General features: G+C 45.0%; 1 protein-coding gene and 1 long non-coding RNA gene across 4 annotated transcripts; both read right to left on the reverse strand.

The window, feature by feature from the left end:
- Positions 1-8,275: 8,275 nt before the first annotated feature.
- On the reverse strand, positions 8,276-85,152 carry BTG1 (BTG anti-proliferation factor 1). 3 transcript variants are annotated; one of them, XM_069206690.1, is made up of 2 exons: positions 84,996-85,152; positions 8,276-8,935 (listed from the first exon to the last, which is right to left on the reverse strand). In XM_069206690.1, exons 1-2 carry the CDS (start codon positions 85,033-85,035, stop codon positions 8,583-8,585), a joined length of 393 nt encoding a protein of 130 aa, XP_069062791.1. In that variant the 5' UTR covers positions 85,036-85,152; the 3' UTR covers positions 8,276-8,582. The 3 variants fall into 3 exon arrangements, with proteins under 3 accessions (XP_069062791.1, XP_069062789.1, XP_069062790.1); XM_069206688.1 differs by lacking the exon at positions 84,996-85,152 and adding an exon at positions 10,037-10,701; XM_069206689.1 differs by lacking the exon at positions 84,996-85,152 and adding an exon at positions 10,070-10,695.
- LOC138259159 (uncharacterized) lies at positions 43,425-77,941 on the reverse strand. Its single transcript, XR_011198651.1, has 3 exons — positions 77,849-77,941; positions 44,753-44,795; positions 43,425-43,468 (listed from the first exon to the last, which is right to left on the reverse strand). It is a non-coding gene; the product is annotated as an uncharacterized lncRNA (long non-coding RNA).
- Positions 85,153-144,179: the final 59,027 nt, after the last annotated feature.

The raw sequence follows: 144,179 nt of genomic DNA on the forward strand, positions 1-144,179 counted from the left end.
CCAAGCATAGACGGTCCAGGGACGAGTAGCTGTGAGGGAGGCAGTCTGCCCACCACGCTAATAAGTTTTTTGTTTAAAGCTGTAGAATGAGCAGCAGTAAACCGATCTGCAACATGTTTTATCATTTATATCCAACCTGGGAGTATGCGTCGAAAGGGAAGGGACTCTTAAGTACTCTTCAAAATCCCCACTTCTAGTAATCTCACTATGGATACTTCTACACGTTAGTAAGCCCTGCCCGACCAGAACAGAATGTTTGGCATCATGTTTTGATTGCATTTTTAAAAACAATAACAGAACTTTAACTGAAATGATTAAATACGTGTAAACATACTTTGACAGCTTAATAGAATAATTGTGGAAAAACTCAGGAGGGAGGAGAACATTAGCAAGTCTGAAGACCACTGCTGTAGTAGGAAGCTGGCAAACCATAGAACAGTGAATAGAAACACAGCCGCCAACACCCAGCCATGGTAAAATAAATGCATATGCTGGATTACCAAGGCCCAGGCAAAGGAATCCATAATGCTTTCACCTTGTCCAAAGAGTTTTGCTAAAACTCATCAAATTGAGAACCACCAAATCACTATCGTGCTGCTGCCCTAACCAAAATTATGGGAGCAGCGTAAGTTTCCTTTCACCAAACGGTCTTTATATCCCAAAATGTCGTTCAATACTAATAATAAAAGCGGAAGTCGTTCTAGGAGGAAATTCTAGATCAGGATGCCTATTTATGCAAACTAGAAACAAGGTATTCTGGGATCCAAGAAAATTAATGGCTGCACAAAACAACGGCGAGGACAGTGCTGCAACAAGACAAGCAGGGCCTCTCCTACTGACAGAACAGCAACCAAATGCTTCGTCTCTCACCTTTGCAAGTGCAGAGTGCCCAGCTAGCTGGCGGTCAGAGCTACAATCTGACAAGGCCTCGTCTCCCCTAGCTGACACTTGTCTTTGGGGTGTAAGCTCAGGTTGCCAGCCTTGACTTTTCTTCTGCAACCTTCCTCATTCATGGGAAGAACTTTTTCAGTAGTAGACACTGTCCCTGCCTTAAAAAAAAAAAAAACTTTAAAAAAACAAGGTGCACAGCAACTGTGTCCATCACTCCAGTTACCACACATGGCCATTTGGTATATTTCACTCATTCAACTGTATCTTTCTATGGTGCAGGTGCATGTTTCTGTGTGCATTCCTGGGCATCTGATTATAACCCCCTCCCCCCACCTCTTGATATACAGATACACAGCATTCTGCGGCCTATGTGCCTAAGCTTGTTAGTCCTTTAGTGTATTTACAATTTGTATGTTTCTCTTGCCTACCCTCGCCCATCACACCACCAGGCACGGTCCACCATAACTCCACAACTGCACCTCAATTGTGTTCATGTACATCATGAAAACACTTCCCATATGAGCTTAAAATTCCTCTGACTGCCTGGTCAGCATCTGTTGCCCTCCGCTGTGTAGCTCCACCTGTTTGCTGCTGCCTCTGCCTCGAGCAAGATGACACCCTGCCTCCACCCACAGGCTCCCATCTGCACCTCATTCCTGGTGGCCTAGTGGCCAACTGCATGTATCTTGTAGTCTTTTTACTCCTGCTTTTACTCGTTAAACTTCTGTATTTTTGCTGTCTTATTTTTCTGCATTTCTTTCCTTCTTGTCTTTTCTCTCTCTTTCCTCTTGCTCCCCCCTCCCTGCGAAGCACTATCCTGTCCTCCTCCCTTTCAGCTGACTGGGCCTCCCTCCCCCGCTCAATGGCAGTCGCGCCCCAGGCAAGCCTGCCCATCGACCTAGTCCCTGGCGCCATTCGTCGGTTCAACTCAGACACTATGTGCCCTCAAACCTGGAAAGATCCTCAGCTGCCACCTAGCCGACCCAAGGAACACACGTGGACCTTTTTTGTGCCACGCATGCGCCCGCACCCTCCAACGACCACCCCATGATCCCGAACCAAGCATGGATTTACCACCTCAAATGAATACTGAACACATGTTCCCTCGTCAACCACACAGTAGACGTCTGGGACTTCTTTGACTTGAATGGTACATGACAGAGCTACAAGAGTACAAACACTCCTGCAGACAACATGAACAGAAGTGGAGGAACAGCAAATCAACCGAAGACTATATATCTTACAAGCACACAGTCACCACACCACCAGAACATCATAGCCGCCAAAAAAGCTGCCACTCAAAAACGCCTAAACTCCCGCGCTCACAAAAGCATCAAATAATTCACAAACCCAGGGACAAACACATTATCCATCCCTCCCATGACCTCGGCGACAATCTTGGTACCTTCTTCCACCAAAAAATCCAGAACATTTATGAAGGCTTCAAGAACTAAAACACTCCTGCACCCCTCACAAATACTACGACGAACATAGCACCACACCAGACCCTGAACTCCGGGACCCCCATCACCAAAGAGGACACCCAAAGACTCATGAACTCCATCCACTCAGGAGCACCCTCGGATCTGTGCCCTCATCACATCTTCAACCAGGCCAGCGCCACCATAGCACCGGAGCTCTGCTGAAATATCAACCAATCCTTTGAGACCGCCATCTTCCCATCAGACTGGAAGCACACCAAGATAAACCTGCTACTCAAAAAAAAAAAAAAAACACTGCCGACGCAAGGGAGCTGAAGACGTCAGACCCAACTCTCTGCTCCCTTTTAAACCCAAACTAACAGAAAAAGCCATCATCCAGCAACTAACTGAATTCCTCGAGACACACCAAATCCTAGACCCTTCCCAAACCGGTTTGCAACCACATCACCGAAACAGCAGTGCTAGCAGCCACCCATGACATACATGCCATACTGTACCACAGCTGCACTCATCCTCCTCAACCTCTCCACCGCATTCGACATGGTTTCCCTCCCCACCCTCTGCACAAGACTCCATGACATTGGCATCCGAGCTAAAGCACTGGAATGGATCAAGTCCTTCCTCACCAGAAGAGCACAGTGAGCCAGACTACCGCCGTTCACATGAGAAACCAAATATACATGCTGCTGAGTTCCCAAGGATCATCACTCAGCCCAACGCTTTAACAACTACTTGACCAAGCTAGCCAAGATAACCAGACACAGTATCCTACACCAACAATACCCAACTGATCCTCTCCCTGTCTGACAACCCTGTGAAGACCAAGAGAAGGTCCCACAATGGAATGAGCGGTTGCTGCCCGAGTGGAAGCCAGCTGCCTCAAACTCAACTCTGACAAGACGTAGATCCTCGTAATCGGCTCCACCCATTCCACCTGGAACAACTCCTGGTGGTCCACTGCAATGGGAAACGCCCCACATCAATACACAGTCTAGGAATCACCCTGGACTCCTCACTATCCATGACCCACCAAGTCTATGCAGTCTCTTTGTCATGCTTCCACACTGTCCGAATCCTTCAAAAGATCATCAAGTGGACCCCCTCAGACACAAGGAAGGCTGTCACCCACCCACGTGTCACTAGCAAGTGGTCTACGGAAATGCACTCTATTCCGACATCACCAAGAAATTGCAACCAAGGTTGCAAAGAATTCAAAATGCAGCAGCCAGACTCATCCCAACATCCCCAGACACCGCCACTTCACCTCCGACCTCAGAGATCTACACTGTCTCCCAGTCACCAAGCTCATCACATACGAACTCTTGACCTACACCTACAAGGCACTACACAACATTGGACCGGCATACCTTAACTACCGCCTCACCTTCTACGTACCCAACAGACAACCCCATTTGTCCCAGTTCGTCCTCGCAGCCGTTCCCAAGATCTAGAAAAGTACAGCAGGAGAAAGATCCTTCTACTACATCACAGCCCGGACATGGAATAGGCTACCTCTCAAACTCGGGCAGACAGCATCACTCAAGCAGTTCAGGAAGGACCTCAAGACCCAGCTCTTCAATTAAGCAGCACTCCCACAAACAGCACCTTGAGGCCCCACGGGTGATTAGACATGCTTTAGAAATGACTGATTGATAAAACAAGAACACGCTTCCTAACACGTGATGTAAATCCAAGCAGATACCTGGGCCACTTGGGTGGGTGATAATGGGTAAAATCTGCTAGGCATTCACAAATATCGGAAATTAAATGCAACTCCTAGAAGCCAACATTATGGAAATGCAATCAACTTATCAACTAATGTAGCACGACTTATGCATATGGAAACTGGCCTTAAAGTGGTTCTGCTCCCGTCTCAGTAACAAACCTAGTAGTGACCTGGCCGGCTTTCCAATCTTCCAAATTTTCTACAGTGCAGGGTGCCATAAATCTCCTCCAAGTCCAACTTTAACATCTCCATGGCCCCTCTCTAAGAGCTGGTAAAATCGCATGCTTTATGTTATCACTTTCTATGCTGATGACACCCAGATCACCATATCCGTCACCAAAGTCATTGCAACTACTGTCCAACTTCAACAGTAGTATGAGCTCAGTTGCTGACCGGATGCAGCAAAACCATCTCAAACTAAATGGCAATAATGCAGAGGCACATTGTCAGTAATATTTCCACCTTCTGATCTGCGGTCTCCTGGACTTCCGAACTAGGGGAGGCCTCCACACCTGTTAACTCAGCTGGGAACCTTGAAATAATTTTCCCATGACAAGCCTAGCTTCTCCATGTGAATCATGAAAGTCTGCAACCTGCTTCTAGCAGCTTTGCAAATTTCCTCTGCTCTCTAGTTCATTGCATAAACTGATTCAGGATCTAGTCTGCTCCCATCTCGATTTTGCCAACTCACTATATTCAGTTACTTGACTAACTGGCTTTAGCTAGAGCAAAACGCCGAAGCCAGAGTCCTGCTCAACTTACCAGCTTGTGAACCGACCATACAGCATTTGCCAGCACCACACTGGCTACCAATTCAGAACGCTACATTTTTCATGCCCCTCTTTATCTCAAAACCAAGACCTTTATGGTCGAGGTCCTACACTACATATGTCGGAAAACTGCGTTGGTACACTCCTTCATGACATCTTTGGTCTGCTACAGAGTTTTGGGCATCTGGGTCGAAAATTCACCATAGCAGACAAGGGGTGTAGGGGGTGGATCTTTCTCCCATCTTGTTGCCAGAACTTTGTATCTATCTTTGGGGCGAATGCCCGCGACCACCGGGAGCTCGAGGAGGCCAGAGCGGAAACCACACCGTGGCCACAGCAAAAAAACGCACCGGGTTTGGCAAGCAAGAGACAATGGGTCGGAAGTGCCCCCAGACATGCAACCCCCACCCCCGCATCGTAAGTACGTTAGGCGGAAAGGAAAGGGGGGGGGGGGGGGGGGGGGGGGAGGGCAACAACAGGGCAAAAGGCCCAAGGGAGGGGGAAATCGCATTTTTTTTTTAAAAACAGGGGACACCCTGGGGGCAACATCTGGGCTTAAAAAGGGGCTACCCGGACCAAAGCGGAAACAAGTGACCGGGAGCCAAGGAGCAAAAGGGCGGACATGCTGTAAACAATCCCTCAATAAACTGCGGTCAAAAGTTTATCCAACAATTGACAAAATGTTGTGTATCATTGCGGTAATGGGCCGTCTGGAGGGGTTTCAGATCCATACCAGATTTTTTTTCCCTACTCAGAAAAAGATCAGGGCCTTGTTGTTACTTAGCCGCCTTGTCTTCAGCTCAGATTTCTCCTCTAGCGGCCCAAACAAATATTGTTTTAACGCCAGGATGCCTTCGGGCATTTGCACGCACTACACTACCTCCAAAAAAATGTATCACTTTGGCCCACGTACTTTTTTTTTTTTCCTCCAAAACAAACAAACAAAAAAATACAGTTACTTACCTCATATAGCCTCTTCTGGACGTTTTTAACCTCGGGGAAATCAAGCATTTTACGTATTACAGACAAAAGCCCATGCATGTACGTGAGATAATGAAGAAAGTCTGTTCGCAACTTGGTGTTTGTTCGTAGTTGTGGGAGACTGCTCATGCAACACTTACCAGTTAGCGTCAAGTGAGAAAAAAAATTTAAAAAAAATCAGTAACATCAGTGGATATTTTCTTCTTGATTAATAATAAAAAAAAATATGGCGGGTATTCACATCACCTATTTCGGTACATTGTGAGGTCACAATCCTCCCCTCTTCCTTCTTGTATGAGAAGCCGAGCACAGAAGTGATGTACAATGCAGAACTCAAACAACTAAAAAACAAATGCCATCTCCTGCCATGGAAAGAGTAAGGGATCGGGCTCAATTCAATACAAAAAGGAATTAAGAGTGTGTGTGTGTGTGTATATGTATATATATATATATATATATATATATATATAATAAAATAAATGCTTCGCTCTTTGTTCCATCTACGTTTTTAATAACCTAAACAAAATTAAGCTTCTAACGCCAGATTTGCAGGCCCCTGTCCCGGTCTCAAATAAATGGAAGGAAAGGGAGGGAGCGAAGAATCATTATCTTTTGTCTGCAGCTAAAGATGCAAACATAGATTAAAGGACACAGAATCGGAAAGGTTACTGTAACAGGACTGTCGCAAGGACTCAGTCGGGTAACGTTCATCGATGCCTTTTCTTGTAGTACAGGCATAATTTATCACGAGATAAAAATGAAGTGTCAGCGTGAAGATTTTTCCGAACAATTGCGCCGACCTATTTTACACACCGTCTTCGGTAGTTTGTTTTTCCACCAAAAACTATAAATACTGCATGATATAGCCTACTCCCCCCCCCCCCGCCAAAAAAAAATACACGATAAATATGACACCCGAACTGCAACCTCGTTGTTTTGATCTTCTGATATCAATAAAAGTATAACCAGCCCAACGATTATTTATTTACAAAATGTCCAAAGTGCGTTTTGGGTTGGTACATTTAGACGGAAATCTGATTATGGTATGCTGGAGACTGGATGCAATTTAATATATGCACAAAATCTCTTCCTTTCGGTTTCTCGCTGTGAATACTAAATCCACACTGTAAAAGGCCTCTGGCACTCTTTTACAATTTCTGTTCGGGAAGCAGGCTTGCTTAGAATATAAGAGAATAGTAATCAATCACCTGATCACAACAGAATCTACCCGGGTCTCTGGTAAACTACTTACGTCGGTTTGTATGTGCACGTTAAGCTATCGCACTGGCTGTTGTGTACGCCAGCATGAAATGTTAGGTATTTCTGCCTCAGATGGCACATGGGGAATTACGTCAACTCTCACGTGCGAAGCGCCTTGGGAGGGGCGGAAAGTATTCCCAGGAGAAGAACCGGGGGATTGAGCCAAAGACGCACTGGGTGTAGGAGGACCGAGTATCATGGAAAATGTGTAACACTGCTGTAAAATTCATCAACAAAACGGATGTAACCGCGCAAAGATGATACCTATAAACTTTCCTATTACACACTTACTGGAAACACGTTCGGAGATCAATGGAACCGTTTTTTTTTTTTTTTTTGGGTGGGAGGGTGGTGGAGACAAGGTTTTCAAAACAAGCAGCGTGTTAACCTGTACTTACTTTTAGATCTTGTGAAGTATCTAGTGCACCAAAAGAAACCAAACAACTGGTCGGGAAACAGGGTACTAAAACAAATAATGATTGGGGGCAATGTTTCAGGGTCCCATCCTTAACTATGCGCAATTAAAAAAAAGGTTACCAAATCGAGCATTAAAGGACAATCGAGCATACAAAATGTGATACAGCAGACTATGCAGTGTCAATGGTCCTTGCCTTCAAACATGTTTGAGATCAAAAACATTGCATTTCCCCAGTTAGTACTGTAAACTCCAATTGCACGTTTTCTAACAGACAACGCTTTTTTAATTTCATTTATATATATATATATTTTTTTGTTTTAAGGAGCGTGAGGCTGAAACCTATGTTAACTTGGGGCCATATGTACAAACACTTTTTCCCATAGACACAGAATGGGTAAAAACCTTTGCTACATCTGGCCGAGTTGTAACCCCGCGACCATTTTTTTTTTTTTTTTAAACTGCGCAACAACCTGCCTACAGCTCAAAAACATCTGCGACGCCAAGTATCAGAAGCAATATCTCGCACTCCTGATGTACTACAATAGGCGCCTCCTCCTTGACACAAATTTCCACCACCTAGAAATGTAGTCACACAAGCTTAAGTGCTCACAAAAACGAAGATCCTTTTGCATTGTTGTAGCATATTCTATACCTTCGAGTTGGCACCATGATCTCTCCAAAAATGTCTATGTTCCAATAAAAATGCTCTATTCTGGTCATAATATTGATCGTCTGATTTTTGTTAAACACTTTAAACAAAGGCCTGCTGATCAATCTGACCCAAATATAGTTTTAAAAGAAGTTAGATTCATTTGTTTTATTACAAATAGTCAAGGATTCTTTCAAAATATAACTCTGTAAAACAATCACTTGACTGGACATATCATTTACAATATACAATCCAGGTAAAATTACATGCAGTCTAAGAAACTGCTTTATACAAGAGCCCTTGGCCACAACAAAGAAGAGCTTGGCAGTACTACTACAACTTTAATGGCTATGGGGTGAAGATCAACAATTCATTACATTATCTAACTTCATTTATGAAAGTGGGGCAATACATACATAATTGTACAACAAATGAATGTGATGCTTTAGCTAGACACGGTCATCATGTAATTCTTGGAGGGGCTGGATCTGCCAATTCGCAGCTCCTCTTTACAGCTGGTAGGGTTGTTTTCCAATGCTTTGGTTATTTTAACACCCGGTGGAGAACTCTCGTAGAGAACACAAATAGAGCCGTCTTCTCCTATTCGATAGGACACTTCAAAGGGATCGACCCAAAGAGTTAATTCGCTGGGTAAAAGCCCGAAGAGCTGCCGATGGCTGAGTCCAATGAGGCCGGCTGCCTTGCCTATCAAGGGATCCATTTTATGGTTAATCCGAATGCACCGGTATGCTGAGCCTTTGCAGGGCATTTGAGGGAACCAATGATGCTTGTAATGATCTACAAAAACAAACAAACAAAAAAAAGTAAGATGCAAAAATCACATAAGATACAAAGCATCACAAATGTATACAAAGGACTCCTGCGCTCATTCCTTTCCGTCGGGGTATGGTCTCGGTGCAAGTTTGCATAAAAACGAACATCTTAAATGCAATTTCAAAACATTAATCATCAAAACGTTCAAAAGTAGCCCCCGAACCACTGGCTCAATGTTTTGTTTATTTGTACCCTGGAGGGTGAGGGGCGTCATAAATTTAGCAGGTGCCCTGCCCCCGCGCCTTCGAGACAAGACTCAAGTAGACAAGACTGACAACTTTCTGCCTGTATAGCTATTACATCCTCGCCCCCGACACCACATTTCGTCGAAAAGGCCACTTCTACCACAGTCCAAAGGCCCCTTTAAGAGGAACACTCACCCTGAATCAAAAGGCTGACAACCTTCAAGCTCAGAGTCGCCGCCGCACAAGTTCTGTGCCACCGCTACCAACTTGCCATCCTGTCATGTGGGAGCTAGTTTCTCCCCATCCGATCCGTAGGGCCAAAGGATGCCATCGTAGACAAAGGATGCCATTGTAGACTAGACAAAGGATGCCATCGTAGATTACTGTCCCGCCGCCGAATGTAGCTGCTCGCGCGGTTTCGGATTCCTTCCGCCACCACGCCAATATTCCCCTCGAAGAGGAGGAAAAAAAAAAAAAAAAAAAAAACACACACACACACAGCTCCCAATTTACCCCTCGCCAGCTCTGGTCTAGCCAACCGATGACCAGTGCTTCAGAGTAACGCCCCCACCACTAAAGGAAGACAGTGTGCGCCCCCCCAACACCAGGGCGCCAACTCTGCAGCCTTCTTCCGACCCCTAGCTGATTACCTGTCCGTTCGCCCTTGTTTGGGAGACGCCACCCACCTTTTATTACTTTCACCATCTAATCGTGCAAATGTTTCAGACTTGAATGACCGAGATCTACGACGATATGCCCCTGATAAGGTTTGCCAACTGTGACCTATAACTACACTCCCCCCGAAACTCTTGCTATACGGTCGCTCCGTCTTATGATCCCACTCAATAAGGAGGCGCAAAAAAACGCAGCCGCAACCCACCAACAATTTCTGAAGGGACGTCCGTGTTTTTACCTCTCAGAGAACCCTGCAGACTGTCACTGAACTGGGATATCTGGTCCTCGGCGAGCAAGCCGGTTGTTTTTAGCAACTTTGTGATGAAGCCCACAGCTGTCGAGATTTCCGTCTTCATGGCTTTCTAGCGGGTCACAGTCGCTGCAAGTAACTTTGTTGTTGATTTTGGATTGGGTTAAAATTGGCTCAGGGGCCGTGAGGGGAAAAATTGATAAAAAAATCTCTATAATCAAAAGATATACGTTCTGCCCTCCCCTGGCGGGGCGAGTAGCACTGTTCGCGGTCTGCGGCCCACCAGCTGCACTGCAAGGCCCAGGTGAGAGCCACAAACTTCGCGGCTCTTCTTTCGGTCAGGGCCCACTGCTCCTCGGGACTTTGTGTCCTTCCGCGGCCTCCCTTTGTCTTGTCACGGGGGCCTGCGCGTCTCGCCTTGACTTTGCGGTCCACTTTACCCTCGCACAGAGGCCGGGGGCAGCAGAGAGGAGGAGGAAATGACCCGTGCGAGGCAGAGGGAACGTTATTTCCCGGTCCTGCGAGGGAGTTTTTTCTCTGCCGCCCGCGGATACCTCCGTCGGCTGCCTCGGCTTTCCCTTCTCTGATGAGGCAACGCACGCTAACCCCCCGCCTCCCTCCCAACAACCGATGCTGGTAAACACAGGCAGCGGCGTCACAGCCGAGCGGTAGCCAATAGGCGCGCGCTCCCCGCTCACTACGTCACAAAGGCCCCTTGTGCCAGCTGCACATATGCACACAAACAGAAGGCAGCGAGTAGGCGGGCTAGAGTCCGCAGCCATCTTAGAGGGAGGGGGGGCGGAGGACTCTGCCTGGCAACAAGTAGTGGCTAATAGACTTCCAGCTCCTGCTTCACCTTCTGGCTGATGCTCAACTTTCACACATTGCCACAACCCACAAAGGACTTCAATTGTACATTCTTTGTTAAAACGGCCCGGTTTTCATTTGCAGCCCTCCCAAATATGCATCTTCGGTTAGACATTTTCACTACAAATTTAGGCCTAACTAGCGTTTATGAAAACCACTCACCTTAGCGTAAGCAGGTAGACAAGTTTCCAAACTCATCTAAAAAGTTAAATACAATAACAGAGACCACCTTCATAAAACATCCTCACCGATAAAACACAAATGAGTGACGTAGCCGAGAACTCTTCAGTCAAAAGTAGTTTTTTTGTTTTTTAAATAAAAGTACATTAGTTTCTGGTTGAAAAATCTGGTCATAACAATGTTGGCTACAGTGGCAACTTAGTTCCCAAAACGTATCTCGATGTAAATCGTAGGGCAAAATAATCTGAGGTTCAGAATCGTGTAGTTTTGGTCTTGTAAAAACAGGGAATCCTAATTTCTATGTGCATCTCACAGGCTTTGCGCGATCCAATCTTATTCTGCATTTAAAGTTTATAACAGGGCAATTACGGTAACCTATTTTTTAGTTTAAAATTGATGTAGTACACTACTTATAGAAAAAAAAGAAAGATTTCATGTTGTTACTCAGTTACAGACTCCGCTTAACTGCACACCTTCCCTACCACTATTCATAAAGGAGCAATATCGCCTTTAAAATAAGATGTACAATTTAAGTGTTATCCTAGCACACACCCAATAAAAACATTCGATTTCCCATCACTTGTCCTCACAGCACTGTGTACAGTTTGATCACCTTGATAGAATTGGTAAATATAGGCCACCGATTCTTTCCTACTGGAATTTTTATCTTTAATCAGTGGCACTGGAATTAAATGAGATACAGCATCTTTCACTTACGGATATGCCACATAATTCATCCTCTGCTACATAATCTGCTGATTTTAATACACAAAATATGTTTCTACCTCAAATGGATCTAGTTACAAAAATTTGGCAACATGAGTTCATACGCAGTGGAAGGCCATTTGGAAAGGTTAACGGGTCCTCTTTTGGTTGCTTTTTTCTGTATTTGGTTGTTAAACTGGTATGAGGTGAAATCTTTGCTCAGACAGTGTAACAATGCATTAAAATTACATAATAATGAAGTAATCATATTAAAAATGTTCCTTTTCTTGCCACAATTTCGTCAGCCCTGTCGCATAATTTGTTGTTCTGCTGCTGCATACCTCCCGTCGCCCTGCCTTTAACAGACCACCCTACTACCTGCTCAAATTCCTTGTTCCAGTTATTTTGTTTTTTCCCTTTCCCTCCAATCACTTTACATACTGCAACATTTCTCCAGTAGTTGGAAGTGCCTAGTCTGTCCAACATAAAGCACTTGTTCAGTTCACAAAGATCTACGCATAAGAGTATATAGCCACCAGATTTTGTTTTACCCACCACTGCCTCCACAAAAGACAAGTTCTTTGTGGCTTCAACAGGTCGTCACACCCACAGTGCACATTTTTTCATTCTGACTCACATAGCCACGTCACCAGTACAGTCACAAGATATAAAGTTAGGGGCCTGAAGCCCCAAGATTAGAAAGACTAAGCCAGAGAGAAAAATAAAGCATGTGGTTCTGGCGCTTGCATATAGACTCACATCGCCAGATTTTGCATCAAAGATTTTCGAGAGGTAAATCCGAGGTTATATCCCAGGGACTGTACAGCCAAGAGTACGGAAATAGTTTTTCGAGATATTAACCAAATGTATCCTCCAAACCATAAGTGTCCTCAAAACTACTAAGAGGTTTATTAGAAATTGTTAGGAGGGCCACATGCCTTACATGGAAAACTGATGCACATCCTGTCCTGAGTAATCCGATCGCATGTTACGTTGGTATCCTTATTGTTTTTCTGCCACATCTTGTTTGCACCGAGGCCTAGTCCCGATGGGGTGACTTGCTCTAGGGGTCGTCGGGCTGACGAGCAGAAACTCAGCCAGAGTCCAGAGAAAGTAGTCTCAGGAGAAATTATTCACAAAATCCAGGACCTGTCTCTTGGGCCAGTAAGGGTGCCAAAAGCATACACTTTAGTAGAAGTGCAACTACCTTCTTCTGTGCCAGTTGGAAGACATTGAACAGTGGTGGCAGCGTACCATATTTTGATCCATAGTGTTGGGCAGGCTTTTTTACCCTTTAAAAGTGATAGCACAATTCCTACAGGCCAGCCTGTGTTATAAAATAATAACAAATAAAATCTTACATGTCGTTCCCAGACCCTGCACTGAAATTCCTCCATGTACGTCAGGTACAGGTTTGTATGGGAGTAGAACTCATTATTGCAGGAGAGTGCTTGAAAGCTAAAGTCAGTGGGTTCTTTTTCGGATTGCCCCCTGGTTTGACATGGCAGAAGATGGAAGCTGTGATAAACAAGATAATGCCTGCGTTGCTGAGCTGGAGAGTGTAGCTCAAGACACTGAAGTATAGGGGGGGGGGGGGGGGGGGGGGGCGGGGTGCAGGGGGAGAGACAAGACTGTCTAGAAATTCTATGATAACGTTTTTAGGCTATTGCTGTTTTGCCCTTCCCTTTCACTGCCGTTATAATGACACTAATTCATGGAGTCCCAGTCCTGTCCATCTGGTAGGCAGCTAGAAAATACAAAGCAAAAAGGAACTGCACCAAACCGTCTCAGGAACTTCACAGTTCAACTCTTATTTATCTGATCTATAAAGCACTGTCTCAGTGTGGGCTAATCCACCTGTAGTTGCCCACAGATTAGTGTTCTTCCTCGTGCTCCTATCCATTTCAGTACTGCTCCCTGGTTTTCACTGCTCTAAGCTCCTGCTGCTAACAAGTGAGTTCCTGAGCAACGAGTATGATGCACAGTACCATCTCTCTTCAAACGGTTCTGTTGCCCGATCCAATGACAAAGAGGTTTTCTCCATACCAAACTGTTCCCAGAGCCCAAGTAGCCGGTGGTAGGGTTCCAGCACAGTGTTTGTCCCCCTGAATATAGTTATAAACTGGCCAGTCGCACTTTAGGTTTTTAAGAAAAATGGCTTTCCTCCAGGAAGATCGCTGCACAAAGGTCTGGTTGTTTAGGAGTTTCGAGATTCTTTGTGCTAGGATTAGAGGGCTGTCTGTGTCAAATAACCCATTTACATCCGTTAGTAGTTCTTGCCAGTACCTTTTTTTTTTTTTTTTTTTTTTTTTTTTAAAGCTTCGGGCAGGGCCATAGTACGTACAGTAAGGTCCATGGACTACCACAATTCCTCCTCCAGGCTCCTGATTTGGAGGTGTTCCAAGCATGAGTGTGCACTGGTATGAATTACTAATGGTCATTTTCATCATTGCTTCTCTACCAGAGGTACTTGTGGCAGAAACTTGTTTTCAATAGCAAATGCTGGCCCATTCGATTGTCTCGAGTGTTTCCTTGTGCTCCCCATCCTCTGTACAGATTTCTCCAATAATCCAATGTATGTGAGAAGTTTATACGTTTCTTAAAGCATGGGTTTATAATTTTTCCTCACAAGTACCCATGAGTGGTATGCTGGCATGTGGCTTAATAGAACGACGTGTGACCCAATATATCTGACAATTCCCATTTTTCCACTAATTCCATAGTTCTTTTTAATTTGTTCAGAAGATTGAAGTCCTTCATGAACAGAGTCCTCTCCCACCCTTTTTCAACCTACTTTATGCTAGGCCAAATAGGCCTCCCCTGTCAGAGTGGGAGTGAAATTATGGTTGCCACTAATGGGAATCAAAGGTGAGGGCTTGAAGGAAAATCTTTCATGATAGCTACTTTGTTCCAAGTGCTCAGTGGGGCTCTTGCATCAGGGGAAGGTTATAAATTGCATGATCTATGTTTCTTGTTCATGGAGGCCACCTTCCAAATTTGCACATCCTTTTGCTGATCTGTAAAACACCGGTGCTTTTCAGATTCATACCTACTTCAGTCTACAATAAATCTGATTGGGCTGCTAGGTAAATAGTTCATAAACTTTTGGAAACCCAGACCTCCCTCCTGCCGTTCAGGGTTTCCTACCTTCCAACAAATCTATCTATTAGTTTCTGCAGATTGCCAATCACTTTTGTGGAGGGTGTAGTGGGTGGATCTGTATCACACATGATTCTGGGCAGGAGGGTCACTTTGACCGCTGCCATCCTATCGAACCAGACTATCTTCCCACTTGCCAGGTTGAGTCTTTCCAGGATGAGTTAAAGAGATGTAAATAATTCTGAGTAGCTGGTTTATCTGCAGTGGCTGCACGGTCTTTCGCTACCAGTGTCCCAGTTCATGGGCGATTTAGGGTCTCCCTCCAGGGTGGGTCTTCAGATTTGACGTGCAAGATTCCAGAAGGACTCCTCTGCAACGTTTACCTCATCTTCTGGCCACCGGGACTGCAACTGGACCCTCCAGGAACCGACAATCTGCAACTCCAGCAACGACTCCGCTTTGCAACATTGTTTCTCCGGCTCCTTCCAGCAGCTACAACATTTCCCTGGCTGTGCATACTTGGAGGGCGACGAGTTTTCAGTCTGCACAAGACTCAAGAAGGAATCTCCCTTGGAGTGAAGGAGTCACTCCCCTGCATCCACAGGCATCAACTGCAACAACAACAGTCTGTGTGGATCCTGTCTCCTCTGGAACTGCGTGGATCCTTCATCACAGATGGTGGTCTGGAGTGGTCCCCTTTGTCGTCTCTACCAGCTGTCCAACTTGAGAGATGGTAAGCCCTTGCCTCTCCTTGCAGGACAGTACCCCTGTGCACCGCAACTGTTGCTGCTACCAAGGCTTGCTGGGTCTTCTTCCAAGGGCTTCAGGCTCCCGGTAGCCCTGGCCTTCAGCACTCTCCCCTGCAAAGCACAGTCTCCTCCCTGCTGCTTCAGTGGCATGGGGCTCCTCTCCAGGTGTGCTGAGTGGGCCTCACTGTGACACCTGTGCCTGCGATTTGCCCATGGGGGCTGCATCCTCAAATTCTGACTTCTCACTGCTGAGGGTCGCCTGGGACTCCATTCCCTGGGTCGAGTTCTCCCTCCTACTCTTTCCTCTCCCCAACCTTTCTTTCAAGTGTGTAAGTGCTGTGTGCCTATAGTGGTATTGCTTAAGCTGTGCATGTCGCCTAGATAAGTCTTGGCTGCACATCCGCAGCTACCTCTAGAGAGCCTTGGCTTCCTAGACACTGCCTACACCTCATTAACAGGAGATACCAGGACCTGGTCCTGGTATAAGGTGATAACACCATAGGTGCTCACCACACCACCACGTCTTAGTGTTATAAATCTATTATTGGGGTATACATCTGCTAAGGTATTACATATACCCTCTCTATCACCAGTGCTCCAAGCGAGGGATAGTGGAGATAGTTAGTCCTGTCCAACACCCCCCAGAATGCCCACAGTTAATAGTTTAGATTTAGTAGTATTAACATGTAGTCCAGATATTTCCCCAAATTTTGCCAAGGTGGCCAGCAAAATAGGCACTGAGTAAGTTGATTGCTAAGATATATAGGTCAAGATGGCAGCCGCACTATCGTAGTGCTCCGGACCCCTCCGTCATCTGCTCAAACTGCACCCATCGTCGTCCCTCCCCGGTGAAGAGGGGAGACCTCGGATGGCTGTGAGCAGCTCCTGGGGCATTTGATCCGCGTCCCGGAGCCCGCAGCTCCAGGAGGAGTGAAGATCGAACGAGGTATCCCACGTTCAAAATGGCAGGCGCTTCGACTGCATAAGAGGCGGTCGGTGGAGGCTGTCGGCGGAGGCTGTTGGCGGCCCTCTCCGAAGAGGAAGGGAGACCTCAGGGCTGTGAGTGGGACCGGCGGCGTCCGGTCCACGCTCCGGGGCCCGCTGAGCCCGGAGGGGAGAAAACCACACAGAGCGTCCCCGCGCTCAAGATGGCGGGCGCTCCAGCTGAATGAAGCGGCGGTCGGTGGCCGCTTCGGTTGTGCGACGCCGCTCCCACCCCCCCTCCCCCCGATGACCTCGAAGAAGAGGAAAAGGAGCCGGACCTGTGAGGAGCGCGGGCGGAGGCGGGGCCGGGGCCGGTGGCACAAATATAACGCAGAACGCCCTGGCGGGCAGAAACAAAGCAAAGAGACTGCGTGTGAACTGAAGAGGTCCTGCAGGGCCCCAGTGGGGGAAGAGCAGCAGCAGGCCTTCATTGGACAGCAGAGGGTAATCCAGACGCAGCGGCTGAGGGGGTCCCGCCGGAGGACTCGTTCCAGGAGACGATAGGAAGGGGGTGGCTCACCCTCGGGCTCCCCCTGGGGATCAGTGGAGGGGACGCCTCCCGAGTTGGCGGTGACGGAGGTGCAGGGGGGCGCAGGGGGTGACTCGCAGGTCAGGGATTCTGGGGATCTGCGCCCTACGGCAGCGGACGATACAGATCTCTCCCAGATCCCGGTGTTGTGACTCCCCTCAGGAGGGCCAGTGGCCAGGATAGGGTCACAACGCATACATTCATAATGTAACACTTCTTAATCCGCAGGAATGGAGGGGTCCACCACAGCTCAGACAATAAGAGTTATCAGCTCACTATGTTCGGAGTGAGCTGTTTGTATTGGGCGACAGATGCTTCTTGGGGGGGGGGGGGGGGACTGAGGTTGTGTGTTTGTGTGTGTGTGTGTGTGTGTGTGTGTGGGGGGGGGGGGGGGGGGGGGGGGGAGTATGTTTGGTTTTATTCAGCCAGCAGGCTGCTGTTAATGTTATCTGAAGTTATTGTTGGTTTGTGGCCTCACATACCGGCTGGAAATAGCAGTGGTAAAATGCCAAAGCAAGGAACACACAGAGCAGGATGAATTACATCAACTCCGGGTCGCACAGGGGGAGCAGAGGGAAGGAAGAATGAGGATTGTCCATAAGCAAACAAACAAAACAAATGGGGACGACTTGGAATGTCAACGGACTTCTCGATAAGATTAAGTGGTCAGCAGTGCTTGCTCACGTCCACAGACACGCACCCAATATGCCCCTGATGCAGGAAACACATCTCATTGGAAATCACTGCCCTTTTCTAGCCTGTAGAGGATTTGACAGGGTGTTTCACGCGGGGTTCACGAGAGGCTCACGGGGGGTGGCAATAGTGCTGCATCGCTCACTACCAATGGTGGTGAGACAAGAATGGAGAGACCCGCAATGGAGATATGTGGCGATCTCAGGGAGAATAGAGGGTCGAACACTGAACGTCATGAGCGTATATGACCCCCCCCCCCCGACTATGGTGCGTAGGACCCTAGGAGACCTGACAACTATTGACGGAGTTACCCCCTGGGGTCACGGTAATAGGGGGCGACTTTAATGCAGTCCCAAATCCAGGGCTGGACACAAGTGGGGGGCCATCGGCCCATAGACAGGCCATGGCCACTAGCCTATCCGAATGGATGTCGTTGCTGGGGCTCTGACACGCCTGGAGAGCTTGGCATCTGCGGCGCAAGCAATTCACGCACATCTCCGTAGCTCACAATCCAGGATAGATCTGGTGTTTATGCCAGTATGCCGGCAACTGAATGCTGTCACCTTTCCCACATCGAGATTCTACCACATGGGATTTCCGACCACGCGTCGGACCGGCTCAGGGTGGGCCACGCAAACCCGTTGATCCGCCCCATGTGGCAGCTAAACACTTGGTATCTACAAGACGAGGAATACGTCGATACCCTAAGGGAGTCGTTACACGAGTACGTCAGTATTAACCAGGGCTCGGTGAGGTCATCCTGGACCCTGTGGGCAGCGAACAAGGTGGTGCTGAGAAGGACAGCTAAAGGCCTGATCCGTGCACAGGAACGCTCCCGGGCCTCTCGAATCACCCAGCTGGAGGCCCGTGCCATCCACCTAGAAGCAGAGCAGGAGGCACACCCGAACGAACAGATAACCAGACAACTCCTGGTAATTCAGGAGGAGATTCGTAGTCAATACCTAGAAACGGCTAAACACATGCGGCGCGCTTCCACAGCCCGGGTTTATGGATGGGGGAATAAGACAGGGAAACTACTATATTGGTTGATTTCCCAACAGCAGGCTTCCCGAATCGTCCCTGAAATTTGCAATGAGCATGGGGAACGTCTATATAAGCTCCAAGAAGTGGCCGAAACGTTCGCTGACCACTATAGGGTCTTGTATCGAGTGGCTAATCCAGAGAGATCGGACACCTCCGACCAATTCTTGGCGGACGTTCCGCTCCCGGAGCTGTCCACGGTAGAGGTCCGGACACTGGAGGAACCGTTCTCTGAAACGGAAATTGGTGAAGCCATTGCAGCGATTGGAGTGGGAAAGACTCCCGGACCGGATGGGTTCCCTCCAGAATATTATAAGATGTTTAGGGAAGACCTGGTCCCGCACCTAGTGAATCTCTATGCAAAAGTGGACCAGAAGGGCTCTTTTACAGAAGTGCTGGATGTTGCCACCGTTGTAGTATTACCTAAGACCCAACCCCTCTCCCTTTACTGTGCGGATTACAGACCCATATCTCCGATCAACAGTGAAGTAAAGATTTACGCTGCTATACTGGCCTCCCATCTCAAAAGGGTGATGCCCCTGCTGAAACATTCGGATCAGTGTGGATTCATGGCCAGACGTAGCACGCGTCACTGTATACGAAGCCTCCAAGTGGCCCTCACATGGCGACACTGATTGCCCCAGAATCTAGCGCTCCTATTCATCGACTTTGAGAAGGCGTTTGACTCGGTTGACTGGGGGTTCCTCCTCGCGGTGTTCCGGCGGGCCGGTTTTGCCGAATGGTCCGGGCCCTGTATACAAAACCTACGGCACAGGTACAGGTTAATGGAGTCTTATCGTCGGCTTTTCCAATTTATCGGGGAACATGACAAGGCTGCCCCCTCTCTCCTCTCCTTTTTGCTCTGGCCATTGAGCCCTTGGCAAGAATGAGAAGGGAGGCCCAGTATATCGAGGATGGAGGTGGAGCCCCTCGTTCGAGGACCGAGTGGCCTTATATGCGGACGATGTCCTGCTATACATGGGAAATCCAGGAGTGACCGGTCCCCGAAGTTGAACCCGGCCAAATCGGTGTTGGTCCCTCTGGCATGATCGCAAGACTGCTTTGACTGGCAAGAGGTGGTGCCTATGCGCAGGTTAAGTTTTAAATACCTTGGGATATGGGTTGCGCTGCTCCCGGAACTATCCTGGTCCCTGAACCCGACTCCACTGGCGTCTCGCGTGCGGGACGATCTTCGGCGGTGGCAATCATTGCCGCTGAATGTATTGGGCCGCGTAGCTTTGTATAAAATGATGGTCCTGCCGCGCCTCATATGTGATCCAGAATCTGCCATTCACGATCCCTTGCTCGTGGTTCAGAAAGTTTGAGGGTATCACTATCTCCTTCCTATGGGGAGGGACACAACACCGAGTAGCATCCCGGAATTGTCGCAGAGGGGTGTAAGACGGGGGGCTGGGCATGGCAGATCTGTACCTGTATTACCTGGCGACGCAGCTCCTGGTGGTTCACGACTGGTTCAATGGGGGTTGGTGGGACCCATCATATCAGGTAGAATTGGACGCTTTAGGTTACCCCCGTATCCTAGATATTCTCTATGGTGCACCGATCCCCAGGGAACTAGAGCCTATCACCAAGGCGTTTTTTTAGCATAGCGAGCGGCCCTAAGACATACTGGATGGAACAAAGTGGTCATTCTGCAAACTCCATTGTGGCACGGTAACTGGTTGAGAGAAACAGCCAAGCTGGGCAGATTCGGGAGGTGGGACACGCTGGGCATATCTCTGGTGGGAGACGTGTGGAAAGGTAGTATGGTGAAGTCCTTCCAGGAATGCCCTTGGTATACACCTGAAAGAGGCGGCCCCCTTGCCGGAATTCAATCCAATTGAGGCTAAAACACTCATGGGAAGTTTGGGGAAGAAAGTCGTCTCCCAAATCTATAGAATGTTAGTAAATAATGCACCTGGGGATCTAGGCCACCTCAAGAATGGATGGGAGAAGTGGGTGGGACCGCTTGAAGAGACAGAATGGGCGGAGGCACTGATGGCTCCCCGAGTGCTGTCGGTGTCAGCAAGATTGTGGGCGATACAATTCTACTCCCTACACAAAGCATACTTGTCTCCTGAAAGGCTGCACAAGATGGGGGTCCGATGCTCTGGCCAATGCCCACGGTGCAGCGGGAGCCCGGCCGACTTCCTCCATATGATATGGTCCTGCCCCGTGATTAAAGTGAACTGGGAGGGAGTAAACCAAGAGCTGAACAGTGCTTTGGGAACATCGCAACTACTGACCCCCAAAAAATGGTTCTATTGGGTGTTATGGAGGACATAGAGGGGTCCAGAGCGGACAAGATTTTGGTCGGAGCAGCCACACTGGTGGCCAAGAGAGACATTGCGGCTGCTTGGAATACCGCCAAAGGCCCCTCCCTTCAGAAATGGAGACGGGGGGGGGGAACTTTGGTGGACTGGTGTGCAGCCCAAGAAAAAGTGGTGTACGATTCAAGGGGATGCCCCCGTAATTATGAGAAGATTTGGGGGAAGTGGACGGGATTAATAGGTTAAATCGGCCCAAGAGACTGTGTGTGCCTGCTCCTTCCTTTTTCTCTGTATTATTTGGATATGTAACTTTGGAAATCCCAGTGTACTCCAAGTATAGAAGAGACAGATTAGAATTGACCATCCAGTTGATACTAAACAGGCCAAGACATGTGTTATTTGTGTACCTTACCTGTTTTTCTCTTTAAAACAATAAAAATTTGTTTATAAAAAAAAATAAAAAAATAGATATATCAAGGCATCACCGGCTTACAGTGAGACCACGAATGCCCCCTTCACCCCTCCCCAACCCCCACCATCCAGTTAGTCCCCAGCCATGCAGCACTGTCCTCAATCGAGCCGCTAGCGGCGTGATAGCTAGAGCTAATAATGGGGACAATGGACACCCCTTCCTGGTTCCTCTCTGGAGCTTGAATGCGGGCGACAAAGTTACTGCCAACTCATACTTTTGCCACCAGTTCTTAATACAGGAGTCGTACCCATCTAATATATTCCTCCCCGATGCCGAATTTACAAAGGATCTGTCCTAAATAATCCCCTGAGAGGGAAATCAAACACCTGTTCCACATCTAAGAGGGCCAGACCTCATGGCTGTTCTTGTAACTCTGGGGCGTGCAGAATTAAGGACAACCGTCTTGAGATTGGCCACAAGATTACTATCCTACATGATTAAGTATCTTAACAGCCACATTAACCGTGGGTGGGTGGGTGGGGGGGTCGATATGAGGCAACCTCTCACATGTGTCTGTCTGGTTTAGGGATCATAACTATGATCGCCTCCCTCAGATTCCAGAAGCCTCCACCTATTGTGCTCTTGCTCTTTACCTCTGAAATCTTGCTGTTAGAACACCCTTTCAGAGGGTCATAGGGTTCAACCATAGGGGTTGAGACTTTACTTCTGCTGTCCCAGGGCTCAATCTACTATGGGTCTTGAGCAACTGGGCCAAATACCCCTCCAGTACTTGACTCCATGGTAGCACAGGTGATCAGTCCAAGTCTTCTCAGGGGAGTGAAGTAGACACAGATTCAAATTAAATATGCACATCACCAGCAATAAAAGATTGTCCAGTCAAATTCTTGCCGTTATGAAAAAAAGGAGTATTGATATATAACACTCACAAAGTATATACAATTCAGTCCAGTACGATTCAGGGAGGACCCTACTTCGCAGTTTGAGCTGGACTGTTCCAACTTGAGCAAGGTCATGAATGATTTGCATATAGCTGGGTCCTACCCGAGGTGACATGGTGTGCAAAATACCAATGGACTGGGATGCAGTCTGAGTAATTACCAGTGTTGGAGATGAATTCAAGCAGTCCATTCATCACTTTTTTGTATAACTCCTGGCAAAGACAATAGCCTTTCCGCACAATGAGGGTAGTGCTTTAGGCAACCCTCCCAAGCCAAAAAGACTGCCATCTGTGAGACAAGCCTCTGTTCACGCAGGATCTGCCCTTTTCCAGGACAACAGAAATCAGCTTTAGGCATCCAGGATTACAGTAGGGGCACTCAGGGAGCGGGTGCACATTCATCACCATACAAACAACTTTTCCATCCAAACATGCCTTCTCCTCACTTCAAATGCCTCAGAAGACACTCCATTAATTAAGGCCCAGGTTTTAAAACCTGGGGCCCATACCCAACCCCTTAAGGATTATGCTAAGAAAAACCTCTATTGAACACCTTTTCTTTGTTAATAGACAGCAGGAAAGCAGACCGTCTGGGTGATATTGCTTAGGAAATGCAAAATCCGTTTAGGTTTATACCTGCATCCCCCATCCATTATGAACTTTACCCACATATGCAGGGTTTTAAAAGAAGTCTTCAGAAAGTCAGTGTAAAGTTTGGTATCAACATTCAACAATCTTATGGGTCTGTACAATGCACAACCAGAGGGATCCTTTCCTTTGGGGATCATTGGGATTACAGCCTGACTTGTCAACTCCGTAAGAGTTCCGGCGAGAGCAAAAGAGTTAGACACCAGTTATGCATGAATGCCTTTAAAAATAATGGAATGTTGCTGTTGGGGCTGGGAACCATAGCTACTTGCAGCCTTGCAACATCCGAAATCACCTACTCTAGGGAAATACCCATGTTTGGAGCATCCACTAACTGCTGTATGAGTTGAAGTTGCAGAAGCATTCAAATAGATCTCGATCACTCCGATTACTGATCTCCAGGACTCTTTGCTCTACATTTACATGCCAACAGTTTCTGATTTGCTGCCCACTTTGTGGTATTTCTCTTGTCTGTGGAGCAGCGCTTATCTGTCTTTCCCATATCTAGCACTTTAAGTTGCAATCTAAAAACTGAAAGTGAATGCCAACTCTGGTGCACCTTTATTTGATGATTTGCATCAGATTCCTTTAGTTAGTTCTCTATTTCTGCCTTTGCTTTCTCCTGGTAAGATTTTGTTAAACAGTTACCACGTCCCTCATCACAACCTTGAGCGTGTCCAATAGTGTGTCAATGCTTACGTCATGGTAATTTTCTTGGGTAAAGTGTTGTCTCAATGTCAAAGGGGACAAAAAGTAATTCTCCCTTTACAACATGGTGCTTTAGCACCTTAGCGGACATGAGGACTGTCTTGCAGACCCTGAAAGGAATTGGAAAAGGGAAGAAGTAACCACTTCTCGGACACGAAGAGACACCACACCCAGAATAATTCTTAACCAAACAGTTTCAACACATCTTAGTTATAAACGGTGTGATAGTCAAGGTGATGAAGCGCTACGATGTAATGGGAAAATGAATTCAGTCTGATTTTACTAAAGCACACCCAAAAGACATCACAAAATTTTATAAATGTATATCAGATCAAGTTAAGAACCTCAAATTGCAGATGTAATTTTACCTTATTGAAAAACACTGAAGGTATCCTTCATGGAATCTTGAAGCCATGAGAAAAGCCTTCATCCATTTTTCAGGCCCTCAAGAACGTCAAAACGCATTGGCATACTACATTGGGACGCACCAACAAATACATTGACAGAAAAAGTAATCTAAAAGAAAGATGTTGGACTGACAAAACGGATGCAATTGCAGGTCTCGACCTTCTAGGACCACAAGATTATTCATTTTAAGAAAATATCAAATTACCTAATGTGTGATATGTTGGATAGATGTTTATGCCATACAGTGTATTTAGAGTGCACACTCTTGTGTAGGTCGTTGATACATAAGATTTGTTCAAATCCTTTTTTACGGTCGAGCGTGCATTCGCTCTGGCCTGTTGCAATCGCTCTATGGGCTTTTAACCACAGCCACTCTTGTTATTTATTCTTTGTTGTGCTGGTCTTAAATGCTTCATTTTCATCGGTGCATTTTGTGAAATGCCCCTGCTTTGTGTGCCAAATTCCCTCCCAGGCAATTTCACTAAGTGAAACTTTTTGTTGGCCATCGCACTACGTTAGGTTTCTCCTGTTACAGCGTGTGACAGCCCCTCCTCTGGTTTCAGTTTGCCACTCATCCCAGCCGCAATACTTTCTAGACATTCATGGAGGGAGCCAATATCTCTTGCGCTCATGGCGGCCGTGGCGCTTTGAATTGACTTGCTTCCTTCAACTGTTTTACTTTTGATTTTCAATTTATGTGGCAAGAAAAGTCCAGTTAGGAATTTACAACGCTAATCGCTCTAACTCGAGCAAACGCAAGTCACACTGCAAGCACCTTTTTTGTTTTACTTTTATGTGTGTATGCATGACTAGGAGGGGAGAGGGAGGATGGAGGAATGAAAATGTCACTTACCCAGTGTACATCTGTTCGTGGCATTAGTCGCTGCAGATTCACATGTTTGGCACAGTCCGCTGCCTGGTGTTGGGCTCGGAGTATTACAAGTTGTTTTTCTTCGAAGAAGTCTTTTTGGTCACGGGACCGAAGGACTCCTCCCTCCTCGGCTCCATTGCGCATGGGCGTCGACTCCATCTTAGATTGTTTTCCCCGCAGAGGGTGAGGATGGAGTTGTTTGGTATAAATAGTGCCCATGCAATGGAGTGAATATGTATGTACGTTAAGAGTTTCTAATAATTATTTACAAATGTTCAGATGTTTAAGATTTATGATCTACTTCTAAACGGCTACAGGCTTCCCGGGGAGGTGGGAGGGTACATGTGAATCTGCAGCGACTAATGCCACGAACAGATGTACACTGGGTAAGTGACATTTTCAGTTCGATGGCATATGTTGCTGCAGATACACATGTTTGGCATAGACTATAAAGCAGTTACCTCCCCTAAAAGCGGTGGTTTAGCCTGTAGGAGTTGAAGTAGTTTGGAATAATGTTCTTAGTACAGCTTGGCCCACTGTAGCTTGTTGTGCATTTAGTACGTCTACACAGTAGTGTTTAGTAAACGTATGAGGCGTAGACCAGGTTGCAGCCTTACATATTTCGCTCATAGGAATGTTTCCTAGAAAGGCCATTGTAGCACCTTTCTTTCTGGTTGAGTGTGCCTTTGGTGTAATAGGCAATTCTCTTTTGGCTTTAAGATAGCATGTTTGAATGCATCTGACTATCCATCTAGCAATGCCTTGTTTAGAGATTGGATTTCCTATGTGTGGTTTTTGAAAAGCTATGAACAGTTGTTTTGTTTTCCTGATTAGCTTTGTTCTGTCAATGTAATACATTAGTGCTCTTTTGATGTCTAATGTATGTAGTGCCCTTTCAGCCACAGAATTTGATTGTGGGAAGAACACTGGCAATTCTACTGTTTGATTTAAATGGAAAGGTGAGATGACTTTTGGCAGAAATTTTGGATTTGTTCTTAGAACTATTTTATTGTTGTGTATTTGAATAAATGGTTCTTGTATGGTAAATGCCTGTATTTCACTTACTCTTCTGAGGGATGTGATTGCAATGAGAAATGCGACCTTCCAGGTTAGATATTGCATTTCACAGGAATGCATGGGTTCGAAAGGTGGACCCATGAGTCTCGTTAAGACGATGTTAAGATTCCATGAAGGAACTGGTGGTGTTCTTGGTGGTATAATTCTTTTTAGCCCTTCCATGAATGCTTTAATAACTGGTATTCTAAATAGAGACGATGAATGAGTAGTTTGTAGGTAAGCAGATATTGCTGCGAGGTGTATTTTTATAGATGAAAAAGCGAGCTTTGCTTTTTGCAAATGTAGTAAGTATCCTACTATGTCTTTAGTAGAGGCATGTAATGGTTGTATTTGATTGGCATGGCAGTAGTAAACAAATCTTTTCCACTTAGATGCATAGCAGTGTCTAGTGGAAGGTTTTCTAGCTTGTTTTATGACCTCCGTGCATTCTTGTGTGAGGTCTAAGTGTCCGAATTCTAGGATTTCAGGAGCCAAATTGCCAGATTCAATGATGCTGGGTTTGGATGCCTGATCTGTTGTTTGTGTTGTGTTAACAGATCTTGCCTGTTGGGTAGTTTGACATGCGGTACTAGTGAAAGGTCTAGTAGAGTTGTATACCAAGGTTGTCTTGCCCATGTGGGTGCTATCAGTATGAGTTTGAGTTGGTTTTGACTCAACTTGTTTACTAGATATGGAAGGAGAGGGAGAGGGGGAAAAGCGTACGCAAATATCCCTGACCAACTCATCCATAGAGCATTGCCTTGTGATTCGCGGTGTGGGTACCTGGATGCGAAGTTTTGGCATTTTGAGTTTTCTTTTGTTGCGAACAAATCTATCTGGGGTGTTCCCCAAATTTGAAAGTACTTGTTCAGAACTTGGGGGTGAATTTCCCATTCGTGGACTTGTTGGTGGTCTCGCGAAAGGTTGTCTGCTAGTTGGTTTTGTATTCCTGGAATAAATTGTGCTATTAGGCGAATGTTGTTGTGAATCGCCCACTGCCAAATTTTTTGTGTTAGGAGGCACAATTGTGTTGAGTGTGTTCCTCCTTGTTTGTTTAAATAATACATTGTTGTCATGTTGTCTGTTTTGACAAGAATGTATTTGTGTGTTATTATGGGTTGGAAGGCTTTTAACACTAGAAATACTGCTAACAGTTCTAGGTAATTGATATGAAATTTTGTTTCGTGTATATCCCATTGTCCTTGAATGCTGGAAGGCTTTTAACACTAGAAATACTGCTAACAGTTCTAGGTAATTGATATGAAATTTTGTTTCGTGTATATCCCATTGTCCTTGAATGCTGTGGTGATTGAGGTGTGCTCCCCACCCTGTCATGGAAGCATCTGTTGTTATAACGTATTGAGGCACTGGGTCCTGAAATGTCCGCCCTTTGTTTAAATTTTTGCTGTTCCACCATAGAAGCGAGAGGTATGTTTGGCGGTCTACCAACACCAGATTTTGAAGTTGACCCTGTGCCTGTGACCATTGTGATGCTAGACACTGTTGTAAGGGTCGCATGTGTAGTCTTGCGTTTGGGACAATGGCTATGCATGATGACATCATGCCTAGAAGTTTTAGCACATGTTTTGCTTGTATCTTTTGGTTTGGAAACATAGCACTTATTACCTTGTGGAATGCCTGCACTCTTTGTGGACTTGGAGTGGCAATTCCTTTTGATGTGTTGATGGTTGCTCCTAGATATTGTTGTGTTTGACACGGTTCTAGGTGTGATTTTGTATAGTTGATGGAAAACCCCAGTTTGTGAAGGGTTTGTATGACAAATGTGGTGTCGTTTGCGCATTTTTTTTACTGTGTTGGTCTTGATTAGCCAATCGTCTAGGTAAGGGAACACATGTATCTGTTGTCTCCTGATGTGTGCTGCTACTACTGCTAGACATTTTGTGAACACTCTTGGTGCAGTTGTTATTCCGAATGGCAACACCTTGAATTGGTAATGTATTCCTTTGAATACGAACCGTAGGTACTTTCTGTGAGAAGGGTGTATTGGTATATGAAAGTACGCATCCTTTAGGTCTAATGTGGTCATGTAATCTTGCTGTTTGAGCAGTGGAATGATGTCTTGTAGTGTGACCATGTGAAAATGGTCCGATATGATGTAGGTATTTAGTGTCCTGAGATCTAATATTGGTCTTAATGTTTTGTCTTTTTTTGGAATTAGAAAGTACAGGGAGTAAACTCCTGTGTTTTTTTGTTGTACTGGTACTAACTCTATTGCATCCTTTTGCAGTAGTGCTTGAACTTCTAGTCCTAAAAGTTCTAAATGTTGTGGTGACATTTTGCGTGTTTTGGGGGGATGTTTGGTGGGAAGTTGTGGAATTCTATGCAATAGCCATGTTGGATTATTGCTAATACCCAATTGTCTGTTGTAATCTGTTGCCAAGTTTGGTAAAATTGGCTTAGTCTTCCCCCCACTGGTGTTGAGTGAAGGGGTTGCGTGACTTGAAAGTCACTGTTTAGGTGGAGGTGTTTTTGGAGTCTGGAATCTTCCCCTACTCCTTGGGAATTGACCCCCCCGATATCCCCTGAAACCTCCCCTTTGAAAGGAACCCTGATATGGTGTGGTTCTTGTTTGTTGGCTGGTGGTGTCTGTGGGTTGGCCACGAAACCCCCCTCTAAATGGAGTTTTTCGGAAAGAGCCTCTGCTCTGCGGGGAGTAGAGTGCGCCCATGGCCTTGGCCGTGTCTGTGTCCTTTTTAAGTTTTTCAATGGCTGTATCCACTTCAGAGCCAAAAAGTTGTTTCTCGTTGAAGGGCATATTAAGGACAGCCTGCTGGATTTCAGGTTTGAAGCCTGAAGTGCGTAGCCAAGCGTGTCTCCTTATGGTGACAGCAGTGTTGACTGTTCTTGCTGCAGTATCGGCTGCGTCTAGTGAAGAGCAGATTTGATTGTTTGAGATAGTTTGTCCCTCTTCCACTATTTGCTGCGCCCTTTTTTGGTATTCCTGGGGAAGATGGTCTACGAGAAGTTGCATCTCGTCCCAGTGTGCGCGGTCATATCTGGCCAGCAGCGCTTGTGAATTTGCGATGCGCCACTGGTTGGCTGCCTGTGATGCTACTCTTTTCCCTGCCGCATCAAATTTTCGGCTTTCTTTGTCCGGAGGTGGGGCGTCGCCAGATGTATGTGAATTTGCTCTCTTGCGAGCTGCCCCTACTACCACGGAGTCAGGTGGTAACTGCGAAGTAATAAACACTGGGTCTGTGGGTGGTGGTTTGTATTTCTTATCCACCCTTGGGGTGATGGCTCTTGATTTTACGGGCTCTTCAAAAATTTGTTTTGCGTGCCGTAACATCCCTGGTAGCATTGGGAGACATTGATATTGGCTGTGTGTAGCCGAGAGGGTGTTAAATAAAAAATCATCCTCTATAGGATCGGAATGCAGTTGGACATTGTGGAATTCTGCTGCCCTAGCCACCAGTTGCGAGTATGAGGTACTGTCCTCTGGCGGTGACGGCTTTGTGGGGTATGACTCGGGATCATTGTCCGGCACTGGGGTGTCATACAGGTCCCAAGCGTCTTGATCCTGATCGTCATGACTTATGTTAGTTTGCGCTGGTGAGTGCATTTGTGGCGGTGTTTGTGCCGGCGATGCCTGTGGTGGAGAGGGCGGAGGCGTGACTGTTTTAACCACTTTGGCTTGTGGTTATGCGTCATCCTTTGGAAGTCCGATCCTTCTTTTCCTCATGATTGGGGGAAGGGTTGATATCTTCCCTGTGTCGTGCTGGATGTACAGTCTCTTTTGTGTGTAGTCCGATTCTACACTTTGGAGCTCTTGTCCAAATCTGTGCATTTGGCCACTTATTCCTTGTTCCTCTGAGTAGGATGAAGGTGTGGTATTTTTCGGCGCCGAGAGAGAATCTTTTTTCGGTTTCGGCACCGACAGAATTTTTGTTCCTTTCGGCATGGATTCTCGGTGCCGATGTTTTTCGGTGCCGGTATCTTGTTTTTGTCTCTCGGAGCCGCTTTCTCGGCTCCGAGGTTGCTCCATGGCGGTCCCTCGACCGGAGTCGGGTGTCTTCGCTATGGGCGTGCCCTTTTTCGGCGCCTTCGACGGGTCGCCTGTTTTATGGGTCGAGCCATGGCCTGTTGGCAGTGGCGTCCCCTGGGCTTTCGGTTTGTCGATGGATTTACTTTTCGACGTCTTACACACAGTTTGTTGCTGTTGTTCGACGTCTGAGTCTCCGGATTCTGATTCCGGAACCGAGAATGTTTCCTCTTCCTCGTCGAAACGTTGTTTTGTCGACGTGGACGCCATTTGTTGACGCCTGGCTCTTCGGTCCCGGAGTGTTTTTCTGGACCGGAAGGCTCGACAGGCTTCACAGGTATCCTCCTTGTGCTCGGGGGACAAGCACAAGTTACAGACCAAGTGCTGATCTGTATAAGGATACTTACTGTGACATTTTGGGCAGAAACGAAACGGGGTCCGTTCCATCGGCTTCGATGTCGCACGCGGTCGGGCCGACCAGGCCCCGATGGGGGATCGAAACTACCCCAAAGTCTTCCGATGATCGGTGTCGATGTACCTAACTATCCCGATACCGAACGGAACAATACCGACGCTTTCTTCCGAGATTCTGACTAACTTTCCGAACCGAAACACGGAGCGAAAAGGAATACGTCCGAACCCGACAGCGGAAAAAAACAATCTAAGATGGAGTCGACGCCCATGCGCAATGGAGCCGAGGAGGGAGGAGTCCTTCGGTCCCGTGACCAAAAAGACTTCTTCGAAGAAAAACAACTTGTAATACTCCGAGCCCAACACCAGGCAGCGGACTGTGCCAAACATGTGTATCTGCAGCAACATATGCCATTGAACATATAGATACTGTTCTCGGTGTACTTTTTATACTTTCGTATAATCTTTTGTCCCTTCTTGTTTATTCACTCTTGCTTCATTAATTCAGTTTCTTACTCTCTCGTAGGCCTTCTTCACTGTGTTTCCTCCCACTCCTCCACTTGTCACTCCTCCTCTGCTTCTTTTTCCTGCATGCTACTCTTTTTCAGTTTTGTTTTTATGCCATCACGTCCAATCAATCTTGCTGTCTCCCGTATCTGTATCGCTGAAATTGTAACTTTGTTTATTATTTTCTCTGCCCACACCTCCTCTACGCTTTTTAACCCCAGTCTTGAAACTATTAGTGTGGGGGAAAGTCTATTTAAAGGCTGATTTACTGCCATGTGCTTTTTAAAGGGCCATGGTGCCTCAGAGAAAGTACAGACCCACATTTTATAACACTTGAACGCAACAAGACATGTCATTTACATATTGAGTAAAATAGTTTGATGCAGGCTGATAACACTTGTGCTCTCCCTTTACTCATTTCTTCTTGCTCAACTAAGGTAGCAATTTGTTTTTCCTTTATATATGCACTAGTTCACCAGCTCAGTTGAGATTCGGCTTTGTAGAGGTGTTTAAGTAAGAAAGTGGTTTCCAAACCAGACGAAAAGTACTTCACTTTACAGCTACAAAAGAAAGCAGGCAGAGGAAGCTACTTATGGGTACTTTAAAGAAAGTTACAGATACCTGTAGAAATTTACTCGACTATATGAATCGTTTTGGTGGCAATCAATGGAGGTATGTTGGTGACTACAAATATTACATTTATCTGGAAAAAAATGTTTTTTCTTGTCTTCCTAACACAGTCTTTTCACCTTCGCCTTCCTTTTGGAGTGTACAAGGAAAACCACGATTTAGGTAGGCATTCCCGAGAATGGAAACAGGTGAGAAAGGTCTAAGACTCAAGGAGCTGAAGTACAACGTGAAATTCACAATGCAGGGTATGCATTATTGTTCCTATTAACTGACAGTTAATATGGTACAAACTAGCATAAAAGCAAGTGCTGTATCCTACTAGACCACTGGGTGTCGCTGATAGAGAGTCTAATAGTGCCAAGTAGTGACATCATGCCATATTTGTGTGAACTACAAACGTAAAATATACCACTAAACTAGCCCAACCATTGATAAAACACATTAATGTAGGAAAGTAAATTATAGGTTTTTCTATTTTTATATCACATTAATTCCAATTTTAGGTCGAGCGTGCAAGCACTCTGACGTGTTGTAATCTGTGAGCATTCAATCACCCCCACCACTGTTCATTGGCTTGCCTTTCAAAAATCCTTTATCATCATTGGTAAATGCGTTACATTTGTCCCTCCTTGGGGCGATTTTGTTACCGCCTTGTCAATCGAACCCGTTACATGGATAATTGCACATTTTCAAGTACGTTTGACTGCAGAACGAACTTTTTTCCCTTTGTGTCCCTCCTTCACGCTCATGGTGGCCGTGGCGCTTTGAAATGGCTCACTTATGTCAACTATTTTATTGCCACATAAATTGAAAATGAAGAGTCCAGTTAGGAATTTATAGCGCTAAAAGCTATAACTCAAGCAAACGGGAGACCCCATTACATCGCAAATGCTTGTTGTTTTCATATGTTCACATGAATGTAAGTTCTTTGTTTTGTGCTATTTGGTTCTAGTGCACAATTTTCGTAAAATATTAAGAATGATTTGAGCAATTGTTTCTTGCTTTAAGATTTCAGGGAAAGTGAGTTGGTATACATGTGATCAAGAATATGAAAGTGATTATTGAAACGAACAAGATGTTTCTACGATACAGTCCGGATTAGTTATGAGCCTGTTTTAATTGCTTGATACACCTATGATCGATGAGGGTAACCATCATCACCTTCATGTGGCACCTTTAAGGAAACTCTTGGAGCTCACTGGAAACGTAGACTGCAGCTACAGTCAATGTGTATCCACGGAGGGCTTTTTTAATTGCTGGTGTAAATTAGGGTAGGAAGCTTGGGGGGGGGGGGGGGGGGGGGGGGTGAATAAAGAGTTACAGCACGGGTATATTGGGCTTTCATTGTCACTTGTGGTTAAATTACCAAATATATTGATTAATCAGAAGCAGAGTCCCCTACGCATGATAGCATGGAAAGATAATGATCTCAACAACAACTGAAGCTAAGACACATTCCTAACACTCTTGTTCAAGGAATACATCAAATGGTGATGAACGTTCAAATCCTAGGTCGACAGTGCTTCTCTGCCGCGTAATCACGCGTCACATTCATGCTTAATGCAAGGCAGATTAAAAGGTAGCAATACCAATCAGGAAACACTTACCACTCCTGGTAGCAGAAAGACCAAAGTCTTCTAGCAATCATTTGAAAGAAGGCGTAGCAAAGGTTTATCTAATGTGCAACAGTGCTCCCCAAACGTTTTAGAACCAAAACCAATGTTTAAAAAACCCACAAACTTTCATGCACCACCTATATTTAATGGGCATGAGGCTTAGCATTTTTTTTCTTCCAATGCTGCGTTACAAAGTTAGCACAAAGCAGAATGATCAAAGGATTCACCGGTTTGCAATAGTTAGCACAAATACAATCGACCGACAGATAAGCAAAATATCTGGTGGTTTAGGAGAAAAGATCCCCACGCCCATCCCTCATTAAAAATCCGTCCCCCAGCTATAAAGTTACTCAGATAAAGTGAACATTAATTTCAACAGACATCAGTGCTATGATGTTACATCGTATTTCACTTTAAAAAAAGAATAGGTGGGCCAATTAAGTAGTTAATCGTATGGACTTAGAATCCCTTGTCCTACAGGTCATCCACAAGGACTAGCCACTGGCTGTCAAACTTGTAGCCCATAGCATGGAGTACTCGTGTTAGTTTCTCCATGGCAATCAATGTCCATAGCTTGCCCACCCAGTCCTGGACTGATGGAATAGTCATCTCAACGCTAATAGCCGTTTTGCAGCTAGAAGCATGTTGACGAGATGTATCAAGCCCCCACAGGACACATGTTCATAACAGTTGGGTCGACAGTGGCAGGGTCAGACTATTATGGGTATTCAATATCCCCTCCCCCAATGTGGCTGAAGACCTCTTTCCAGAAAAGTGTTAAACTGCAGCAAGACCACCACACATACAAAACATCACTGTCTTGACCACAACTTCTCCAGCTCAGCCTGTCGTTCCATCCATTTTAATCAAAGCAGTGTGACATGCCACAACATTATGATCTTATGAAGTGATTCTCCATGTTGCACACATTTACAGAGGAAAGGAATGGCAATCCAAAGTTTTTACCACGGTGCCATAGAAATAAAATATCCCAGGGTCCCAGAACAATGTTTCATATAGGCCCACCCAACATCCGGTGCCACCTCCACTAAGAGGTGTAGATATTAGAAAAGAGGCTTTTGGGGCCGGCCTAGGTGGTAAACAATTTTTTGCAATCCTTGAAGGGTCTGTTGGCTCACCAATTTATTCTCAGGTGAGGGACACAGTGGCATACCTGGAAGTACAGCATTCACATGGCTTAAGGGAATCCAAAGTCATGTTTATATTGAATACATTCTTTACTGTTTCCCCCTGAAATAGGTAGAGCAACATCCTACAACCTCTGGCAGCCCACCACGAGAATTCCTCCTTTACATTGGCCAGAGAAAAGTTTGTTTCCCTGCATGAGAGTAAACTGGAATGGGGAAAATAGTAAGCTTATGATTTCTGTTGAGGGAGTCCCAGACTTCTAGAGTTGATTTAAGAAGATCAGAAAAATAGCAAAGTGAGGTTCCTGCATATTTTGGGAGCCACCGTGTAGCCCAGGGTGCCCAGTCAGTCAATCACTGGAGAATCCTGGTGTACCCTGTGAAGCTTAGTGTCATAGAGTGACTATTCAAAGGAATTACGTGCTGAGCGGTCGGATATTTTCGCATGGCCAGCCCTCCCCACCTCCTAGAGGCCCACAGTATGTTCCAGGAGGCTCACACTTGCTTCCACCCCAGATAAAGTAATCCATGGGCTTCTATAAGATCTTTATTTTTAGTCTCTGGAAACTTGATAGGAAGCACCTGGAAGAGAGACACCAGTGTAGGTAGCGCATTTTGTTGAATTACCCAGTGCCGAGCTGCCCAGTTATGAAATGTATAAAGGCTTACACCCGAGGAAGTAATTTGTTAGTGGGGTTATTTTTTTTTTTTTTTTTTAAAGGGTAACCAACCCATCATGTGGTGTAACATTGCTATTTACAGACAACACATTTTCCCTTGAATTGGCCGCTGAATTGGCACTGATAAAACTAAACAGTACAGAAATAATGAATGGAAAACGGATTTCTGAATATCTTTTGTGCATCGGCAGTTACAGGGTATTATTTGTTGTGATCAGATTAAACTCTCTGATTCCAGCACACTTCAGAATTACCCAAAACAGTGTTTTATTTTTGATTTCCAAAACTACTGAATGCATAGTTCATTTATAGGTATTTACATTTAGTGTTGCCCAAAAAAAAAAAATTATAATAAAAAAAATATATATATATATATATATGGACATCCTTCAGCCAATCCTTCTACAATCCGTGTACTCCAGCAAGATTACACCACCTTTTTGAAGCACAGCAAGTGTGACAAGATAAAGATAAGAAAATAAATTAAAGGCATCTCCATTTACTTACTGCTCGGACTTTCTCGACCCACAGTTTGGGAAACTCTGCCCTACAGTAGAATGCCTTCAACAGTGAGTTAAAAAAAACTGCACAAGCACTGAAAGCCAAGAGGTCTTCCCTTTTGGCTTCCACTGCAGACATATTGACCAACCAATGATGTTTGCTGATGCTTTTCAGCTACACTCAAAATGGGGGGGGGGGGGGGGAGGGTAAGAGGAGGGAGTGGATTTTTTTTTTTTTTTTTTTAAATGCTAAAAACCTAAATACATAACATACACAGATATGCAGAAAGAAGAAAACCACGGCACATCTCAGGTTCATGATGAAAGTCCTTTATTCCTTAGTTCTGTGTCAGGAAAGTTGGTGCCCTGATCCAATAGAATACACTCGGCAAATGGTCTGAAAGCCAATACAATTTTCATAGTTGAGAGAAAACAGCCAACATGTGTTTCGTCACCCTTGACTTTTTCAAGGCTGTAAACATATACAAATGAAATGTGTAAAATCACAAAAATTGCTGATAGATAACTAGCAAATTGAATTATAGTGTATACCGTGAATCATACCGAACCGTATTAGTAAGATTCGGAAGAGAGGCCGTGTGCCATAAATGAATGGTATAATTAAAAAAAACCGTCATAAAAGGAGAAAACCTCCTTCCATAACCCGTGTGTGTAGAAGAGACAACTACACAACAAATATTAAGTGTCACCAAAAGGAACGACGAATATCTATGTAATGTGCAACCAAGGAAATCCAAGAGATAAACAACCATGTGAAAACCAGACAACCAACATAAAAAATTATATTGTGTTAGTGTTAAAAGAATAATGAATAAAAGCCACAATGTGTAAAGAGAGCCCTTCGTATATGTCTGTACAACATGCAAGAAGACGAAAAAACAAGAAAGGAAGAGAAGGTTAAACATACCTTTAACAATCTAGAGGTAAAGTTTGTATTGGAAAAACTCAAATTTTCGAAGATGTGGAACAGATGTAAAAAGTGTGGCATGGATCATATGGAAGTCCAGAGACCATAGTAAGTCTGCAGAAATAGAAAAAACAACGAGCCCATAATAAAAAGCCAAAAAACACAAACATGGTATCGTGATACCAGGCAGCTCCTTAGTAAATTAAAGAAAAAAAGAGAGCGCTTTGTGCTTATTAGGATTGAAACAGAGGGTAATAATCATGTCCATTGCTACCATTATTCTATAAAAATTCTGTGGGCAACACAGTCCCCGACCATATGTAAGTTAGGGCTAACCAATGAAGAAAATAAACTCTTTGTATTTTGAGAGTCTTCAGCTGAAAAAATGAAAGCTAATAAATCATTCTGTTGGTATGCTCTCAGAGTAATACTCAATTATGTCAGTCAATTTTACACGATAAATGCCAAAAACACAGGGAGAAATGAGTGCGGATATCCCGTCTACCATAAACGAAAGAAATAGGGAAAAACAATAGCTCCATTAATAATAAGGCAAGTGCCTACGACCGCTATTGCAACAAATCCGCGTGTTACCATAAAAATTATGTTAAGCAAACAATGGGCAAGAGCACTTTTACCTATTCCCGGCCTCCCGTCTAGCATGTCCGTGAGTGGCGTCGCATCAAAGGCCTGCGCCTGACCGCGGCTTGAGTTTAAATCCCGAGGGAAGCCGGAAATGAAAAATAAAAAATGGACTAAGTAGCCTAAGGACGCAGAGTCCGCCATCTTGGAAGGAAAAGTTCAGCCCGAAACAAGAAAATACATAATACATAAATATAATCGAAGTGGATAGAACCAAGTGAGAAATACACGGCATGCAAATATGTGATCAGGAGACATAGAAAGAACACAGGATAAAGCAAAAACCACTGCGGAAAGAGATCTAAATATGCACAGACACATCTAATTACCAAAGTCTTATTGAAGAGCAAGAAAAGTAATCTTAAGGCATATAAACATTGCAATAGGGTTAACATCAGAATGAGGGAAAGTTGAGCTACACAAGGCATTCACCCTAGTATAATATCATCAAATGTATAGGTCAACAAGTTGATAAAAGGATCACAATGGTAAGGTGAAATGGCAATATACAGTAAAAAAAGTTCAAACATATGTATGTTTTAACAAGTTTGTTAATCTATAAAAATACATGAAGGTCTTTATCAGAATTGAGACCTACTTCCACTGTGCGTAATTTGACAATCCATCTGCTCTCGAGTTGCCTCAAAAACAGAGTTCTGTTGCCACCTCTAGGACACTTGCCCAGAGTAGCAATGCCATGTGTCTGTATATCTAATTTCTCATGTAAAGGGTGTGCCAGGTTATAATGAACTGCAAACGGATAGTCACTGTTATTGTTTTTGATCGCCCGGATATGTTCTTTCAGTCTTTTTTTGAACGGCCTGATTGTGCTGCCGACATAGATTTTTTTTACAAATGCAAATGATACAGTAAACAGTAAACTTTGTGTTACAATTCATGAATTGTTTGATTGTATGTATTGTTTTTGTGTTGTAACAAAAATCTTTTGTCTCATCCAGGGCATATTCACACACATTACAATGACCACATTTGTAGAAACCCGATGGTGGCGCGGGTAACCAACTATCATTGATAACCATTGGTAGATAGCTATGGCACAATTTATCCCTCAAGGTACGACCTCCGTGATGGATCATGTCTGGTCTTTTTTTAAGACATTTCTGCAGGGTTTCGTCAGATAGTAGGATGTGCCAGTTTTTATTAAGAATCTTAAAGATATCTGCACTGGCACAAGTGTAAGTGGTTATGAATGCTGGAGCCCTCTTTTTATCACCCTGTTTATGTGGTTTCTTCTGAAAAAGAGATGTTCTATTGATCTTAAGGATCCTTTCACGTGTGTTACTCAACAGTTTTTTAGAGTAACCCCTGTTAAGGAAACAGTGTTCTAATGATTCCAGCCATTTGGTGAATTCCAAGTCTTCTTGGCAATTCCGTCTAATTCTCACAGCTTCCCCATAGGGGATAGCTTGAATTTGAGAACGTGGATGTGCACTGCTAGCATGTAAGATAGAATTTGAGGCTGTCGCTTTTCTGAATAACTTGGAGCAAATATGATTTCCTTCAGTGTACAATGTCAGATCTAAGAAGTCAACGCTCACTGAGCTGACACAGCTAGTAAAGTGTATGTTGTATTGATTGACATTTAGATACTGAATTAACAACTCTAATGAGGTTTGATCACCTGACCAGAAAAGGAGTACATCATCGATGTACCTACCCCAATAAAGGATGTGTTGTGTGAGCTCTGGTGGGCCCTTGGTCCACAGGTGATGATGTTCGTAATAACCCATATAAAGGTTGGCAAAGGAGGGTGAAAATTTGGCCCCCATTGCCACCCCGTTTCTGTCTATACCAAGTGCCCTCGTGCAAGAAGACATTGTTGTCCATGACTAAATTAATCAAATCTATCAGCATGTTGGAATGTGCTAGAATTGTTGCTTCTCTTTTGTCCAGAAAATGCTGAATGGTGGCCATGCCGGTCTTTTTAGGTATGCATGTGTATAGTGAAGTGACATCCAATGTGGCTAGAATGTGACCTTCCGTCCATTCGTAATCCGCAATAAGACTAAGGAGATGTGTGGTGTCTTTAATGTATGACGGTAGATTGCATATAAATTGTTGTAGAAAACGATCAATAAATTCAGAAAGTTTTTCCGTGGGTGAATTGATGCCAGATATTATAGGTCTGCCAGGAGGAAAAGGTGCTGTTTTATGAACTTTGGGGAAGGTGTAAATGCATGGAAACATGGGCGTAGGATTAAAAAGATACTTGTGTTCAGAATCAGTTAGGAGACCTCTGTCCCTCCAAAAATTCAATTTGGTCTCTGTCTCTGGTAACTCTACCTATGGGGTTGTTGTGAAGCTTGCAATAGGCTGTCTGATCCTGTAGTTGTCTATCTATTTCTCCAACGTAATCCTTAGGGTTCATTATGACAATGTTTCCACCTTTATCTGCTTCTTTGATTACCACATCTTTGATGTCATCAAAAGAGCGTAAAGCCTTCTGTTCCTGTGGGCTCAGATTTCATGCCCACGTTTTGCGCCCAAGTGTGTATTGGTTCTCCAGATTGTGGAGATCTTTAGTGACCAATTTGTAAAAAACATCTATTGAATTGTCTGATGTAAGAATGGGTGTGCATCTGGATCGAGGTTTTAGTCCACTAGTACATGTAGCAGAGCTGGTGATGCCTAAGTCCGCTAATATGTCATCAGAAGTGATTCTGTCTATGCTATCGACATCACCTGCTATAGAAAGTAAAGTCTGTATATCCCTTATGTCACCAATAGAGAAATCACATGTGTCCGTGTTGTCACTGTCGTTAGAGTTGGATTGCTGTTTGTGATGATTTTTTTTTTTTTTAACAATTTGCATTTCCGTACAAATTTAAAGAGATCAATATGCATCTCTGTAAAGTCAGGAAATGACATAGGTACAAATCCTAAACCCTTCTTAAGAACACTCAATTGTTGATCATCTAGCACTTTGTCCGATAAATTCATGACACATAAATCACTGTGGGCCGTACGTATTTCAAATTGTTCATGTTGCGGATATGCAGCCTGGCATAATGTCATTATACACAAACACATGCATCGCCACCATGCACATAAGGTCGCTATTTTGTTTGACGGTCGCGCCTGCGTTGGCATCAGGATTGCTCCAAGATAGGAAGAGATGAAGATATGCCTCTTTAAAGAGCACTATAAAACAATGAATTAAGAGTACACCTTTGCGGTCTGAACGCAGATTCCCGCTCCACTCACTATTTTAGCTTTCGTGCCTCAAATCTGCCTTTGCGCTAGCATAACACTTTGCTGCGTTTTGGATGCATTTGTGTTCTACAAATAACACATACAGGACTTTCAATGTGTAGAAAGCAGAAAGTACAATTTAGGAAACAATACTGTTAGCCCTGGAATCTTTGCTATTGGGAATTTCGATTATATATTCTCAGTCAAAAAGGAATATGTACGTAATGCTATGCAATGTTTGCCAAAAACAGGTAACACTTTCCTTTTGTGGAAAGTACCAAATACATCATAAAAATTGATATGAACTAGGAAGTGCCCACCATCCCTATACAGCAACGTTGGCTAGAGCCATTGGGAACATATGCGGCATTCCAGGAAACATGGGGCAGGACATCAGTGACCCCGATTCAAGCATACGCACTAACTAACCTCCCCAATATCCTACTTGAAACGCTGTCAACGCTACATATAGTGGGAGGCGCTTTTAATGACGTGATGTCCCCTGACAGATATAACATATGCATTGATGCACCAGTCTAGAACCACACCCCTGGCCCAATCTGTTGACACACCGGGCCTCACAGACCTCTGGAGACGTCCCCACCCCTACCCCCACTGACTCACTTACTCGTACTACTCCGGAGCACATAATGTTTACTTGAGACTATTATATCCTAGCACCAGCGGGTGAAGTAGCCACAATACACAGGGCAGAATATTTGACAGGGGGACTCTCGGACAACTCCCCCATATGGGTTACGTAAGGGCCGAAACCAGAGGGTACTTCCCAGTCCTGAAGACTCAACGCCTGGGTACTCGCTGACGAATTCACAATGTGCAAGGTGCAAATCGGCACAGAGCTGTACTTCACTACCACTGTAGGTTCAGTGACATCTCCCACCAAACTGTGGGAAGAATATAAGGCAGTTATGTGCGATAGACTAAACATTGTTGTATTTAAGAAAAAAAGCCACTCAAGCAGTAGAAGCCATAGCTTGCAGACTCCTAACATTAGAATCTAGACATTCTACCTCACCCACTCCAATAGACTCGTCGATTGGAAGCCCTGCGCCAGGAATATATCGGGAACTGACTACAGATGCAGTCCGTATCTAAATGCTTGCCACCCAGCACCGCCTCCTTGAGGCAGAGGTCAAGGCGGGGAAACTGCTGGCTTGGTTGAACCACTGAGAGCTGGAGAGTAAATGGGTTTGACAAATCCGAGATGGGGAGGGCTCCTTACACACCACTGACGAGGCCATCATGGAAGCGTTCACATCCTATTATGTAGCCCCCGATGAGGCTCGTCCCCTATCAGACGTGATCCCGATCAAAGACTATTTTGCGGAAATAGATCTCCCAACCCTTTCTGCAGAGAATTGTGACTTATTGGAAGCAGACATTACCATAACCGAAGTCCAGAATGCTATAAGCGGTCTCCGATCCTTGGAACATACAGGACCGAATGACCACCCTGCTGAATTTTTTTTTTTTTTTTTTTTTTAAAGAAGCAGGTAGACCTACTTGCTCCCCCATCTGCTCTAGCTTTAATCTGGGCCGCGGGAGGAAGGGCCTCCACTGTGATTGTGGTCCTACTTAAGCCACGCAAACCCCCAACCTCCTATGGCTCCTACCAACCGATTTCTCTGATCAATGTAGAAACTAAAGTCCTAGCCAATATTTTTCCCGCCAGACTCCTCGGAGTGATCACCTCGTTGATACACAATCATCACACAGGCTTCATGCCAAAATGCTCCACCAGGGGAAAACTGCGCAGGCTTCATAATTGGCGGATGACAGTCATTCATAGACAGTACACCCACCTACTGGTCTCTCTCGATGCAGAGAAGGCCTTTGATGCAATCCACTGGCCCTTCATGATCCAGACACTGGAACAAATGTGCTTCGGACCACAATTCAGGGATTTGGTGCTCTTGCTTTATCGGGACCCAGTGGCGGCAGTGAGGGTGAACGGATGGCTGACTTCCGATTTCCTTGTCGGGCGTGGAACCCTAAAGGGATTACCCCTCTCCCCAATCCTTTTTGCCCAGTTGCTGGAACCCCTTGCTTGCATGATCAGTGATTATCTTGGGATAAAAGGCTTCCACGCCAGAGCCTCTCCAATTACAGAAGAAAAAATCCCCTTATATGCAGGCGACATCTTGCTTTACTTCTCTCACCCAGGGGACTCAGTCCCAGAGGTGCTTTGCTACTTTACTAGATACAGAGCTCACTCTGATTTTTTCCCCACTTAATCGTGTGACCAGTGGTGCTCCCCCTTAGGGAGACTTTCGATCCAATGGCCCTTCCCCACACACTCAAAATAACCACAGAAGGATTCAAATACTTGGGACTATACGTCACACCAGACCCAGGGCAGTGTACAGAACACAATGACAGGCCCATTTTAGCTGCCTTCCAGGCAGATGTACATCACTGGAAGGATCTCCCCCCCAGACGCTGCTGGGCAGAGCTGCCTTATTCAAAATGATCACCCTCCAGACATCCCGGTATGCTCTACAAAACACATATTTCATACTCCCTGACAACATTCTCACTAAAATTGATTGACAGTGAACTATGGACACTTATTGGGCAGACCCTCCCCCACTCCCTAAATTGCCCTAAGTAAACTCCGACAAAATGCTTACAACGGTGGCATCACCCTACCGGACATTAGGACATATTACTGGGCCTATTATTTGATAGCAATTAAAGACTAGAACTCTAGACGGGGACAACCCCATCTTTGCCCAAGAAAAAGTAAAATTCCATCTTAGGCCCTATCAACATTACCTTTATGGTGGTGTAGGTCAGAGAGACCAGCAGCCCTCCACCGAAGTGACGTTGCAGGCCTGGGATAGGGCAACCACATATACGGAGTGGAGGTGCAAGATTACCAGTGAAACCCCACTTTGGCTAGGCAGGACCCTGAAAGAAATAGCAAAGTTAAAGGGCTTCAAATCCTGGGATCAAGAACTAATCCCAATTACATGACAGTCAATATTATAAATACTTGCAATTTCCTCCATATGTCTGGCAGGTTGAATGCATGCATTCTACACCCCCCCAATCCCCCCCCCCCAAAGACATCCCAGATTCTGTCCCAGACTCCTCATGGGATAAATATCAGAGAAGGCTATATCCTACACTTACAAGACTATTAACAATAACGCGCCTGATAACCTCACAACACTACGGGTTCAGTGGCAAACAGATGTTTGTACACTCGTCAATTTAGATTGTGAGGCAGCACCAATATTTCCACGGAAGGTGGCGATTAGGACCAGAGTACATTCTCATACAATTCAAAATCCTACACCGGATCTATGTTTAAAAAAAAAAAAAAAAAGAAACTCTGGAGAAGAACAGATACATTGACTGGAATAATCGTGGCTAATATGGTATTTACATCGAAGAGAAAAACACAAAGATAGAGGAAACATTATAGAAGATTTGGGGCGTACTGGTGATGCATGTTGCCTAAAATTAAAGGAGATTCAGATGTCAAAAGCCACTAAAGTACTATGCAAGTCTGAACCAACACAAAGCAATAAAACAATTACCATCTGAAAGACATGGGTGTAACAAAGTAACGACCTTAGAAGAAAAATAAATACCCACAGAAAATAACTAGGATGAGAGCTTTGGTGGGAAGGTCGAGAGTCTAGAGAAAGACAAGTGACAGGGGAGAGGCTTCTTTATCAAATAAGGCTTAATTACAATCTTTAATGTCTATGGGATACAAGTGTATGTCACGATGTAATGGATAGTACATATGTAAGCTGAAGTCATGTTCAAATTGAAGGGGGGGGGGACCCCAAAAAACCTAGCATTTGCAATACAATGGGTCTCACGTTTGCTCGAGTTAGAGCTATTAGCGATGTAAAGTTCCTAACTGGACTTTTCTTGCCACACAAATTGAAAATAAAAAGTAAAAAACAGTTGACATAAGCAAGACCATTGAAAGCGCCGCCGTGAGTGCAAAGTAGAGACACAAAAGGAAGAAGTAGTTCCCTCACAGTCAAAGTTATCGTCAAAAGTGCAGTTATCCATGTAACAGGGTTGATGGCCGAGGCGGTAACAAATCCGCCCCAAACAGGGACAAACGTAAAGCATTTACCAGCAAAAACAAAGGATTTTTGAAAGGCAAGCCCATGACCGAGTGATAGTGATGGGCGTGCAGTAGGTGTGGTTAAAAGCCCAGTTACATACCAAGACGTCGGAAAGGCAGCACTTGCGCCCTGCTATGCTTAACCTTGAAAAAGAAAAAAAGATTTTTTTAAACCGGTCACCTCACCTGGGCGACTATACTCTCTACTTTTACATTTTATAATGCATCATTTTAACAGTTGTGAATTGTCTGCAACGGCTGGACTAGCTCCCATTTGATGTGTATAAACACTATAAGGAACTAAACTACGGTGACAACCTCCCTTTAACGTTATTCTGGACACTATCTCAGGCCCTAAACCTTTTATCAATAAATCACCGGTTGCAGGTGAGATAGTCCAATTTAGTGCAATAAAATTAAAAACAAGGCTACAATACCCCAAATTCATTAGTCTATCACAAGACAGTCCATGAATTGAATGTGTCCCTAATGATCTGAAGGGAGGAGTCACCCTCTGTAGGAGGCTGGATCTCTATAAAGGTGTACAATAATGATGTGCACTGTGCAGAGAGTCCAAGCAACCCCACTTCGGTTTACAGCGGTGGAAAAAAAAAAAAAAAAAAAAAAAAACACACACCACACACACTACTAGACCACCTAATGCTTTAATTTTTATGATAGCTTGGTTGAGCAGTTAGTCCAATCTTGAAGAGGTGAAAAGCATTTGTTTTAGTCACAGCATCAATAAATGTGAATTCACTCAAAAGAATAACCCAAGACCAATTTACAAAAAGAACTCAGATTTCTATAAAAAATTTATGACCGAGATAAGTAATTTTTAAGTTATGATTTTTAGAAAAAATGCCTTGTTTTTGTGCGCAATTACGCACCATAGGAATCAATGGGAGGAAAAAAAAACTTTACAAACGGATATTCGAAATTAAAAATAAATATCAAGCAATTCGTTTACCATTGTGCCCTGTCATTATTTTAGTTTGAGGTTGTTGAGATGTCCTGTGGACCAGCCACAGAAGTTTGGGTGGCTCCCGGTTCTGGCGAGAGCAGCTGCTGCAAAGTCCCTGAAGCAGGTGCAGGACCATGGCGGGGGACCACTTGGAAAATCGCACACAGGCGGACTTCAATGTGAAGCTGGTGGGTCTCTTTGGAGTGTAAAGGTTGCAAGGGTGGGGGACCATTTGAGCACAGCTGATTCTCCAGTGCAGGGGCCAGGGATGCCAGGTGCAGATCAGATAGGTGAGCCAAGAACTGTGCACAAACGTGCCCTTGATACCAGAAAGCAGGTCACTTTGAAGGTGGATTGAAGGTCAGCAGGGCCACTCTGGGGCTGTGGTTGTTTTGTGTTCTGAAGTCCCACGACTGGAGCTTGTTTCTGGTTCTCTGAGAGTCCGTAGTAGACTTTTTTTCTGGGTGTCCAACGTTGGAGGTCCAGTATCCCTGGCTATTGCACAGTTCAGCCACTGGAGGTCGCAGCACCACCAAGCTTGGCCCACTTGCAAGGTTTGTCCTCCGGGTCCGTCGGGTGGAATTTGGTCAGCGGCCAGTCAGTGATTTGGACTTCACTGGTTTCTGCTTCTTGGTTGCAGGGAGTGATGCCATCACTCTGGACTTTGGCAATTTTAAGAAGGATGGAGGTCCTCTAGGGTTGTCCAGTCAACCCCTCTGTGGCGATTGTGGAGTCCTGGGTGCAGTAGGTAGGGTTTGGCACCACCTTCTTTGTGTAGCAGGCCTTCTGTTCTGGAGCCTGGGGTCTTCTTTGTAGCTGGCCTTCTTGTGGCCTTGGAATCTGATCCACAGGTCTAGGGGTACCCGGTAAATACTGCATTTAGGGGGCGTTTAGGGGAGTTCCTAGTAGTGACCAATGGGTCATCTACCTTAGGGTGGCTACACCCACTATGTGGCTACTTCCTGTGGGCAGGTCACTTCCCGATAGGCTATTTTTCTACCATGCAAGATGGAGGAAAATAAAATGGAGGGGGTCACCTCACATGCAACATCTTAGAGATGGTGCAGGTTGAGGGTGGCCACTCCTGTCATTTGCACATTTTCCCGCCGTTGCTCCTGCCAAAAGTGGGCGTTTGCAATGGAGGCGGCCATCTGCTGCTAGCAGCAGGGCTGGGGGTAGAGTTTCATGGGCGGTAAGCCCTTTGAATCTTGCAGGCAGGGTTGTGCATCTTTCTGGGAGAGGAGGTGTAACATCTCTGCCCAGTAAGAGCTTTGTTTTCTGAACCCAGAGAGCAAAGGCCTTCACCCCAGGGTTCCAGAATCTTGCCTGGTGGTGGCAGGCTGGTTGTGACTGACCAGCAACCATGCCAGGGTTAATTAGCTTTTGCAGGGGGTCACCTTTAAGGTGGCCCCTGGGTGCCTTCTGCAATAAATCTAATACTGGTGCCAGTTAGGATTTATTATTCTGAGTTGTCTGATACCAAACAACCTAGGGTTCAGAATGGCCATCATGTAGCTGTGAAACTTGTACTAACCAGTGTCCAGCACATGCATTTAAAATGGCTACTCTGTTCACTTACTATGTCCCAGGTTTGGTAAGGACACTGTAGGTGCATATTGCTGATGCATCTATGCCCACCATTGCAGTATAATGCACCCTGTCTTAGGGCTGAAAGGCCTGCCAGAGGTGCAGTAGTGGACAGGTGTCACAGGTTGTGTGCCATGTCAGTTTTGCATTTTAGGATTGCATCAGGACAGTCAACCTGCAATGGGAGTGCTGGGTGCACCTGGATGCATGATCCCTTAAGATGGCATAATCTGTGCTGCTGCTTTCAGGGGCCTACCATTAGTACCCCATGCCCTGGGTACCCAAGTACCATTTATTAGGGACTTATACTGGCAGTTAAAGGTGTTGTCAATTGTGCCAATGCATCACAACAGTTTTGGAAAAAGAGATCTGGCCCAGGGAATCAGGTTAACAGGGACCATGGGTTCTAACAACATCAAATACCAGGCAAAAAGTGGGGGCTAACTGTGTCAAAAGAGGCTCTTTCTAACACCCTCAAACAGCAATGCAAATTCTTTAAAAACTGAAGAACTCCGCAATGCACTGTAAATTGTCTCACTCCCAAGTAATGCATTCCAGTCAACATGTTAACCAGACACAGCCTAAGAGCTGAATGCTACTTAATGACCCTAATTAACAAAATGGAACAACTGCCGTACACCAACAGCTTGTACAACCACTTTTCACTAAAATATTATGTAATCTATAGAATCGACATAAACAGCCACATTGCACGTATAAAAAAAACTGGTCTTTTTGGCATTTCTACAACTGTTTACTGGTTGCAAATGAAACAAGGTGCAGTGCATCCGTTAAGAATAAGAGTCCCTCGAATATAAAAATATCAGACCCATCTCCTCCCATCAGGCTTTCCAGTAAAACCACTTACGGATTGGCTATAACCGAGGCCTTGCCTTGGGTGATAAGGCAGCAACTGCTTAAACAGCAGACATGGGTGACAACAATAAATATATGTCTGAAAAGATTCTGCCACATTTGTGAGCGCATTCATGCTACATTGGTTGTATCTAACGAAGTACAAGTGTTATAACGCTGGCGCTGGTCCTCGCTGTGCAGGATCTCTTCTATCTAAACTTATGGGAGCCATACCTCCTCGCCGAATCGAGGCACAACTTAGTCACCAACTTAATACTACAGGCATTCATTTTCCCAGCTACAAGGGACGTTTATTGAAACTTTACATCCTTCAAATAGACGTATGAAAATCTTTGTAACATGGCTGGGTTTTGCTTTCTTCACCTGGAAGCCTACATTTTATTTTAGTTCACAACATGCCAGGCACCGATGACAGCATTCTAGCATTTCAAGAGATGTAGTTAACACATACGGTATGACACAAAACCCATTACTGTTGATATAATGCAGGTCACCTGCGCAAAAGCGTAGTTACCTTAACCGAAGTTTTAAAGTTCCAAAGCTAGAGTCCGTGGCAGGCACACTACCAAGCTTGCTTGAAGACACTGACACGGTTAGAAAAGGCGCATTATTTCATCTACTGACTGATGTTTGATCTTCCACTGACTGATGTTTGATCTTCAACTGTAACCTGCGGCTACTGAAGAATTTTTAGACCAGTCTGGGGCCAAGAAGAACAAGGCCCCAATGAGGTAAAGAGAACAAGGAGGGCCTGTTTCTGTCAAAGAGCAGGCAGTGTGGAAATATGCATGTCGTGCAATGCTCAGCCACACAACCACCAAAATTGCAGTTTCAAAGTTACATTCCAGTTTTGATTGATCTTTGAGTTTTTGTTGATACAACCTTTCGAACTCCTTCAGTATATTCAGATCATCAATTAAATACAGATCAAAGATTTAGTTTGTGAGGGTCAGTCAAACATGGGGGTCTGAAGATACTGGACTGATTTAGGGCTGCTGGGAGGGTGCCCTAATTGAACAGCTAGATGACCTCTGGTGCACGGGCAACACCAGAGACTGCAAGATTAGTCGGCAAAGTCACCAAGTTATGGGTCTAACATAGCAGTGTTACCCCTAGCACTTTGAGGATGTGAGGACCTTGAAATTACAATACAAGTCCTGCAACAGTGACACTTTGTGGATAAAAATTGTCTTAAGTTTATTACACAGGTTGGGTTAGCTTACAAGCGGTCCAGGTGTCAACAATGAGTTCATGAACAGCTGACAGCCATCCTGAGAAAGCTTTCAGCACCAACGCACTTAGATTCTTTACAGCTCATTCATTTACAGTGCATTGCCACCCTACTCTCTACTTTTGTGTCATGCTCCTGACCAGTAAGAGCGTGACCCCCGGCCAGTCTCCCCAGTTGTTCAGGATTGCAACTGTCCCTTGAAGGATTAAGAAGTGCTGTTGCATTATCCCAGGCCCGCCGCAAAGACTCACTATGGCCTGCGGGATTGCTTTTGGTCCCAAGCCCCCACACACCATAGGCCTTTTAGTTGTTTTAAAGTTTTAGGATCACCCTTTAACTCCACCGTGCCACGATCACTGCAACTTCTGTAAAAGCTAATATATATATAAAATTTTATTTATACTGGGTGAGCGGTTAACCCCAATTGCCAAAGAGGCCCAGCCCTGGGAGATGACCCCTTGAGAGCTCTTTGCCTTACTCCTGCCCTCCCGATACCCAGAGCAATAACCAGAGGGGTGACCAACCCTCTCCACCTATTGTAGCCCCATGTGCTCAGTTACCATCCTAGCAGGGGAGCAACACTAGGGTGCGGTCCCCTGTCGCCCTCCGTGCGACATCGCTAGCTAAAAGGCAGCAGAAATATACTGCTACTGGAACAAAAACAAGCATTATGTTTTTACTTCAAATTTTGTAAAGTCAAAGATTCTACAACATCTGTAGATAAAAATAAAAAATAAAACACACCTGATTTGTAGAATTGGCTTGCAACAGACTGCACCTCTTCAACAAAATAGGTGAACGATTATAAAGCAGAACTTAAAATGAGAAGAAGCTGGAAAAAAGTCCGACAAGAATGAGCTAGAAAGCATTTGCACATATGAAGAGACCGTAAATATTAATTTACAGTATTTCAGTGGCAAATCTGCTTTTATTTAATTATTTTTAGGGTCGAGCGGAGTGATTCAACTTAATCAGTGCCCATCTGCTGCTCCAGATGTGATTGAGGTACTATTTTGCTCTTTTGAACTTCTAGTGCCGTGCAAACACCAAGCGTGTGACTTGCAAAACCTTGCTCAGCAGGACAAACAAAATTGTAAAGTTTTATTTCCTAGAGTTAACTTCTCTTTTAGTTTGCCAAGTCTTTGTTTTCTCACTTTGCACTCATGTTCTCTTTTGTATGTGCTCATGGGCACTGTTCTCAAAAGATGACAATTATCTACTTCCTATTACAAAGCGACATTGTTTCTTGTATGTCATTTCCAAAATTATGCTTTAACACATAAGTCCAATCCGCAACACTCTGCCCCACTCCAATCCACCTCACCCCAATCAAATCCATTCCACCTCACCCCAATCAAATCCATTCCACCTCACCCCAATCAAATCCATTCCACCTCACCCCAATCAAATCCATTCCACCTCACCCCAATCAAATCCATTCCACCTCACTCCAATCAAATCTATTCCACCCCAAACTTCAATGATACAATCCACCTGACTCCAATTCACCTCACCTCTATCCATTCCACCTCACCCCAATCATGCAAATCCATTCCACCTCACCCCAATCATGCAAATCCACTCCACCCCACCCCAGTCCAGGCCTATCCGATCCACCCCACCCCAGTCCAGGCCTATCCGATCCACCCCACCCCAGTCCAGGCCTATCCGATCCACCCCACCCCAGTCCAGGCCTATCCGATCCACCCCACCCCAGGACAGGCCTATCCGATCCAATGCAATCCACCCCACCTCAGAACAGGCCTATCCGATCCAATGCAATCCACCCCACCCCACCCCAGGACAGGCCTATCCGATCCAATGCAATCCACCACACCCCAGGACAGGCCTATCCGATCCATCCCACTCCACCCCACCCCACCCCAGGACAGGCCTATCCGATCCATCCCACTCCACCCCACCCCAGGACAGGCCTATCCGATCCATCCCACTCCACCCCACCCCAGGACAGGCCTATCCGATCCATCCCACTCCACCCCACCCCAGGACAGGCCTATCCGATCCATCCCACTCCACCCCACCCCACCCCACCCCAGGCCGATCCGATCCATCCTACTCCACCCCACCCCACCCCAGGCCGATCCGATCCATCCCACTCCACCCCACCCCAGGCCGATCCGATCCATCCCACTCCACCCCACCCCAGGCCGATCCAATCCACCCATCCCAGGCCACCCCACCCCAGGCCGATCCAATCCACCCATCCCAGGCCACCCCACCCCAGGCCGATCCAATCCATCCCACCCCAGGCCACCCCACCCCAGGCCACCCCAGGCCGATCCAATCCACCCATCCCAGGCCACCCCACCCCAGGCCGATCCAATCCACCCATCTCAGGCCACCCCACCCCAGGCCGATCCAATCCACCCACCCCAGGCCGATCCAATCCACCCACCCCAGGCCGATCCAATCCACCCACCCCAGGCCGATCCAATCCACCCACCCCACCCCACCCCACCCCAGGCCGATCCAATCCACCCATCCAATCCACCCACCCCACCCCAGGCCGATCCAATCCACCCACCCACCCACCCCAGGCCGATCCAATCCACCCCACCCCAGGCCGATCCAATCCACCCCACCCCAGGCCGATCCAATCCACCCCACCCCAGGCCGATCCAATCCACCCCACCCCAGGCCGATCCAATCCACCCCACCCCAGGCCGATCCAATCCACCCCACCCCAGGCCGATCCAATCCACCCCACCCCAGGCCGATCCAATCCACCCCACCCCACCCCAGGCCGATCCAATCCACCCCACCCCACCCCAGGCCGATCCAATCCAATCCACCCCACCCCAGGCCGATCCAATCCAATCCACCCCACGCCGATTCAATCCACCCCAGGCCGATCCAATCCACCCCACCCCGATCCAATCCACCCCAGGCCGATCCACCCCACCCCACGCCGATCCAATCCAATCCACCCCACTCCAGGCCGATCCACCCCACCCCACTCCAGGCCGATCCACCCCACCCCACCCCAGGCCGATCCACTCCACCCCAATCAACTCTACACCACCCCAATCAACTCTACACCACCCCAATCAACTCTACACCACCCCAATCAACTCTACACCACCCCAATCAACTCTACACCACCCCAATCAGCCTCACCCCTATCCAGATCCACCCCATCCAATATACCTCTAGTCCAATCCACCCCATTCCAGTCCACAACACTGCACTCTACTTCCCTCTACTCAACTCTACTCCAACAAATCCACTCTCCGCCTCACTAACTTTTAACCGTGCTTAACAGCAGCCACCAGTGGTGTGGGATTTTATCAAATATCTTCTTGTCCAAAGGATAGGATGCTTCAGAAAGCTAGGTGTCCTGTAAATAAAAATAAATAAATCTACTTGTTCCATTTGGCACCATATGAAGTTTCAAATTATGGCAGCATTCTCATATAAGAGCTCGGCTTGTAGTCTCTTGTTATGCCAGGACTCACATTATTTCAGGATTTGTGTTCTTACACGGCTCTGTTCATGCCAACTTTCTTATTATAAAGGACTCTCAACACACTAGGTTTTTATGTCAAATATTTGACTATTCAAAGACTCTGCATATCTCAGTTTATGAGTGGGCTCTGCTCAGGATCACAGTAAGACTGAATATGTTAGCACTTTCATTATGTTAAAGTTCTGTGGCATACTGGTGCCCTACTGACCAGAAGATACTTTATTCTGCTCTCCCTGTCCCAATAGGAGTTAGCTCACCTTTGGGGCTACAGTTAAGACAGCTGGATTAGTACGATCTTACCCCGGGGGAAAGGACTGGCCTATGAAGAAGCATGCCACTACTAAGTGGGTGAGGCCTTTCGATCCATAAAAAGGGATATATCTTCTTTGAGGACCAGGTACTTGGTATAGAGCAAGAATTAGAAAACTGCCGCAAGTGGAATAGAATCCCCACCCCACATTTTTTGTGTTGGAGTTATGAATTAGGAGTGAGTGGGGTTTGTAAGAGTTGTTCTCTTACCTCTCTGGAGTAATATTTTGGAGAAAATATGTTCTCAGGCTGAAGTGTTTTTCCCAGACCTGGATTGCAGTGCAAATGTTTGTCTGCATGCACTGTACATGTTTGAAAGCATCACAACTCTTCTGTAACCACCTTTGCACCCTGGAAAAGGTCATAAATTTAACTATGGGGGGGAAAAGACATATGTTTGTAAAGACTATGAATAGAAATCTGGAACGGTTGTAGGTTTCCAGGCAAACCTATGTAAACTTACGAATTCCTGAAAGTCTTAATTCGGCATCCATGTAAGTTAATAGATTTAGCAGATGCAGGTTTGTGTCATTGTGTAAGAAGGACAGGGCCCAATTATTTTTTTTTTAAAGTGATTATGTTGATTAGCCTTGGTTTTCTTTTTAAAATATCAGCATGCGCCAAACGTGTTAACTGAAATCTTGGTGAAATAATATTCAATGTTGTCTAATTCTGCATAGTAGTTTTCTGCGTAACCATTTTTTGTTGCAAATATTTTGGGGTATACTGTATTTTGAAAGCAAACAAACTGCACAGTAGTATGGCAAAACCACCTGCTCTTTTCATCCTTTTTCCAAGGAGCACATCTTTTTGAGGTACATGGTCTGTTTTTAAAATAAAACTACAAATCTTGCTTCTATTCTTCTTCATACACTTGCATTTAATAAAATGAGCCTTCTGGAAGCGTTACACATAGCCACATTGTTAAACGCTTCAGAAAATAACACCTGTTTATACTGGAACCCATGTCAGTAATGCAAGCGGGGATTCCTGCTCACTGCATCATTCTTAAATACTGTACCTAACTTTAATGCACTTGACCCACGAACTTTACACAATTTTGTTTTAAACATTAGCACCCTGCCAAATCCAATAAACTACGGGTGACCAAATCGCTAGCAAACAAAGACAAATTCGTCTCTAACGTACTTACCTGAGAAACTACCCTTTTGTTTCCGAGGTGGGGGTGAGTTGCGAGGAAGCTAGCAATGTAAATGCATTCGTTAGAAAATCCCAAAGAAAGGCAATTAAAAAAAAAACAAAAAAAGTACTTTGGTTACAGCTAGCACTGACTCGTGAGTGAAGATGTTAAGAAGAAATGACATGCCTGCCCTAGCTCGTGCAATTTACTTAGTTACCTCTTCCAGTTCAAACCATGCAGGCTTAATGCAAAGTAGAGCTCAAACTCCACACAGCGTGTGTTCTGCATAGCTCATGCACAGTCCCTGGGCATGGCATACCTAGTCTCTGGAACAACGTTTATACTCTATAGCACAGCTCACATACACTTTACACCTCATATCTACCAATTACCTCATGTAAAATCCTTTCCCCTTGCATAAATATACAGTAATGCTTATGCCTATTATATAGCTCATATTCTCCACAGGTCACTGCAAAAATGATACGCAGCGTTGCTCAGCTACCATGTGCAGATATCATGTGAGGAGGTCGATACCCTGCATCACTGATTCCTTGCATATCCAGTACACTGTACAACTCAAGCCTTGCACAGCCCACACTTACACAGCGTATTCCATTTCCACAGGTATTATCGTATCTGCGCTGAGCGATGCAAAAGTGGGGTTCTTTAGAAAAGAGAAGGTCATTATGTTGTATGATTAGGTCATTGGTAAATGCTTTTGTTTGTCCCACCTTGCGACTGTTTTGTTACTGCCTTGGAGACTGACTCCGTTACATGGATTATTGCACAATCTGCGAGACACCTTAGTGTGGCGCACAATTTTTTATTTTTTTTTATTTTGCCTCGCTGCTTCGCACTCATGGTGATATGTTGCTTCTCCTCCTATTTCGAACACCTTGCTGTTTCTTTGCGGTGTCATTTTCCAATTCTTTTTTGGAGTTTTATGTAGTTCGAACTCAACACAAAAGGTATTGGAGCGCTTTATTTATTTTGCAGTTTTATATAGCGCTCAATAAAAAGATATTACAGTGCTTCACATGAGCACCGGTTACATTGTACAAGAACACATTTATTTTTGGTAGTAAAGGGAGATTAAGTGATTTGCCCAGAATCACAGGATGTTGAGCTTGCACCAAGACTCAAACTGTGTCCCCCAGCTCCAAAGTCGGCAGCTCTGGCCCTTACGCCATATCCTCTACCCTAGGGTTCTTTGTCTGGTGCATGTTGGGGCAGTCTGGGAATAACTCATTTTTTAAATATAGCGCTTGGTTATACAGGTTCTGGCATTTCATAGCACTGCAAAGCAGGTGCCATTCATAACAAAATTGCTATAATTCATTTGCAGTTAAGCTGCCTCTTCTGTTATTCTCTTTGTATACAGAGAATGTTTTTAAAAGTTAGGCTAGTACGGACGATGTATAGGAATAATTCCTTTAAAACTTCGTTGCTCCTCACTCTCTTGACCCCCCTCATTCTCAGAGTTAAATGCCATGAAGGTGACTCTGCATGGCTTGTTTGGTGCTATAAAAGTTTAGGTAAACACACTTGAAAGGGTTGCATCTCTAGGAGATCACAACCAGTCTTATAGGAATGAGGCAGAAACACTCCCAAGATGGTGGTTGTGTTGTGTCCTTTCTCCTACAGTAACAGGCCTATGAGGCTTGCTGTGGCACCAGGCATACATCCACTACACTCCAAACCAAAAGACAAAGTCATTTACAGTGCCGATAGCTGTAACTCTCACAAATACGAGACCTATTGCATTGCAAATGCTTGTTATTGGTTGGTGTCTCTCAATTGGTAGGTTTAGCTTCAGAACCCCACAAGCTTTCAATCCATGAAATTACAAAGGCTGTAATGCACTCTTAATAATGCCCCAAATGCAGCCATGCATGCAAACACCACTGAATTGTGGGGAACCGTGGTAACATCACAAAGACAACATGGTCTGCACTTTACAAAACAATGTGTCTCGATTGTGTAGAAAACAAGTCCTTTAAATAGAAATAACGAATCTTGTAGACAGTTCTCATATGCCCCTTGAAACCAGATTGTATATGGGGTGATGCAAAAGATGTGACAGCACATATGAGTTCCAGTTTAATAAACATGTAATAGCTTTACATTAAAGGCAGCATTTTCAAAACTCGACGCAGACAGCCCATGGACAGTATTTAAACCTCCTTTCTTTCTCATTCACGATTAAAGAAGGCAAAGAGTAGAGCAGGATTTATCAGAGTACCCCTCCCATTCCCAGGTGGCTGGGTGAGATGAAAGATTGACATCAACGCTGAGGGAGGGGGGTGTACTGCATTTTCATGTAGGCACAGACGCAGCACAAAGAAAGCTTATCTCGAGCAGACACTCATGCAGTCACATGCCATGGCTTGCAGACTGTTCTCTGCAGCTAAAAGCAAGCATAGACTATGTGAAGCGCAATCCACTCAACGACTGAAACAGCTCTCAGGGACTGCAGTCACAGCGCTAGACTGGGCATAATGCTGTGCTCTGATCATCAGTTTGGAATCAGGGGTCCGTCGGGGCTCTATTTGAGATACCATTACAGAAATGTACCCGTGACCTATTCTAGATTGATACAGATAAGAAAACAGAGGGGGGGCACAATTCACTTATAACACTTCATGCATACGTTTAACTAGTAGCTCGCAAGCCAGGCTATTGGTGCGAAATGCACATCACAACATGTGTCACGTATTTTAATCTTTTCATACTGGATACGTTTTTGTGTACAGTGTATTAATTTTAGTTGTTACCCATTGCGTGTGTTTACTGGTGCTCATGCAGTAACCTTTATTTTCTCTACAGAGCAACTACCACTGTAGATATGAGTGAGGCACAATCTATATTCAAAATATAAAAAGTTGTAATTAACTTTAAATAAATTAAAAGTATTTTGACAACACTTCTTTTGATGCAGCCCTGGCACACTGTTTTTCTAGACCTTCATGAGATTTACCAAATATTTAGCTATAAAATTCCCACTTAAGCATTTATGTTTTGACTATGCTTTTTGCTGCCTCTCTTACCTAGTGCATTAAGATCCGATAATAGCTTTGATGATCAGAGTAACAAGCATGGTGCAGGTGAGAGCAGCGCAGTTCTTGGCTGCTGATGGCAATGTGCTGTGCACTGGACACCAAAACGCATGGGGGCAATGACCAATGACGGTACAGGACACCGTGACAGGCTTTAGAGTGCGGGATTATATTGAAAGGCAGTACTTGCTCATTCGGTTTCCAAGCAACGGTGGGCCTCGCTGCCGATGGCATGCAGTTTTGAGTGTTAGTCTGCACTCTGTATGAAACTGAAAGCGTGCGTCAGGCTGGCTCTCCGACCTTCAAAGAGATAACAGTGCCTCACACGGAGGTCAGAGAGGTGGGTGGCACTTCTGGGCATGGTTGTCAGCGACCCAAAGCACTATTAAGTGCAGGGAAGGAAGGCCAAAAAAAAACAGCTCATCTTTGTAAGCAGATGAGAAGAATTTTGGAGCAGCAGGAGGCAGAATCTATCGGTGTGAGGGACAATAAATACATGAAAACTTTGACCCTGTCAGCAAACAATGTGTCCCAGAGAATAGGACTTAAACATCCCTGCAGCCACCCTGGTGTACAACATGGCAAAAACACACTGACAAAGCCAACAGCAGGGCTAGAAAAATCTACTCGACAACTCCCTTTGCAATTTTTTTTATTTTTATTATCAGGTCACGCTATATTTGGAACCTACTCGCCCCTTCTGGCGAGTTGACAAAGAACATATGTTCTGTTCAGTCAGACAGTGAAAAAGATGCCTTTAAATCATGTTCCTGTTACCATTGCTCTGTGTTCAGAGACAGAGGTCAAAAGTCATTTTGTCTTTTTCCATTCTGATTGCAGAGTTCCAGGATTGCATAACGTGACCTCCTGTAAAAACTATGAAATGAAAGGCAAGGTGGGTTTCCTTTACATACAACATTTAAATAACTAAGTCTACTGTACAAACATTTCAAAATGTGTTAGTACCTTTGAAAGACCATTTTTTGTTCTTCAGTGTGATGAAAAAATATTTTAATAGGATAATAACAAATAACACTTTACTTGGTGATGTGTAAATGATAAATATGTCCCTGAAACCCAGTTTTCAAAGATTTGTAATACACTACATAGTTTTATCAGTAAGGCTGCAAGTAAGTGGGAAGATACAGTGCATTCCTGTCCTTTTACCCAGCGCGGGTGAACAAATTGCCCCCACGTGCCAATGCAGGCACCCTTGCACCACAGTGCGAGGGTGCCAGTGTTGCGGAGAGGATTGTTTTTGTACAGGATGGGGCCCCTTCTAACACAAAAACAACCCCAAGAGGAGTTTTCCTCTTTTCTTTGTGTACTGCAAAAAGCAGCCCACAGAGGAAAAAATGGGGAACACTAAAGATATTTCTCCCTGTTGCATCACTTCTACGCCACCCCTGGAGTGGCGTAGGGTTTTGACATTCCCAGGTTTACAAAATTGTGTAAATCTGTGATTGTGTCAAAATCCATGGGTGTTGCTCCCAAGCAACACCTAAGGAAATGCCTCTCCGCACAAAGTAAGGCAACGCAGCTTGTAAATCTGGGCCTTAGTCTAGTTAACCAAACAAAAGACTTTTTGTACAGCAGAAACGCTGAAGTCATATTTGTAGGTGCACACATGCGAGAATGAAGGAAAAGGCGACTCTGTAAAATAAAATATTTGCCTAGGATCACACAATTGTAGACCTGTTTGCGCGCACAGTACATTATAGTTAGGTCAAATAGATTATTCAAGTTACTCGACCTGCAGGTCTAGTAAAAATGTGATGATTTTTTTTAGGCCTGAATAAGTCTTGTATAGGAAAGACCTACTAGCTTTGCCCATGCTCGTTTTCAGTATGTGGTACTGTGCATGACAGGAATTGTGTTTCTTATGGAGATAAACTACAAGAACAGCATTCTAGGCCCTTCACGGCTCATTGTTCTGAATGATCCTTGCCCTCGTGACATGGAGTCAGTTAAAAACACTGGGTTTATTTGATTTTCCTCTATCTGTGCAGATCAGCATTGTAATAGCACCGAATCAAGTAACATCAAGTTTTTGTTTAAAATGCAGTTTTGAAAAGTTGGCAATTGAAAACATGCCCTTCCTAGGTTCAGAGACAAGTTTAGGAGACCCCGAAAGAACAGCTTTTTATTGAGCATTTTTCACATATACTCCTATTTGAGGGGAGGAGGGGGAACATGAATCCATCTGAAATATTATTCTACTTTGTACGGATGGGCAGGGGGGACATGGCTCTCCAGGACTTGTCATGGCCCTTCTAATTCCCTCTGGATGGGCCCTCACCTGCCAGAGATTGGCAAGACTGGTTCACCCCACCCAATCAGCCATCAACATGTATGTTTTTCCATATGGTACGGACCATTGGGTTCTCATAATAGTCATATTGGTTTTCTTTGTTTGCAGAATTATTTGGGGTGTTTGTTTCAGTCATATCCAGAGTCACCGCTAAGCTACTTAAGCAACATAGTAGTGATTAAGCACCGGTCGGCTGGTCCTCAGCGAAGCCCGCCCCTAGCTTCTGTTAACCCTTCTTTGCTACCATGCCCTCCCTTTATGACCCACTGATTTTAAGATTCTTAGCTTCAATTTAAGGGTACTTAACAACCCCACCAAGCGCTGGCTGTCCTTTCCCTCCTAAAGCGCTCTGGAGCAGATATTTGTCCCCTACAAGAGACGCATTTGGTCCCGAAAGACATCCATAGATGACAATCCCCCTAGTTTCCTAGATAACTCTGGTCCTCTTGTCCTGCAAAGAAGGGTGGGGTGGCCATTCTTTATTCTCAGAGATTCGGTGGGTTGGGGTAGAGATGGTCAACCGTAAGGGAGATTAAGTGGTGCCTCCTGGTGGGCACACTCGCTCACGTTTAAGGAAATACTTTTTCTTTTTGGTTAAACATATTATCAGAGAGCATGGGTTTTCTAGCACTCTCCCTCTTGTGCTTTCCACACTGCACCAAAAATCAGACTCCTGCTCAGCTTGCTCTCTCATAGCTGCTTGTTCTCCTTGTATATCTCTTGTAATCCAAGTTGCCGTCTCACTTTTGTGATTTGCTTTCCCTCGTGCCCCTCCCCATTTCCTGCTGTTCTCCCATTAGCCAGCTACAACATAAAAAAATGATAATAATCATCAACTGGAAGAGGAATCTTGCCACACCCCAAGACTACTGTAGCACTATCAACAGTAACAATTTTAGTTTTTTTCGTATTGGAAGGGGAACAATATAGATTTTAACATAATCAGTGTTTCTTATTTATTGTTTTATTCAGTCAACTCTCTTCAATAATGCAAAGCTGGGTAACTCAATCTTGAATCAAACAAGTGTTAATCCAAAGGGTTTTGTTAGAAAGGTTATGGAAAGTGACACTTATGTGAAAGTGTGACAAATCTATAAATAAGAAGCGAGCTATCATGCAGTATGCTCCTGTAACAGTGTGTTCAGGAGGAAGTGTGGTACATTTGATAAAATAAGCACTTCATCCTGCATTATGCCATTTCATCCTTACACGCATTCTGTAGGTCTTCCAGACCCTGCCCTTTACCCCACCACCACATGCGCTAAAGGCAATTAATAAATTTATCTGCTACAGCAAGGAGCCACACCTGCATAAACACTTGATCTACCGTCCAAAGGAGAGTGGGGAACTGGTAGTCCCTCATCTCCTTTGGTACTTTCGAGCGGCCCAGTTCTGATTTGTGGTGGAATGGAACCAGTCACTCTCAGAGAAACATTGGACATTCATGGACCATATTTGGAAGGAGATCTGGCTGCTGTGCCGCCACAGAGCCAGGGTCCTCTACTCTTCCCCAATGAAGAGAGTGACAATGCGTGTCTGGGACGCCATTGTGACTAAGGAAGGCCTCACAACCTTTCCTTCCACCATGACCCCAATCCTGGATAACCCAGACTTTGCTCCCAGGCTGCAACAACAGCAATTAAAGTGCTAGCAGAATGGCGGCTGTAAGCATCTGGAGTCCCTCTTAGGACACCTTGGGGGATCAGCCCCTTCGACCAATAAAAAGCAGACTACTCTGTGGACAACTCAGACCACGTCTGATATCTCGATATCTCCAGCTCAGCAACTGGCTCGGATACGGGGGGGGCGGCAATTGTCTCCCTTTGAACTATGGATTCTTCTTAAGCCTGATAAGTGTCTTATTTACGCCCTGCTGGGAGGGGACACAACTCTAGCCAAGTCTAAAGAGCAGCTGAGGGGCAAGGCGGAGCTGGGCAGGACTCTATCCAATAAAGACTGGACTGATAGGGTACACCACACAGGCCATAACATAGCTAGCACTGAAACAGCTTACAAGATCACCTCCTACTGGTACTTAAACTCCCCCTCCAGCCTGAGAGTGCAGAAATGGATAGCCCGACCAGCGAGTGCGGCAATACGGGAACCCCGTTACACCTGTTATGGTATTGCCTGAAGCTCACTCGCTTCTGGGAGTGAGTACTAAATGATATTGACTGAGCTTTTGATACATCTATCACAAGATTGCCGGTTTACACTATCTTAGGACTTCTGAAACCAATGACATACCTCTTCTCATGCAGAGGCAGACAAATGGCCTTGGCAGCTGCCCACAAGTTCATGCTCTCTAATTGGGGCTCTGATAAAACCCCCGACCACTTCTTGTGGTTATGTAAGCTATGGTTTATTTTCGACATGGAGAAACTGTCCGTGGCCACAGATCAAGATCTCTCCCATTAAGCAGACATGTGGACCCCCTTCATATGCCTCCTTTCATATGGAAGGTGTAGGTCTGAAAATACCTTTACACAATCTCGAAAAGACAACAGCAATGCTCTTTCTAGCGGATGCACTAATTACTCTGCATATTACACAATATCATCTGAGTAACCAAGATTCTGTAATAAACATGCAGTGCAGGAGACTTTCACTCATGTAAACTAACATCTCTTGTGCAAGAGAAACTCTGAACACAGATTAAATATCCTACCTAGCACATAACCAACATAGGGAACAATCATGTAATAATCTGAATTAAAGCAGAAGGTTTTTTGCTTCCTATTCAAAACCTCAGTTGTTTAAATGTAAACAGACTAGCACTACACAAGTAGTTCCCTTTAGCATTGACAGCAAACTCAACTTATCAGCGAAACAATTCTAAAGCTCAAATATTTACAATATGCGCTTCAGATGAGGTCTTTAAAACTAAGCAACCATCAAGTCCCAGTCCAGCTGTGGCTCATCAGTAACAAACACCTGGTCTCCAGTGAACTGGTCGGCCTGCATCATGGCCGGCCATGGTAGGATTTATCTAATAGACTACATGTCCAGGTAAAACAGTTATGGACCTGTCATCTACAGAGAAGTTGCCCACATCAGTGGTCTTGCTGGGTTAAGAAGATCAAAATGGTTCCCCCCAGAGCTTCCCATTTCACATGGAAAAGTCAAGTCTTACTGCAAGAAATGTTACCAGAAAAGTTTCATAAAGTCAAAGAATTCTGTAAAAGAGAAACCATCAATGGCACACTGAAGAAACAAAGGTCAACCGTATGGGTTGTGCCAGCAGCAACAGGATGGTAAAGGCTGGCACCATTTCCCTCTTCCATTCAACAAGTCACTGATTCAAATAAGCTTCAATTGAGTAATCTTTGATGTGCAAAAGAGCTGTGCGATAACTATAAAAATTGAATACCATGCACTATTGCTTCAAGATTTATACATGTGGTGCTCCTGCTGGACTTACTACCTGAGCTAACCTCGGGTACCATTCCCAGGCAAAATGTACGCACTCTATTTCTCCTTTTCTGGTTATTTCAAGCAGTCTTTAGTTTGATCCAGTTGTTAGATATAGCTACACTTCTTACAACAGGTTTCATTTAAACATCTGTACATCAACTTTAGAATTGTTGCCATATAACAAACAGATCTCCAATTCCTCCCTCCAGCAGGCAACATAAGTTGCACATGTGCCAGACCCCCACCCTTAGACCAGTGACAATTCTCTGAACTCACCAGGCCTGCTCACTTTGTAATTAAAATGCAAATATTTTTCACACAAGTGCTATAGTTAATCAATTCTGTAGTCTTCACCTCCTATAGTGCACGTCGATTTATCTTATCAAATGTCTGGTGCTTGCGAGAAATTGACTGTTTGCAACTGATGAGTAATCATAGCTTAGTAGGTACGACTGTGGTGTTTAACCTACAGGAATTAGTTCTGGGGAATCCATCTCTAGGTAAGATTGGCTTTAATAAGTTAAATGGGCGCAGCTTTTGGACAACTAGGAATATGGAGACCTTAAGTTACAAAAATGAATAGCGTTTCTATCAGTCCTAGTGAGTCTTTATGAGACGACCCTGTATCCTTTTATGAATTCCACAAAGACTTATTTCATAAATTAGGTTCTGCAGATGAAGGCCTTAAGCAGCCAAAAGTATAATCCAAAATTGAAGATGTTAAATCAGAAAATAAATTACCAGATACGGAGAACAGCAAATACTGTCTCCTTATCAACACAGCATGAAATCCATTGTCTCAAACATATAAGATCTGGATTGAAATCAAACAAGCGTAGGAGGAAAAGTGGTGCTAAGCGTCTCAATTCAAGAGAGGCCGCAATTTCTAGGCACTCGAGGAAATAATATTGTGATTCTAGCGTGACTGCGTACATAATTCCTAACCCTGGAAAATGTCTGGGTGGACTACATTTGTAAACTGTATTGTAGCAATGCTGAGGAAGCTGATCGAATTTTGCTTTGCATAGATAAAGAGATGTTTGAAGTGTATGGTGCTCTAACCACAGAACAGATTGTTGGTTTTATAAAAGAAACAAGAATATCTAATGCTACGGGCCCCGTGAGGTTTCTATTGTGGTAATTGAAAAGGAGGCTGTAGCTTGGGAATCATTTCTTAGACTGCTTTTTGAATATGGTTATTGATCCAGAAAAATCCTTTTCTTAGAAGGGTAGTGTCATCGTACTAGTGTATAACAGAAAAAAAAAAGTTCCAAATACCTCCCAGCAAGTTTTATACAGGCAGCATATGCTGAACGCAACTGGCAAATTTTTGCTAGCAGTTTACTTTCCCATTTACAACAAAGGACTCAAGAAAATAACATCATTCCTCCCCAAAAAGCTGGTTTTAGGAGTAAGCACAGTACTATTGATAATATTGCTGCTCACCAAGCGATTGACAAATATCCTTTTTCCTGGGGTATGCCAGAGTATACAGCTTTCATTGAATTCTTCACAGCGTTTGACAGTAGATCGTCAAACGCCGTGGAGAAAGCGCCTCCGAGTGTTCCACTTCACCTTTTAATGCTTATTAATGGATCTCTCTTGGATACTGGTGTTGAATCCTTATGGGGAGGGTCACAGGTTCTTTCCAAAAGGTTAAAACTCAATACTGCTTAAAACAGGGCTGCTTCTTGGCTCCCCTGAACTATATCTATATATATATCTATCAATCAATATTATATATATATATATATATATTTTCCAGGTACCTTAAATCAGATGAAGTGTGTCCCTCTAAAAATCGTCAAAATGTCTATTTGTACCCTGTTGTATGCATATGTTGCGGCTATAATGGATCAAATCCCCATTGGCTTACAACGTTGCCTCACTGCCTTGATGAAGTATGCAGAAGCCCACTTGAAAATAAACATTTCGAAAAGTAAAATTCTGACTTTCCGTAAGAAAGGTACAAGAATGAGGGGAAGTTTAATTGGTATGTGGAGAAGATAAATTAGAAAAAGTGGTCTCTATCTTCAGCTGGCTAAGATTTTTTGAAGTAGTGGGCGGGATGAAGATCATGTAAATCTGTGCACAAGTAGGGCTCTTTCTCCAGTAAATGCTCTTCATACATTATATAAAATGACTGCGAGATGACATTTTGGGCACACCTACAGGGTTAAAATTCCACCATCATTGTATTATGCCAGTCAAGTATTGACATAGTCCTTGGCATTTTTTTTTAGGGAATACTCTTGCAGCCCCTCATGTTCTCCGCCTGGAGTTCAGTCAATTGCAATCTTTCACTTTGGTCGCTGTTGAGATGAGGGAAAAAAAAAAAAAAAAAAACACTTTCCCTTTGGCAGAGATAAGGGAACACTGCATCTCTGAAGTGTGAAATTTTTCTTTCTCCAAAAACTAAAAAAAAATATATATATATATATATATATATATATATATATATATATATTTTGGGCTTGACCTGAATGTGTGCTCTTTTATGTCTAAATCCCTTTTAAAGAGTTATATAAAAAATACTCTATAAGTCAGGACAGAGAATTATTTTGCACTAGTTAAATAAGCAAAATGAAGTAGTACAGGAGAGCAATTTCGGGACCAAACCTCAGCTTTATTTAACCTGAAAGCTACCTCATGGGGTTCAAAGACATTCTGTTGATGAGAATGGATTTGCTCTCTTGTGTGTTATCACTGGCATTTGGGATAAAGTCCCCAAAAAAAGGAGAGAATTTGTGAGTTATGCCAGTTGCATATTCAAGATCTGAATCATGTAATGTTTGCATGTCCTGTGGTGCATAATGCGCGCTGTCGCTTTTTAAGGCCACTATTCTTTAAATATAACATATGAGGCCAACAAGTACTTCATGTTTCCACCTAATGGAATGGTTTGAGATAAGATCTTTCAATTCTTATATTTTTTATATATATGAATGCATCAGGTTGCAATACTTGTGCGACAACAAAAAGGTACACAGTTCCTAGTTCTAGGGAGACAGATAAAGTATCAGGAGCAAGAGCCCTCACACACCCAAAAGGGTGTCATGCTTCATCATCGGGAAGCTCCTCGTCAGACCGGCGGTGCAATATCTGACGGGCTCCCCTTTCGGGGGCTCTTTACCGGAGATCTTTTTATTGTGTTGCTGCCGTTAAGTTTAAGCAGGTCAGACGTTTATTTTTGCAGGAGAGTGAATATAAAATTGATTAGGAACCCCTAAGTAATCTACTTTACTGGTTATTTCAAGGAGTTACGATCAAGATTAAAAAACAAATCAGAAAGTGGAGGATGAGAATAATGCTCAACCACTTTAGAAAAAGCCTGGAGATCTGGGAAATTGTCACCTGACCCCTAGGGTCTGGTCAACATGTTTCGCGTAGTGTGGTCATGAAAGATCCCTTAACGCTTCATCAGGACCTATAAAGAACTGAGCTTCTCCTGACTCTATAGCATTATTTCTAATATATATATATGAGAGAGAGTAACAGTCACTTACATTTGTAAAAACTGTCTCGTCAAAATTTTGAATCAAAAAAAGGTCGCCCATCCCTCACCGTGTGGGGGGCCCCTTGGGGAATAGCACGAAACAGCCAGTCACTTTTGGGACTCAGCGTACTCCTCGCAGAAACCTACCCGCGGCGTGCTGACCTCGAAGCCATGACCCATGCTGACTGGGCGCTAATTAGTTACATGCTCCAGGCAGCACAGCAACTCGTGGCCCCGCCAAGGAAAAATACAAAGTCTCTTTATTGCTTAGTGGGTCTCTCGCCTGTGGCATGTGATGGTGACGGAACAGCTTTCTCACAACTTAACTAGAACAGTAGCCATATTCTAATTTGTGTGGTGTCCACAGATTCACCATCTCACCCAGCTCTTTGGCTGGCTCCCTCACTTGAGCTTAATTTTGCTTTGTCCACTGTTACACACTTCCATGACACCAAATCAGCACTTATCCTGCACACTGCTAGTCTTGGCCTGTAGTTGGGACCCTATGTTCTGTTTGTATTCCTTGTGTTTTTTTTTCTCCTTTATATTGCAACTTGTCGTACTGTGGACGATCTTGAGCTATGTCAAAAATGTCAAATCTTTTTGTGATCCAAACTGGTCTTGTTCTAAGTGGTTGAGCCACTACTATGTAGCATCCGATCTCCAAACATCCTGCAATATTTGTAGCAGCCCAGTCACATCTTGTTTTATTATCCTGAAATTTCAATAGAGATAGATTCGGAGAAGAAGAAAAAAAAAAAAAAAAAAAAGTGAAACTGATTCAATGCTACACACACTCAATTGTAGATAAAAGTGAAAGACGCACTACATTACGGGTCTTCTATGCATTACAAACACTGACAAGCCCGAAAGAAGCCAACTAGCTGTAGCTATTGTTTTATAGAATTAAAATATTTAGATTCACCAGTTGTGAATATTTCTCCCAAGTGGTTGTTTTGTTCTTTCGAAATGTTGCACTGTTTTCCTTCGAAGACTTTTATTTTTTGTATTTCAATTCTTTATTAAATTTTTATAGATAAAAAATAAATACAAAATGTTCTTTAACAATATAAATTATACAGTAAATATACTGAATAGAATAAAAGAAAAAAGAAAAGAAAAGGAGAACAAAAAAGAAAATCCAGTGTACTTTTTAAAAACAAAGAAAGGAAAACAGATAAGTACCTTCCATGACAATTCTATATTAGATATGTTCTGTATGAAACTAATAAAAGTATCAATGGACATGAAATATATGATTACAAAATATTTAAGCAAATCGTCTTTGCATTACACAATCCTATAACACATCAAAACAATGAGATAAACAGGGATCGATAATTGATTAAACGATTGTAAATAAGTATCGGGATTGAAGAAAGTATATTTAAACAAAAAACTATTTTTCCCATTGAAATTTGTTCAAATGAAAAGGAGGCAGAAGAATTCAATTATTTAAAAAATATTCCATATGTGTTTGAACTGTTGTAGGTTATCATTTAGTTTATATATCATTCTTTCGAATTGTGCAATCTCAAACATGTCTTTTAACCAAGATTGGACATTTCGCAAAGCATTTGATTTCCGTAATATGTTAATTTTTGCTACACCGATCGCTGTAGACAACCATCTAAACATCTGTGAGGAGAGCCTACCTAGGCCGTGAGTGTCATGTAGTAAAATTAAGCGAGATGACTAAGATGTAATATTAGGGACATTTTTTCTCAGATAATGTAATGTTTATAACCAAAATTGTTGTATTTCAGTGCATTCCCATAAGATATGTACGATATCGCAGTTGGGTTGGTAGCATCTCCAGCAATCAGAGTTATTACTGAGTTTGGCAGAGCATAATTTAGAAGGTGACCAGTGCCATCGATGTAGAATTCTAAAATAGTTAAATTTCCGCCTTGTATCACCAAGGCCCCGATTGTAATTTTCCAGTGCTTTAGACCATTCTGTGTCTGAGTAAGTAATATTAAGTCTTGTAGACCATAATTTAAAATTTTTAGATTTATCATCTGAAAAAGATTGATCAATTAATAATGAATTTAAGCCAGATACCATACCTTTGAAGTTTTTCCACATGTAGATATAACGGGCAACGGATGAGCGTCTCATAGAATCTGTATTCAGGTTTGTTATAGGATTAAGAATTGACATAAACACTACATAATTATTAAATTGTGATTGCAGTAGTTTATATGTATCTTGTAGTTGTGAGAATGGTTTCAAGGAATTATTCTGTGTGTATGTGTCGGTTAGATTATTAATTTTATGACTTTTCCAGCCAAACCAATTAAGTTCTTTACCTTTGTACATAATTGCTGAGTTATTCCATATTGGAGCATTTAAATGTATATGAATATTACAGTTTATAAATTTTATGTGCTTTTTGCCAAGCCACTTGGGAGAAAAAAATGATTGGAGAATTGTGAGAATTTTTTACATTTAGTGTAATAGATAGCCATGGGGGTAGTGGTTTTCAGTAGGAATTGTTCCACTTTCACCCATATGGGTGTGCTTTCGTTCATGGATATCATATAAGTTGTGTGTGATAGTTGTTGTACTATCCAATAGTTTTCTAAGTGTGGAAGTCTAAGGCCTCCTTTTAAAGAGGATGAATGCAATTTTGAACCACTTATACAAGGGTTTTTTCCTCCCCAAATAAAGCGAGTTATCAATGATGTTGTATTTTTGAATAATTTAGAAGTAATAGGAAGTGATAACATACCGAAGACGTAATTACATTTTGAAATTGTATTCATTTTAATAAATCAGTATTCTTCCCCATAGTGATAGATTAAATTGAGACCATCTAGTGAAATCTCTTAAGTCTATGTACTATGGGGTGCAAATTATCATAATATTCTTTAACCCTGTATTAAGTAAAATCCCAAGATATTTCAAATGTGATGATTTCCATTTAAAAGAGAAATCGTTTAATACGGATGGAGTAGTAGTATTGTTCATTGGTAAAGCTTCACATTTAGACCAATTAATCTTATAACCAAAAAAAATGTTGAGAATTGATTTAATAAATTAATCAGGTTTTTGACTGAGGAGTTCGGGTTAGATAATGTAAGTAAAATATAGTCTGCATAATAAAAAGCTTTAACCTCGCCTGTTGAAGTAGCAATACCTTGTATGTTAGTATTTTGTCTAATTGCAATGGCTAAGGGTTCTAATACAATAAGAAATAACAAAGGGGATAGTGGACATCCTTGTCGGGTACCTCGTAAAATTTTAAAATAAAGAGATGTAAAACCATTACATGTGATCGTGGCTGTAGGAAGAGGATACATTCCCTTAGTTAATGTAATGAAGTCAGTACCAATACCCATTCTATTCATAGTTCGAAATAAATATCCCCATTCTACTCTGTCAAAAGCCTTTTCAGCAACTAAGGATAATACGATATTTTCTTCTATTTTATTACGTTGATGCCATAATGAATGTAGAATTGTTCGAAGATGATTTGAGGAGGATCGAGATGGAACAAAACCTACTTGGGAGGGATGAATAAGTGTTGTGATGACTGAATTTAATCTTATCGCAAGTATTTTAGCCAAAATTTTAATATCAGAGTTTATTAAAGAAATAGGTCTATAACTGGAACATTCCAGGGGGTCTTTATCCGGTTTGAGAATTACTGTAATACGTGCTCGTAGAAATTCTGGGGGGGGGGGGGGGGGGGGGGGGGGGGGGGAGTGACCCTTTTTTTAAAGCTTCATTAAAGAAGGATTGTAACAATGGGATAATTTGGGCTTTTGTGATTTTATAAATTTCGATGGGAAAGCAGTCTTCTCCAGGGGCTTTGTTTGTAGCTAAACAATCAATAGCTTTTGCTATCTCTTCTGTTGATATAGGTCCTTCTAGTCTTAATTTTTGTTCTCGAGTTAGTCTTGGAATCTTTAGGTTAGTGAACAAATCATCTTCCTCCTTTGTATCTTTGCAGTTCAATGATGTATAAAGTGTTTCACAATCAAATCAAATCAAATCATTAACATTTATAAAGCGCGCTACTCACCCGTGCGGGTCTCAAGGCGCTAGGGGGGAAAGGGGGGGTTATCGCTGCTCGAACAGCCAAGTCTTTAGGAGTCTCCGGAAAGCGGAGTGGTCCTGGGTGGTCCTGAGGCTGGTGGGGAGGGAGTTCCAGGTCTTGGCCGCCAGGAAGGAGAAAGATCTCCCACCCGCCGTGGAGCGGCGGGTGCGAGGGACGGCAGCAAGTGCGAGGCCAGCGGAGCGGAGGGGGCGGGTGGGGACGTAGAAGCTGAGGCGTCTGTTGAGGTATTCCGGTCCCTTGTTGTGGAGGGCTTTGTGTGCGTGGGTGAGAAGACGGAAGGTGATCCTTTTGCTGACTGGGAGCCAATGCAGGTGTCTCAGGTGTGCGGAGATGTGGCTGTTGCGGGGTACGTCGAGGATGAGGCGGGCCGAGGCGTTTTGGATGCGTTGCAGGCGGTTTTGGAGTTTGGCGGTGGTCCCGGCGTAGAGGGTATTGCCGTAGTCCAGGCGACTCGTGACAAGGGCGTGGGTCACGGTTTTTCTGGTGTCGGCGGGGATCCAGCGGAAGATCTTGCGGAGCATGCGGAGAGTGAGGAAGCAGGCGGAGGACACGGCGTTGACTTGCTTGGTCATGGTGAGAAGAGGGTCCAAGATGAAGCCGAGGTTGCGGGCGTGGTCTGCGGGGGTCGGTGCGGTGCCGAGGGCCGTGGGCCACCAGGAGTCGTCCCAGGCGGACGGGGTGTTGCCGAGGATGAGGACTTCCGTTTTTTCAGAGTTCAGCTTTAGGCGGCTGAGCCTCATCCAATCTGCGACGTCCTTCATACCCTCTTGTAGGTTGGTCTTGGCGCTGGCGGGGTCCTTGGTGAGGGAGAGTACAAGTTGGGTGTCGTCGGCGTAGGAGGTGATGATGATGTCGTGCTTGCGTACGATGTTGGCGAGGGGGCTCATGTAGACATTGAAGAGTGTCGGGCTGAGCGATGAGCCTTGAGGTACGCCGCAGATGATCTTGGTGGGTTCTGAGCGAAACGGAGGGAGGTAAACTCTTTGGGAGCGGTTAGCGAGGAAGGAGGCGATCCAGTCCAGGGCCTGGCCTTGGATCCCGGTGGAGCGTAGGCGGGTGATTAGGGTGCGGTGACAGACGGTGTCAAAGGCAGCCGAGAGGTCGAGGAGAATGAGGGCGACTGTTTCACCGTTGTCCATCAGGGTTCTGATGTCGTCTGTGACTGAGATGAGGGCGGTTTCCGTGCTGTGGTTGGTTCGGAATCCGGTTTGTGAAGGGTCGAGCAGGTTGTTGTCTTCCAGGAAGGTGGTCAGCTGTTTGTTGACGGTCTTTTCTATTACCTTGGCTGGGAAAGGTAGAAGAGAGATGGGGCGGAAGTTTTTCAGGTCGCTTGGGTCAGCCGTAGGTTTCTTTAGTAGGGCGTTGACTTCAGCGTGCTTCCAGCATTCGGGGAAGGTAGCAGAAGAAAAAGAAGAGTTGATGACGGTCTGGAGGTGCGGGGCGATGATGTCGTCGGCTTTGTTAAAGATGAAGTGCGGGCAGGGGTCCGAAGGGGCGCCGGAGTGGATAGAGTTCATGATGGATTTGGTTTCTTCCGTGTTGATGTGGGTCCAGTTGTTGAGGGTGATGTCCGGGGAAGCGGGTTCAGTGGTGTATGGTTGGGTCTGGTGTCCGAAGCTGTCGTGGAGGTCGCTGATCTTGCGATGGAAGAAAGTGGCGAGGGATTCGCACAAATCCTGTGAGGGCGTGACGGCGTTGGCGCTGGCGCTGGGGTTGGAGAACTCTGACGATGCTGAAGAGTTCTCTGCTGTTGTGGCTGTTTTTGTCTAGTCTGTCGGTGAAAAAGTTCCTTTTGGCAGTGCAGATCAGGTGGTGGTGTTCGCGTGTAGCGTTCTTGAGGGCGGTCATGTTGTCAGCGGTGTGGTCCTTGCGCCAGGCCTTCTCAAGGGCACGACAAGTTTTCTTTGATTCTTTGAGGGTGTCAGAGAACCAGAGAGGTTTTTTGGTGTTGGTCTGTCGATGCGTGCGTTTGAGGGGAGCAAGGTTGTCAGCGCAGTTGGAGATCCAGTTTGTGAGGTTGAGAGCTGCGTCGTTGGGGTCGGTGGTGAGGGTAGGTTGGTTGGCGGCGAGAGCGGAGAAGAGTTGCTCTTCAGGGATCTTGTTCCACTGTCGACGAGGGATGGGTTGACAATAAGTTTGGAATTGTATAATATCTGTTGGTAAGGTAAATAAGTTGTTTGAAGAATTTTTAATATTAGGTATCGCTCTGGATGATTGAGCTAAAAGACGTCCCGCTTTCTCCCCTCTTTCATAGTGACGTTGTCGAATTAGGAATAAACATTTTTCAGCTTGAGAGGTATATAGATTATTAAGTCTGAATTGAACTGATAACAGATTTTTTAGAATCTCAGATGATTCAGATTTGTTATAATCTTTTGATAGTGATATAACCTTTTTTCTAGTAAATTCCCCTCATTATTCTATTTTTTTTTTTTTTAGAAGATATGAATCTCTCAATCATTCCTCTAATGACTGCTTTGCCTGTTCCCCATAATATACAAGCATCTGTAACTGAATCTCTATTCTCTACTAGGAATTGGTCAACATGTTGGCAGAGATTCAATTTAGCTTGAGGTGTCTTATACATAGAAGTATTAAATCTCCAATTAGCTTTGGGGGATTGTATTAATCCAATATTAATATGTAAATTTATTAAGTCATGATCTGAGTGGCTACAAGGAACAATTCCTACAGATGTTACTGATTGTATAATTGCGGGTGAGGTTAAAAAATAATCTATTCTGGAACGAGTGTGCACAAGATGTAAAGGTATGATCTCTGTCATTTGGGTGTAAAAGACGCCATGCTTCTTGTAATGCAAAATCATCTATATGATCTTTTAAGATATATCTATCATTTGAATGATGAGTATCTAGTTTGCCAGAGTTATCAATAAATGGGTCCATAGTAACATTCCAATCTCCCCCAATCAGTACTTTTGTGGACCCAAAGGAAGATAATAATCTACTAATCTTTGAAATGAATATCGTTTTGGAATCATTGGGTGCATACATCATGCCTATAATCAGAAAATAATTTCTAATACAAATTTTAACAAATGCATATCTGCCTTCATCATCTAACCAGGTTTGAATAATTTTATATGGTAAGTTTTTATGAAAAAGAATAGCTACTCCACGTTTCCAAATAGGTGTGTCATCGTTATTAGAATTACTTTTGCGTTATGCTAGCATGTATAACTTGACCAACCCAGTCTCTTTTCAATTTTTCCCTTTGACTCATTAAGATTTGTTTCTTGTATTAAAGCTATATCTGGTTTTTGCTGTCCAAGAAAATTAACTATCTTCTTTCTCTTGATAAAATGTGTCAAACCATTAACATTCAACGAAATAACATTTAAAGGTTTTAACTTGTTAATGGACATGTGAAAACTAACAAAATAATATCAATCCAATTTCTAATAATAAAAAGGGAGAAAGAGAAGAAATATAAATAGATGAAAATGAATAAAGAGGATTGGAGAAAGAAGAGATATCAATTATAAAGTTTCAAATGTGTCAATAAGTAATTATATTATAGATTAGTTTTTAAATCAGTGTGACTTTTATATTAATTTAGTGAACGAAAAGTATTACTTGTTAAAATAGTCAAATATCAAATAAATTGTCCAACACAAGTGATAAGACAATGTTGTACACTTAACGCCTAAACCTTTATCTGGGGGATATAAGCCAAAGAGTCATGAAGAGGAGAATAGAGAAGGGAGAAAATAAAGCCATTTCAAATATACAATATGAAATATCCTACATAAATATGATCTTGTAATGAGAAGTAAATTGAATAGAGAGTAGATATAGCAAGAATATTTCCACTCTATTCAAGTTTTTAAGGGAGATCTAGATTTATCTTGCGGTTTATATTTTTTCCATGCTTTAAATTTACCACCATGTGTCCATTGTCATTGAACAGTTTCCCATTCTCCTTGATCTATGCCCTCTGGAGTGGTAGGAGATGAGAATTATTTAGTTGTTGAGGGTGAATAAGTCTTATGCTCCATCTCAGAATCTCTGTCGTCTAAGTCATTCAAAAAAGGATTCCAAGTTGTGTGGTTCGGAATATTCTTTGGTTTTCCCTTGAAAAGTCACAATCATAATAGCTGGATCCAAAAGACCATATTTTATATCTCTTTTCTTTAATCTGTTGCGTAGATTTAAGAATTGTTTCCTTTTGAGATTTGTAGGTGCTGAATAATCTGCTGTGATTATTACTGGAGATGTTTCATATTCATATGGACCATGTTTTTTGGCAGCCATGATAATCCAACGGTCTTGTTGATGGCGTAAACAGCAAGCTAAAATATGTCTAGGTCTTGTGGATTGATTATTCCACGTGTGCGAATGCGATGAGCTCTCTGAAATTCTAATGGTACTGTAAAAGTTGTATTTCGTCAGAATTGGGAGAAAATTAGTCAAAAAGTCTAGGATATTGTCTTTCTCTATTTGCTCTGGAAGACCTATAATTCTAAGATTATTCCTTCTACTCCGGTCCTCTAAAATCGGTCATTTTTGCTGAAGATACAAAATATCTTGACTATTATCAGGTGTCTTAACTATGCTGATTTCAATATCTGTCAATCGATTGTCTATTGATTGCATATGAGATTAAAACTTGACCACTTCGTTTCTCAAGCCTTGAACTTACGTAGTATTAGTAGACACTGTATTTTCCAAAGAAGTAATGGAAGATTTTATGGCTAATAGTTCTTTTAAGATAGTATCCATAGCAGTTGGAGGTGGTTCAGTAGGGTCAACCATTATGTGTTTGGTTTCAGTGGTAACTGGTATAGATTGCAAGGCTGCACTATGACAGATGTCTTATAAAACTTTAGGATCTGACATAGGAGACTTTTGGTTTGTTTCCCTATCTTCGTTCCACTCAATTTTAAGGGAAAGTAGTCAAATTCCACTGCATTTGGCTCTGCTCTCATCTACATCATTTTTTAAGTAGTTACAAAGCAAATGAATCGTTGATTATTTATCCATTATTATCCGGTAGATTTTTTTTGTCAGAAAATTTGCTTGCGATTCAATTACCCAGTTTCATTCTATTCGTCTAAAAAAAGAGAATCGTAAAACTCCACAGCTTTTAGCTCCGCTGTTACTTTATGTCATTTCTCAGGGAAATGTAGAGCAACTGGAACATGGATTATAGGTCCAATAACATCCGTTAGGTTTCCGATGAAGTTTCTTCTACTTTTATGAAGGCTATGTTGTCGGAGAAGTAACTTTTGGCTTGATTCTTCATCTCCGTTTCATTTGGCTTTTTAGGGAGAGTCGTCAAATTCCACAACGTTGGTTCACTTACACCACTTCTAAAGGAGATGAAGAGCAAGTGTATTGCGGATTTTTAAGACCAGTAACATCCATTAGGTTTCCGATGAAGTATTTTCTAGCTTTTTGAAGGCTTTGCTGTCATGGAAGTAACTTTTGGCTCAATTCCCCCTCTCCGTTCCATTCAGTTTTAAGGGAGCGTCTTCAAATTTCCCGGCGTTTGGCTCTACTCGCTTCTAATGGAGATGCAGAGCGGATGGATTGCGGATTATAGGTCCAGTAGCATCCATTAAGTTTCCGATTTAGTATTTTCTAGTTTGTTTTAAAAAAAAAATAAAAAAAAAAAAGATAAAAAAAAAAAGATTTTGCTGTTGTTGAAGTAACTTTTGGCTCGATTCTTCATCTGTTTCATTCGGCTTTTAAGGAAGAATCGTCAAACTACGTGACGTTGGTTCATTTACAACGCTTCTAAAGAAGATGCAGAGCAAGTGTATTGCGGGTTTTAAGACCAGTAACATCCATTAGGTTTCCGATTAAGTATTTTCTAGCTTTTTGAAGACTTTGCTGTCATGGAAGTAACTTTTGGCTCGATTCCCCCTCTCAGTTCTATCCAGTTTTAAGTGAGCGTCGTCAGATTCCACTGCGTTTGGCTCTACTCGCTTCTAATGGAGCTACAGAGCGAAAGGATTGCGGATTCTAGGTCCGGTAGCATCCATTAGGTTTCCGATTAAGTATTTTCTAATTTTTTGAGGATTTTGCTGTCGTTGGAGTAACTTTTGGCTCGATTCCACGTCTTCGTTTCATTCGACTTTTAAGAGAGTCGCCAAATTCCACTACGTTAGTCCACTTACATCGCTTCTAAAGGAGATCCAGAGCGAATGGGTTATGGATTTTAAGACCAGTAACATCCATTAGGTTTCGGTTATGGATTTTAAGACCAGTAACATCCATTAGGTTTCCGATTAAGTATTTTCTAGTTTTTTGAAGACTTTGCTGTCATGGAAGTAACTTGTGGCTCGATTCCCAGTCTCTGTTCCATCCAGCTTTTTAAGGGAGCGTCGTCAAATTCCACGGCATTCGGCTCTACTCTCCTCTATATCGTTTCTAAAAGGAGTTGCAGGGCAAGTGGATCGCGGGTTATAGGTTCAGAAGTATCCGTTAGGTTTCCGATTAAGTATTTTCCTATTTTCTGAAGGTTTTGATGTCGGAGAAGTAACTTTTGGCTCGATTCCCCGTCTCCATTCTACTCGGCTCTAAGGAAGAGCCGCCATCTTCCAAGGCGCTTGGCTCCGCCGCCCTGAAGAGTGTTTTTGGTGAAGGTGGGTGGTTTTGCATTTGCAATTGAAATTTCACTTTGAAAAAAAGGCAAGCCAAATCTGTAGAGGTATAAAGCCCAATTGGTACTCACACAACATACATCCACAATCCAACTTTGCACCATAACAAATGCTGAGTCTCTGGAGACAAAAAGGGGTCTGGGGACATAACTCACCTGAAACGCCAATGGACTCCTAGATAGCATTAAAAAGAAGGCAGCCTTGTGTACAACCAGAGACTCCACCCAGAAATTTTTCTAAAGTAAATCCACCTGAGCAATAACTGCCCATTTCTAGCACGTATTGGCTTCCCCCCCCCCCCCCCCCCCCCCCCCCAAGTATTTCATGCCGGTTCCACTAGGAGAGTGGCCAAACAGGACATTTCACAAAGTTGGAGGTGGGTAAAACCCCTGCTGCTAGAGGTTTAGGAAAAAAAAAAATAGCGCAAGGCAGCTGTATGAGCTTGGAAAGGAAAATATCTTCTTGGCCACGGGTTGTGGACAAAAACAACAAAAATCTGAAGAGATTGTACTTAATATCGAAATATTCTGTTGGAAACATGCCCTCTGGCCTCTTAGTCACTGGATGCTTGTAAAGCAGAACAAAGGAACAAAAGACTTAAAAACCAGGAAAATAAGTTTGGTACAACCTTCACCAAAAACATGCAGGTCGGTGCCTCTTCCCAGTGCACACCATCATTCCCAAGATTTCAGGCTCCATTAAAACTCCTGAATAGTATCACTGAAAGCAGACAGAGCGACATTTAAGTTGGACATTCTGACAACAAACGCCCAGCAACAACCACCAAAGTACTCTGGGGTGACAACAAAAGTGACACTGAGATGTGTCAGAAGCATTAACACCCTTTTGGCCATTAATTTTAAGGTTTAGGCATTAAACATCCAGAAAAGGTCTACTGGCGCACCTGGGGTGGAGTGGCGTGGAGCAGAGAGTGTCATGTATTGGAGTGGCACAGTGTGGAGTCAAGTAGAGTGGCACAATGGAGTGGAACAGAGCAGAGTGATGCAGAGGGAAGAGTACAAGCAGCATAGACTGCAGAACAGAGTCAAGTGACAGAATGCACAGTAGTCTTGAGTGGTATGTAGTTCAGTGGCAGAGTAGAGCGTCAGTGCAGTAGTGTAGAGTGTTTCAGAGTGGAGTGGTGGAGGGTACAGTGACAGTGTAATGGTATAGTAAAGGGCTGTAGAATGCACTGGCAGAGTATATTATATAAGGGCACAGAGTGCACAGCAGAGTCAAGCAGCATGGAGTACAGTGGCATAGAATGCATAATAGAGTTGAGTGGCAGAGCGCAGGCAAGTGACAGAGTGCAGCGGCATAGAGTGCAGAGTTCAGTGTCACAGAGCGCAGTGGGATAGAATTAAGAGTAGAGTAAAGTGGCAGAGTTTAGTGGCAAGGAGTGAAGTGGTGTGGAGTAGAGTGCCACAGAGCCGAGTAGAGTGCAGTTGCGTAGAGTCTCTACTCACACTGGTGCAGGGTAGAGTGGCATAGAGTAAAGTGGTGTACAGTGCAGTGTCAGAATGCAGAGTAGATTAGAGTGCCATACAGTGTATTGGCATAGAGTGCAGGGGCATAAACATGAGTGTTAGTAAAGTGTACTGGCATAGAGTTGTGCAGAGCAGTTTGGTGTGGCCAAGACTGTGTGGTGTGGAGTCGGTGACGAAAAGTGCAAAGGTGTAGAGCAGAGTGGCGAAGAGTGCATTAGCACAGAGTAGTGGTACAGGGTAAAGTAGAGAGGCATGGAGTGGTGTAAAGTGAAATGGTGTTATTAGGCCTATCTGCCCCCAGGGGGGGGCAGAAACCTCTAGGCGCCAGGGCACATATTTTTGGGTGGTTTTTTGTTTGTTTGTTTTAGAAATGGGGAGCGACCCATTAGGCAAGGGTCTCTCTCCTGGGGGGGAAATTGTATTTAGACCATTTCTGCCCCCCTTGGGGGCAAATCGGACGATTTTAGGTCAATCTGCCCCCAAGGGGGCAGAAACAACTAGGCACCGGGGAGTTTTTTTTCCACCAATGTCACGCAGGGAGAGCGACCCCGTAGGCAAGGGTCGCTCCACAGGGGGGTTGGGGGCAAATTTATTTTAGGCAATTTCTACCCCCTTTGGGGCCGGCTGAGCTAGAGGCCAAAATCCACAGGTAGGCACTTTGCAAAAAAACACCTGTTTTCTGTGAAAAAATGTGATGTGTCCACGTTGTGTTTTGGGCCATTTCCTTTCGTGGGCGCTAGGCCTACCCACACAAGCGAGGTACCATTTTTATCGGGAGACTTGGGGGAACGCTGGGTGGAAGGAAATTTATGGCTCCTCTCAGATTCCAGAACTTTCTGTCTCCGAAATAAGAGGAAAAAGTGTTTTTTTGGCCCAATTTTGAGGTTTGCAAAGGATTCTGGGTAACCGAACCTGGTCAGAGCCCCACAAGGTCACCCCATCTTGGATTCCTCTAGGTGTCTAGTTTTCAAAAATGCGCTGGTTTGCTACGTTTCCCCAGGTGCCGGCTGAGCTAGAGGCCAAAATCCACAGGCAGGCACTTTGTAAAAAAAAACACCTCTGTTTTCTGTGAAAAAGTGTGATGTGTCCACGTTGTGTTTTGAGCAATTTCCTTTCGTGGGCGCTAGGCCTACCCACACAAGTGAAGTACCATTTTTTATCGGGAGACTTGGGGGAACACAGAATAGCAAAACAAGCGTTATTGCCCCTTGTCTTTCTCTACATTTTTTCCTTCCAAATGTAAGGCAGTGTGTAAAAAAAGACGTCTACTTGAGAAACGCCCTGTAATTCACATGCTAGTATCGGCACCCCGGAATTCAGAGATGTGCAAACAACCACTGCTTCTCAACACCTTATCTTGTGGCCATTTTGGAAATACAAAGGTTTTCTTGATAGCAATTTTTCACTTTTTATATTTCAGCAAATTAATTGCTTTATACCCGGTAAAAAACCCATTGCAAGGTGCAGCTAATTTATTGGCTCTGGGTACCTAGAGTTCTTGATGAACCTACAAGCCCTATATATCCCCGCAACCAGAAGAGTCCAGCTGATGTAACGGTATATTGCTTTCAAAAATCTGACATCGCAGGAAAAAGTTAGAGTAAAACGTGGAGAAAAATGGCTGTTTTTTTCACCTCAATTTCAATATTTTTTTTTATTTCAGCTGTTCTTTTCTGTAGGAAACACATATAGGATGTACACAAATGACCCCTTGCTGAATTCAGAATTTTGTCTACTTTTCAGAAATGTTTAGCTTTCTGGGATCCAGCATTAGTTTCTCACCCATTTTGGTCACTAACTGGAAGGAGGCTGAAAGCACAAAACAATAGTAAAAATGTGGTATGTCCCAGTAAAATGTCAAAATTGTATTGAAAAATTGGGTTTTCCAATTCAAGTCTGCCTGTTCCTGAAAGATGGGAAGATGGTGATCTTGCCACCGCAAACCCTTTGTTGATGCCATTTTCATGGAAAAAAAACACAAGCTGCCTTCTGCAGCCCTTTTTTCCCCATTTTTTTGGAAAAAACTAAATTTTCACTGTATTTTGGCTAATTTCTTGGTCTCCTTCAGGGGAACCCACAAAGTCTGGGTACCTCTAGAATCCCTAAGATGTTGGAAAAAAGGACGCAAATTTGGCGTGGGTAGCTTATGTGAACAAAAAGTTATGAGGGCCTAAGCGCAAACTGCCCCAAATAGCCAAAAAAAGGCTCGGCACAGGAGGGGGAAAGGCCTGGCAGCGAAGGGTTTAAAAGTATGTGCGTCAAATACTTCAGAAATAAAAAAATAAAAAAACATGCGCTTCATTTTTGTTCCTAACTTCTGAACTTTTGGGGGGGGGGGGGGGGGGGGGGGAGGAGGCACTCTTCTCTACCGCCAGTATCCCGCAAGAAAGTCACATCACATAAATCCTCTCAATTTGAAGTCAGGGAAAGAAAAGTAAACAAGCACCCTCGGAAGGCAGCGCCTGACATTTGACATCAGTCTTTGAATGCACAGCAAACGTGACAGGATAAGAACAAGATTTACAGGCCGATTTACAGAAAGGGTGCACTCATAAGGACACTGTAAGTAAAGTTTGAGCAAGGGAAGGTACGAACTCAAGCTGGACAGCTATAAAACAAATAAAGCCAGCAAAGCACGAAAAGATGAGTTACAAACCATAACGCCAATGGTAAGCAACATGCATAATATATTCATAGGTGAGCTTTCTGAATGTGCCCCCCCCCCCCCCGGCCCCCCCCCCCGGCCCCCCCCCCAAAGATGCCCTTAGCAAACCAGACCGCTGTGCTGTCTGGTAGGTCGGGACCTAAAAAAATACAAACCAGTCCCTCAATATTCACCTATGATTGCCCACAGCCTTCTTTCATTATACTTGCATCAAGAGCTGAGCTACCACATTAGAAAGAAATCAAGAGGTATGGGGGCCATAGCCGGTTAGCACTAGTATTCATACTACTTATTTTCACTCTATTTTACATGTGATTGGGACCACAACATAGACCTGAACCACACAGAGGAAGTTCCCTGTATGTGAATGTCAGAGCACTGACAATTCTAACATTAAAATCAAGCCAAATTCAGGCATAAAACCAGCAAAGAAAATACTCACTAGAACATTGGATTGGTGCAGAGCTTTAGGATGATCATGTTAACAGATGGCACACCTATGGCAATAGCAGCAAATTCCTCAGAACTATGACCTGATAGATGCACAATATCCCACATACCCATACATCAGAATTACCTCAGATCCACAGCAGGTGTAAAACCGTTCAAAATGTTAACGTCTTTAATTCAGTTTGCGCCAAGAGTGCTCCTGAAATGTCCATCAGTAATCACCACACATCTGAGGAAAGAGGGGGTATGTGTCCCTCCCTAGATAAGTGGCAAATAAAATTAAAAGATCTACAGTTCTTGCCTCAGAAATATCCAGAAGGCAACAAATAAACCTCTTACAACAGTTTAGGTTCACAACTAAAACCAAATTTGATCCTAAGCAGAAATACTTTTCAAAAATGTGTTCACAATCAGTAGGGAATTTTGAGGCAAATGGTTGCTCTTTACCAGACATCAGAGACTGACCTCCAATTAGGTTGGTATACGACTAAACTAAACAAATGACATGACAACCAATGGTCACAAAGCACTAGGACAATATAGTGGAAATAGTAAGCGAGGCACAGTAGCCATTGCTAAGGTGAAATTCGTCCAACGTTGTAATTTAAAAGCAAAACCCCAGGGGACCATGAGCAAAGCTGAATTCCCTAGAACATGAGGAGCTCAGATGGGAGAACGTACGGCTCAGGAAAAACAAACAATCAGCTCAGAAATAGATACAAATGTATAAGAACTATTTGCTTTCGACAGATAAACAAAACTTGTGCTAATCCAAAATGAGCTTTATAAAACAGGATGAGACATGATCACCTTGGCATTTCACTGGGGGGGGGGGGGAGGGTTTACATTCACTGCATACCATGTGACCAGACCAGAGAAGATTTCTACTTGCCAGATGCTATGACCATCGCATTTCTCATACTGATTAGAGAGCTAAACCCTTTAGTACTTCTTTAATAGGTGGCATCAACCAGACAATTATATTCCAACAGCAAATTATATGTAATCCTTTCCAACTACCACAGCAGTCAGGTAGGCGGAATATACTGCAGCAATTTCACACAAAGTACAAATTTACATAATTTCTTCACCAATGCAGACGCCCACCATGAAAAGATACCAAGACTGCCGCCAGATGACTCTCACACTTAACGGAGTGTTCAAAAGCAGCCATATAAGAAAAAATATATCCACCAGTCTACACCAGAGCGGGGAGCAATAACTAACGAAGCCAATCTCAATAGCCTTTGCAGCACTGCGCATAAAGTCAGATAATTTAACAGAAACTACAATCTGAGTGCATGAGTTAGCCAGGAAAATAAGGAGACTAACCACTGAAAGTACTATTCTCACAAAACTATGGTTGTCATACATTATGTAAACACTATCACCAATGTACATTACAGTACATTTTAAATTCCCTCTTTCAAAAAGGCTGCACGTGCTTCTGCTAGAGTACACTTAGATGTTAAAATGACAACAGCAGTAATGTGTGTCCAGGGTACTAGTGCTAAGGCCTTTACCGGATGCCTCATCTCCTTGGAGGCAACCAGAAGTAAACTGGAACTGTACTTTGTATACAGTAGGCTTGCTAACAGTTTAACTATGCATAAGACAGACCTTATGTGCAATTTGCATAACGGAGCCTTCATCATCACCATTACCTTTCACTAGAGAGCAAGTAATTATCGAGTGTACTATTGAGGACGCCCATTTAATTTGAAGATAAGGTCGCACTAGACCTAACCATAGTTCATTCAGATAAAAAAAAAAAAAAGAGAAGAGTAGATAGGCACAGGAAATATCCTGCAGAATAAACTAAACAACCTGCAGAATTTGAAAGCCAGACTGCTGGCTTATCAAATTACTAATTTAAAAAGAATGAATGCCATGTTTATGTTGCTATCTAGACAATTTCCTCATATTTGCACTGATTTCGCAATTAATGCTGGAGTAGAAAGTGACCACAGTTCCCAGAAATACAATTTAATTGAACTACTTAACAAGGAAACAGGAATGGCTGACCAGTTCATCATTCGTTCAAAGAAAGACAAGCACATCATTACAGTTAGCGCCTATTATCAAGTATTCTCAGATATAACTGATACGCATATTAAAGCGCCACCAAGAAAAAAACTTAATTGGGAAACGAAGCAAAACAGTATATAATATACTGGTTAAAAAAAAAAGTGGAAAGACTATTTGAACTAATCTGCTCAGAACTTCCGTACAAAACCCGCCCTGGTTTAAAACGCTGGTCTTTACACATTCGTTCCATTTACAAAAACAGAGAAGTCAGCAATCGAGTAGAGGAGAGTTACCATTAAACTGGACATTAAAACTGCAGAGCAACATGTATTCAATATCAAAATGGAAATTAAATCCTCTTACTCCGCAAGACCTGAATGCTGGCTCAGCAATTACATCAAGATGGTCACGCATTAGTGGGTGAGTCATTTGCGTATTAAAAACTATCACGCCAAATGATTGTAGTAGGAATTAACGGTGGCGAGCTATATGTGAGACCAGTAAGTGATCAAGTTATTTCACAGGTATTTTAAAGCACTCGGTGGACTGCCCCTCAAATCCGAGGCACAAAGTACTTGCCAGTTAAGCCCTGCAAAAATTGATATGTATATGTTGTCACTAACGAATAACACCCAGTAATCATACCAATCGTGGGAACGTGGAAGAAAGGATATGCAGCTATTCTAGGCAGCTGTGGTTCATAAATCTTCTGTTACGCAATATTTTTGTTAATTACCACGTCACACTCAAAGCACCATTACCAATCATCGCTCTGGCGCATAAGAATTCAAGGACCATTGTAGTGTGTTGCTAGATCATTTGGCAGCAGGCTTGCAAAAGAGTTAATATCCCCAATGATTACGCAAAAGAAGATTCAATTAGGAAAGAAAAGTAAGAGTTCTTTGTTAAAAGAAAATATAACGCGGACAATTGTGTCCAGAAAATACCACTCTGCCTCTGCTTTTTCCCCAATCAACTTCGTAAAAAGGTCCGGGGCCAAGGATCACGAAGTACACCTCTAAGAGCCTTCAACGTTTGCACAGCCCCAGACGAAATCCTTCTGCATACACAGACTCGTCACAATCAGCGTACAACGAACAAGGCTCTCAAAAAGCAATATTAAATCTCAGTTCAAGAATACTCACCCCGTATCCCACACAAACAGCTCTCCAAATCACTCTTCATATTTAATTTATCCGCTTTACACACCAGCTCTCTGAAACGAAATCCGCTGTGAAGGCACGTGGCCACAACCCGTTAGAAACCTTTCTGTAATAAGCATGGTTGCTGTCTACCAATTTTAAAAATCGCGCTGACCCTTCGAGGATACCGTAGTGCAGACATTCTATTACCAACCAATAACTTCTCTCGATACATAGTTTTTGTGTATGGACTCAGGTGAAGCAACGGTAGCGATTGGTTGCTTCTAACCCGGCGAGACCGTTACACATTACTGAGTTCCGCCCCATTGTTCAGTGTTAAACCTCTGGGAGGGACCAAGTGCTACAGGGGTGCCTGCTTGCGTGAACGGGTTGGACGTTCAAGGTTGCGTGTTCTTTGTGAACGTTCAGTGAGTGATTGGGGCTGTGCAGGTTTTAGACGGAGTCGGCTGACTCTCGTACATCCAATGGCGTAGGTGATGCCAATCTTTAGTGGTCGGAGCAGGTGGGACCCCGCTATGATTCATTTGTTTGGTCTGATTTACCGAGACGGACAGTATGTGGTATCCCTTTACGGTGTTCGTGAGAGGGGTGGAAGCTTTCTTGAGTTAAACAGTTCTATACAGCGCGTTCTAGACCCGAGGGTATTAGAAAGCTTAACAAGAACACGTTATATTACATAGTGTCACGTTAAGTTTTTGTTGTGAAGCACGAGGCTAGTCAGTGATTTGCCAGGAAAACAGGACATTGAGCTGGCCCACACTTCAATCTCGCGACATCCTTCTCCCCATCACTGCCCTAATTAGAGGTCAGCCCAAAGGCATTAACCCTTCCAGCAAAATAAATTTACTAGCCGACCTTAACTTTCCTTTCTTTTGAAGCATTACTTCTGTGTGGTTCTTAAGAGTAACCGTCAAGTTTATTTAATGCATAGTTAATAAAAACCAATACATCATACATTTTTAAAAGATACTACTCACCCCATGCAGATAAAAAAGCAAGAACCTTCCAGTCTAGTCTAAAAGTTCTTCTTAGATTTATAACATATAAGTTCAATATATCTAACAATGATTTTCTTCTAATTATACATTTCATAAAATATTACTAGCAAAATACCTCAAATAGGAGTGAGTATGTTTATAGTCATAGCCACATAAGTTTTGCTATAAAGTGCATCAATTTCCCACTCCCCTCATCTTATGCATGCAATTCCAATTATGTTATAGAGGTATCTTACAAAATTCGAATACCATTTCTTTAAAATAAGTTATACATTTATTTACAATTTAATTAATACTGAGGAGAGCTAAAATACTTTCATGGATACGGTATGGGGGCCTTATAAGCCAGCGGAAACCTATATGTTTATACTAATTGATGAACTTGTAATAGTTTTTTAGATATCAAACATAAAAAACTTTGTAAGTCTGGCATTCATTGTATAGTCAGAAGGTTTAAAGCAGGCAATCACCGCTTCTCTGCAGGACCGTATTCCCCTCTGATTGAATGCTGCTTTTAATAGAGTCTTTCCTCATTCAGTAGGCCATTACAGATGTAGATCAGATGAGTATTGTCTTCCAGTCCACAGTCACAGAGCCTACACTGGGGAATTGTTGCAGTACGTTCCCATGGGGCTAGATGGGCACCACCAGGAATAAGGCCAAATTGGTGTTAGATAAAAAGATCCTTGTCAGCTTTTGACCACCCAGCCTCCAGATATGGCTGATATTTCAGGAGTTTTTACTCAGTTATTACCATCCAAGAGTGCGACCTGGCTGCTAACAGGTTCTTATCAATAAATACTGATATCTTCTTTGCTATTCTATTTAAGATTTTTTTTAAAGCATAATAGGAGAAGTTTGAATCCCATAGTTCCCGTACTTTCAAATCTTCTAATGCCTGATCTAAGTACAGTCTGCATTTGGCTGTAGGATTCAAACTGATCTCCTTCCAAAGTGCCTGGCAGAGACGATTTCCCCTGGTTAACTGTGGGTGTTTCCAGGTTTTAATGTAGGTACATTTCCTAAATTTTGGTTTAAGAAACCAAACACCAGCCTAATTTGAGTTTGGGAAGTATACCCTGGTAGCTGGAATAGAGACCTAAATACTTTTCCAATTATTCCATTTAGGATGGTGGTCTCTTACCCACACAGGGCTTCACTACCATTCTCTATTGTCAAATTTAGTTTAGCTGCAACAACTTGTAGCTAGGGCCGCTAAGCGACTTTTTCAAAGTGCGAAATGCAAGCAGTAGAACATTTCCTTTTCTATTAAAGTCCTGCTTTTGAGAAAGAAAGGAACCCCCATTTATCAAATAGTACGCCCAGGTATCTATAGGGATTAACTTGTTCTAAAACTCCCCGTTGTGTGTGCCATTTTTTATCTCTAGAGTTTTGTTTTTTACTAATTTCCATCACTTTGTTTTTTTTTTCTGATTGATTTTCATTCCGTTCTGCTTGGCATAGTCAATTAAGTTGACAATGTGCCGTCGGAAACCTATTTTAGTTTGACTCGGAAGTACTACATCACCAGCGTATAACAGATTGGAAATAAGCATGTCACCAACCTTAGGGGAGTGCACGTTCACCATATTAAGCTTAATGGTCAAATCTGATACAAAGATTAAAAAGATTCAGCGCCAACACACAACCCTGTTTCAGACCTAGTTTTGTCTCAATTTTTCTTGAAAGGAAACATCCGTCCCCTATATTTACTCTGGCCAGTGTATCCATATATAACTACTGAATAGCCTTTAACAATTTCTCTGATATGCCGCCGGTGGCTAGTTTTTCCCATAGAAGACCTCACTGTACCAAGTCAAAAGCTAATTTGAAGTCTACAAAACACAAATACAAAGGTTGATTTTTTTGTTTGCATTTGTCAATGACAATGGAAAGAGTTAAGATGTTTATAGCCGTTTGCAAAAGCCTGTCTGATTAGACTAATATTGTTCTCGGTTGCCCAGCTGCAAAGATGCTCCAGTAATAGCCCAGCATAGTATTTAGCCTCTACATCCATTAAGGTAATCTATCAGTAATTCTCAAGATTAAATTTACTGCCTCCTTTAAATATTGGATGGATTATAGCCCCCCTCCAAGATTTTGGAATACATCCTAATTCTGTACAGTGGTTGTAAATCAAGACCAGTTTTTCACCCCAAAAGACTAGGTTCATTTTAAATAATTCATTTGGGATCCCATTTGGACCTGGGGCAACCGCGCTTCTGCTGTTCTTTATTAAATTCCCAACTTCTGACATCAAGAAGGTTAAATTTGCGGATTCCTTTTGGAGAGTTGGGGGCTCTGATATAACTCCTTCTTGGCTTAACTCATTTCTTATCCCATCAGAATTTTCAGTGTCTTTCTTATTTTCACTAAAATGGTGAGTTACGAAATCAGACCATGAGAATTCCGAAATATTGGAGCTAGTCAAGGTCATTGGGGCTTTTTTCAATTCATTAACCATTTTCCAGAATGCCTGTGCATTTGACTTTTTACTCAGATATAAATCCTTTGCCCAAAACTCATGACTATTCTGTAATTTGTCATCCCATATTTGTTTCCGATAGATATTATTTACATTTTTTAGATCAGCCGTAATATAAAAGTCAGTTGGGTTTTTCTTATATAGCCTTAAGAGTCTGTTTCGTTGTCTTCTTAGTTTGGTTGTATGATCTGAAAGTTTTATATTCTTTTTTGTTTTAGCTCGCCCCTGATTTTGATAGTTCTTTTGTGGTCCGTCTATGAGGCGATCAACTGCAAATCTGTCCAGGAATGTCGAGCAGGTGGTTATTGGGTCACAGGATATAACATTATGGCATTGGTCGAATATCACAGTTGACCGTTCTCCAATGGAATCCATTGATTTTTCATTCCATCTAAGTTTCTTATAGTTCGTTGTAGTGACATCCCTTGGTGCAGTTAGGGCAGGATTAAATATAGGAAAGCCACAGCCAATCTCCAGACATTGTTGACCATGGTCACTTTCATCTGACTTTATAATATGGTACTAGTAATTAGAGTAAGTAGGGATAAAGAGGCTGCAGTGTAATCAATTGTTGCTTGAGTTCAAGTGACATAGCAGGTAGTCACCAGCGGAGTATCTTGTGGAAACCTCCCGTTTAGGAGTCTGAGCCCGAGGGCCTCAAGATCTTTTACTAAGGAAAGCCCCTTAATGTTGGGTTTACCTTGCTCTAGTGACCCCAGGGACTGCCCACTGCTGGTCTTGCAAGATGGTTTGAGCATCCCTTTCAAAAGGATTTAATCAATTCATATTGAAGTCCCCAGCTACTAAAAACTCCGGGGATACTAAATCCGGATAGGCAGTTAATATTGTGTCTATCAATTTGGAGGATGTGTTTCCTGGAGCATGCATCTGGGTGGATACAGACATTAATTAGCAAAAGTGAGCTGGAATGCTCTTTATTCCATCCATCTAAGTTCACTAGCAGAAACTCCTAATTTTCCTCATTTACCTGTGTGCATGATATATTTAGACCTGCTGAAATAAAGATTGCTAATCCTCTCCCCCCTTGGGTGGCCAAACCTTTTTTCCCTAATTGCAGGGGAGAAACAAACCCACAAATCCATCAATTGTAGATGTGTTGGTAGCCCAAGTCTCATGTTAGAAGATAATTAGAATTTTTGTTTTATTAGACTAGTCAAATCTTTGTGTTGGATGTTTGATCTAATCCCATTTATATTCCAAGAGCAGACTTGGAGGAGTTTATCATAGGGAGTTACCAACCCAGAGTGTGCCTGGCTATTCGGAAGTCACTGATGATTTTCTTGGTGAAGTGCTTCCGACAGCCACCCTAGATCTAGCTGCCGTGAATAGTGGATACTTTGTAGCCCGTGTTGTGATCATCAGTACACTGGTTCCCAATTGCAGATCTAAGGACTGAAAACGGTTTATTTACGTCTTTTGATTTATTTAAATTGGGCATATTATTTTGGGCCTCTAGAGGGTCAGGATAACCTATTTGTTGGGGTATACTAAATTTAATTCCCCATTTTAAGAAGGCTCTTAAAAGTAAAATTATGTTAAAATATAGAAAAGACACGTGCATTTACAATAGTTAAACCTGAAATTTCTTTAAAAATATTTTGTGTGCTGTCTAATTCATTTATTTTTTAAGCGCTTAGAATGCCAAAGGCCACGTCAGAGCACAAATCTAAAGAAAACATGATAGCAAAACTCTGCAAGCCATAGATGTAAAACTACAGTGATACCGCGTCGCACACCATTGTATTTCAAACATGTGCCTTAGACATTTTACATCATCATTGATATTAGTTTGGTGAGATCCTCAAATAAATAACAAGAGCATATGAATATACAGCTTGTCAATGTACTCTAACTTATGTAGTGGCTATTTTAAAGGCCTCAGCTAACAGGCAGCGCCTGCTGTCTGGTTGTGAAAGACCTATTGTAAATGTATTTACGTAGCACTTTCGACCCCTGGCGAGACACTGAAGCACTTTCTAGGTGAGTAGTGTGGTATCTAGGATACCTGCACCTAGGCAACGGGAAAGAAGTTGTAGAGGAGGTTGGCAATTGCTCAAGGAAGAAGAGGGTGCCTTTTACCTGTTCTCCAATAAACTACGTTTACCTCATTACTGGAGTATTTCTTTACCACAATTTGGTGACGACTGAGAACTACGTGCTACGGTACCCATGTTCTAGTGGATATTATTGGGGAGAACAGGTGGATATCGTCCGTTGGAACTGGAGGATTTTGCACCCCACAACGCGTTAATAAAGTAAGCAGTGACAGTTACTAAGGAAGTACTGGGGTACTTTGTCTGTCTGGAAGACCTGCAAGATGAGGATATAAATATATATATATATATATATATATATATATATAGACTTTATTAAGTATCTCCAAAAGTCACAGGAATTTCCTGCTCGTGCATTATGAGTCCCATGTGTGTCTTACCTCATCCCGCACAAGCTTGCATGTGCAGCTGTTATGCGATCTACAGTCTCCCATAAACTTGAATGATGTGGACGCTAGCGTGCGGCCATCTTTAAAGAAGAGTGAAACTCTAACTTGCCGAAGGTGTAGGAGCGTAAGAACATGTGGTGACATTGTTAAGCCACCGTTCGGCCATCTTGGAAGGAATTGTAACAGGAACTGGTTCCTTGATTGCAAGGAAGCGTATTTGTAATGCACACATCTTGAATCTTTCTATTGAGGAGTGACTACAATATTAAGATTGAAGTGCATTGGTGATGCGCACACCTACGGGTTACAATTGTGGAGGAGTGACAACAGAAAAAAAAAATTGACGCACATCAGTGATGCGCACACCTACTGGTAATAGTTGTTTTTACATTTAAAAAAAGATAGCGTGTTTTGCAACACATCGGGTACACGCTCACCATCAGTACACACACACCATAAACATTTGCTGGGGGGTGTGACCGTAATAATATTGATGTGCATTGGTAATGCGCACACTTGCTTGTTAGGATTTATTAAAAAACACACCAATAATGTTGTTACAGTTCAGTATCAGTGACATGTACACCATGTGTTGTGCTTATCATTAAAAAACTAGAGGGAATATCAGAATAGTCCAGGTATTTAATGGTAAATGAAAATCTTTACGTGTGCAAGCAAAGTTCAACTAGCAGTAAGGTAACCAAGAACCTAAACATGAGTTTATCAAATATAGGATTAAATCTACCCATACCATTTCTTCCAAGGGGAGGAGAGCCTCAAATGAAATGGTCATATTGGAAAGACTACTTCGTTAATTATTTGTCCGCTGTTGAAGAGGAGAATGGTGAAGAGTTCTCTTCATCTAGGAAAAAGGAAATGTTATTGCATAATCTTGGTCATGAGGGCTTACCTGTGTATAGTCAAATAGAGAACAAACCAAGACCAGGTACAGATGTATTCAATGAAGCTTTGGAGGATTTAGATGCATATAACCCACACACAATGTGTGTCGCTATAGACAGATTAAATTTCTTTCAAAGGAAACAACTCTAAACTGAGTTAGTGGATGATTATGTTGCCACACTTAAAAATGTGCCTATATCCTGCAAGTTTGGGGCATTCAAGAAAAGTTGTGTGTGTTGTGAAGCACCTGTAAATTAGATTATTGCAATTGTAAAAAGGCGGAAAAGTCAAAAAGATGTGCTCCAGCTGCATTAAAAAATAATGGTGAAGTAGATCCTGTATGTAGAGTGTACACTACTAGTGAACATAGAAGGAAATATGAGAAAGGTGGAGTAAAAAATAAAAATGAGAAACATTGGGAAAGGAACAAATTAGATGTGAAAGACAAACGTTTGGTACGTTTTAGGTGTGGAAATAGAGGGCACATAGCTAAGGATAAAAATTGTCCTGCACATAAAACCAAGTGTCCATTCTGTGGAATTATTTTCCATTTTGCCAAAGTGTGCAGGAAAAGGAAAGACATAGGTGGATCTGTTAAATATGTTGTAGAGAATGATGAAGAATTGGATGGAGGTGATGAGTTCTTGAGTGATGAAGTCATACTCAGTATTGAAGATGCTGTTTCGGACGTGATGGATTTAACAAAGAAAAGGAATCCCTTGTGTAATATGGTTATTGAGGGAGTTGAACTACAAATTGTGGCTGGCTCAGGGTCTCCTTAAACTACAATACAAAGTTCGGGATGGCAAGACAAATTTGTTAGCTTGCAGAGAGATAAATTGAATCCAACTGATGTACATCCTGTTACCTTCACAGGGGAAAAAATTCCCATGGTAGGTTACAGAAAAGTCTTATTCCAATTTAAAGGAAAGGAGGCTTTAGGAAAACTATATGTAGCTGAAAAGGGTCCTTCAGTATTGGGATGGAAAGATCAAGGAGCTTTGGGAATTATGCTTAATCCCAACAGTGATGACCAGGTCATGCTCTTATGAAAGCCTACTACTACTACTACTAGTACGGAAAAATACATAGTTAGACAATTTCCCAGTGTATTCCCAGGTGATGTAGGGAATTGGGTTTATACATAAAATTGTGCTAAAGGATGGAGCAGTACCGGTTTGTCACAAAGTCAAGAACATACCTGTAGGTGTCAAGTAAAATGTTATGGAAGAATTAGATAATTTGGAAAAAAGGGATAATTGAACCTGTGGAATGTGCAGAGTGGTTATCCCTGATTGGTGTTGCGTGTAAATCTAATGGGAACATAAGATTAGGAATTGACTTGAGGTTCTTGAACAAAAGTATTATGGTTGACACTTTTCCACTTCCCAAGATTGATGAGCTCTCATCGAAATCCAAAGGGTGTAAGTGGTTTTCCACCATTGACCTAACTGCAGCTTATCACCAAATTCAGTTACACCATCCAGTGGTAGCTTAACATCCTTCATTACTCCCTTTGGTTGATACAGATTTGTGAGAATGCCATTTGGACTGGCTTCAGCTGCAGCAGTTTTCAAACGCTTAATGCACAGATTATTCATGAGTATGGAGGATGTAACATATTTTCAGGATGATATATTGACCATGGGCGGAGACAAACAAGAACATGATAGTAGGTTGAAACAAGTGTTGAGTAAATTGGCAAATAAAGGGCTTACGGCTAAATTGAAAAAATGCAAATTTGCTTTAAGATCGGTGTCATATTTGGGGCATGAAGTTGGTGTAGAGGGTATTTGACTTTAAAAAAGTATTATTGAAGCTGTTAGCAATGCAGTCTCCTTTGTCTAAGGATGATGTTAGATCATTTTTAAGTCTTGCAGAATTTTATTCCAAATTTGTAAAACATTTTGCTACAAAAACATATGGATTAAGACAATTGTCAAAGAATAGACAAGAGTTCAAGTGGAATGATGAATTGCAAGAGGATTTTGTTAAAATAAACCAGGACATATGTAAAACTAACCCTTGACAAGGATTTGAGATAGGCGCACGTATTATAGTAACTACTAACGCTAGTGGAACAGGCCTGGGGGCTATATAGACCCAAATCTTTGTGACAGGAGAAGAGATTATTATACCATATGCTTCTTACTCCCTGTCACCGCACGAGGAAACATTTTCAGTCATAGAAAAGGAAATGTTAGCAGCAGTTTGGGCCAAGGAGAAATTCAGGCAGTATTTGTGGGGAAGCAGATTCATGTTATGAACGGATCACAAGCCACTAATGAACATGCTTACTCCCAAAAGAATAGTTAAAGCAAAAATGACACTCAGGTTGTTAGATTACACATATGATGTGGAGTATTTGCCAGGGAGCAAAAATAAGGTTGCCAATTATTTAAGTCGTTCGCCTCTACCATTAAGTGAAGATGTCAACAATGTCTGGGATGAATACAGAAGAGCCGTAGTTAGTGAAGGATGCATGGCAATAATGGATAAGGATTGTGAAACAAGTTACGAGAAAGATGAGGATTTTAAGATTGTAAGATTCTATATAACGAATGGATTGCCAGAAAAGAGTAAATTCCAGGAAGGATGCAGGAACTTTTGGGAGATTAAAGAGGAATTGTCCATTAGTAAAAAGGGACATATTCTCAGAAGTGACCAGGTGTTGGTTCCCAAGAAGTTAAAGCAAAGAGTTTTAGAAATAAATCACGAAGGTCACCTGGGAATTATTAAACTTAAAAGGAAGACTAAATTATCTTATTGGTGGTCGGGGGTGGGTATGGATGCAGAAAGGTTTGTAAGGAATTGTGTGATGTGTATCAATTCAGATAAAGCTCAATCAGTGTTTCGTCCTGCGCTTGGAGACAGAAGATGCCCAGAAAATCCATGGGAAGATCTCAGTATAGATATTCTGGGACCTATTTTAGATCATTGGGGTGTGGCTAAACATGCCATTGTAGTCATGGACAATTATTCGAAATGGCCAGAATATGAAGTTGCAGGAATCGTGGATACCAAGGCCATTATTCCTTTTTGGAAATATTATTCTTGAGGGAGGGAACACCTAAATCCATATTGAATGATAATTGTCTGCAATTCACAGCGGAAAAGTTTATAGATTTGTTAACCAGGAATGTAATTAATGGGAAGCGCACTCCAGTTTACCATCCTGCTGGCAATGGACTGGTAGAACATTTTAATAGGGTATTAAAGGGTAGTGTACAGGAAGCCATTCTTGGCAAGATTAGGAGAAGGAATTAGGGAAGACTGTGTGGGCTTACAGAATTACACCTACAATAACTGGTTATAGCCCATTTAGGATTCTTAGAGGAAGGGAACCTTTCACTAAGGATAAGAAAGCTTGGATGGATGACTATGAAGCTGTGCAGCAGTTGGTCTCCTTCTGTTATGAAGAACAATTTACTGAAGATGCAAGAAACTTACAAAGATAATTATGATAGAAGACATGGAGTAAAAGAAGTGTACCTGGCGATTGGGTAAGAGTAAAACTAGGACGCAGAGTTGGCAAGGGATGTAGCAAGTTTTCAGAACCTATGCAAGTTAAGGAAGTGTATGAAGGGTCAGCACTGTTAAGTGATAAGAAAGTTTGGCATTTTTGTTGGATGGCCCTTTGTAATAAAATTTGAATTGGCAACATAATGTGAGTGGAATTGATGTTTTGCAATCAGACGTAGGACTGTGAGATGATTATGGTGTAAAAAGGGAAATCTCTAATGGTGGGAATGAGTTAAACAGTAATCAAGGTATTCCCAATTCAGTTGGCATTGGACCAAGCTCGGATCCTGGAACCAGTATGAGCAGTGCGAATTCAAGTCCTAGTGCTGAATCCAATTCTAGGAAAAAGTCCACTCGCATAGGCAGGAAGGTGGTGCTGCCAAACAAATTCAATGTTTACGTGATGGGGTGATTCTCTACATTGTAATATAGCAATGCACTGTAGCCTACATTGCATCAAATATTACTGTCATGTGTTATTATTCAATTGTTCTAATGTAACATTCTTTTACTAGTATACATTGTTTGTACGCTTTATTTATAGTATTTGATTTTATGTCTGTATTTTAATAATTTGTATTCTCTCATAGTTGTGTTGTAATTAGTTATCTCCATTTAGTCAATTGTGAAGAAAGGAAGAAGATGTGGTATCTAGGATACCTGCCTCTAGCAAGGGTAAAGAAGTTCTAGAGGAGGTTGACAGTTGCTCAAGGAAGGAGAGGACACATTTGACCTGTTCTCCAATAAACTAAGTTTTAACTCATTACTGGAGTATGTCTTTACTACAAGTAGCATGCTACTCCAATGCCCAGGATTACAAATTAGTAGATTAATAAAAAAATAAATTCTTTTGTTTTTTTATGTGCATTAGTTGTGTTCGGTTTGTGCTCTTGAGTTCTTTTGTTCTTAGTAGAGTTTGAGTAGGAATTGAATGATAGAAATGGATTTGAAAAAGAGAGTTACCTATTGTGTACCTACAGTGTTCTTACAGCCATCCATTGCTTACCATTGGTTGGCTTTATTGTAACTTACATTGGCTTGCTTTAAAAAAAGTTTTTAGTAGATGGCTTGCCGACACCACCTTCTGCTTGTCTTTCCCTGGAACATAGCTTCTTTACAATGCTTTTGATTGGCTGACTTGTATCCGTATCCTTCAACTGCTCTTACCTATGGAGCTACTTTTTTCTTTTTCATTCAGCCCTCTCTGAGAGTGCAAGTGCTTTCAAGCCTCTCCCTTAGGTGCTGCTTCCTGCCATGTACCACTGCCCTGTGCTGGTCTGTGCCCCTCCTAGTGTTTCTGTCAAAGCATTAGACTATTTATATTTTTGCTAGGGAATGACAGAAGAGCAGACTTAGGCTGCACTTGTGTTTTACCTACTGTATTCCATGCATTGCATGAACACACTCCCATTATAAAGGTGAGAGCTATTGGCTTTCCTATTGCTCTTCTAATTAATGCATGTATTTAGTAAAATAGGCTTTCACATTGCCTTGATGTTTGAACTGTCACTGCTGCTTTGCAGTGACCAGTTATTAGGCATGAATGTCTGGTTTATATATCAATAAGTATGTTATATATTATTCATATATATATATATATATATATATATATATATATATATATATATATAGATAGATATACATATCTATATATAGATATATAGAAAATACTTATACTAGTTTGTACCTTTGCTGGAAAATACCATCAAAGTAAACAGTTTGGGTATGATTAAAGTTGTGCTAGCTATTCTTGTGATGTAGCAGTTTCAGTGTATGTTGTGTAGTCCAAACTAATGACAAATGTGTGTATTTTAAGGCTTGCTCTCGGTTGTCTGGGTTCAAGGCAGGGCAACAAGAAGCCAGCAGTTCTAGTTTGCTAGTGAATGAAAGAATACCGTTTTTGATGTGGTTTGTCCAACGTTTTTCTCACTGGTTTTGCTTGCTGTAGGACTCTGCACTTTATGCCACTGCCACATTATGCCATCAGCTGCATAGCACACAGACTACCACCTTGAAATATATATGGTGTATTGACTTCACCAAATTGTCTTATTTAACTTTTCTGTAGGGCCATGATAGATGCCTCCACTGTATTTACACCACCCACCTGTAGGACAAAAATATGTGGCTCCTGGGAGCTCAGTTCTGTTCTATCTGGGTTGCAGACTAAATCACTGCAGTAACCTATGAAAAGGAAAAGTGTCTGTACCATGTAGAAACCCTGTTCTTCTATATGAGATATGTCAACCCTAAAGTGTGTCTTGTGAACCCAAAGGGCTGAGTGCTTATTATATAAAAAAAAAAATGTGGCATATTACGCACTGGGAATGGTATTCCCTGACATTGATCATTTATCAAAAAAAGCTGTTCACATTGTTCACGTAAAACTGCATTTTCCAGGAGCAAGCCTAGATATAAATAAAATAACGACTTCATATCTAGTCCTTTGAAAATACTAGTGGAATTATTAAAAGTTATTTTTCACTCAGCCTCAGAAATTAAATTCAGTAAGTGTACTTTGTGCCGCCTGGGAGTGAAGTGGTTCAGAACTGATTAGCCACTCAGCTCTCCTCCCGGGGCTCAATATATATGTTTGGCTGGCTTTCAAGCAACTATCCTCCTGGAAAAGAATGGCTTGGCCTCTGGCAGCAGGAAGGCATGTGGTCTGCAAGTGGTCACTTAGCATGGGTTAGCCATGTGGGAAAGTGTCACAACTGTTTTGTGGGTCTTGGTGCAAGCAGGAGTTAATAATCCAAGGTGGTTAAGGCCTTTACCACTGACTTTCAGTGGCTGGCCGACTCTTGTTGCTGAAAACTTAATCCTCAATTACACCCTTCCAGCAATTGATTCAGAGATAGTGCTTAATTTGAGCCAATGTTTTCCAAGGCTGAGCACTGGCACTTATGATAGTCCACCACTCTGAGGGGCTGTTTGTCTATTTTTGAAATTTGACAGCTTAGAGTGGCTTGCAATAAATCTAATCATTAGACTTGTAGAGTGTGCTTATTAATAGCGGTGTTTGGTAATGACATGTGGGAGCGCTAGCAGGGGCAGTGCAAGCTTTATTGGCATCCTGAAAAATATGTTGTGGCTGAGCACTTACATTTTTACAAATTAAGCACTATAGGTAGTGAGGCGATCAGTTTCTGGCTTCTCAGGAAGTTAGTATAGGGTTGGAGACTCAGAAAGCAACAATCACACATTGGAACTCAGTAATGACTGCCCAGCACAGTGCTTTGTCTTCATGAAAGGAAAATTACTTTATCACAAAAACTTCTTAATATAACACAAATTGAATGTGCAAGGGAACTCAGTGTTCTTATGAGGTGCTCCCCGGAAGGCCGTAGCAATCTATGCAGGTGTATTGCAGGCTCACATTGGGAAGTTCTATCAGATTACTATGAATATGAACTGGAGAGCAATCTCTTGACAATACTGGGATTGTTAGCAATATCTCAGTTTGAATCCAGTATGTTTATGTGGCAGTGTTACGCATGCTTTGCTCTTGCTGGATAAATTGCTTGTGTGCGGCCCTACCTTTTGGTATTGATTCTGGTAGAGTTGCAGATGCCACAGACTTTCAGCGGCGGTTGCTGCAATCTCTAATGTTGTGCTCAGGCCGAAACACAAACATCCCACCCAAAAGGCGACGAGAGCCCACCAGCAGGTCACTGGTGAGCCCATCAAGGGTAACCGCTGGCATCAGCATGTCGATTTCTTAGGAGTCCAGCAAAGGAATGTAGTACAATGCAGCCACGTGCCGGGTTCACAGGAATAGACTATGAGAGCCACTTCAGTGCTAAGACAGCATTCTTCCTACTCAGTGAGCAGGGGCAGCAGCCATGCCTGGCACTTTTGGTGTAGCCTGCCCAGTTGGTGATTTAGGAAGACCCACTCCAGCATTACTCTCAGCTCCTGTGATATTCCTTCCTGATTGGATTCACACTTACAGAAGTGGACCGGAAATACATCAGGTCTGGTAAAAGAGATTGAAAAACGGTATGTTAGATGTCCATGGACGTCAGTCACATATAAAAGGAGAGGTAAGCCTGGTGCCACAGAGGGCCTGCTCTAGGTCTTCAATATCTTTACACTTATAAGAACTCAGCACACAGGCATGATTGTTATGTGCTGGGCACGAAAATCATGAATACAGTAGATACTTGTAGTTTAGTAACTAAGGGTAGGAGAGTAAAGCACATATCCATGCAAGAGGTATTCCCTCCCTAATACAGGTGGGCAAGAAAGGCTGGTAGAATAAAAAGCAATTTTCACAGTTCTTCCTTAGATTTCCAAATGGGCTCTCAGAACTGCCACCATTGATTCCCGGAGCCACATAGATTTTGTAGCCCCATCCCTAGCAGGAGGGAAAACCAGTGCCAACGCTGAGTGGTGGAGGGCACCTCATCTCCATAGGGAACATACTGTCTAGTTACACCCATTTAGTTGTCAAGCCATTTCCTTATGGACATTTCCTTGTGGACATCAATTTGATTGTAAACTATCTCATCATGAGTCATTTTATTATGAGTAATACAATAAAAATATATAATTAATGACACATGGATAATATATTTTTAAGATAAGATTAGGGTAAGCGGTTAGAGTGAATGGCTTAGGAGTGAAGGCTAATGGGTTTGAGAAGGGTTTATGGGGTAAAAGTTTCATCATAAAGACTTTAAGGGTAAAGGACTAAGCTTTTAGGGATGAATGTTTTAAGGGTGAGGCATTTGGGGTGAAAGGTGAAATTTTATTGATAAATGGTTGAAGGGTGAAAAGTTAAACGAAGGGTTAGGTGAGAAATGGTGAAGGGTTTGGGGGTCAATGAGGAATGGTTTATGGGTGAATGATGAAGGGTTTAGGGGACAAAGGTTTAAGCATCATTCTGTATGATTCATACACCATGGAGGAGAAAAATACAGATAGAGGCCTCTACGCCATTGCTGCGCATAAAGAAACTTTGTATCATTTTTCCAATCCTCACACTGCCTTAATGATACAAAAGGAAGGCACATATCAAGTCTTTATGCAGACAATACCACTCCTTTCAAACTGTTGCAAATGTAATCTTGGCGTTTTTTATTTATCATGGTGAAACTGATGTGTGTATTTTATATTTCACAAACAGTTAACTGATGTGAAGTGTTGAATAGAAAGTGGATATTTATGTTAACCTTTCAAAATTAAAGTGTTTTAATTAATCGTGTGTAATCGGAATGTGTTACACTCAGGTGGGGTCTCAATACTGGGTTGCAATTGAACCATTTTCTTCAGAGAGCTGACCATATAACTTAACTACATATGCCCCTATGTCCTTTGGCAGTAGAGTGTTCACACTGGTTAGAAGTGGTTTCCTGAAAATAGAGCCAGCGGACTTTGAGGATGAAGGACGGCAAAGTACAGTGACCTGTCCTGTCAAGAGATCACTGGAGGAAGACCTAGGATAGTGCTTGCTTAAAGAACTGACCAGTGCCCTGCTAAATTCCATGAGCATGGCTCTCAATTCTTGGAACCATGTCCTGACGCAATAAAGTATCTAGTTGTTGTGAAGAAATCTACTGTAAAGAGGTCGACCTCAGTCCAGGCTTTCATGTAATTCTAATAAACACATTTCACTTGGCTTCCTGTTGCTGACTTCAAGCAGGTAGGCCATTGAATGAGGGGGGAATGAAGAGTTTATCCCAGATAAATCTAGGCACTCTGGAACCAGCACAGGGTGGAACAGATCTCTCCAAGTAATGGCAACCTTGGAAGGTTTCTTGAACGTGTGGTGAACTGCATCTCATCTCTAAAGACATCCTGGGAGAAAATCATTTTATTCCCGTTCCTAGAGAAAAGTGTGGCCGAAAGAACAACAATCGTCAGAAGCTTGTGAGGACTAAGAGATAGAGTCTCTTGATCCATGGGCAGGAATATTAGGTGACGAGGTACTAAGGCTGTGGCCGAACGAGCCAACATGACAGACACTATTTGAAGAGGCTAGTATTAGGAGCCCAGCAATCTGGCCTGGTCCCTCGCAGAGGGAAGAGGACACTTTGGGACCCCCCCGCTCCACCTTGAGTTGGGAACAACTGGAGAGAAGAACGAGAAGCAGGATGAGTGCTGCAGAAGCATTATTGCTGAGACCACGCTTTGGTTCTGCATCACTTAGAGAGCCTGGAATAGCTTTGAACGGCCCTGCCCACCTGAGTGAGGGGGGGGGGAAATGGGCAGCAGCATACCCTTGCTCCCCTTCTCTATCCCTTTTCTCTCCTGAAGTATGAGGTCCCCCAAGTGGGGTGTGAGCCACTGGAAGCAGGACCGCGCCTAACAATAATTACTTAACAAGGAAGAGCATAGGGGCTTGAAAGCCCTTCTTGCCCCTGTTAAACCGGACAGAACCTTTCCCTCTCTAGTGCCAGCAGCACATAACTCTAACCGGTGAATGCACTGATAGCATTGGCTCTGGGTGGGGCATTCCTGAGATGTAGGCCACCCTCTGATACATTGGGGTGTGTTTTTTTTTTACACAGCTCTGAGAATAGGACTGAAGTGAGGAGCCTTGGCAGAGGGAGGAGTGATCTTTCCTCATTGTGCTGCCATACACACTGAAAAATCCAAACCTGCCTGCCCCTGGGAGAATCCAGACAAGCCCCTTTTATGTGACCCTGTGCTGGTTTCCCAGCTGCTTACAGCATAGGAATCCTGCAGCAGAGACATAATCCATATCATGATCCATTTTTCCCAATCCAGGCCAAAGAAACAACTGGAGGCAGTCCTACAGATGCAACAAGTCCTGTTGCAGGGCTCACAACAAAGCAGAGACAAACAGTGATGGATAGTCATAAGTCAACCAACACCTGGGATTTGAAGATCTGGAGGAGTCCATGGTAAGTCACCCCTTGAGAAATGCATCCTAAGGCCTATAGAACCCTGGTGGAGGTGGGCCTGGCAGCTGGTGCTGTCTCTGACTCCTCTAGAGAATGTTCACATAGAGGAAGGCTGACTGCAAAACATACATGCAGTGACAAAAGTGACACATTGCCCTTGCCTGGCCAAGCTTGAGAGAGTGGGCTGCAACTGCCGGATGCAATTAGAAGAGAGAAGCAATCGGTGTGGCTCGTGGCCACCAGACTAGCTTTTAATATCCTGCTTGCCACCGTGAGCCATAGCAGGCCAAGGGCCCAAGATGGAGTCTGTACAACCCACTGCTAAGGAGCAGCAGTGCCTACCTACACTTAGAGGACCCCCTAGATAAAAGTGCCTCTCAAATATGATGCAAGCCTGGGGAGGTACTCCCTCCCTCCAATGACAGGGAGTCTGCGGGGACCAGAAGGCAACAGCACCTATAGCCACATGCTGTAAACTTTGCAAGCGACCACTCCCACTCCACAATGCAGTTTACGCTTGTTACTTGTGGAAGATATTGGCCGCAGCTTTATTTCAGATATTATGCATTCCAACTTTTCTGTGGCTCAACTGAAGGTATACTGACGAGGTCCTAAATCAAAACCAGAATTATTCTGGCAGGTCTATTAGGCCATAAATCAATTACAACATTAGCACATGATCATAAATTACATCATAAATCATTCCAACATGTCATTAAGCTGTAAATCAACTGGCTAGACACTTTTATGATGATTAATAGTCAACTTCGCGCCTGTATCAGTCCTGCGTTTTATTGCTGATGACTGGGTCCTCTAGCTGGAGCTTCACTGTTTGCGCTGGGAGGAGGGGTTTGCACCATCTAATTTCTTTAGGCCCAATTCGCTACCCTGTATTGTCTATTGCGTTTTGCCGACCAGCGGGACAGGCTGAGAGTGCTGTGTCATGCCCCCTTCCCCCCCACCACTGACTGCCTTACACTGCTATGAGGCATCCCAAGGTAGGTTCCCGGCCTGCCATCCTTCAGTGGCCTTTCACAAGTCCTTAAGCCGCTCATCTGACTCATTCACTGCATTTCACCTCTTGCTGCTGCGACAATACCGCGTCTGTGTTGGTTGTGGGTGGGTGAGTCTTGTATTCTGGCGCTGTCCTAGCCCGATCAATGGCTGCGCCCTCTGCTTGCCCCACTTTATATGGGCATCGTGCTCCGTGTGCACCTTTAAAAAAACGCACAGCCTCCTATTGGCCGGCCATTCGTGCCACTGCTTTTTTGGCACCTTTGCCTTCCTCTCCCCACCTTCGCTTCTGGAAAGGGGGAGGCTGAGCTCCTTTGACCCCCTTCATTTTGTCCCTTCGACCCTCGGGACAACGTTGCTGGGCCTTGGCGCCGTTTACCACGCTGCCCCTTAACCCCCTCTGGGTGCAGGCCTCTGCCATAAACTTTGCATGCAGTTTCTTGTGGAAGATATTGGCCACAGCTTTATTTCAGATATTACACATTCCAACTTTTTTGTGGCTCAACTGAATGTATACCGTACGGACACAATGTCATAAATCAAAACCAAAATTATTCTGACAGGTCTTTTAGGCCTTAATTCAATTATGACATGGACACATGATCGTAAATCTTTACAACATGTCATTAATTGTAAATCAACTGGCTAGACACTTTTATGATGATTAATAGTCAACTTAGCACCTATATCAGTCCGCGTTTTATTGCTGATGATTGGATCTACATGCTGGAGCTTCATTGTTTGTGCAGGGAGGAGGGGATTGCACCATCGCATTACTTTAGGCCCAACTCACTACCTTGTATTGTCTGCTGCGCTCCACAGATCGGTGGGCTGGGCCACGAGTGCCGTGTCATGACCCCGTTTTCCCCCTCTGACCGCCTATCCCTGTTGTGAGGAATCCCAAGGTAAGTCCTCGGTCTGCCACCCCACGGTGGCCTTTCACAACTTCTTAAAGCTCGCTCATCTGACTCATTCACTGCCACGCTTCCGGGGGGCTTACGTCCGCAGGCAGCTCCCTCCTGCCAGCCCAAGTTTCTTCTAATGACAACTGGCTAGAGCCATGGCTGCCCAGAGGTTGGACCAGAAGACTGTCTGTTAGGTTCAACCCGTCCTGTATAAAATACTCTGGGCATCTCAAGTTGATCAGGCTATCCCTGATGGCGTCCCTACCATTCACCCTACGCAATTTTGCTACTGCCACGTTGAGCTTCTTTCTGGATCTTTCAAGGGTGCCAGTGGACCGAGCCTCCCTAGATGTCTGCCTGGGCACAATTTCAGACCATAGTAGGTTGGCGCTACCCACTAGCCTGGCACTCCAATCAGGCCCCCCCTTGATGCTCTCCAGCCACTTTTTCCTACCCAACTGTGCCAGTTCATTTCCCCTCGAGGTGTACTATCCGCACATCTGGCTCCCCCGGGTACTGCCGGCGCAGCCTGCCCAAGACATCCTCCAGCTGGTCCCAGCTCATCCCCGGGATTCCTGCCCATCTTATGACGTTGCTGGTGGGCCTGGGCCTCCGGATACCACCCCCTCCCCCTTGGTCCACCAACCTTCAGTTCTCCACGCAAATGAATGTCCTACCATCCATACCGCTCGCCTGCCAAAACAAACAGTGATAGATTTGGTGGGTGTAAGGAAATGCCTCCTTGGCATGGTTGCCCCCTGACTTTTTGCCTTTGCTGATGCTATGTTTACAATTGAAAGTGTGCTGAGGCCTGCTAACCAGGCCCCAGCACCAGTGTTCTTTCCCTAACCTGAACTTTTGTATCCACAATTGGCAGACCCTGGCATCCAGATAAGTCCCTTGTAACTGGTACTTCTAGTACCAAGGGCCCTGATGCCAAGGAAGGTCTCTAAGGGCTGCAGCATGTCTTATGCCACCCTGGAGACCTCTCACTCGGCACAGACACACTGCTTGCCAGCTTGTGTGTGCTAGTGAGGACAAAACGAGTAAGTCGACATGGCACTCCCCTCAGGGTGCCATGCCAGCCTCTCACTGCCTATGCAGTATAGGTAAGACACCCCTCTAGCAGGCCTTACAGCCCTAAGGCAGGGTGCACTATACCATAGGTGAGGGTACCAGTGCATGAGCATGGTACCCCTACAGTGTCTAAATAAAACCTTAGACATTGTAAGTGCAGGGTAGCCATAAGAGTATATGGTCTGGGAGTCTGTCAAACACGAACTCCACAGCACCATAATGGCTACACTGAAAACTGGGAAGTTTGGTATCAAACTTCTCAGCACAATAAATGCACACTGATGCCAGTGTGCATTTTATTGTAAAATACACCACAGAGGGCACCTTAGAGGTGCCCCCTGAAACTTAACCGACTATCTGTGTAGGCTGACTAGTTTTAGCAGCCTGCCACAAACCGAGACATGTTGCTGGCCCCATGGGGAGAGTGCCTTTGTCACTCTGAGGCCAGTAACAAAGCCTGCACTGGGTGGAGATGCTAACACCTCTCCCAGGCAGGAATTGTCACACCTGGCGGTGAGCCTCAAAGGCTCACCTCCTTTGTGCCAACCCAGCAGGACACTCCAGCTAGTGGAGTTGCCCGCCCCCTCCGGCCAGGCCCCACTTTTGGCGGCAAGGCCGGAGAAAATAATGAGAATAACAAGGAGGAGTCACTGGCCAGTCAGGACAGCCCCTAAGGTGTCCTGAGCTGAGGTGACTCTAACTTTTAGAAATCCTCCATCTTGCAGATGGAGGATTCCCCCAATAGGGTTAGGATTGTGACCCCCTCCCCTTGGGAGGAGGCACAAAGAGGGTGTACCCACCCTCAGGGCTAGTAGCCATTGGCTACTAACCCCCCAGACCTAAACACGCCCTTAAATTTAGTATTTAAGGGCTACCCTGAACCCTAGAAAATTAGATTCCTGCAACTACAAGAAGAAGGACTGCCTAGCTGAAAACCCCTGCAGCGGAAGACCAGAAGAGGACAACTGCCTTGGCTCCAGAAACTCACCGGCCTGTCTCCTGCCTTCCAAAGATCCTGCTCCAGCGACGCCTTCCAAAGGGATCAGCGACCTCGACATCCTCTGAGGACTGCCCCTGCTTCGAAAAGACAAGAAACTCCCGAGGACAGCGGACCTGCTCCAAGAAAAGCTGCAACTTTGTTTCCAGCAGCTTTAAAGAACCCTGCAAGCTCCCCGCAAGAAGCGTGAGACTTGCAACACTACACCCGGCGACCCCGACTCGGCTGGTGGCGATCCAACACCTCAGGAGGGACCCCAGGACTACTCTAAGACTGTGAGTACAAAAACCTGTCCCCCCTGAGCCCCCACAGCGCCGCCTGCAGAGGGAATCCCGAGGCTTCCCCTGACCGCGACTCTTTGAATCCAAAGTCCCGACACCTGGGAGAGACCCTGCACCCGCAGCCCCCAGGACCTGAAGGACCGGACTTTCACTGGAGGAGTGACCCCCAGGAGTCCCTCTCCCTTGCCCAAGTGGAGGTTTCCCCGAGGAACCCCCCCCTTGCCTGCCTGCAGCGCTGAAGAGATCCCTAGATCTCCCATTGACTTCCATTACAAACCCGACGCTTGTTTCGACACTGCACCCGGCCGCCCCCGCGCTGCTGAGGGTGAAATTTCTGTGTGGACTTGTGTCCCCCCCGGTGCCCTACAAAACCCCCCTGGTCTGCCCTCCGAAGACGCGGGTACTTACCTGCAAGCAGACCGGAACCGGGGCACCCCCTTCTCTCCATTCTAGCCTATGTGTTTTGGGCACCACTTGGAACTCTGCACCTGACCGGCCCTGAGCTGCTGGTGTGGTGATTTTGGGGTTGCTCTGAACCCCCAACGGTGGGCTACCTTGGACCAAGAACTGAACCCTGTAAGTGTCCTACTTACCTGGTAAAACTAACAAAAACTTACCTCCCCCAGGAACTGTGAAAATTGCACTAAGTGTCCACTTTTAAAACAGCTATTTGTCAATAACTTGAAAAGTATACATGCAATTTTGATGATTTGAAGTTCCTAAAGTACTTACCTGCAATACCTTTCGAATGAGCTATTACATGTAGAATTTGAACCTGTGGTTCTTAAAATAAACTAAGAAAAGATATTTTTCTATATAAAAACCTATTGGCTGGATTTGTCTCTGAATGTGTGTACCTCATTTATTGTCTATGTGTATGTACAACAAATGCTTAACACTACTCCTTGGATAAGCCTACTGCTCGACCACACTACCACAAAATAGAGCATTGGTATTATCTATTTTTACCACTATTTTACCTCTAAGGGGAACCCTTGGACTCTGTGCATGCTATTCCTTACTTTGAAATAGCACATACAGAGCCAACTTCCTACATTGGTGGATCAGCGGTGGGGTACAAGACTTTGCATTTGCTGGACTACTCAGCCAATACCTGATCACACGACAAATTCCAAAATTGTCATTAGAAATTGATTTTTGCAATTTGAAAAGTTTTCTAAATTCTTAAAAGACCTGCTAGGGCCTTGTGTTAGATCCTGTTTAGCATTTCTTTTAGAGTTTAAAAGTTTGTTAAAAGTTTGAATTAGATTCTAGAATCAGTTTTAGTCTCTTAAAAAGTATTCCAACTTTTAGAAGCATAATGTCTAGCACAGATGTGAATGTGGTGGAACTCGACACCACACCTTACCTCCATCTACAGATGAGAGAGCTAAGGTCACTCTGTAAACTAAAGAAAATAACAATGGGCCCCAAACCTACCAAAATACAGCTCCAGGAGCTTTTGGCAGAGTTTGAAAAGGCCAACCCCTCTGAGGGTGGCAACTCAGAGGAAGAGGATAGTGACTTGGAGGACAATTCCCCCCTACCAGTCCTATCTAGGGAGAACAGGGTCCCTCAAACCCTGACTCCTAAAATAATAGTCAGAGATGCTGGTTCCCTCACAGGAGAGACCAACACCTCTGAAATCACTGAGGATAGCCCCAGTGAAGAGGACATCCAGTTAGCCAGGATGGCCAAAAGATTGGCTTTGGAAAGACAGATCCTAGCCATAGAGAGGGAAAGACAAGAGATGGGCCTAGGACCCATCAATGGTGGCAGCAACATAAATAGGGTCAGAGATTCTCCTGACATGTTGAAAATCCCTAAAGGGATTGTAACTAAATATGAAGATGGTGATGACATCACCAAATGGTTCACAGCTTTTGAGAGGGCTTGTGTAACCAGAAAAGTGAACAGATCTCACTGGGGTGCTCTCCTTTGGGAAATGTTCACAGGAAAGTGTAGGGATAGACTCCTCACACTCTCTGGACAAGATGCAGAATCTTATGACCTCATGAAGGGTTCCCTGATTGAGGGCTTTGGATTCTCCACTGAGGAGTATAGGATTAGATTCAGGGGGGCTCAAAAATCCTCGAGCCAGACCTGGGTTGACTTTGTAGACTACTCAGTGAAAACACTAGATGGTTGGATTCAAGGCAGTGGTGTAAGTAATTATGATGGGCTGTACAATTTATTTGTGAAAGAACACCTGTTAAGTAATTGTTTCAATGATAAACTGCATCAGCATCTGGTAGACCTAGGACCAATTTCTCCCCAAGAATTGGGAAAGAAGGCGGACCATTGGGTCAAGACAAGGGTGTCCAAGACTTCAACAGGGGGTGACCAAAAGAAAGGGGTCACAAAGACTCCCCAGCAGAAGGGTGATGAGACAACCAAAACTAAAAATAGTAAAGAGTCTTCTACAGGCCCCCAAAAACCTGCACAGGAGGGTGGGCCCAGAGCCTCTTCACAAAACAATGGGTACAAGGGTAAAAACTTTGATCCCAAAAAGGCCTGGTGTCATAGCTGTAAACAGCATGGACACCAAACTGGAGACAAGGCCTGTCCCAAGAAAGGTTCCACTCCAAACTCCCATCCAGGTAACACTGGTATGGCTAGTCTCCAAGTGGGATCAACAGTGTGCCCAGAGCAAATCAGGGTCCACACTGAAGCTACTCTAGTTTCTGAGGGTGGGGTGGATTTAGCCACACTAGCTGTCTGGCCGCCTAACATGCAAAAATACAGACAGCAACTCTTAATTAATGGGACTAGAATAGAGGGCCTGAGGGATACAGGTGCCAGTGTCACCATGGTGACAGAGAAACTGGTTTCCCCTGGCCAATACCTGACTGGAAAAACTTACACAGTCACCAACGCTGACAATCAGAGAAAAGTACATCCCATGGCAATGGTTACTTTAGAATGGGGAGGGGTCAATGGCCTGAAACAGGTGGTGGTCTCCTCAAATATCCCAGTGGACTGTCTGCTTGGAAATGACCTGGAGTCCTCAGCATGGGCTGAGGTAGAACTAAAAACCCATGCAGCAATGCTGGGTATCCCTGAACTGGTGTGTGTGAAAACAAGAGCACAATGCAAGGCACAGGGTGAACAAGTAGAGCTGGAGTCTGGAAGAATGGCCCAGCCTACCAAGAGGAAAGGAAAGTCAGTTGGGAAACCAACTGCAACACAGCAAAAGAAAGGGAACCTCTCTTCTCAGGAAGATGTTCTGCCCTCTGAGGGAACTGAGCCTTTGGAGCTTGAACCTTACCAGGTTGAGCTCTTAGGCCCAGGGGGACCCTCAAGGGAAGAGCTGTGTAAGGGACAAGAAACCTGTCCCTCTCTTGAAGGCCTTAGGCAGCAAGCTGCTGAAGAGTCCAAAGGCAAGAAAAATGGAACACATAGGGTCTATTGGGAAGATGGGCTCCTGTACACTGAGGCCAGAGACCCCAAACCTGGTGCCACTAGGAGAGTGGTAGTGCCTCAGCTGTTCAGAGAGTTCATCCTAACATTGGCCCATGACATTCCCCTTGCTGGACATTTGGGACAAACCAAGACGTGGGAGAGGTTAGTCAACCACTTCTACTGGCCCAATATGTCCAACATGGTTAAGGAGTTTTGCCTCTCCTGCCCCACCTGTCAAGCCAGTGGTAAGACAGGTGGGCATCCAAAGGCCCCCCTCATTCCACTTCCAGTGGTGGGGGTGCCCTTTGAAAGAGTGGGTGTGGACATAGTTGGTCCACTGGAACCTCCCACAGCCTCAGGAAATATGTATATCCTGGTAGTAGTGGATCATGCTACCAGGTATCCTGAAGCTATTCCCCTTAGGTCGACTACTGCCCCTGCAGTAGCCAAGGCCCTCATTGGTATCTTTACCAGAGTGGGTTTCCCTAAGGAGGTGGTGTCTGACAGAGGTACCAACTTCATGTCAGCATACCTAAAGCACATGTGGAATGAGTGTGGAGTGACTTATAAATTCACTACACCATACCATCCACAAACTAATGGCTTGGTTGAGAGATTCAACAAGACATTAAAAGGCATGATCATGGGGCTCCCAGAAAAACTCAAAAGGAGATGGGATGTCCTCCTGCCATGTCTGCTTTTCGCTTACAGGGAGGTACCACAGAAGGGAGTAGGGTTCTCACCCTTTGAACTTCTGTTTGGTCATCCTGTAAGGGGACCACTTGCCCTTGTTAAAGAAGGCTGGGAGAGACCTCTCCATGAGCCTAAACAGGACATAGTGGACTATGTACTTGGCCTTCGCTCTAGAATGGCAGAGTACATGGAAAAGGCAACCAAAAACCTTGAGGCCAGCCAACAACTCCAGAAGTTTTGGTATGACCAAAAGGCTGCACTGGTTGAGTTCCAACCAGGACAGAAAGTCTGGGTTCTGGAGCCTGTGGCTCCCAGGGCACTCCAGGACAAATGGAGTGGCCCTTACCCAGTACTAGAGAGGAAGAGTCAGGTCACCTACTTGGTGGACCTGGGCACAAGCAGGAGCCCCAAGAGGGTGATCCATGTAAACCGCCTTAAACTCTTCCACGACAGGGCTGATGTCAATCTGTTGATGGTAACAGATGAGGATCAGGAGGCAGAGAGTGAACCTCTCCCTGATCTTCTGTCATCAGACCCAAAAGATGGTACAGTAGATGGAGTGATCTACTCAGACACCCTCTCTGGCCAACAGCAAGCTGATTGTAGGAGAGTCCTACAACAGTTTCCTGAACTCTTCTCCTTAACCCCTGGTCAGACACACCTGTGTACCCATGATGTGGACACAGGAGACAGCATGCCTGTCAAGAACAAAATCTTTAGACAGTCTGACCATGTTAAGGAAAGCATCAAGGTGGAAGTCCACAAGATGCTGGAATTGGGAGTCATTGAGCGCTCTGACAGCCCCTGGGCTAGCCCAGTGGTCTTAGTCCCCAAACCTCACACCAAAGATGGAAAGAAAGAGATGAGGTTTTGTGTGGACTACAGAGGGCTCAATTCTGTCACCAAGACAGATGCCCATCCAATTCCAAGAGCTGATGAGCTCATTGACAAATTAGGTGCTGCCAAATTTCTAAGTACCTTTGACTTGACAGCAGGGTACTGGCAAATAAAAATGGCACCTGGAGCAAAAGAAAAGACAGCATTCTCCACACCTGATGGGCATTATCAGTTTACTGTTATGCCCTTTGGTTTAAAGAATGCCCCTGCCACCTTCCAAAGGTTGGTGAATCAAGTCCTTGCTGGCTTGGAGTCCTTTAGCACAGCTTATCTTGATGATATTGCTGTCTTTAGCTCCACCTGGCAGGATCACCTGGTCCACCTGAGGAAGGTTTTGAAGGCTCTGCAATCTGCAGGCCTCTCTATCAAGGCATCCAAATGCCAGATAGGGCAGGGAACTGTGGTTTACTTGGGACACCTTGTAGGTGGAGGCCAAGTTCAGCCACTCCAACCCAAGATCCAGACTATTCTGGACTGGGTAGCTCCAAAAACCCAGACTCAAGTCAGGGCATTCCTTGGCTTGACTGGGTACTACAGGAGGTTTGTGAAGGGATATGGATCCATTGTGACAGCCCTCACTGAACTCACCTCCAAGAAAATGCCCAAGAAAGTAAACTGGACTGTGGACTGCCAACAGGCCTTTGACACCCTGAAACAGGCAATGTGCTCAGCACCAGTTCTCAAAGCTCCAGATTATTCTAAGCAGTTCATTGTGCAGACTGATGCCTCTGAACATGGGATAGGGGCAGTTTTGTCCCAAACAAATGATGATGGCCTTGACCAGCCTGTTGCTTTCATTAGCAGGAGGTTACTCCCCAGGGAGCAGCGTTGGAGTGCCATTGAGAGGGAGGCCTTTGCTGTGGTTTGGTCCCTGAAGAAGCTGAGACCATACCTCTTTGGGACTCACTTCCTAGTTCAAACTGACCACAGACCTCTCAAATGGCTGATGCAAATGAAAGGTGAAAATCCTAAACTATTGAGGTGGTCCATCTCCCTACAGGGAATGGACTTTATAGTGGAACACAGACCTGGGACTGCCCATGCCAATGCAGATGGCCTTTCCAGGTTCTTCCACTTAGAAAATGAAGACTCTCTTGGGAAAGGTTAGTCTCATCCTCTTTCGTTTGGGGGGGGGTTGTGTAAGGAAATGCCTCCTTGGCATGGTTGCCCCCTGACTTTTTGCCTTTGCTGATGCTATGTTTACAATTGAAAGTGTGCTGAGGCCTGCTAACCAGGCCCCAGCACCAGTGTTCTTTCCCTAACCTGAACTTTTGTATCCACAATTGGCAGACCCTGGCATCCAGATAAGTCCCTTGTAACTGGTACTTCTAGTACCAAGGGCCCTGATGCCAAGGAAGGTCTCTAAGGGCTGCAGCATGTCTTATGCCACCCTGGAGACCTCTCACTCGGCACAGACACACTGCTTGCCAGCTTGTGTGTGCTAGTGAGGACAAAACGAGTAAGTCGACATGGCACTCCCCTCAGGGTGCCATGCCAGCCTCTCACTGCCTATGCAGTATAGGTAAGACACCCCTCTAGCAGGCCTTACAGCCCTAAGGCAGGGTGCACTATACCATAGGTGAGGGTACCAGTGCATGAGCATGGTACCCCTACAGTGTCTAAATAAAACCTTAGACATTGTAAGTGCAGGGTAGCCATAAGAGTATATGGTCTGGGAGTCTGTCAAACACGAACTCCACAGCACCATAATGGCTACACTGAAAACTGGGAAGTTTGGTATCAAACTTCTCAGCACAATAAATGCACACTGATGCCAGTGTGCATTTTATTGTAAAATACACCACAGAGGGCACCTTAGAGGTGCCCCCTGAAACTTAACCGACTATCTGTGTAGGCTGACTAGTTTTAGCAGCCTGCCACAAACCGAGACATGTTGCTGGCCCCATGGGGAGAGTGCCTTTGTCACTCTGAGGCCAGTAACAAAGCCTGCACTGGGTGGAGATGCTAACACCTCTCCCAGGCAGGAATTGTCACACCTGGCGGTGAGCCTCAAAGGCTCACCTCCTTTGTGCCAACCCAGCAGGACACTCCAGCTAGTGGAGTTGCCCGCCCCCTCCGGCCAGGCCCCACTTTTGGCGGCAAGGCCGGAGAAAATAATGAGAATAACAAGGAGGAGTCACTGGCCAGTCAGGACAGCCCCTAAGGTGTCCTGAGCTGAGGTGACTCTAACTTTTAGAAATCCTCCATCTTGCAGATGGAGGATTCCCCCAATAGGGTTAGGATTGTGACCCCCTCCCCTTGGGAGGAGGCACAAAGAGGGTGTACCCACCCTCAGGGCTAGTAGCCATTGGCTACTAACCCCCCAGACCTAAACACGCCCTTAAATTTAGTATTTAAGGGCTACCCTGAACCCTAGAAAATTAGATTCCTGCAACTACAAGAAGAAGGACTGCCTAGCTGAAAACCCCTGCAGCGGAAGACCAGAAGACGACAACTGCCTTGGCTCCAGAAACTCACCGGCCTGTCTCCTGCCTTCCAAAGATCCTGCTCCAGCGACGCCTTCCAAAGGGATCAGCGACCTCGACATCCTCTGAGGACTGCCCCTGCTTCGAAAAGACAAGAAACTCCCGAGGACAGCGGACCTGCTCCAAGAAAAGCTGCAACTTTGTTTCCAGCAGCTTTAAAGAACCCTGCAAGCTCCCCGCAAGAAGCGTGAGACTTGCAACACTACACCCGGCGACCCCGACTCGGCTGGTGGCGATCCAACACCTCAGGAGGGACCCCAGGACTACTCTAAGACTGTGAGTACAAAAACCTGTCCCCCCTGAGCCCCCACAGCGCCGCCTGCAGAGGGAATCCCGAGGCTTCCCCTGACCGCGACTCTTTGAATCCAAAGTCCCGACACCTGGGAGAGACCCTGCACCCGCAGCCCCCAGGACCTGAAGGACCGGACTTTCACTGGAGGAGTGACCCCCAGGAGTCCCTCTCCCTTGCCCAAGTGGAGGTTTCCCCGAGGAACCCCCCCCTTGCCTGCCTGCAGCGCTGAAGAGATCCCTAGATCTCCCATTGACTTCCATTACAAACCCGACGCTTGTTTCGACACTGCACCCGGCCGCCCCCGCGCTGCTGAGGGTGAAATTTCTGTGTGGACTTGTGTCCCCCCCGGTGCCCTACAAAACCCCCCTGGTCTGCCCTCCGAAGACGCGGGTACTTACCTGCAAGCAGACCGGAACCGGGGCACCCCCTTCTCTCCATTCTAGCCTATGTGTTTTGGGCACCACTTGGAACTCTGCACCTGACCGGCCCTGAGCTGCTGGTGTGGTGATTTTGGGGTTGCTCTGAACCCCCAACGGTGGGCTACCTTGGACCAAGAACTGAACCCTGTAAGTGTCCTACTTACCTGGTAAAACTAACAAAAACTTACCTCCCCCAGGAACTGTGAAAATTGCACTAAGTGTCCACTTTTAAAACAGCTATTTGTCAATAACTTGAAAAGTATACATGCAATTTTGATGATTTGAAGTTCCTAAAGTACTTACCTGCAATACCTTTCGAATGAGCTATTACATGTAGAATTTGAACCTGTGGTTCTTAAAATAAACTAAGAAAAGATATTTTTCTATATAAAAACCTATTGGCTGGATTTGTCTCTGAATGTGTGTACCTCATTTATTGTCTATGTGTATGTACAACAAATGCTTAACACTACTCCTTGGATAAGCCTACTGCTCGACCACACTACCACAAAATAGAGCATTGGTATTATCTATTTTTACCACTATTTTACCTCTAAGGGGAACCCTTGGACTCTGTGCATGCTATTCCTTACTTTGAAATAGCACATACAGAGCCAACTTCCTACAGTGGGCATCTCTCCCTTTGCCCTTTTTTTTGGGGGGGGAGGGGTTGCTGTGCTTGCTAAACTTCGCCTCACTGACAGCCTCATGTAACACTTGTAGGCTGGTGAGCACCACCTTCCCATTCCTTTGATGCCCTCATCTGACAGCCCCCACCTAGCCTCTGTGGTCGCTGCCCCAATGTCTAATTAGCGGGTTCCCAAATCAACTGCCGGCAGCCTCTCCTTTACGAGAGCCATCCTCAACACTACTTTGAATTTAAACTTGCTAAGTGTGATGCTATTAATTGTGTTTGACCAATGACTTTGTGTTTCACAACTGCACATATTAGTTGCTCAATGTTCACCAGTAGCACATTATGGCCCTCATTACAACATCGGCGGTAAAAGCCACTTACCGCTGTGCAGAAGACCGCCAAAATACCGCCGCAGCTATTATGACACACATCTCGGAATCTGCTGATATTCAGACACCCACACAACTCCGGCACACCAGAAGTCAGTGTTAAACTGGCGAAAACAGTTCCTCCACTGTCACGCCAACAGAAACACGCCCATGCTATCACGACACACGAATCCACGCAGCGGTCTTTCAACCGCGGTATTCCATTGGCGGTACACACCGCCGCGCTCAAAATACACACACATCTCCAAAACACCGCCACATTGGACAATTCAAAATACACACACCTGATACACATACAAACACCACTCCCACACACCCAACACAATATAAAACATACGCCCACATCAACCACAAACCCCTATGACCATAATTCAAGAACGAAGGCCAGAGAGACAGAGAGCACAGCAATTTAGAACCCCACCACACAGAGGCACACAACACCATCACCCATACAACATTCTACGCACAAAACACCACACACCACTACACATCACCACACACATCAACACTTACACCACCCCACACATCACCCACACCACCCCATGTCACGCCAAAGACACCCCCGGTTTTCCGAGGAGGAGCTCAAGGTCATGGTGGAGGAAATCCTACGGGTAGAGCCACAGCTATTTGGCTCACAGGTGCAGCACACCTCCATAGCCAGGAAGATGGAGCTATGCGCAGAATCGTCGACAGGGTCAACGCTGTGGGACAGCATCCAAGAAATCGGGAGGACATCTGGAAGAGGTGGAACGACCTACGGGGAAAGTTGCGTTCTGTGGTCTCCAGGCACAACATCGCGGTACAGCGGACTGGCGGCGGACCCCCACCTCCTCCCCCACAACTAACAACATGGGAGGAGCAAGTCTTGACCATCATGCATCCAGAGGGCCTCGGAGGAGTCGGTGGAGGAATGGACACTGGTAAGTCAAATCTTAACTATCATATCCCCCACCCTACCTGCATGCTATCACACACCCCCACCCTCACACCCTCCCCTATCACCCCAAATCCTCACTAATGTACTAATAACACAAACTACTCATCCCAACACCAAGCCATGCATGACACAACTAAGCATGGTCACCCCTCACCAAAGCATGCTCACTACACATACCCAGAACAACCCCCTAACCATCATCACACAAACCCACACACAGGAATGCTTGCACTGGGGTACACGCACACCCACCCATTGCACACCATTACACACACACATGCAATAATCATGCTGTCATATCCCTGCAGGACCACTAAGGAACGTCACCACACCGGAGGGTCCAGACATCTCCACTCCACCCACAGAAGAGACCCACAGTGACGACAGCAGCTCTGCCCTACTGGATCCTGATGACCAGCCCGGACCATCGTGGGCCTCGGGACAGTCGGTTCCCCTTGCACAGGCACAGCCCAATACTGACCTTCCACCCTCTGGTAACACCAGCACAGCACCCACCAAGCGGGCCCATACCTCCGTACCCAGGACACGTCAATCAGCGGTGTGTCCACCACTATAGGGAACCCAGGATAACCCACCACCCCATCAACAACAGGGACCTGGGGGCAGTGGTAGTGGGCACATGGTCCAGGGGACGGAGGCACAGGAACACAGGGGAACTGGGAGGGCTGCTGTGCGACAGGGGGCGGACAGGCCAAGGGCACCCACTCTCCACGAGGCCCTCTCCTCCATCATGGGAGCATACCACCACTCCCAGGAGACGATGGCGACAGTCCTGGCCAAGATTCAGGAGACCCAGCGCCTGCAGGAGGAACAGTATTTGGGGTTCAGGGAGGAACTCAGAACCATCAACTCCGCCCTGTGCACCATCGTAGGGGTGCTGAAGGACATACAAAACACCATGCGGGACACCGTGGCACTCCAAGGGGCCCCTGACACTAGCATGGACGATGAACTGCCCACCACCTCCGCCGGCGCTAGTGGACAGGATGCCCCGCCACAGGACCACCACACCAGCACCCCACCCCTTGCAGACGGACAACCACCACGCAAGCGGTCCCTGAGATCCAGAAACAGGACAGAGCAAGATAGCAAGACCCCCACCAGGAAATGAGACCACCCTGATTGTCATCCCACTGTCTCACTTTGTTACCCTGTCCATACTTTAACTGCCCCAGCTCCACTTCCTATGCCCATATGGGCAGTGCACCTGTGTGACCAATAGACTGGACTCTGCCAGGGACATTCCTCCACCGTCCCCCATCACCATTTTACAACCCCCCTCCATTTTTGAGCACTTAAATAAACACCCTTGAACCACAAAACAATCTGGAGTCATTCTGTGATTTGGTAAATTTGTATTATCAATGACAGTGTAAAAATGCGTTTTCTATTGTAAAGCCAACATACCTATGTCACACATCACAAGTCCTTGAAGGATGCAAGCAGATGACACACGTTGGTAACCCCACCTGTGAAACCGTAATGGAAAGGTACAACTCAGTGACCAAATAGTGCTGTGGAATGACAGACATGATAGAGGTAGAAGTGTGAAAGTGAATGTAATGGTAAGAAAGAAATGTTCTCACCTGTGTGTCACTGGAAATATTGCTGTATGACTGACTCCCTGTTGTCTATGTCTTCTTTCTCAGCTTCCTCCTCATCACTGTCCACAGGCTCCACAGCTGCCACAACACCGCCATCTGGACCATCCTCCTGCAGAAAAGGCACCTGGCATCGCAAAGCAAGATTGTGAAGCATCGAGCAGGCGATGATGATCTGGCACACCTTCCTTGGTGAGTAGAATAGGGAACCACCTGTCATATGGAGGCACCTGAACCTGGCCTTCAGGAGGCCGAAGGTGCGTTCGATCACCCTCCTAGTCTGCCCATGGGCCTCATTGTAGCGTTCCTCTGCCCTGGTCCTGGGATTCCTCACTGAGGTCAATAGCCAGGACAGGTTGGGGTAACCAGAGTCCCCTAATAGCCACACACAGTGCCTCTGGAGTTGACCCATCACATACGGGATACTGCTATTCCGCAGGATGTAGGCGTCATGCACAGAGCCAGGGAACATAGAATTTACCTGGGAGATGTACTGGTCTGCCAAACATACCATCTGTACATTCATCGAATGATAACTCTTCCGGTTCCTGTACACCTGTTCACTCCTGTGGGGGGGGGACCAGAGCTACATGGGTGCCATCAATAGCACCTATGACGTTGGGGATATGTCCAAGGGCCTAGAAGTCACCTTTAACTGTAGCCAAATCCTCCACCTGAGGGAAAATGGTGTAGCTCCTTACGTGTTTCAGCAGGGCAGACAACACTCTGGACAACACGTTGGAAAACATAGGCTGGGACATCCCTGATGCCATGGCCACTGTTGTCTGAAAAGACCCACTTGCAAGGAAATGGAGCACTGACAGCACCTGCACGTCAGGGGGGATTCCAGTGGGATGGCGGATTGGTGACATCAGGTCTGGCTCCAACTGGGTACATAGTTCCTGGATAGTGGCACGGTCAAACCTGTAGGTGATGATTAAATGTCGCTCCTCCATTGTCAACAGGTCCACCAGCGGTCGGTACACCGGAGGATTCCGCATCTTCTCACATGTCCAAGCTGACGGTGCCTAGGAAGGACAACAGCGACCACAGAGTCAATAAATTTCCAGGTATGTACCCACAGCTACACAGAACACGACACCAAACACAAAACTCTTCCTGTATGTGTGTTGAGTGTAGGCCTAGGTATGTGTGACGCAGTAGTAAATGAAGCCATGTGGGCCCCTGAAATGGCGGCTGCCTGACCTCTAAACTGGGACAATGGGATGTGAGGTATCTGCGCTGGAGTTGTACACCATCACGGTAGGCGGTCGTAGACCGCGGCGCAGTGCTGCATTGGTTAACATTGGACCCTATGGGTCCCAGGAGCCAATGATGAAGTGCGCCGGCGTTGATGATACGCACCGCCGCGGATGTGACCGCCATTTTCTATCTGTTCAATCACTCGATACCTGATCTTCGACAGGAGAGGACCTACACTGCAAGTGCTGCTGTGACCTCGGTCTGGAAGAGACAATGGCTGCTGCGTCTGGGGAAAGGGCCCCTGCCTTCACTGCTCAGGAGTTGGAGAAGCTCGTGGACGAGGTCTTCCCCCAGTACACGCTACTCTACGGTCCTCCAGACCAACGGGTAAGTACACAGGGAGCACGTTGTATGGGCTATGCCTGGGTGGAGAGGGCTGGTTGTAAGAAGGAAGGGGGCACAGTTCAGGGAACATGAAGGACTGTGAATGCATGTGCCACATGGCAAGGGTAGGGATGGGGGCCACTCACATCGACGGGGCAGTTGGTAATGACTTCTCTGCTTCCCCTGTGCATGTCATGTAGGTCAGCGCCCACCAAAAGAAGGACATTTGGCATGCCATCGCCAAGGACGTCCGGATCCTGGGGGTCCACCAGAGACGGGGCACCCACTGCCGGAAAAGATGGGAGGACATTCGCCGCTGGAGCAAGAAGACGGCGGAGGCTCAGCTGGGGATGGCCTCCCAATGTGGGAGGGGTGCCCGTCGGCCCATGACCCCCCTGATGTTCAGGATCCTGGCGGTGGCCTACCCGGAGTTGGATGGGCGCTTGAGGGCATCACAGCAGACACAAGGGGGTGAGTACACTCTCATTCTGGGGACTTTGCGCGCAGTGGAGGGGTCTGGGTGGGGGAGGAGGGCTGTGGGTTTCCCTAGGCCAGGGCGACTTACGTAGGCTAGGCCCCTCTGTAATGCAGGCCATGTGCCACTCCACCCCACCTCAGTAGAGGGCCAAGTACAGGTATACATGCCCCTGTGGCATCCATGTGTGCAGATGTCCACCATAGCCATGTAGGCCAGATCCCAGGAATTGCATCTGTAGTGGCCAAGAGCACAGCGTAGTGCAGTGGGCTGCTGTGTCTGTATTGTCCGCCAACGGTAGCGGTAAGCCATGCACTCAACCTGTCTTTCTTCTGTCGCCCCCCCCCTTTTTCTGCTCTCCCTGTTCTTTTGTGCATCAGCATCATCAGGAGGAGGTACAGTGGCACCGGAGCACGAGGGAGCTGCATCCCACATGGCCATGGAGGGCCACACCACAGACTCTGAATACACCAGTGGGACGGAGGGCGAGGGGAGCTTCACGTCGGGCACAAGATCACCAACCAGCGACAAAGACTCGTCCGCCGATGGGAGCTCCCTTGTGGTGGCGGCACCATCTGTGCCCCCCACTTCTACAGGTAGAGCCGCCACCTCCCTACCAGCACCGCCCTCCCAGCAGCCCCTCAGCGTTCGCCCCGTGCCCGCTCACCCAGGAGGGTGGGCATCACCTTCGCCCCAGGCACCTCAGCCCCTACCCCTGTCACCCCTGCTGCCCTCAGTGAGGAGGCCATTGACCTCCTCAGGTCACTCACTGTTGGGCAGTCTACCATTGTGAATGCCATCCATGGTGTAGAAAGGGCGTTGCAACACACTAATGCATTCCTGGAGGGCATTCATTCTGCTCAGGCTGCCCATCATCGAACCCTGCAATCTCTGGCCTCAGCACTGATGGCAGCCATTGTCCCTGTGTCTAGCCTCCCCCTTCCAACTTCCTCCACCCAGACCCAATCCCCTGTACCCCAGCCTATCCCAAGCACACCATCAAACAAGCATGCATACACCTCAACACACACAAGTAGCTCAGGTAAACATAGGCACCACACAACCCACAGGCACTCACGCAAGCATCACCCACATACAGACACAGCAACATCCACTGCCTCCACTGTGTCCCCCTCCTCGTCGTCTCCCTCCTCCCTCCCAGTGTCGTCTACATGCTCACCTGCATGCACTACATCTACAGGCACTAGGACTCGCACCAGAACACCCAGCACCACACCCCGCTCACCTGCACTCACTACCCCACTACCATTTACACGTCCCCTGTGTCCACTCTCAGTGTGTCTGTGACGCTCCCACCCAAAGCACACAAACGCGGGCACCCACACACCCAACATCCATCCACCTCACGACAGCCTCCAGTACCTGCACCTGCACCCAAAACACCTAAAGTTACACCTCCTACAACCACCTCCTCTTCCTCCACTCCCAGACCCCCTCCAGCTACCCATCCCAGTCTTCGTCAGCAACTCTTCCTCAGCAACGTTGACCTCTTTGCCACCACCCCACTCCTCCAATTCATAAGTCCTGTAGTAGCACCTCAGCCAAAAAAACACCAGGACCTGTGGTGCGTGTTCAAGGTGTGTGGAGTGCACCGGCCACCAGGGCAGCCAGTGTGACACAGAGCCAAAGCACTGCCAGTCCACCCCCTGTGAAACACCTCAAATTGTAAAGTGGCCGACGGGACAGGGTGAAGACTCCTGGCGGCAAAACTGCACACAAGGGTCCCAGGGGGATTGCACAGTCAGCTGTGACTCCTCCAAAGGTGGTGAGGGGCCAGAAGAAGTCTGGTAAGAGCAGCACGGCGGAGAAGGGCGCCATCCTCCCCGGTGGCCGGGATGCCACCGCCAGCACCGTCGTCACTGGTCAGGAGACCACCGCCAGAGTCAGTGCCCAGGAGGGCAGCAGTATCGTCACTAGTCAGGAGACCACCGCCGGAGTCAGTGCCCAGGAGGGCAGCAGTATCGTCACTGGTCAGGAGACCACCGCCGGAGTCAGTGCCCAGGAGGGCAGCAGTATCGTCACTGGACAGGAGACCACCACCGGAGTCAGTGCCCAGGAGGGCGGCAGTATCGTCACTGGTCAGGAGACCACCGCCGGAGTCAGTGCCCAGGAGGGCCCTGGCAGCCACAGCCCCGCTGGGCAATGAGGGAGCATCATGCCACACACCAATGTACAGGTCAGAGACCACCATGGCAAAGAACCGCTGCTCAAGGAAAAGACCGCCATGGTGAAGACCGTTGAACAGGGCAAAGCACCGCTGAACAGGTCAGAGACAGCCAGGGCAAAGCACTGCTGAACAGGGCAAAGCACCGCTGAACAGGTCAGAGACCGCCATGGCATGCTCAAGGAAAAGACCGCCATGGTGAAGACCGCTGAACAGGGCAAAGCACCGCTGAACAGGTCAGAGACCGCCATGGCAAAGCACCGCTGCTCAAGGAAAAGACCGCCATGGCAAAGCACCGCTGAACAGGTCAGAGACGGCCATGGCAAAGCACCACTGAACAGGTCAGAGACCACCATGGCAAAGCACCGCTGCTCAAGGAAAAGACCGCCATGGCAAAGCACCTCTGAACAGTGCAAAGCACCGCTGAACAGGTCAGAGACCGCCATGGCAAAGCACCGCTGCACAAGGAAAAGCACTGCCACATCAAGCATCGTTATCTCATGTGCAGCTGGGACAGTGACGGAACAGGAACCGTCACAGGGAGCCTGATGCAGTCTGGGCACCATTCCCCCTCCAGAACCAGTGGACACATGCATCCACTCCGTCTGTCCTTAACAGGATGAAGCACTCTGGGCACCAGTCCCCCTCCAGAACCAGTGGAGACTGTTATCCACTTGAGAGACTGTGGCTTTGCACTCCCCAGGATGTAACAGTGGGCAAACCACCCACTGTAGAGACTTGAGAGACTGTGGCTTTGCACTCCCGAGGATTGAACAGTGGGCAAACCACCCACCGTAGAGACTTGAGAGACTGTGGCTTTGCACTCCCCAGGATTGAACAGTGGGCAAACCACCCACTGTAGAGACTTGAGAGACTGTGGCTTTGCACTCCCCAGGATACATCAATGGGCATGGAGCCCCGTCGTGGATCTGGTGTGGTGCTGTAATCCGGCTGAGGTGCTCCCCCTTCCCTTCACCCTGAGGTGCCTGTTGTATTTCTATCTGATGCCCCTGCAGTGTTCTCTCCGTTTGTGGACAGGTATCTAGTGTGGGCCTCGCCCATGCATTTTTGGACCAGTGGTGCACGGACATTGATATGTGCATACCTGCACTACTTCTCGTGATGTATAAAATCTAGAATGTGTATATATATCTGTATATATTTGGTAACTGTATTTTGATACATTACAATGTTTGAACTGATTTCCTTTTGTCTTTGCATTCTTCCGGGGGGGTTGTGGGTTGTTACTGTGCTGTTTGGAAATGCATTGGTGTGTGTGTTGTAATGTGCGAGGGTGGGGGTGGGGGTGTTGCGTGTGTGCCCCCCTGACTTTTGCCTCCCCCCTCCCCTATGTCGTAGGTGCAGTACTCACCGTTGTCTTCGGCGCCGCCGTTGCTGGTGTTCGTAGATGAGCAGGAAGACAAGGGCAGGGAGTATTTGTAATTCCGGCTCCATGGTGTCCTCCTCCTTCGTGGAGTGTGTTGAGGTGAGCGTTTTCTCTATTGCAATAGCTGTTTCCGCCGTGTTTTTATCCATGGTGAATCCGCCTCGGAAAAGGTGACGGATTGGTGGGTTGTGATACTGTGGGCGGTACATTGTCTTCCGGCTGTCTGTTGGCGGTGACCGCCGCGCTGCTTGTCTGTACCGCAGTGGCGGGCGGTGTGTTAAAGTGGCTGTCTATGTTGGCGGTTTCCGCCACGGTCATAATTCCCTTTTTTTGTCCGCCGGCCTGTTTTCGGTATTACCGCACCTTTAACACCGTCCGCCAGGGTTGTAATGACCCCCTATATGTTATGTTAAGTTTAGCTGCCTATTGGCTTTGACATGGCATTAGACATTACATTTGATATTTAGGTTAGCTGCCTATTGGCTTTAACGTGGGGTTAGACATTGCAGTTGAGACATTGCAGATGAGCTGTGTTTTTCCAAGCTGTGTTTTTCCACAAGATGGACCAAGCTGTTTTCTTCACACCAGACCTTAGCTGATAAGAGCACGTAGATTTTGTGTTTACCTCGCAATCCAGTCTGAGAGCGAGGGAGCTCGGGAGAATTGGCCACTCTCCAGGGTTCTTCGGTTCTCACACTGAGTTTGCTTTTAAGGATGACTCTGGGCTACAGTAGGGGTAGATTGAATCTGCTTTGACTTCAGACGGGAGCTAGACGTCAGTTGCCTGTCTCCCGTTTGGGTAGAAAATCTCTTTCTCGCAGTTGACCTGAGTCATCAACTTGCAGACCCCAGAAAGTTGAAGCTGAATATAGGCCCTACAGCCTTGCCCATACAGTGATGAATTTTGACTTTTATGCTTTGCTTTGAAGTTATGTTATAATAAAATCACATATATTTGCTGTGTACATTGCAACTGAGAAGTACTTTGATATATTTTGCTTTCATTGCTGCGACTACTTTTGAATGTGTGCTTCCAATCTACTAATTTCCTCTCTCAGGAACCTCGTGTGGAGAATTAATAACAATAAATGTCTTCTTTAAACTCAGAAGTGCATTCCAGAGAGGTTCTGTAAGCTTGGTTATGAGATAAGGGCAGGAAAGCAGAACACTAAGACAGCCCCCCTTCCTGTGTTTGTATAGCGGACCCCCACCCGGTGGGCTGATCGCCCAGTATTCCTTCATCCAGCGGACTGGGCACACTTCACTGCTCGACAGCCGCATCAGCCTCACCAGAACGCGTCTCCCTTTCTGGTTTGGTTTGGACCTCCTTAAGGTCACCTCCATACTCTTTGTGCCATGTTGTATGTCCTGCGCCTGAAGACAGGATTCCCCAGTCTCCTGCTTTGCTGAGGCCACCAGCTTGCTTACTTTGAAGGCCCCGAAGAATGCCAATGTGAATGCTGCCTTGAATAACGTGACCTCTGATGCGACCTTACAAACTACTGGCAAGACCTCGACTATGCGGGCTAGGGTGCTGCACTCAATGGGCCACCTCTTGTCCACCTTCACCCCTTCCAGGCACCGCTAGCCCTTCATTGCTGTTTTTAGGAAATGAGATGATGATGGGTCCTCTCCGGTGTCTGGATTTCTTCTGGTCGAATGCCCATTTGACAAAGTGTTCTGCTGATTGTGCAGTGTCTTAACTGTTGAAGGACTGCAACCCTGCAACTTCTTGAAAAGTCTTCTGGTAATTTGCATACCTCGTGGCTGTTTTGGGTGCCAATGCCTGTTGCACTAGCTGTGGCAGGGCACGCCCGCCAGGGACCACAGCTCCCTCGGTAAAGGTTTCATTCTCTTGCAGCAGGCGCCAACTCCCTGAACTTCACCATCTGGAACTCCAAGTTGTTTGTCAGTTGCAGATGCACCATTAGCTCAGCAGCCGAAGTACCCTGGTGCATCTGGCTGCCCCTGCATTAATGGCGTGCACCACCGCCTGGTTGTCGGACCAAATAGTCAGCTTCAAATTACACAGCTGTGTACTCCAAATGGTCAGCGCCACTATGACTGAGAACAATTCCAGAAATGCTATGTTCCTTGTTACCCCTGCCTTGGCCCATTCCTGGGGCCACCTCATCGCACACCATTTGCCGGCGGTGTCTGTGTACAGGGCTAACTCCTTGTTAGATACCCAACCTTCCTTCCATATGAGAACCCAATTGAAGTGTGTTAGGAAGGCTAGCCAGGTCTGTAAATCCTGTTTTGCCCCTGCACTCGGTCTGACATGGTGGTGTTTTTTCTTCAGACCTTTGGTCAGCTGTGATAGCCTTCTTCCAAAAACTCTACCTACCGGGATGACCCTTGCTACAACGTTCAACTTGCCAATCAGTTCCTGCAACTCGCCCAGGGTGGCTTTCTGTTTTCTTGTCGAGTTCCAGAGCTTTTGCCCTACGTCCTGCACCTTGTTCTCTGGTATCTGCAAGGTGTTGGCCACTGAATCAAGCTCTATCCCTAGAAACACAATTTTAGTGAAGGGACCCACTATTTTATCCACCGCTAATGGTGCCCCCAGTTCAGCTGCCAGCTTCTGGAAGGCCCCAAGAAAGTTTGTGCACTCATCTTACCAACGAACAGGAAGTCGTCTAAATTGTGCAATTTGCCATCCTTGGGGGTGTTTTTGGGTAGGGCCCATTACAAAAAGGTAGAAAGCTTTTCATAGTAGGCATAGGATGTGGAGCATCCCGTGGGCAGGGCTATGTCAAAGTAGGTCTCCCCATTCAATTGAAAACCCAGGAGGTGGTAGGTGTCTGGGTGTACAGGTACGAACGAGCCTGAGAGCGGATTCAATGTCCGTTTTCCCCATCAAAGCGCCCGGACCTATGGCACGAACCAGGTCAACCACTGACGTGTAACTGGCTGTGCATTCCTCTGGGTTGATGGCATCGTTAACTGATTCTCCTTCTGGGAATGAAAGTTGGTGAATTAATCTATACTGGCCCTGTTCCTTCTTGGGTACTACTCCCACGGGTGAGACCACTAGTTCCTCCGGTTTCTCCATAACTAATGGGCCTTCTATCCTGCCCAGCTTCTTTCTCTTTCCAATTTTCTTGCGTACAATATCAGGGTGCTGTAAGGCAGAGCACAGGTTCTTGGTTCCCTCTGACCTAACCTTCCTTTTCACTGGTATCCTGAACCCTTTCTCAAATCCTTAGCATAACAAACGTGCGTCCACCTTATTATCATAACTGTTAGCTAGCCACCTTAGCCTATGTGTGTTAATAGGCGAGCGAGCCAGCTAAAGACACATCCATGCAATGCTTGACCCCCGCTTAACGAGGCTACTTTTTTCTTTGTCTTATTACTCCTTTCCCTTTCTTTATAATTTCTGTTTCTTTTGCAGTGGACCGCTGGGTGCCCCCCACCACCCTGCCCCATGTTGAGCACATGTGTCTGAATTTGCACAACGAGCCCCAGGTGCACTCACCCTTATCGTACTTGTAGCACATGGCTGGGGAACCCTTACCAGCAGGCCCTCCTTCCCAACCCTCAAAGTGCCTCTGCTTGTAAAAAGACCTCTGTTTGTTTTTATACCCTTTGAACTGCCCCTTCCGAAAGGGATGATCCTGCCCTGCTCTGGCTTCCCTCACTACCATCATTTTATGCATGTTGGACACATCTTCCTCGTCCCACTCCATGTCAGGGTATGCTTGCATCTTTATCCTAAAACTCTTATCACAGTCCAACCATGCATCACCTGCAAATTGCTTGTATGCCTTGTGGATCTTGGATTCGTATAGCCACATATCTTCTGCACAAGAAGACATCTTTCAACAATCATGCAGGCCATTATTCTAAAGGCGTCCAGCCAATTATCAACATTTTTCTTTTGTCACCCGAGCCCTGTCTCTCCTATTGTCTTCCTTCTTGTCGCACATGGTGAGATCTAGTCCCTCCAGTTGGATCTCCAGTAGCAAGAAAATATCTATAAACTCCTTCCACCAGATGCGCTCTTTTACTCCCAACAGTAGCAAGCTTGCTAGACCTTTGGCCCTCATTACCATGTATGGGTGACCCATCATGCTCCTCTTGTAAGCCTCTGGTGCTAGGCCCTCCCTGTTTTGCCTTTGGACACTGCCCCCTGATTTGATGCCCCATGCCTCAGTAGGTACTGTCTGCGTGGCGCTTGTGGGTGGGGGTTCATTGCCCACACTTGATGTGGCTGCTGCCGGAGGTGCTGAGCATGCATCACTTGCCCCTTCATAGTCACACCCCATCAAAACTGGCCCCTCAGCCTTGGGGAACAGCAATGGTGCAAAGGATTTTAGACAAGCTTGCACAATCATGCTTATCTGCTCACCATCCGTGTCTCGCAGCTTTTAGCTGGTGCTGCCTCCTGTGGTGTCTTCGACTTGTCCCCATCACCTTTCTTCTTCACTGCCTTTTTTACCGTCTTTGCTGGCGATGCGACGCCATTTTTGGACTCCTGTCTCTTCACTTCCTTCTCAATGCCCCTCAATGAGCTTCTCGCTCTCGCCACTGTTGCTAGGACACTCCGGGCTGCGACGATCGCTCTGTATGTCTCGTAATTGTGCCAGCAGCCACTCTGTTATCGGTGGTAGCTGCTTCTCCTGCTGCCCTTATTATCTCCTCAATATCTTCTGGTTGTGGCATGTTCCTTGGATCCGCCATCTAACAGACCGGTCACGTCGCTGCTTGGTGGCTGTTCCTGCTGTATGCTGTGGTTTGCCTGTCAGTATGGCCTGGGTCACATCACACCTCTGTGGGGCTGTCCCCAGCCGATTTGCACGTTCACCTCCAAGAGTAGTTTATTGACAATAGCTCTTCAGCTATTCAATAAAAAAAAAGCTACTGGACCCCCCCCCCCGGCGTTGCAAAATGCAGTTGCTCAGGATGCCAGTGTTGTGGCACAGTTGCTGGACCCCCCAGTTTGCTTACTGGCTTGTCGCAGGTGGTTAAGGGGGTGCTCTTTGCTGCGGAAACCTTCTCCAAGCTGCACCCGCCTTGTTGTGCTATAAATTTTTGATTTTATCTTATTGCCCCGGGCCGCTCCTCTTGTGCCTTCTCACCAAAAGTGCCCCTTTGCCCTGAGGCCTATCCACTTATGAGAGTGGATGCCGTGCCCCAAATGCCCAGAGGCCGCGCCTAAACTGGTGCACTTCTCGTGCCCTTTAAATGGGTGCCCGACATGAGCTTGGTCACGCGCTTCAATGGCAACCTCTTACCCTTTGCCAGGAATTAACTAAGGGGAATGTCTACAAACACACATGGAATAGCACCCTCACTTCTCAGCGTGAGAATCTTGGACCATAACCATTGAGCCCTGGTAATTGTCTACCAAAGCTTGGTGGCGCTTCCAATTGCGTCTAAATTTGAAGTCTAAATTGCCAGAGGCCATTCCCCTGCTGAAAAGCCCGTGGGACTCTCCTGCTGTAATTCAAGATGGCCCCGGGTGTTGGTTCTTTAAACCCAGAGTCCTTCGATGAAATCTGGCTCTGTTTCCCCTTTAAGAGTTTGGTGGGTGGAGCCATCCCTCTTCAGAACTTCCTTTGCCTGCTGCTACACCATTTGGAACGCTCCCACCAAACACGGAGCCACTCACCTGCTGGTCAACACCACACAGTCGGGTTGCTGTGCTGTAGCGGTCCTCTGTTCATGCTGGAATTCCCATCGAAATTTCATCAGTCACGTCACAAGCAGGTTGGCTGTGCTCTGCCGGCCGGCCACCAACGATGTGAGAAGCCCTTGGTTTCTCTTTTAGGCTGCTCAGCGACTTTCGACAACAGGAGGTAAGCTTCAGATGATTAGTCCTTTGTCTTCGGTCCACAGGTCTTATCTTCCAGTGCTGTCCTTGCCCTATCAATGGGTGCGTCCCTTGCTTGCCCCCACTTTATGCGGGCACCTTTCAAAAAAATGCACGGCCTTCTATTGGCCAGCCTTTAGCGGCACTCTGCTGTTTTGTTGCGTTGCCTTCCTCTCCCCACCTTTGCTTCCAGAAATGGGATTAGGGGGGGCTGAGCCCCTTCCGCCCATCATTTTGTCCCTTCAACCCTCGGGACACCATTGCAGGCCACTTAAGCCCCCTCTGGGTGCGTGCCTCTGTCACTTCTGCAGTAGGAGGGAGCGGACTGCAGACCATGCCCTTCCTGACCTCCACTATCACCCAGGCCCAGGGCTGCAGAGACATTGGCGAGAGCTGAGGGAGCGCAAAGACAGGTGCCTGGGAACTGCTTTCTGGATCGATGAGGCCCCACCCCCACCATAACTAGGCTTTCAGCCATTAAGCTCCAGGTGCCGAGCCCTTCAGGTGGGTGCGTTCTTGCTGCTGACAACACCATGGCACCAACAAGGAACAGAGAGTGACTCACGCCACCCACCTAGACAAATATGTGTACTAAAACACAGAGTAAGTTAATGAAGGGGGGAACCCTGGAGATAAGGGTGGAGGTGCAAGTCCAGGGCCCCGCCCTCAAAGAAATTCTCTGCTCTATCACTAGAGCGAGCTTTAAAGAAAAATATATATAATGGTGGTAGATGTCACTTTGATATGTACTGAGATGGAGAAGATAGCAGAATGAGTTACCACTGTCGAAGCCTCCTTTCTGTAATACAAGGCCTCCATCAAGACCCTAAGCACTGAAGTCCGTCTGCTTGACAATATCACTTGACGGCTGCACCTTGGAATGGAGGATGCAAAATATAGATCTCTCTACAACAATGTACGCTTTGTTTGGATAGCAGAAAATGTAGAAGGATCCAAGGTGAAAAAAATAATAATAATTGAAGACATTGCGTCCACTAGGCTGAACCCAAGTGAACTGTCCCTCCACTTTATGATGGAGAGAGCACACAGAGTCCCTGGGGTACTGCCCAGGCCAGGAATAAGACCATGACCGATCATAACCCACTTCTTGCACTTCAAAGACCGAAATACAGAGCTCTGGGGGACTCGACAACTGGGCCCACTGCACTTTGGCAACCAGACAATAATGATGTTTCCAGGCTTCATGCAAGAAATGCAAGCCAAAAGGCGATCATTTGATGAGGTTAGCAGGAGTTCATGAAGCATAATCTGCAATACTCCATGCAATTCCCAACGAACCTTTGTATTGTGAACTCTGGGAAATCCTGGTTCTGCTTGGCTCCTCAGGAGGCCTGGGACTGGCTGGAGGGCTGGTGTCCTGCAAGGAAAAATGACGGGGAATCTGCTATGCTGGGGGATCTCCGGGGGTTAGAGAGCAGGAAACAATGGGACATGATTGGAATAACAAATTCAAGCGAAATGTGGGTACTATAGTGCTGTCTCTCATTTACTGAGCTGCAGCAGGATTTAGACCTAGCCACCACTCCGATCTATAGATACGACAGATTCAGCAAGCCCTTAAGAGGTATGAAGACCAGCTGCATGTAGCGACAGATGGCAGCACCTCTGCACAAACATGCAGTTCCTCAAATTTACCGGACGTTGATTAATAACTGCAAGTCATCCCTTAACGTACTATGAGACAGATGGAAAAAGAGGACCTCAGAATATTGACAGATGAAGACTGGGAGGCGGCAGTCTGATACTCATCGAAGAAAGCCATAAAGACAGGCTTCAGATAAGTGCAACTAAAAATACTACACCATGCATATCAAACTAGAACCAGGCTCTTCTGAATTGGCAAGGTGGAGGATTATTAGTCCCTGTGAGGTTGTGGCAAGAGTGGAACATTGCTACACATTATAAGGAACTGCCCAAGGATACAGAACATTTGGACACAGGTTAGTGGGTGCCTCTCAGAGGTTACCAAAGAACAGGTGAATCTCACACAGAAATTGGTTGCTTTTGGAATATGGGGCTCCCAGATGTTACATTGTCCCATTCTGCATTGTGGCTCTAGCAGTGGCCAGAAGAGACTGCCGCCTATGGATTGGGGGTGGGGGGAACCACATTCAATGTCACAGTGGACGGCGGGACTGGACTGATGCATGCAGGCTCAGCGATTAATATATAAAGTCAGGAACTGTTGCAGGAAATTTGAACTACAAGGTTGTCATGATATCTGCAAGTCTGAATCCTTAAAATCTTCTGTACTACAAAGGATGTGTCATAACAGTGTTACATTTCTTTGGGCTGTGTTGTTGTTTTGTTCAGCACAAAAACTCGTAAAATGTTAGTCTTAAAAAACACTAATGTGACAGACATTTCAGGGCAATAATGGGCCAAGCTTTGATGAGCCTCCTGATACAGATCATTGTGATATGGCACAGGATATGGGCAAACTGGACCAGATACTGGAGGCCACAGCAGCCTCCAGTGAAGAGCTTGAGACAAACAAAGTCTGACAATAGATGTAGGTCTCTTTTGGGAGGATCAGTGGAAATTACCCAAAAAGGTGTTGCAAGTGCTTGGAGCCAGAAACATTTAACACACATTTGGGCGATTGCCCCAATCTGCCCTGCCACAGTGAGGGTGTAAGAAAACCCTCTAGACACAAGGGAGATTGTTTTTGTGAAAAAAAAGGGGTGGAGGAAGGACCCTCTAGCATGGGTCCAAGCCAATTAGACACCAAGGAATATTAAGCCACATTTTTTTGGAATGGGCGGGGGCGGCCCACTCTGACCTCAAAAGGGGCAACACAGTGTTTGTGCCTTCATGGGCCAAACAGTGGTCTGCCCTAAATTTGCCTCCCAGAAAGCAGTATAGATTTTGAGATGGAGCAAAAACGATGGCTGCCCACCTTGGCATTGGGCAATAACCCCACTCCAGAAAGGTTAATAGAGTCTTTTTACCTTCCCAGCAAGGGGGTCGGGGAATAAGATGTGTGCTTGAATTGAGGATATGCCCAGAATCTGCCTCCAACACACTTCACAGTAGAGAGGCCACTACATCCAGGGAATCTTACAGTGGGGCATAAAAGAAATGGGAGGGTGCCACTCTGGCATAGGGACATACCACCACTCTCAAAGTCTTTTGCCCCTTCCAGGTCAGATGGTAGGTAGAAAACAAGTTCATTATGACAGTTGTCCATAAAACTTTCTAAATGATACATAAAAACTACAGTTTAAAATTGACTTAAAACCTATTCGGCCCCCACCCTACAGTATCCAATCATTAAAACTGTTTAAGAAAACATAAAAACTGGACAATTCCTACTGCCACATCTAAGTAATGAACTTCTGACAGCAAACTCTACAGCCTTCATTCTTTTTACTATTCTGTATTTAAAAAACAAAGGTTTTAGAAATCCGGGGAGGAAGATAAAAAGCACAGTCTATAATTATATGCAACAAGAAACATTTTACGTTTAGGGGGCAGGGACAAAGACCATTATTATCGTGGACTTTGACCCAACGGGAGCGGGATGCATAGATTGGATTCCATCCTACTCTTGCCCTTAAATTTTTATTTTGCAGGCCGGAATCGCGTACCTCTGGGAGGTAGAGAAAAACTGTGTCCAGGCCTAGAGAGGGTCTTGAGAAACTAGTTGAAGGTTTCTGACTCAGGTAAGCAAGGTCAAGAGTCCCAGCCACATTTGCCGCAGACTCTTTAAATACTTGTTTGCCTGGAAAAGTGGACCAGGTCGTAATTGTACAGAATTTTGAATGTAGGATCTTAATATCTCCTAATGTATTCCTTGTTTCCCTTACTCATCTTCTTTCTCTACCATGGATCTCATCCCTCCTTATGCCTTGGACCATAGTGCATGGTGGAAGCAACAGGAGCCTACTGAGAACTGCCTTCTCTAACCGGTCCCACTCACAGGAGGAATCAAGGGAAAATACCTTGGTGCTGTACAATCCCAGGGAGGGGGTGGATTTTTCCTTCATAGGCCTTTAATGAAGGACTAAGGGACAACCTCCCTAAACTGTACCATTGTTTTCACAAATGGTGCACCCCTGGCACACAGCTAAGTCCCTTGTAAAGGACTCAGTGGTACCAAGGGTCCTGTGGCCAGGAAGGGTCCGTCCCTAATGGCTGCAGCATGTATTGTGCCATCCTAAGGGACCGCTCACCAAACACACGCACACTGCCATTGCAGCTTGTGTGTGCTGGTGGGAAGAAAAAGGTAAAGTCAACATGGCATCCCTCTCTGGGTGCCATGCCCACAAATCACTGCCTGTGACATGGGTGCATCACCCCTCTAGCAGGCCTTACAATCCTAAGGCAGGGTGCACTCTACCACAGGTGAGAGCATAGCTGCATGAGCAATTTGTCCCTACAGTGTCTAAATCCATTCTTAGACATTGTAAGTGCAGTGTGTATTGATTACATGGGCTGGGAATTTGTCATGACAAGCTCCATGATGGCTTCACTAAAGACTGGGAAGTTTGATATCAAACTTCTCAGCTCAATAGACCCACACTGATGCCAGTGTTGGATTTATTGAAAAATGCACACAGAGGGCATCTTAGAGATGCCTTATGTATTTTAACCAACCCTTTAGTGTAAGGCTGACCAGTCTGTGCCAGCCTGCCACGAACAGACAAGTTTCTGACCCCATGGGGTGAGAGCCTATGTGCTCTCTGGGGTCAAGAACAAAGCCTGCTCTGGGTGCAGGTGCTTCACACCTCCTTCCTGCAAGAATTGCACACTTGGCGGTGTGCATCAAAGGCTCAGGTCTCCTGTTACACTGCCCCAGGGCAGTCCAACTAGTGGAGATGCCTCCCCCCCGACCAAGCCCCACTTCTGACGGCAGGTCCAGTGGGAACATTAGGAAAAACAAGGAGTAGTAACCACTTCAGCTCTGGAGACCCTAGGGATGGTCACAGCTGAAGTGACCCCCTTTGTGCAGAATCCTCCATCTTGCTTTGGAGGAGAGAAGCCATTGGGGATACCAATGTGACCCCCTCCCCAAAGGGAGTGGGCACAGGAAGGTTGTAGCCACCCTCAGGGACAGTAGCCATTGGCTACTGCCCTCTGACCCCTTTAACGCCCCTACATTTGTTATTTAGGGTCATCCCTAACCTTGCTCTTCAGATTCCTGGTGACCTCAAGAAGAAGAAGGACGGAAGTGAAGACTCCAGACGACAACTGATTTGGCCCCAGCCCTACCAGCCTGTCTGCAGCTTCAAGATTCCTGCTACACAAAGGCGACGCAAACTGCAGGACCAGAGACCCCTGCAAGCCCCCAAAGGACTGCCTGCCCACCAGGACCTAGAACTCCTGAAGACAGTCGCCCTGTGCGGAAGAAACCTTCCAAAAGGACTCCAGAGCCTCCCCGGATCTGCGAGTCTGCTACTCTGCACCCAACGCCCATGACCACGACCAGAGTCTAGGTGACCCACTGATCCCCCTGGCCTTGGGGAATCTGACCGACGATCCAGCAGCGTTCAGCGGGCTCCTCTCCTACTTGTCCAGCCTTTGATTTTCTGCAACTGACTCCCTTGACCCAGCTGGCAGCATCTTTGTGACCCCCGGGCATCCCCCTTTGAAAGGCACTGGGTGCCCAAAGCTCTGTTTGCACCCTGCACCCAGCCGCACCAGTGCTGCTGAGAGTGTGTGTTTGGTGCTGACCTGTGGCCCCACCGGTGCTCATCTCAATCCCCCAGGTCTGTGCCCTGACGTCGCAGACACTTACCTGCAACCTGTTTCTTTCAGAGTGCCCCTAGTATCCATAGGATTTCATTAAAACCCAGACATAAAATTTGACCTCTGCACCCGGCCAGCCCTGTGTTGCTGGTGATGCTGTTTTGGGGTCAACTTCAACCTTGACCTGTGGACACCCTAACCCCCAAAGACTTGGATCATAAGTCGATTACTTACCTTTAAACTGCATTAACACTTTTCCTCCCCTAGGACTGCATTGATTCCTATGAGAAATTGCACTGTCTGCTTTTGAAATTGAAAAGTGTTACTTACTTGGAAAACTGTTTTATCTGCAAAACCCAAAGAAAGTAAATTTGATATACAGGACTGATACCAACTTACAATTGTGCTTGCCTGCAACAAAGATCCTTTTGGTTCTAGAGTAAAAAGTAACAAAGTTCTGCATAAAGCAGACAGGCAATGTGCTGATTCCCGACTTCAGGAGAGGATGAATTTGTTTAGGATATGAAGGTAGTGAGGTCAGAAAAGCATAAACTAAGGAGCAGGGGGGCTGAAACACACCCCTTCCGAAGGCCTTTTTTGATGGAAATTTTCTGGGACAGCCAGCCGACTTTCCCTAGCTCCACCAGGGCCCACTTTCCGTGTCCACCGAATTAAAAGTTGTCTGGAAGTCAACAAACCAGGAACACAGCCTTTGGTTCACTTCCAGAGCCTTCTGTATAATGGCCCATAGAGCAAAGCAATGGTCTATAGTCGAGTTGCCTTTCCGAAAGCCCCCTTGCTCCATTGGGATGGCCTTAGATTTAAGTCCCAGCCCTCCAACTTAGAATCATTTTGGAAAACACATTAAGCAATAGGTCCAAAAGGCTAATCAGCCTATAATGTGTGGGATCTGAGCCACTCCCCTTTATTTTTTATTTTTTTTATTTTTTTTTAAATGGGTTTCATTATTGACCCTTTCAGCTATGGGGGAAATGGAGGCCCGTTGAAGCAATCCAGCAGAACAAGAGGGAGTACACCGTTGCCCACTATTCACTATTTCATATAATTATTACCACTGGAAAGTTATCGGGGGTCAGTGGCCCTTGAAAGCTTTATTCTATCAATAACTGCCCATACCTCCTTTACTGAGAGCCAGGTGAGGGGAATCTTCTTGTCAACTGTACCCTGGGGCCTAACTGAGGCAGAAAGGCAGGCATATTAATCCACCAGATAAGCTGCCCATATATCTTCAGAAATCATACAAACAAGGGTCCCCCTATTTTGGCCACTTGATTCATTAACTTTTGCCCAGAACATTTGCTAATCCCCTTAATAGATAACATTTAATCTCCTGGCAGTCTAAATCAAACCGTTCCCTCCCCTCAATGTGACATGTTGCCTGTGACCCAGCAGGTCAGGTGGGGTTTGCCCCACATTTGTCCACTGGGGAAGGTAGAAGGCCCACTAGATTCCAGGGTTTTCAAAATGGTGCCACAAAAAATATGGCGGTGGCCCACCTTGCTATTGGATTATACACCCATCTCAAAAACAGTAATACAGTCTTTCTGGCCTCTGAGTGGAAGATAGGAGGTTTGCCCCAGATCTGCTCCTTTCTGGGTAACAAGGTGACTAGGCACCAGGAAGTAAATGCTCCAAAAAAGAAGAAGTGGTGGGGAGCCACCCACGCAGGCATCGGTCTGTGGCCCCATCCCAGAACATTCCCAACAGTATCTCTGCCCCTGACCAATACAGAGGCGATTAGGGGTTTACAACAATTTTTCCATGGGGGGGCAAAAGACCACTAGACACCAGGAATTTGTGTGTTTTGTTTTAGTAACAAAAAAGGTGCATTCACAGGCTGCCCCAGTGTTGGCCCTATCCCCCACCTCTAAAGCCCCAAAAGTCTTACTGCTTGCCTAGTGTGCAGAGCATCCCCATTCCCAAAGCAAGTGAGAGGAAATGTAGATCCGTATGGGTGTTGTTTTAATATATGGACTGGCAGAGTGGGGGTAAATCCTAATTTCCTCTTATTTGGACAGGATAGTGTGTACCAGAGGGATGCTCCCAGCGATAAGCCAGGTAGAGTATCTTGGCAAAACACTCTCTGACTGTAACCCACTAACGATTAAACTCGAAATGGGGAGGTGGGAGACTTGCTTCCATTTCAGATTGGCATCTGCAATGTATGATGCTAGAGGGCACAATTTTCCGTGCAGCAATAAGACAAACATTAGATAGGTACTTTGAAATAAAAACAGGTACAGCATCCGCCACAGAAGCCAAATAGGAAGCATTTGAGATTATACTAGGGGCACACAGCACCAAACACACAACCGGAGTGTGACAAGTATTAATCAAGATTTGACAAGACTAGTCACATTAGAGAAGGAATTTGCAACTGATGACCACAAAAGGGAGATCCTGCAGGTAACAAGTAAACAGCATACTGCTTCAATGGAGGGGCTGTGCTGTCTAGGCTACTGTGATGCTATTAATTGTGTTTGACCAATGACTTTGTGTTTCACCACTGCGCATATTAGTTGCTCAGTGTTCACCGGTAGACATTCTGTATTCAGTTTAGCTGCCTATTGGCTTTGACATGACATTAGACATTACATTTGATATTTAGGTTTGCTGCCTATTGGCTTTGACATGGCATTAGCCATTACATTCTGTACTCAGTTTAGCTGCCTATTGGCTTTGACATGACATTAGACATTACATTTGATATTTAGGTTAGCTGCCTATTGGCTGTAACGTGGGGTTAGACATTGCAGATGAGCTGTGTTTTTCCAAGCTGTGTTTTTCCACAAGATGGACCAAGCTGTTTTCTTCCCACCAGACCTTAGCTGATAAGAGCACTTAGATTTTGTGTTTACCTCGCAATCCAGTCTGAGAGCGGGGGCTCGGGAGAATTGGCCACTCTCCAAGGTTCTTCGGCTCTCACACTGAGTTTGCTTTTAAGGATGACTCTCGGCTAAAGAGGGGTAGATTGAATCTGATTGACTTCAGACAGGAACTAGACGTCAGTTGCCTGTCTCCCGTTTGGGTAGAGAATCTCTTTCTCGCAGTTGGCCCGGAGTCATCTACTTGCAGACCCCAGAAAGATGAAGCTGAATATAGGCCCTACCGCCTTGCCCATACGGTGATGAATTTTGACTTTTATGCTTTGCTTTGAAGTTATGCTATGATATAATCACATCTATTTGCTGTGTACATTGCAACTGAGATGTACTTTGATATATTTTGCTTTTATTGCTGCGACTACTTTTGAACGTGTGCTTCCAGTCTACTAATTTCGTCTCTCAGGAACTTGTGGGTGGGGAATTAATAACAATAAATGTCTTCTTTAAACTCAGAAATGCATTCCAGAGAGGTTCTCTAAGCTCGGTTATGAGATAAGAAGGAAAGCAGAACAGCTACTCGTCCAACATGACAAAGTTTCTTGCTGAGGGAAACAGAAGAGGTAGGTTCCAGGCATGGCTGTCCAGACCTGAAACAAGTGGATCTCCACAGACATCTCTACAGGATGGACAAGAAGAAGTGAGCTACACGAAAGAAGGCATTAGTATCACTTTATTTGAGTATTATGCCAAACAATATAAGTCAGACATGCAGGTTACACTAACTGGGGTTGAAACATTTCCCCTGAGGTTGAATTGCTGCTTGTAGACCCAGATGACACGGCAGAGATGAATCAACCAATTTCTGGCTGGGAAATTCAAAGTGACGCTGCTAGAACTTGCATAGTAAAGGACCCAGGGACGGATCATCTTCCCCAGAAATGTTATCTTCAATATTCTGAGAGGCTGGTACCATGCCTAAAAGTGTTATATGCTGAACTCTATGAAGGAGGCAGCCTGTCATGCAATAATAGTGTCTCGGCCTAGGCCACATTTCATTTATGCCTGAGTAATCAGAGTAATTGTAGTAATTTAGCATTACTCTTTTACACGGAATTACCAATAATTATGGAATTTCTCCTGCTCGCATAATTTGGAGGAAAAATCCTACTGCAACAGAACATTTACAGAGCAGCTGCTCACGATTGCTAATCGTGTTCTTTTGCATTTAGCACCGTTTCTTAGAATAAAAATGCATCCATTTTGAATGAATTGGGGCATTTTTACATTAAGAAATAGCGCTAAGTGCAGAATTGCTTAATTCTGTGTAATGTCGGGGAATTTTTAGGTAATTCTGCTACATGGAATTTCATGAGTAAACCCACCCCTAATAGTGTCCAGAGCTAAGCCAGAAAAAGACCATCTGTATATGGCATCCTATTGCCCACAATCGATTGTACATCCGGGAAAATATTGGCCTGTAGATTCTTATCCATCTGGATCAGACTGGGTTATACCGGGCCACAGCACAAAATGTTAGAAGATTGTTCCAAATAATTAAAGGATTGCCTTGGTATAAGCAAAGCTTGACTCTTTGGGATGGGAATACCCTTTTCAGGTACTTATAAACAGTTTTCGAAAAGTATAATTGATTTCATGAGAGCAGACACATAGAGGTGACAAGTAGAACTCTAAGAGGCATGAAGTGTCAGGTGAGAGTACTTCAGTCCCGTACAGTAGAGACTGGATATACATCTTTGGAATCCATTTATGGAGGAACAAATGCTTCACAGGACGAGGAAAAAAGTGATTGCCTTGTATGTATTTTTTCTGTGCTTGCAGGTGGTAAGTAACAATAGGGCAAGAAGTTGCCAATTCCCAAAGTAATTTAGGCAAGGTGGCAGCAGGAAGGGCCTGATTTAGATGTTGGGGGGTAACAGTCCCGCCATTGCTTTTTCAACGGTTTTCTTATTCGCCGGCCTGCTTGCCAGATTTAGATGTTAGCGGGACCACAGCCAACAGACCACCGCAGTCCCGTGGACTCCGCCAGGAATATCAACCCGCACAATAAGAAACAGTGGCTGGCATTGGGACTGCAGCTACTGTTACCACCATGCTGATTTAGAAGTGCCTTCCCGCCAGGCCGACTGTGGGAGAAACACCTCCAACTCAAGGGTGGCGGATCGGAGGAGAAAAGCAGCTTTTCCCCCTTTTTCTCTTACCTTTTTGACTGGAACATGACTGGAGGACTCCTGTCACAGCTGCCCACACTTCACCCTGAAGGACACCAACCTTGTTGTCGCCGGACACAAAGGTGACCAATACATGGGACTTGTGTGCAAAGGGATGAGCCTGTACCATTGAAGCAACCTGACCGCCAACATACATGTAAGTATTCTGTTTGTTTTTCTTGAGGTTGGAATATGTGATGACATAGGTAGTCGCAAACATTTAATGCAACACAGCTATATCAAGGCATATATCCAAGGGTACACTCTCTCTTTGTCGCCAACCCGCCACAGTCACAATGGGAACATCTAAATTAGGTCATCAGTATACTGCCAGGCCGGTATCGGCGGAGGCCAGTCAGCCAGCAATGGGAAATCGCCGCCACAGCGGTTTGTTTCCCAGCTGCTGACATCTAAATACGGTGGGCGGTACGCCATCATCTTGACAGAGTACATGGAATCGCCATGACAGCGGTATGCCCGCCAAGATCTAAATCAGGCCCCAAGTGACAAAAAGAATAACAAATGCAGGGCATGCCTTAAGTTTTAAAAGCTGGTTAATACATTTCAGTAAGATGCGTCTTTCTGATGCATAGGGAGTAAAATCGCAAATTTTACAGTGCAGGCTTGTGACTCGCACTTTCACTACTGTTGTGTTGTATAAAGCGAAGATTTTTATTTAAAAAAAAAAAACACAGAACAAGCTTGGATGTTAATTAGTTGTTATCTCCCACCAAGCTTGCACTGCAGACTACGTTGTCTCCCCTTATTTAGCAACTATTTCATTTGGGCTTGAAGTAACCTGACATGAACCTGCACAGAGGTCCGAAGCAGGATACTGCATACAGTGTCTGCACTAATGGTCAACTGGCAGTTCTGTCACTTGAAAGTTGCAATAGAACTCAGGTAACTGCAACAGCAGGGCTCAAATGAGGGGACTGATGTCCAGTGAAAGACAGAAATTATTAGAACACAGTTCACATACAAAGCTAGGAAGATATATTTATTGGGGGAAGTGAGATGGCGGAACATGAGCCTTAAAGCTGATATTGCCAATGTTGACTCCAGGGAAGATGAGAAAGTAGTGTGGCCTGCTACAGAAATCCATGATTTTGTGAGGCTTAAAGTAGAAAAGCAAAAATACGTGTTCTTACCGTCAAAGAATCTGCATCAAATAGTAGATGGAGGAGTTAGAAGTCTGCTTCAATTCCATGGTAACTCAGGCTCATAACGTTAAAAATACAGCAGCAATTTTGTGAAGAAGGAAAATCATTTCCTAGCGCTTTCTAACAGTGAAAGACTAATTTTAACATCAACACACTAAACAATATTTGATTATACATTTCTGCAAATAACCGACATGTGTAAATAAATTATTTCTTACCAAGATCTACTTTTGTATAATGTATATACAATGTTCTCTGCCCCCACGTCTGAAAACAATTCTGCAGTGTACTGGATAGCTGAAGTTTCACAAGCATTCCTCGGTCAGGAGGAACCTCATTAAGAGCCATGGGTAACGCCTTCAATATTTATGGTTCAATAGTCTTTTATTGATTATTTTTTTATTTTTTTAAGAAACAGATAATTAAGCGGGCAGTCCCACTTTGAAAAAACGATCCTCCCATCCTCAGGTCATGCTGTTTATTGTTATACAAACAATTAATTTGGTAAAAAATAGTTGCAATTTGCTCACGGAATTTTACCAAATGTGTTGGCATTTTGCAAACTGACATAGGTACTAAAATGTTTGTTCAATAAAATACCGAACTGTAGTGGGTTGCAATACAAACTACCTCATGAACATTAATGAGGTAGGTCACACAAACTGTGACCCACCATGTTTCGCTGCCAGAGGGATGGTGGCCTGCTGAGTTCAACAAACCACCAAGTTTAGATATGTTTTTAAATAAAACAAATGTTTTCTTTTAAATGTATCCCATTTTCCTTAGAGGAAAACGTGATGCATTTTGAAAAAAACAAAAATAGATTCCCAAACGTTTTTAGGACTAAAACAGTGGGCCTATGGACCACCACTGCCTACTCTTAAAAAATGTTTTTGCCAACATTCACACAGGGGACGGGTCAGTTTAGGACCCTTTCTCTCTTGCAAATGGATTACCCCTCTCCTTTGAGGTGTCAGTAATCTATCAATGGTTTGCTACCACAGTACATACCAAAAGGAATTGCAAATTGGAAGGGAAGCCCTAATCATACCCCTTCCCATTTTCAATTTGGTATGTACTCTGAAACCTACGTTGACATTTGATAATGTGCAATTTGGCTTTTGTACATACCCAAAAGCTATTTTGCAGTCAAAGGGCTTTGGTTTTGTGAATTAGGTCTTTGCCACTGCAAAATAGCTTTGTACAGAAGGCCCCTTGTTCTACCTCCCCTAAAGTGGATGCATTCAGTTAAATGTATTCCGATGAATCTGTGAGTATAGGGGTGTAAGAGTCTGCACAATCCACTGGTCCATTGTAACTTGCTAGAGCGCTCTGGTTGTTACCATTTAGCAGGCTCTACTTGTACTATTACGAAGTGTCTTACCTAATTTTGATGTCCCCTTGGCTCTTCCCATAGATAATCCTGGAGTCCAGCCCAAAAGGTTTGCCACTGGGGTGTCAAGGAATCTTATGCTTGTAATTTGGCAGCAGTTTTCTAGGACTATGTCCCAGACGTTCCTGGTCTTTGGGCAGGCCAACAGGATGTAAGGTAGCCTGCTCCTGTTTCCCCACTGCCTCCAGCAGGTCTCTGGACGGTTCAGATCAAATGACTGTAGTCTCATGGGTGTGTAATACCATCTGTTTAATATTTTACTGGGGTCCAATTCCTTCAGCACACCTCATCCTTTGGTTTTTGTAAGCAATCCTAGTCTTTTGTCAGTAAGGGTGAGTCCCAGTTTGTTATCCCATTTGTTCTAAAGAAATATCACTTGTTGCTGGTTTTTAGGAAGAGCTGATATATCTTAGCTGCAGTATGTGCATTCTCATCTGCAGATTGTAGTTGTTTCACAAATCCAATTAGGTAACAGATTGCCCCTCGTTTTATTATGGAGTGGAATGCCCTGAGACTTAATTGGTTATATCTTTATATTTTGTTTGAATGAGTAAAAAGATTTCATTTGGCTTTCTTTGAATTTTTCTCATAGTTTTTGGTATATGTTCTCTTACCACTCTGTAAAGGCCCTGCTATGTAGTCCAAGACTAAAGACCAGGTTCACCAACATAGGTGGAAAGTGTGCTGGATAAACTTGAGAACAACTCCTTATTTCTGAGTCCCAGAATTTAAATATGGCATTCAAGACAATGAACCTTTGTTTTATGCTTTCTGTCTATTCTCTTGATCCATGCCATGGATGCAGCTGAGGTGTGGCGCAATATGAGTGTCAGTATAAGTATACTCCAGCATCATGAACAATCCCAACCAGCACACCAGGCCAAGGTGGCAGATACTGTACCCAACCTGGGAACCTTTGTCGACCATAGCCACAGAATGACCTCCACATATGGATAGAATATGACAAATATGCCATCCAAATTGTAAAATATCCCTCGCAACTCAATATTAGAAGTTCCTGTTGCCACTCAGCACCTGAAGATCTGCATCATGGGTAATGAGATGAACTACTCTAACCATGAC

Source organism: Pleurodeles waltl, chromosome 9, assembly GCF_031143425.1.
Source record: "Pleurodeles waltl isolate 20211129_DDA chromosome 9, aPleWal1.hap1.20221129, whole genome shotgun sequence".
Classification (NCBI taxonomy): Eukaryota; Metazoa; Chordata; class Amphibia; order Caudata; family Salamandridae; genus Pleurodeles; species Pleurodeles waltl.

Excerpts from the sequence above, each read along its gene's own strand:
- BTG1 (XM_069206688.1), bottom strand. The coding sequence starts at position 10,187 with ATGAAGACGGAAATCTCGACAGCTGTGGGCTTCATCACAAAGTTGCTA. Across the intron at positions 8,936-10,036 it reads CGTCCCTTCAGAAATTGTTG|ATCATTACAAGCATCATTGG; the intron begins GTGGGTTGCGGC and ends TTGTTTTTGTAG.